The 144,179-nt window shown below is 43.4% G+C and overlaps 2 protein-coding genes across 8 annotated transcripts; one reads left to right on the top strand and one right to left on the bottom strand.

Moving 5' to 3' along the window:
• Window positions 1-23,738: 23,738 nt before the first annotated feature.
• On the top strand, window positions 23,739-111,541 carry hdac7a (histone deacetylase 7a). 7 transcript variants are annotated; one of them, XM_066708330.1, is made up of 27 exons: window positions 52,660-53,485; window positions 53,953-54,021; window positions 72,658-72,769; window positions 80,191-80,387; window positions 81,339-81,429; window positions 85,294-85,450; window positions 85,971-86,092; window positions 86,553-86,675; window positions 88,972-89,081; window positions 90,723-90,827; window positions 91,489-91,651; window positions 93,095-93,294; window positions 93,547-93,753; window positions 94,319-94,541; window positions 95,374-95,507; window positions 95,660-95,780; window positions 95,937-95,986; window positions 100,015-100,122; window positions 100,450-100,505; window positions 101,347-101,434; window positions 101,903-102,022; window positions 103,708-103,805; window positions 105,497-105,615; window positions 106,361-106,494; window positions 106,755-106,839; window positions 107,699-107,846; window positions 108,127-111,541. In XM_066708330.1, the coding sequence occupies exons 3-27, from the start codon at window positions 72,748-72,750 to the stop codon at window positions 108,170-108,172; spliced, it is 3,027 nt and encodes a 1,008-aa protein (XP_066564427.1). In that variant the 5' UTR covers window positions 52,660-53,485; window positions 53,953-54,021; window positions 72,658-72,747; the 3' UTR covers window positions 108,173-111,541. The 7 variants fall into 7 exon arrangements, with proteins under 7 accessions (XP_066564421.1, XP_066564422.1, XP_066564427.1 ...); XM_066708324.1 differs by lacking the exons at window positions 52,660-53,485; window positions 72,658-72,769 and adding an exon at window positions 23,739-23,935; XM_066708325.1 differs by lacking the exons at window positions 52,660-53,485; window positions 72,658-72,769 and adding an exon at window positions 37,612-37,714.
• Window positions 111,542-120,604: 9,063 nt separating this feature from the next.
• On the bottom strand, window positions 120,605-138,624 carry twist3. The gene is made up of 2 exons (XM_066708322.1): window positions 137,834-138,624; window positions 120,605-122,215 (listed from the first exon to the last, which is right to left on the bottom strand). The coding sequence occupies exon 1, from the start codon at window positions 138,362-138,364 to the stop codon at window positions 137,849-137,851; it is 516 nt and encodes a 171-aa protein (XP_066564419.1). The 5' UTR covers window positions 138,365-138,624; the 3' UTR covers window positions 120,605-122,215; window positions 137,834-137,848.
• Window positions 138,625-144,179: the final 5,555 nt, after the last annotated feature.

Below are 144,179 nucleotides of genomic sequence, written 5' to 3'. Positions count from 1 at the left end.
CTTTGTTTTCCTCTTTTTACGGAGTCTACCTTCCTCTTCTTCTGCTAGCCCCTCCCCAGATCTCTCTCGTTCTCTCTCTCTCTCTCTCTCTCTCTCTGTCTCTCTTGTTCTCTCTCTCGGCGTGTGTCTCTTATCTTGATCTTTGTATTTAAGACTCTCCCCCCAAGAAGAGGTTTGTAAAGAATACCTACAGTTTTTGGACTGGAACTTTTGTATTGAGCTTAGTATAGAGTTTTGTGGTGTTTGCTAGGAAGTCCTATGTCAAGGCTTTTACTTCCCAATGCTTTTTTTTTTTTTTGGTTGTTGCCTTTTTACCCTGCCGATGCCGTGCCTGCCCCAAGACGCACTCCATCCCAGTGCCTTAATTAAAGATCTTTGCTTTCTCCCACTAATGCAGGCACAGCTTGTAGTTTTGCTCCAGGAATAACCATCACTTGCCATTACCCAGCTAATCTGGGTGAAGGGCCTTTGTCACATCTAGTGGAACAAACCGAATGTAATTAAAATTCCCTACTTGTTGAGTTGTTTTCAACACTCAAAGCAGCGCATCGACAAAAGCGGACAGAAAAGGCCCGTCTTGCAGTGCAGGCTGCGAGATGGAGAGAGCAGGGTTTTTTGAAGAGCACATTGTCTAAAATGCGACTCTATTTTTAAATCCCCTGCCTGCAAAACAACATTTTACGCCCCGGAGAGTACTTCTAATTGAACCAGCTGGCTTATGTTCTCTTTCTCTCTTATTTTTATCTTTCTTCCTTTCTCTCTCATTCTCTTTAAAAGTATTTAAGCTGAAGCAAAAACAGCATCACGGAGTCCAAAAAAAAAACCTAAAAGCAATCACACAAGTTCCTAAATATAGTTTGTGGTTTGCTCTGTGTTTGTTTATTTTTGCAGCTGAAAAGGAGAGCATTTAGACTCCAGAAAGGGAACAAACAAGAAACCAAAATAGACTGCTGTCTTTCTTCAGAAAGCAGGGGGTAGCTGAGAGAGGACAGAATTTGGGTTGCTCTCGAAAAGGGGAAAACATCAGATCAGACTCCTAATCCAGACTTGGTTTCGTTCAAACAACTAGGGTCAGGTTTGTAGATCTGCGTCAGTGCGTTTTGGTGACTTGTGCTTGTGTGCATCAGATGTATATGGAGAGGGAGTTTCTCTGCCTGTTCGCATGCATGTGCAGTTTTTTTTTGTGGGGAGGTAAATTTTCACCAATGGGTTTTATCCTGTGTGCAAGTCTTTCACTGAGTGCAGCAGTAGGAGATTTTCATATTGTTGTTGGGTGGAGTGAAGTACAGACATTTGTGTCTAGTTTTTAGCACTGTGGTGTCACCTCACTCTTGCTCTCAATATGTAGGTTTCTCTGACTGTGAGGAAGCCTCCCATTTTGGTGTCTACCCCCATCTCTCTCTCTCTCTCTCGCATTCTCTCTCTTATCTGTTTAAACCCGCCTTCTACTCCACTTCAAATCTCAACTTTGTTTTCCATTGTCTGTGCCTCTGAGGTGCAACTCCGAAGCGCCAGAATCCTTCCTCCTCTACCAGTCTCATCTCTCTCCTTCCCCATCATCTTTAGGATACTGAAGCCCAGTCATGTCCTGTGCTCACTCTCTCTATCTCTGTCTCTGTCAAGGCTCTGTCTTTCACTTTCTTTAACTGGTCAAGATGGGGCTCCACTTGGATATCAGCCCCAGTGATGCTTCTAATTTCTCTCACTCTGACTCTGCAAAGTCTGTGGTGTGTGTGCCTTTTTGTCTCTTTCTTCAGCCTCTCCCTCACTTTTTCTCTGGTATTCTCCACTGTCTCTTCAGGTCTCCCGGCTCAAGGCTATAAAATCTGTCTGATTCCGAAGGGGCTTATTAGATGGGATGGTTGCACAACAGTGCAAACCCTTTCCCGCCAAAAGCCACCACCATCCTCTCGTTCTCTCTTCCCCATCTCTCTCGCTGTCTCTGTCAAGGTTCCGTCTCAGTATGGCTGCCCCCTTCTCTCGGCAGCCCTGCTCCCAGAGGAAGGGCTGTTGGCTGGGAGAGCGGGAGGAAGTGTGTGGGGGGAGATAGGAATCCTGGAATAGGAAAAAACTCCTCAAGCTGTGATTACCGCACTGCACAAACACAGTCGTGCAGCAGCACTGGCCTCTCCAGACACGGCCCAGCCCACTAACGCAGCAAGCAAAGGAACAATACTGAATTAACCTACGATTTAATAAAAAAAGAAAAGAAAGAAAAGTAGGGTGAACTATTATTGGGAGTCTCGAAAAAAAGGGCCACATTAACATTCACTTCAGTGCAAAGGAAAATAAGGTGAAAGTTAAAGGTGTGCCAGATGAATTACCACAGTGACCAGCCAGGAAGAGATTTTGTTTTAATGAAAACTAAAATCAAAACACAGCTCAAAGACACTGAATGCCTTTTATTCAGAGTTGTCCATTGTTGCTTCCTATTGCAGGATGCCATTAAACCCAATAAGGGGACTCCAGTGGGCCTTGCCTCGACTCCCAGGCTGAATGTGGTCTTTTTTTCCACCAGCTTTCATCCAAGAGTGTTAACGCAGGACATTAATAACCCTGGCGTCAACACCCTGGGCTGTTAATATTTCACGGAAAAGGTGATGCCGTGGATGAGAGGTTTGGACGCTTGCTTGAACACCGAGCTCTAAAAGCTTTGAAGAGTTTTGTCAAGGCTGGGGAATCCAAGCGAACACCTACAAATGATCAGGAATTATACACTCACCTAAAGGATTATTAGGAACACCTGTTCAATTTCTCATTAATGCAATTATCTAACCAACCAATCACATGGCAGTTGCTTCAATGCATTTAGGGGTGTGGTCCTGGTCAAGACAATCTCCTGAACTCCAAACTGAATGTCTGAATGGGAAAGAAAGGTGATTTAAGCAATTTTGAGCGTGGCATGGTTGTTGGTGCCAGACGGGCCGGTCTGAGTATTTCACAATCTGCTCAGTTACTGGGATTTTCACGCACAACCATTTCTAGGGTTTACAAAGAATGGTGTGAAAAGGGAAAAACATCCAGTATGCAGCAGTCCTGTGGGCGAAAATGCCTTGTTGATGCTAGAGGTCAGAGGACAATGGGCCGACTGATTCAAGCTGATAGAAGAGGAACTTTGACTGAAAAATAACCACTCGTTACAACCGAGGTATGCAGCAAAGCATTTGTGAAGCCACAACACGTACAACCTTGAGGCGGATGGGCTACAACAGCAGAAGACCCCACCGTGTACCACTCATCTCCACTACAAATAGGAAAAAGAGGCTACAATTTGCACAAGCTCACCAAAATTGGACAGTTGAAGACTGGAAAAATGTTTCCTGGTCTGATGAGTCTCGATTTCTGTTGAGACATTCAGATGGTAGAGTCAGAATTTGGCGTAAACAGAATGAGAACATGGATCCATCATGCCTTGTTACCACTGTGCAGGCTGGTGGTGGTGGTGTAATGGTGTGGGGGATGTTTTCTTGGCACACTTTAGGCCCCTTAGTGCCAATTGGGCATTGTTTAAATGCCACGGCCTACCTGAGCATTGTTTCTGACCATGTCCATCCCTTTATGACCACCATGTACCCATCCTCTGATGGCTACTTCCAGCAGGATAATGCACCATGTCACAAAGGTCGAATCATTTCAAATTGGTTTCTTGAACATGACAATGAGTTCACTGTACTAAACTGGCCCCCACAGTCACCAAATCTCAACCCAATAGAGCATCTTTGGGATGTGGTGGAACGGGAGCTTCGTGCCCTGGATGTGCATCCCACAAATCTCCATCAACTGCAAGATGCTATCCTATCAATATGGGCCAACATTTCTAAAGAATGCTTTCAGCACCTTGTTGAATCAATGCCACGTAGAATTAAGGCAGTTCTGAAGGCGAAAGGGGGTCAAACACAGTATTAGTATGGTGTTCCTAATAATCCTTTAGGTGAGTGTATACTCTGTACAGCATTGGACAAATCTATACATTAGTATTTGGGGCCACGTAGCTATATACTCTATATATTAGCTTTGTAACTATTCATGATGAGCTTTATGTACCTTTTGTTTCTGTTCTCACCTTGTGAAAACCCAAATGGGACCCTGGATGCAGAATATATCCTGTCTATCTAATCAACTTGTCTGAAAATCCATGCCTTTGTCATATTTATTTTGTGTACGTGTGGTGCTGATCAACTTGACACACCGCGAAATACTCTCTTCGCGGTAGGTCTTCAGGTGTCTTTCAAACCTAATGAGAGGAATTGCGCTCTTGTTTAATGCTTCCACTCCAGGCAACAGCTGCACCGCTCACCCATTTCTCTACTCCGGTCTCACCAAGGCGAGCGTCTTGTGCCTGAAGCCTCCAAAAGCAGCTCTCTCAGCCGCTGTATCTCAGAGCTGAAACCCTGCCTTTACGGCACAGAAAACAACAACCCTGTGAGTCAGTGATGGGCAGAGTGTGCTGCTTTTTAAGGAAATGAATTCACAGGCCACTTGGGCTTCAACTGTTTTGCCTTTGTTGTTTTCCCTTGGCTCCTATTTTTTTCCTCTTTCTGTTGTTGTTGTTTTAAATGCATTTATTTAATGTAATGTGTGTGTGTGTGTGTGTGTGTGTGTGTGTGTGTGTGTGTGTGCGCGCAAATGTGAATCTGGAAGTTAAAAATAGAATGTTAAACCAATATAAAACATTTCCTGTTATGATTACCCCAACCCCCCCCCCCCACACACACACACACACACACACACACACACACTCTCCCTCCTAAACTGTCCAGCATTGCTCTCTCTGTGTCCTTAAAAGCACGGACTCCTGTTATTGTCCAATTTGCAAATGATCGTAACTGTCAGGCCTTATATTTTATTATATATATATAAACAATGCATGTCAGAACAGGACAGTGGGTAATAAAACAACTCTCAATGTTTGTTCGCCAAATTTGTACAGATATTATCCTGTGTCAGACTAGCTTCTAGATCTGTTGAGGGAAGTAGTTTTGTGTGCGTTTGAATATATGTGTGGCATGGTAAACCATTTATCTACGTGCTGCTACTTTTAACTTGGCAGTCGTATGTACTTGTCTTTGCCTGTTTCCCCAACACGAATGTGCAGCTCGCAGGTTTGTCGCTGTATAGTCAAAAACTTACATGCCACTTGTAATGATTTGTTTTTACATTGATCTTAACATAGCATCCGCTATATACAACCTGACAGTTTATTTTTAAGTCAGTGAATCAGATAAAGCACTGTATTGGGCTGATAACATCATTAGCATGCACTTCATGTCTGTTATTATTATTATTTATTTCTTAGCAGACGCCCTTATCCAGGGTGACTTACAAAATATAAGTGCAATACAAAGAGCAAAAATACAGTGCAATTCAAGGCATAAAACATATTACAAATTCCAATTTACTCAAGTGTATACAATATATGAGGTCTTACATCCTGGATTGTAAAATCTGATAAGTGCAGACAAGATGTTAGGTTACAGTCAAGGGCCAAGGAAAAGGGAGCATAGGGTTCCTGGCGAATGTTCATTATCAGAGCTTGGCTGCACTTTCCTAATGCAGTTTTACTGTGGTATACCCGTTAATAACAGTAAAGTGCAGAGTAATACAAATAAATAAATAAATAAATAAACACAGTGAAACAAGACGAGATGGTAAACTGCGATAAACTGGTTAGGGGAGTATTTTATAGACACTAGATTTAAAAAGTTGAACATTAATATAGACTTGGTTCTTCAAAGCAAATTAGGTTGTTGTTGAACATTGTGCCATTACCCCAGTACTCTGTGATTGTTGATTTTATATCGAACTCATCTGCATTAATCACCAAGAGATGGACTTTACAAATCGATTTCTCAGGGTTCCAGGGAAGCCAGTCGAACACCCTGCCTAAATTCATCCCATGCTGATTCAACCATGCTATTTTGCTTGCCCCCCCTGTAAAGTTTAGGGGGGTGTGGTGAAATGCACATGCCCCCTCAAGGCTGTCTATTTGACTGAGCTTGTTCACACAGTGGGGAAATCGCTGGGGACCACCCCAGGATCCTGGGTAGTGTTGAAAAGTGCAGTATGAACACAAGATGTTCCAAATAGGAATTCGGTACACGTGTGCCGTGATAGCAGCATCAGATTCCCCTATGACAGCTTTTGAAAACAACAACTTGAAAAATGTCAACTGACATTTTTTGTTTTATTTTGTTTCTCTGTCCCCCCCAGCAGCAGACACACATTGACACTGACAAAATGAGATTGTGCAAATAGTCCATATTGGTCTGGGCAAGTAGTTCCCAACCCTACCCTTGCGTCTGCTGTTTTTGTTCCAACCGAGTTTGTAGGTGAACACATTTATACTTATGTCAACCGTATCAGTTGTTTTCAGGGGGTTGGGGGATGGGGGACGGACTCCGGACGGAGCATCGAAGTGGCACCCTTTCTCTTGTGATTGAATTACTTGGGGCACATTGACTGTAATTCAATCCCATATTCCCCCTTCATTTATTCATTTAATTTTCTGTATTGACCGTAGTTAACCTGTTTAGAAAGGAAGGAAAAAAAAAAACTGCAAGAAAAAGAACTGAACAAAGTTGTTTACCAGGAAGATGGGTGACGCAGCAACTATGTGACATGCTGACATATGACTGTAGCAAATGGGTGTTAATGCAAGAAGTAGGCTGGCAGGCGCTGTCCAGTATAAATAAACATAATTGCAACCTTCCTGATGTATTAATTATGAACCACGTTTGTAAAGTAGGTCAAACCTGAATTGTCAATGATGTATCTCTGGGGTTGTGTTACACCGTAGCTTAGCGTCAGTGGAACAGGGACACACTCTTATCTGATTGACAGAATTTATTGCAACAAAAAAGCTCCCCAAACCCTTTTTTATATAACCACTGTACCTTGGTTTTCAACAAGCAATCCGTTCTTGTGAATGTGGGTCAGACAGATTCTTCATGGACTAGTCACTAATTTGATTTAAAGCTTAAAAACATGTTTGCAAGCAGTGAACTTAATTGCCCAGGGTCTCAGGCAGGGCATGTTGAGTTTCTCTTATTTAAGTGTAATGCTGTGGTTCTGAAGGCTTTTAGCATGTGATGGAATACAGGAGAACGTCAAGCCTTCTATGTCTCACCTGCCAGCTAAGGATTGTGGGTACCCAGGCAAGTCGCCTACTCTGGAGCTGTCTATAGGAAATATTATACCTTGGCCCCTCGTTTGAGTGGCATGATGCCTTCAGACCCATTTGTTAGCTTTTGTTTAGCGTTTGTTGATGAGAGAGGTCTGTTGGAAGAGTTCAAGACGTGCCTCTTGCTGCATAATTGGTGGAAGCTGTTAACTGCTATCACTGATTAAAAAAAAAAAAAAAAAAAAAAAAAAAAGAGATCCCACAAAATACTTGATGGTAGCCTGACAGTCTCTGTTGGTTCTTCATCAGGATTTGTGTGTTGCCACATAACGTCATTCTTCATATCAGCTCATTTAAAGGCTTTTACTGGATTGAAATGGCCAGGGTTAAACTCCAAACTAGTGTGCTTCTGGTAAAGTTGCTACAACTGTTCAAGAGTTGTTGTTTTTTTGTGTGTGTGTTTGTTTTGTATGTTTTAGTTTTCTTCCTTTCTTCCATCCCTGCAAACCTGTCAAACTGCTGCATTAGACTGTCTCTGAAATACTCATTGATTTCTGGAACAATGTAAAAATTAAAATAATTAAATAAAAAGCATGTAAAAAATGCTGTTGATGAACAAGTTTAGATTAATATGAAAACACTTAATTACCAAACAGATCTTATGCAATCTGCAAACGGCAATACTTTTGTCTGTGGCAATATACATCATCACACAGAATAAAAGCGTTAAGTTCAGCATTAAATACTTTTTTGCACCCGGGTAGATGCCGAGACAGGGAGTGTCAGTGCAGGGGATGAGAGAGACTGTGACGGAAAGCAAGGGAGCGGAGTTTGAGAGGGAGAGAGGGAAGTGGGGTGTAGGAGAGAGAGGGGGAGCGCAGGGTGAAAGAGTATGGGTGTGAGGGATTATGGGATGGAGAGAGACTGAGAGTGAAAGAGAGAGGGAGTATGGGGTGAGAGAGTGACAGAGACTGATAGAGGGATTGTGGGGCGAGAGAGACAGAGAGATGGAGCGTGGGGTGGGAGTGACGGAGACAGAAAGGGATTGTGGGGTGAGAGAGACAGAGAGGGAGCGTGGGGTGAGAGAGAGAGAGCTGGGAACAGGGCAGCTGGAGCTGAGCAGGCAGACCGCAGGGGCGCGATCTGTGAACGTGTCGCAGCGAGCGAGCGAGTTTCCGCCAGCACAGGTGTGCCTGGGTAGGATCTGTACTGTAGCAGACCTCAGCCACCGCAGATGATAAACAGATAAACACAACACAACACACACACACACACACATACCAGACACTGCTGCTCCAGTGTCGGCCCGCCAGAGAAGCTTCTGTTAGGGATGGGGAGATAATGAGCAGGGGGTTGGGGGAGGTGCGTTGCATTGTGTGATCTTAACTGGTGTCTCTGGCTCTTGGTTTTTTTTGTTCTGACTGCAGCTGTGAATCCAACCACTCTTAGCCACAGTCTCGCTGCCATAGAGAGTTCTCTGTGAAAGAACCCATCCAATTCCTTTCCAAGAACGAGAGAGAGAGTCGTCATAGTGAGATACCACACATTTTCACAATTTAACAGCCATTAAGTGGGCCATTGTACACTGGATCTGTCACCCAAAAAGTTGTCCGTCAAGGACATTGCCCATTGGATCCGTTAAAAAACGCACCAATCACAAGCTACTCCCCTGTATCTTTACCTCCACAAGTACAATGATGTAAAAATAACTTTATTGCACACAAACTACACCTCACCATAAAGACACAAAAGCAGAATGCATGGATTCAACATGAAACTATTTATTTGAATCTGCAAATCTTTGAAAATTATGTAAGTCACTTTTGTATTGTTTGTCTGTGCTTAACCAGACTCTCTAGGAGAACTCTAGCTACATCAATAGGTACCATTCATGCCCAGCTCCTCTGTGAAAGCTTGCCATACATTGCCTTTCTTCTCTATGTCCTTGTAGCCTTTATTTGCTTTGTTGTACAATTCACATGATAAGCTTTTCCACCAATCCACGTCTTCCTCTCGGTTTTCATTGGTCAGTGTCATTTTTGACGCTCATAAAATCAGATCAAATTTAACTTGCTTCGATTCCAAAATTGAAAAAACAAACAAACAAACAAAAAAAGTGATTTGTATTATTTGTTGGAAGGAACCCCAGACCAAGCAAGACATCTGGCTGATTCATAAACTTTTCCTTTTTGCTGTTCCAAAGGGCCTTCTTTCAAAACTGTGTATTTTTATGGGTTGCAACACTGTTTCATTTGTATTTCTCTGATTTATTCCCCAATAAAACATCTTTTCCACACCGAGGATGATTTAATTTCAGCACTTAGCTGGAAACAGAAACAAACTCTTTGAGGGAACAAGTGACACTATCTTGAAAACGGAGGCATGGCTTTCAGCACACTATCTATAGGTAAAGAATGCAAAACTCTAGAAGGCAGTATCTTTTAGTTGTGTTGCAGCCAAGCACTGGTTCAGTTTGTATTTAATGGACTGACTCGTATAGAGTGTACATTTGGTCACCCTTCATACAGGCCTAGCATGGAAACTTTTAAGGACAATTAGGTTGTTGGTTGAAATGTAGTAATTTTTTTGAGAAAATTAAATGTGTATCTGTAGTTACACAGGAAGCCTACAAGATGGATATTTTAACATTTAACAATCCCCACGGGCCCAACGCGGCATGTACGACTGGTTTCCCATCCTGGCCTCCAGGTCTGTGGGTGAACAGAGACCTATAAGAGGCCGACTTTCCTCTTGGTCATTAACTCTTGGAGCAGGAAAATGTTCACTGCAGTGCTGTTCTTGGGCACGTATTTTGTTTTAGCAAAATACGTGCTATTAAGAAAAAGTTAGCCCATGTGAATGAATAACCAACTAACTGAATTATGCTCTAGCTTAGTTTTATGTGTGCAGCCTTTGAATTACATATTCTATATATTTCACCCTTCTTAGTCGCCATGTGATGAAATATTTTCTCTTGTTAAAGCTTTTCCGTGTGTTTTATCACCCCACAGATCTGTCATTCTCGAGACGTACATTTGAATCTCTTTAACCTTAAGAACAAGAACAATGTCACCTGAGCAGTAGTACGCTGAGTGGTAATATTGTCACTGTGAAATGTCCACACACACTTTTTTTACACTAAAATCTAGTCCTTGGTTAACCGCCCACCCCCCCAAAAAACAAAAACAACAAAGTACTGAACACCCTAATAGACCTGGGCCCATATGCATAAGACATCTCAGAATTACTCCTAGGAATCACGCTAAAAGTTAGTTTAGGAGTAAGATTACTCCTTGCTAAGAGTAGGAGGTAGAAGTCAGTCATAAAGTCTCTTACACCTACTTTTAGCTGGGAGTAGGATCCAATCCTAGGAATAACATTTAACACATTTTCATGACAATTTATTTTAGAATACAGTTCACTGTGATGTATTTTCATCATTTTTTTGGGGGGGGACCCAAAACATGTGAGCACATGTAGACAAGCAGAAGCAAAAATACAACTAACCAATATGCTATTAAATAAAATACAAATTAAAGTTAAAATGCATTCGTCACCGCGCATTATTATGAATAATTTTTCATTCATTTTGTGTCTTATTTTTTACTTTTAAATAGTCAGATATAGAACGGTGTAATGTAAAACCCTTGATGAATATAGGCTAGCATTGATTATGAATTGATTAGGCTAGCATTGATTATGAATGCGGCTTGTTTTGGGGATATTTGTGTGCTGTAGTGGGGAAATAAACTGTCGGACGATCTCGGGGGCTGTTAATGCCATTATGGTTTGATAGGAAATTGTGCTTATTGAAGGCTGTGATGATGGTCCCAAATCATCACAGCTACATTGTTGCATTTTCCCTGTGGCCAGACACTGCAACATTGTCACCACTTGTATCTCTGCTGACAGTGTCGCATTTCTGACAGAGGCGGAAGAAACTGCATTTCTGACAAACAGTATTCCACTTCTGTCCAATCTATATCATTGCAGTATATCTTCATCACACCGCTGTAATGCATTTCCTTTCACGGAAGGTGCACACAGTCTTCTCATTGCTGCCATCTCCCAATTCCTATCTAGTTTGGGGACCTCATGAGGTCTCCTAAATATTGGTCGAGTTAGGAATACTTCTAAAGAATCTTTATGAATAGCTTTTACTCCTAAAAGTAAAAGTAGGAGTAAATTGATATTTCAGGCACTTAGGACCATTTTATTACTCTCAGACATTTTATGAATGCGGGCCCTGGGCAACAATGACAAGCAGAATATACCTGAAACATAGTTACAGATCATTACAGTACATGGGAAAAGTGCGATAGATAGCTACTCACACTTCTCTCTACAGTTCAGATGGTCTTACACTACATGGTATGCTGTCCCATGCTTGGAAGACCTAACTGGGCCCATGGTTCCTGGATGAATTTATGTAGCCATGGCCTGTGTCTTTGTTTTGCAATGTGGGCCCCTCTTTTGGATCCTACGGGTCTCTCTCACAGTTTGTATTCATGCCGCCCATTGCCGTGGGGGCAGCACCTCCCCACCCCCATCCACACACCATTCATTTTAATAACAGCTGTCTTTCTTACTGTATTGGAAACATTGTAATGGCAGAGTGTTTTGTCAATTATTAAAATCCATTCAAATTCTGTGGCAGGAGATCTTGCGAAGGGGGCTTTGGGAGCAGGCAGTACGACCCCCCGTTAGCCAACTTTGAAATCTGTTCTATGTGTGCGTTTATCGGCAGCCTTGGAAGTCTGTTAAGTATCTGCTGATGTAACTGTGCTGTAACTGTAAGCCCCGCGCAGGTGCCGTGTGTGTTTGTGTGTTCTTATCACAAGAGAGAGGTTGAGCTTGTGTGAGAGAGAGAGAGAGAGAGAGAGAGAGAGAGAGAGACAGACAGACAGAGAGTGTGTGGTTGAATTCCCCAGTTCTCGGTAGCCCGTTTCGTGGTAAAACCCCTCTGTGCTGCGAGTGCTGGGTGTCTCATCATTGCCGAATGTGAGAGTGCGGGGGGGAAGGGGGAGGTGGGTGTACACACACACACACACACACGCTCACTCACACTGCACCTGTGTATCAGATCACTATCGCTCTTCAGACCACCAAGCTACTTCAACCTCCAACCACCTGACATCTTCACCTTGTGTCGCCTGTTAGATTAACTGTTTAATAAACAAATTAGTTTGAGATTCACGCTTCTCTCAGTTTTTTGATTTACAAACCTGGATGTCTTCAAAACCAGGGGTAAAAAAAAAATACAGGTTTTATAAGGTGTGAGAGACTCTTTCAGTTCCACTTCACTTTCATTTCACTTGTAAATGAAGTCCAAGTAGTGTTTTAAATTCTGACTTGCAAAATGAAGAGAGGGAGCTAATAAAACATTGCTAGCATGCTTGATCGTCTCTGTAATGGTCTACATTAGAGTCTGTGAAGAATCTCATTCCACCAGTAGCTTTTTTTTTTCCTTATTCAGATACCATTGAGTTTGAATGTTGTTAATGTTTTGTAGAAGACACTGGGGCATTCCTGGTTCCTTAGAAATGGCTGGATAATGGCTATTAATTTGCATTTTATTTTTAGTTGAGCGAAACTCCTGCTCATTTCCAATAACGACCTGGCCAAGACGCCCCGTCGCTGCAGCCGTCTGCACAGAAACCCTCCCACCCGCATTCCCAGAATTGGAGTGACATCATATTTGGCCTGATTTTAGATGGCGTCCGCAGTCTACAAACACAACCTTGGACAGAAGCAGGCACCTTTTTGGATGATTGCATTCCAGTTCATAAGACTGCTACAAGTCATTGGCAAGAAAGATGAGACTGATCTTGCGGCCCGTCAGGTGTGGCTGCCTGGGCAGACCCTCCAGGGCCTACTGTCCTCAAGGTCCTGAGTTTGTCTTGCCTTTGAGAAATACATTAATTATCCTGTGATTCCCTTTTATTTAAATGAACCAATTGGTGTTCACCTGGCGTTTCCGGTCGACGAATCACCAGCAACTCCCTCACCACGGCCAGGTATTATAGTATACCCTCTACTTCAGTCACCACTACGGCACTGGTTATTATAGAAAAGCATGGCTAGTATGGAGTTTTCCACGATCTCCTCCTTCATCTGATCAGTCAGAGCTCAATACTTCCTGCTCGAACAGAGAGTTTGCGCTGCAGGGATTCATGGTAAGCCCCTTTTCTTTTTCTTTTCTTTTTTTTTTTTTTGACCACTAAAGCAGGACATGAAAATGCAGCTGTTTATACCATGGCTGGTGGAAACGATGCCCCAAAGGGTCTTAGCAATAATTAGACCAGATGGAAGCCCTAAAAAAAGTATTAAGTCTTGTTTATACGTTCCTTTCAGATAATGTTTCCATTCATTTCTAGCCATGCTATCATCCACTGAGACCAGAAAAAAATGAATGAAAAAAAAAATATATATATATATGTCAAGGGGGTTGCCTAATACTTCTCTCTGAGGTTACAGCTGAAAACATCCCTCAGAGGCTGCTGATAAACAGAGCTAAAATCTGACGTGTGTGTCATTCCACTAACGGGGGCTCTACGACAACAACAAAAGCAAAGAATAACACGGGGTGATTGAATTACTTTCAAGCAAAGCACTGTTCGCAGCGAAGTCACAGTTTTGGCAGAGCTTTGTTTATATATGATATATATCCGTAGACTGCTGTCTAACATGAGCAACCACTGCCTTTGAGGTCATCCTACTCGGCCGGTGAGTGAGAGCAGGCCACTGAGCGCCTCCCCCCCGCTGCGCTGTAACCTCAGCCCCCCTGATGCTGCGCAGCTGTCCCCATCAGCCACAGCCTTTTCTTATTATTCTCCGATTTAGTCATCTGCTGCGTCTACACCATCGCCCTAATTAAATCCACCCTGCTGTTATTAAAAGCCCTCTCCTTCCCCGTATCCTCCCAGCAAATAAAGCAACCCTCCACCCCCCCAGCATTGTCCCCCAATTCCTAATGCGATCCCCACTGTGAAACACTTCCTGTATATTTGGAGTCACTTACCCCCCCTTCCACCCCCTTGGGAGTCCCCCCCTTTCCCTCCATCTCTTATTTTCTCTTTCTCTCCCTCCTTCTCTCCCTCTCTCTGTCTCTCAGTCCAGCTGTTCTCTCTCTTCACAGAGCTGCATTCTTCAGGGCCTGGTGCTGGCAGACAGAATCAGTTCATTGGAGCAGTGTTGGGCCGCTGGCTTTGTGTGTGTATATGTGTGTGTGCGGGGTGCATTGGTGTGTGGGTGTGTGTCTATATTGGGAGATGTACGTCTGGAGTTCTACCTCACTGATACTCGGTACTGAGTGGCCTTTTTTGCGATTAATTCATCTCCGGTGAGAACCACTTAATTCATGCTGGTGGAACTCAACAGGGAATTAGGTCCTAGTCTTGTTATTTTGGGATGTCTCGTTTCCGGTGTCTCCGCATGGCACCACCCCCCGCGAATCTTCCCGAGTGGGTTTGCCCGGGAGTGGGTGTAAATAATTATTGTACAGGCTGTTATTGTGACGAACCTGTGGTCTCATTTTCAGGCTCTTCTGGGCCAACTAAAAAACAAAAACAAAAATCTCTACATTTCATCCAATACTGATGTTCATGACTGGGACTGGCATAGATCAACCAGTATGTTAAAAGGGACTTGCAGGCAGTCTACAGCTGCAGCCTTTAAGTAGCCCCTCTCACCACCCCCCACTACAATGTCTGAGCCCATTTATTATAACCTCCCCCCCTCTTCCTTTTCTCTGGCTATTTTTAGTTCCTTACAGACCAAACAGCAGTCAGTCCAGGCCAAGCTTAAAAACCACAGCCCCACAACAACTGGCCTCCTAGCCTCCTCTTTCCCTCCATCTCTCATTCCCTCATCCTCCATGTTTCTTTCTTCTGCCTCTCACTTTGCATGACTTGGTATGCTTAGTTTTCTAAAGTGGAAGTCTGACTGGGCAAGATATGTATTGTTTTGTATCTAAACAAGCAGGGCTACCATTTTGGTTATTATTATTCCCCCACCCCACTCGCTCTTCAGTCTCAGGAGTGACTTGCATTGAACCTCCCCCATCCTACACCCTTAGCAGAGTCCGAAGAGCCAGTAAGGAGTGAAAGTGCTGTATTGCACCAGTGAACCAGTGTCTGGAGTATTGCATTGAGCGTGTGCTTTTCGTTTGTGTCTGTCTTGTGTAGATCCGTTCGGAGAGTACACAAGATTCCCAACTCCACAGGAAAACGAGGCAAACTAAAGCCAGGTAGGACAGGCTACATTTCACTCTGGCTTCTTTGTGAGGGAATGAAGCCTAGGCCCCAGCAAGGAAGCTTGTACCTTAATCTTGGTGTTATTGTTACTTAAGTTGTGTTTCTGCTGCAAAGCCTTTCCCAACGGTGCAGCAGGCACACCATTGGCCACACACAAAGGACCTTCAGTCCATGGTAGCAGGGTTTCATTGGCAGTTTAGCACTTATGTCACCAAGCCTCATGTAACCGCGTATAAGCTGACCCTGTATCCTCTAAAGCTGTACCTTTCCACTAGTGTTAATGGCCATGATGAACTGTTACTACATAACAGACGCCCCCTTCTTGCTAAACGTTTGGGTTTCATTACCAGAATGGCCATTGCCTCGATATGTCTAGTCAGAAACCCTTATTTGTTTTTGATCCCTTTGTGAAATTAAGTGGTTTCCTACAGGAGATGCGAGCGGAGATATGTTCTGGGTGGAGACAGCGGGTCAGGCAGAGAGAACATGTGGTCCAGGTTAGCGGTGATCTTCAGTGGCTTCTGGATGCGTGTGTACCCCCGACCCCGCCGAGCACTTTCACCCCCGAGGTTAAATATAGCACTTAAACCCCCGAGAAGGCGAGCAGCTCGGAGCGATCCATCAAACCGTGCATCAGGGGGCTGAACTTTATTTCAGGCTGGGAACATGGGACTCTCTGAGAAAGTTACATTGTTTCTGAGGATTAGGGGATGCCATTAAAGACCAATTAAATGGTAAGAAAGGTCACACTAGGTATATGGAGCTCATAGAAAAGAAAACACTCGAGATAGTGTAACTGTGCAAAACTGCTGAACCGGGAGCTACAATCAAGGGCAGATTTCCTCAGGCCTCGGACCATGAATTATCACACACCAGAGTGCTGGGAAAGCAGGAATCAAAGGTGAAAGGGTTCAGTTTTCTACGGTGTGCAATATTGCCGTAGCTGTCTGGGAATTTTCTTTTAGCTATAAATAGTTTCACCCATTACAATAAAGCTTGTTTAGGTGAAAAACACGATGTATCATTTCAGATTTATAAAGGAAAAATAAACACTACTTCAGATGGTATCCACTCAACAAAATATAACTACTTTCCACACTGGGGGGCAGTTTAATCATGCAGAGACTTGGTACAAATATAGTTTGAGTGTGTGTGCCTGTGGAGATTCCCTAAACCCAACCCCACCTCCAATTGTGTGTGAAATAGTCCGGTTTCAGGTGCTGTGGGTAGAGGAAGCAGCATTGTGCAGTTGGAGTGAACGACTGCAAGAGAATCGCACTGACATTTTGGCACCCAGACTCATTGTGCTGGAAGCTCCAACTTGTTTACCAAACATGTTCTCTCTGCGTGCCAGCAGCTATCATGTCAGATAATCAAAGGGAGAGAGGGTGTTAACTAAGTGAGCATGAAAGCAACGCGGATTAGCGCACTGGCATATCTCCTCACAACCTGCTCCCTGCCTGCCAGCTCCGCTCAGCTGGGACTCTTCCACCACCCCACTAGCGAGCAGGTATCACTGAGGCATCCCTGACACAAACCAACACCAGGCACAAAACGGATCTGGCCTAACCCCAGCTGAAAATGTTTTTCAGGAATGCTCATTTCAGTATACATAACGCAAACTAAGCATAAAGATTTCAACCTATTATCCAGGTGTCGGGTTAATTCATTGCTTTATGTATTTCATCTGACCATTTGGAGATTTAAGAAAAAACTTCACGATGATGGCTCCTCTGCTTCTTATAATATTAATGTACACTTGCTTATCAGTCCTGGTCTTGTATCCAGATCTTGGTTTGGGTGTTAATTAATAAACCGCTCTGTGGAGGGATGCCACCCAATTCTGCCCCTGGATTGCATTCCACTCGATTTCCTGCTGTGCTGAAGTCTGTGTTTGGTCTGCTTTTCTGCTGCGCTGTACTCCCGTTGTGTTAGGTAGTGCCGTCTCCCAGCTCACATGAATTCAGCTTGGCTCACGTGTAACGTGTTTATTCAGAAAGACCAGGTTTGTAGCATATTTAAAAAAAAAAAGAAAAAAAAATCTCCCTTTCTCTCTTGGACTCTTTGACACACTGAACCCACACATGTGCCAGAGGATTTCGTCCCAGGTTTAGGTCTGTTTCCGATCAAGTTCCGAAGGCTGATTTGGTTTATTCAGCGTTTAAGAAAATAAATTTGATTTGAAAACCCCCTCTCTACCCAAGAATAACATTTATGATCACAGGGGCTGCGGAAAACATCTTACAGGGCTTTGTGTATTATTTCTTTTGCAGGGACACAGAAATATACGTTTCTGGGTTTGTACTGCCCTGATATCTGTAGATTCTTTGAAGCCAAACCATGTGGAGATATCAGCCCCTCAGTAGGTATCCTGTTCAGTTGACTACAGTACTGTATCTGACGTGACACTGCTGTGGGGAGCAGGGCAAGGCGTCGAGTTGGTATGTGATACTGTATCTGTGCTGGTACACGTGCTTATGATGGTGGCAAATGTGTAACAACAGGCTTCCACGCTGATAAAAAAAAAAACATAACAAAGCGACAAAAAAAGGACAACATCTTCTAATGAAACGGCCTGTACAGAAGCATAATAAACAAGCTGAGGGAGCAACTGTCTTCCTCTGGATAATGATGCTGAAACTTTGGGCCCCCGCCCCCAATGAAGTTGCCGATGACACACTGTGACTCGATGGGCTCAGCTCTCGGCTCAAGGCTGCAATCCCCAAGGGTCGTCTTTGGTTTTCATTCCATCTGTGGTCTGAATTCCTGACTTCAGCACTCTGAGTAATTGGACTAATGCTTGAGGGCTATGTTATCAGGGCAAGCTACACATCCACCACTCACTGACATAAACTACCAGCTCAGAGAGTGTATGTATATATATATGTGTGTGTGTGTGTGTATATATATATATTATATATATATATGTATATATATATATATATAGATATATATATAATATATATTGTTGCATTCGTTCTCCTGTATCAGTCTTTCATCTTCTTTAGATTGAAAACGTTAACCAGCCCCCATGCCCAAAAGCAGAAAGATTTTTCTACTACTGTTTGAGCAAAAATAAACATCAAACAATATTCTGAAGCCCACTGGCAGGTTTAAAGCAGAGACCATGCCGCTTCTCAGTTAAAACTGTGTACCACAGCCTCTTTATCAGCTTTCGTGGTTGTTTTTTCTTTTCCTTTCTTTGTTTTGGGAGTTAGTTGACACAGAAACAATAGCACAATTGCAAGGGACACAGATAATAGGAAATGCAACAAGCACCAAATGAGATCAGAGGAAAAGGCTGCTGATACAATCTGCTCCTTAAAACAACTGCTGATTTTAAAGATACCTGTAAAACAATCTGGGCTGTGCGCCCCAGGGACTGGCTCTGTGGACTGGGGAAGTACTTTCCCAATGTGACCAAACTGCGCAGTAGCATCTCTCAACAGAGGGGTTCATAAAAGTGTCATACGGTGGACTGATTTTGGCCCCCGCTCCGAATACCTCAAATTTTTCCTGTCAAAACTGTGCAGTTGTTTTCACTTGTAATGTTTTCGCCTTAGAATTAGTGGTGGAAGTGGGAATGAAATAACTCTTAATTTTTCATGGGATGACAGCCAAACACTCCATTTTAATTCTTCTTGGAGTTTCACGATTTTTACTTTATCTATCTGTGATCAGTTCCTGAGATTTTACAAGCATATTTGCTCCCGTATCTGACATACTGTCAAGGCCGGAGTAGAAACGAGAAAAATAAGTCTTTAGTTGTTTGTTTATTTCTTTTAAAAACACCAGCTCTCCGTCCGGTTGGCCAAAGCCAAACTGCCTCTTTAAGAGGACCCTGTCAAACAGCTCATATTTTTCCTTGCGTTCCATTTCTGTTCCTGCCAACAGAAGAGGAGCGCGAGGAAGAACAAAAAAAAGAACAGAAAAAATATTGGAAGGGATCAAAACTATTTCCCAGCAAATTCCTTCTCTGTGAAAATAGCCGATAATAGAATAAAAATGTGTGTCCAATTGTTTTTTTGTGTTTTTTTTTTTTTTTTTTTTTAACAGCAGTCAGATGTATCTCATTTTATGTAACTGAGTTAGCAAAAGTCTGGCAATGAACAGGGTTCTCCCCCCCACCCCTCCTTTCCTTCTGTTATATTGAGCATTGCTGACCAGAATGACAAACAGCCTGTTTGCCCCGAGCAAATCCATCTAAACGCTGATATAACAGAGCCAGGCCTGGCCCTGCCCACCATGTCTGTTTTCTTTCATCATAAGAATAACAATAATAATTATCATCCTTTTTTGGTTTTTCAGAAATAAAATTTAGCCCCAGTGTGCCATAGAACACAAACATGAAAGGACATTTAAGATAAAAAATAAATAAAAAAATAACAAGATTAATTCAAGTTTGACAATATGCCAGAGAATAAAAATACATTTGGAGACGTGACTATAAAACACAAGTGGAATCTCTGGTTGCCCTGAGGATATTGTTCCAGTCTCAGAACATTGCAACCCAACACTCCCATCACCTCTAGTAATTTAGGGTCAAAGGGAAATCCAGAGTCCGCTGATGGCGCTATAACTTCCGTGACGGAGTATAATAGTCCATTATAAAAAGGTGTTGCCTTTAATATACCTCCGCTCTGTCTGGCTTGCATTAAAGCATTTTGCGTCCACTGAGGAGCACGAACGCGAACGCTGGACCTGTCTCGCTTGTTGTCTGATCCCCATTTGAACGCAGGCCTAACCAAGCATCTTCTGTAGCAACAATAGGATGTTCACAGATGATTCAGTTGTTTTAATGCATGTTTTCCTAAAGGATTGCATTTCACAAAGCCCATCCAATTCGAGTGAGTCACCCCGTCTCCATATCGAGCCGAGCACTCACTGCCGGACCACACAGATAGAAGGTCAGCGATGGGTTTTTGTTTTCTCATCTAGTTTCGGATAAGGATAAGGGTCGGATAATGACTCGCCTGTCCCTGTTTGACACACCTGACCCAATCGCCCCTGTTTTTCAGGGCCGTGTCAGAGACCCTTTACGTCGCGTGCAGAGCGCACTAAAGCACCAGCAAAGCAGGGAAGCACGAGACCAGATCGGCACAGAAATGCCTCCCGACTGGAGCGCGAGTGTTTACTTTATCGAAAGTCGGTTAGGCCGCAAATAGTTTGATTTGTGCCTTCCAGTGATTAAAATAAACAGACCGCTCTCATAATGCAGTGCATGCTCTGTTCTACGGCTACAGCGCGCTGTGGGATCCAGGGTAAGTACAGCTTCCTCTGGGTGAAATAAGCGGCTCTTAAGCTGAGCTCCAGGGTGCATCTACAAGAACAAAAGGACACTGTAGAACTGCAGTTGGCCGTTTAGTCTACTCACTCACATCTATAATTGATCCTAAAACAGCAGCTAACCAGAGCTATGAGGACTGATACAGTTGGTGGAAGGGGCAAGGTCTCCTCAGCGGGGAGAGAGATTTGCTCCAGTTTTATTATTTCTGGTAGAACTGGCATCGTGGGCTGGGTACCATACTCTGCTGCCATTTAGACGTCCCTGTCTCTTTTTCCTTGACATGTTTTTCCTCTGAAAGGGAACAAAGGAGAACCCTGCATGACAAACATGTCACATACTGATAATCTGACATATATAGGTCACACTAGGTTATTAAGGGTTTAAACAAGATCAGTTTTCCAGTTGGAAATAGTCTGGAGATGCAGATTCCCAAAAGCTGTAGAAATACAAGGGAATTTTGAATGTGTTCAGGGATTGAAGGGTATTGTTGGATTAAGGCAGTTACACCAGTGGCTGTTTAATTTGTTTAGTGGCTTTAGCTCCTGAATTGGACACCTGTTTTCTTGTGAATTACCAGTAAGGCCTTTTCAAGCTAAGGTGCGAAAACCATTGACGTGGATTTCTTTTAATAACATTCTCGTACACGCTGCCGGCGAAACCACATGGGCTCAGAATCTGTCAGAAGACATGTTTTTGTTGTAGTTTTGGGGGGAAAAACAAAAGGGAAAAAAGGAAAACATCTGAAAATATGTCTGGAAGCCATCCTATTCATTACGATTTGTTTTGCTTCATGCTATATCGAATAGCTCTTTTAATCAGCGCGACACTGAGCGCTGAACTCTGCTGTCACTTCAGTGCATGTCACCTAGTTCAAAAGTGAGCACTCCGGCACCCAGCCCACCAGACTTACAGTCAGTTATTACCGTCAGATATTAATAGCACATGTCACTTACAATTAAAACTGCAGCAAGGAGCTCGATTTCGGGTTTGTGGTCATATGGAAATCATTATTAAACAAACAAACCCAGGCAATCAGGCAGGGGACCATGTTGCAATGTGTTTTGCTTTAATTTCAGACGGAAAGTGTATGCATACACATCTTCTCGCAGGTTTGCCAAGGTGTGTGCAGTTTGGCATCTGGCATAGTGTGTGTGTGTGTGTGTGTGTGTGTGAGAGAGTGAGTGAGAGACTGACAGAGAGGTCGCTCTAGTTTCCTGGGACAGCAGGGAGTGCGTGAGAGAGGGAGGGTTGATCCCCAGATTGCGTCACCAGGTCTCAGCGGGTCCCAGCTCCGAAATTAGAGCAGCACATGCAAGGGGGCCACCCCGTCCACACACACACACACACACACACACACACACTCACATATATTACACACCGACAGAGGGGTGTACACCTCATTCCTGCCTGGCAGCTCTTGAAAAAGAAAAGGAAAACTGCAGCATGGAGGCTACCCAGGGAGCAGCTGGGCCTAAGGCAAGAATTAGACCCAGCCAGACGAAGCTTTAAATACATGAATCTGGTACTACACAATCAAAGAGCATCACATCTCCTCCACACACACACACAGACAGACACACACACCCCCTGCAGGTTAAGAATCCACATACAGCAATACACATGTATGCACAACATGTGTTACAATGGTCAATCCCCTTTTAATGAGCTGCAGCGTGAGATTCAATAAACATATCCCACACAATGTTATTGCAGCTTGAGGAACAATTACTAGGTTTTCTCTTGTTTTTGATTATTTTTTTCCCCCAGCTAGAAACCAAATGTTCATAAACTCACTGTTCAAAAATGAGAGTACATAAATGAACCACAATCACCACAACTGGCCCAGCCTTACAGTAGGGATTGATATGCTTGCAACTACATCTAACTGGTTCGGAAAGCATGCCAGACGATTGGATTTAGTGGCATGGTTTGGTTAGCTTATTGCCGGCATTACCAACTCTTGGAGTTAGAAAGAAAGGATGCTCTCTTCCCTATTTTCTCTGTATTTCCAATATAACTGCATTGTTGGGATGAGTTTTCATTATCTGACCTGCTCCACTAACCATCACAATGAGCACGATTCACTGGTTTCAATGGGAGGCACCATTCTCTGCCAGACTGGGGGGGGGATTATGCAGTGAGAAGTGGAGCCCCAGGCTGAGCACCACTTGCACACTGTCAACACCCCCTCCCTGAAGGTTTGGTTTCCCCAGCTGATCCTTTTACTGTCTGTACACAATCAGCCCCCCCCCCGCCCCGTCTCTCACACACTCGTCTGCACTGACACGCACAATCACCATCTACAACTGACACACTTTGCACAAGCTATACCATCAACCATCCGCTTTGCATTCACTGTCTGTTACAGAAAGCCCTCCAGGTCAGCCATTTTTGACCGCTCTGTTAAGTCTAGTAGAAATTTGTTTTCTAACGTATTTGGAAAACTCACATATGTACAATATATATTATATGTTTTCAAATATTTGTGATATTCTTTTGAAAATCGGTAAATATGTGAGTTTTCCACATGGGAATTTTAACAATTGTACACCAACGGGGAGGTAGCAAGTGTGTCTTAAAATGCTACCTTGTGTATTTTGTGTATGTATTTGAATTTTTCTCTACACTGACAATACCCCTGGTTTGTGCCATGAATTATAATTTGGTACTTGCAGAACACTAGGTCATATGTGTATACTGTATTTATTCCTTAATTTCTTTGTTTTTCTAGCATTAAACCATTCAGGGGGAAGACAGTTTGCAGACTCTTCTGTGCACACTGTGGTACTACCTCAGTGAAAAGCAGGGTGTCTCTGAACAGTATGTATATCTCTAAACAATGCTTTACATTAATGGTATTGGGGACTTGTAATTTGCTCTCTCTTTAGTTTTTTTTATTGTGTATGTTTGTGTTTTTTTATTATTTGTGTATGTTCAGGACAGGGGCAGCCTGAGTGTTTTTCTTTTTCTTTTTTTTTGCGTCCTGATATAGTGTTTCCTGCCATTGTCTCACACAGACTGCCTCCGGGCACTTTTGAGACGGTCCCTCCCCCTTTTTTTCCTCTGTTCTGCTGGCAAGGCAGGGCTACACTGACAGCCCCGCACTCTCAGTGATAGGGGAAAGCAACTGCGTTCTGCCTTTCGCTACGGACCCTAACTCTCTCCCCCTCCAGCTTTGCGCCTCAAGTCTACACTCGGCTGACTATGAGGAGAAGGACCGCGTAACTCTTTTAAAATAACAAAAACAAAACTGGATGTTCAAGCTAAGACCTGGTAAGGACATCACTTTTAAAAGTTTGTTTGAGCTCTCCCTGCTCACCAGCAAGTTTGTCATAGTTTATCAGTGCAGCGCTGCAGGAGGAGAAAGAGGAGGGGACCCTTGTTAGGATGCTGGTTGTGTTTGATTGTTTTCTCCTGTTTTTTCCTCAATGATAGTTTGAGATTAACCTCCTAGCTCTGAGCTGTGTGTGTGTGTGTATGTGTTTTCTTTCCTGTCCCTTGCTCTTGTTGTTGCTGGTTTGCGTCCTGCCCTCTTCCCCTGCTCCTTTCCCACTGCTCAGACTCTGGACTAGCCGGCTGTTGCCCTCCTGTGCACATTTTAAAACAAACAGCTTCCTCTCGCATCAAAGCTCGTGAAACGCTGTCAGCTTCCGAAAGGGCTTTGTTTTTGGTGCCCTTAAACTGTTTCGGAGGAATGTTTGAGAGCCAGTCGAAAAGGGAACCCTGATACCCTTTAGTCTGCACATAGTAAGAGTACTTCAGCATGGCAGAAAAAAATGAAATCAAAATACAAAAAGGTCTTTCCCAGGACCATTTTATTCTCCTGTATCTTTGTTGTTATTCCTTGCAAGTTGTCTTGAGTAATGCATGAGCTAGAGAGGAGTAAACTGAGACCGCTGCATTGAAAGATGGGGGTTTGTCTGCCTGCCTGTTTCCCCCAGATTTCTGCCCTGCCCTCCCTTTCCCCTCAGCCTGTCCGTGACTTGGTGAAAGAGAAGTGCTGTGTGATCCGACTTCATTTGGTGAGGGGGATTGAGTTTTCTCACCTTGCTCAGATACCTGCTGGTTTTGCAGCCTCAAATATCTGAGAGAGTAATAAGGGCACGGCGTTCTTGCTAAGCATGTACCAGGACTAGCTTTTGCAAAAGTAATAGTGTCACTTCTCATTGTGAAGCTTGCAACACCAAAAAAAAAAGATTGCTCTAGTTTTGACACTGTGAGCTGTTTTGAGAACAGCTCCCTGGATCGAACTCTTGTTTCCTGACAATCACAATACATAGCACATGCTGTATGAATGCGTTCCAGTGTCTTGTTGCTATTTGACTCTCTGCAATTTGCCTTTCAAGCGTCCCTCTGCCGCACAGGCAAAGTGTGGCGCTCCGAGACCCATTTGAAGTCCTCGTGAGTGGTCCATTCATTAAACACAAGAGGCAAACTCATGCTGAAGTGAAGGATTTTAGAGATGTCCTTCTGTGGCTGCCTTCAATAACAGTCTGCTCTGGTACAAATGTTTGTTAAGAAGCATCGCACTGTTTCACCGATGCCCTCTCTATCCATGCGTTGGAAATCAATGGGGTGAAATCAAGCTATTGAGTGTAAAGCGGTCTGGGGATTGAAATGGCATGATCTCTAGGGGCATTCTTCTCCAGAGCGTGTTTTCAGTGATGCTAGTATAACATAGGTGGAAGTGATCTGTGCCCTTTGCTTTCCTCCCAATCGCTGTCTTTTTGGGGGTGGCTTCTCTCAGGCGTTTCTTTGAAATGTTTCCTACTAATGTATGACTGGTTAATGAGTGTGTGCTACTGTAAAATGGTGCAGAGTAAGAGACAGAAAGACTGAGAGAAAGAGAGAGGGGTTCTATATAAAAGATCAGAGCAAATGCCTTTAACTTGCATAAAAGTCAACCCAGTGAACACTGTATTCCTGTGTTAAAGGCTTTCTCTTAACAACCATTGTCTGTGTGATACTGGGACAATTCATGGCTCGCAGCATTTGCTGACTGTGACCTGGAGGTACAAATTGGGGTCAGATCATCTGATTGAGCTAGGGGGTTAATATCCACACACACAACCCCCTCAGCCTCGATTTCGTCCAGCAACTAATTGCGTTGTCAGTGTGCGTTTCAATTCAATTATAATTGACAACAGTCCTGCACTACCCTGAGTTGAAAGCTGTGTTTATCGTTCCTTAGCTGTTTGAGGGTAGGTCCTTCCATGGGTCCAAGAGTGTGTTTACATTGTCTGTCTTTGTCATCACAAGCCTCTCTAATGCACAAATGCCTTGGGTGAGCAATATACACTTCAATATTATTAGTGTGCTCTTTGTGTAATGCACATGGTTTCCCTTATGATCACAATAAACTGGAACTGATGTTTGCTCTAAAGATGACCTATTCCCTCAAGCATGTCATGTTTTGTGCATTAGCGAGTCTCCGTGCGCTGATATCTTGGCGATGGGAAGCTTGTGTTCTGGTGGATTGTGTGGAGCTGGGCCTGCTGTAGGTGCTGGGGGGGATGCCATTCCCCCACAGGGTGTGCTCATTCGGACTCTGAACCCCCATCTCCCTTCCCACTCTGCATGGCTGCATGGGAGGACACACAGAGTCACATCAGCCCTGATCTTGTCACCTGCTCACTCTGCCCCAATCTGAAAGGGCTGGGTAAGTCAGCTGAGATGGTACACCCACTTGGGAGCAGTAGCCCAACACAGGTTACACCAAGGGCTTGTGTTGTAAAAAGCACTCAAGCCCAACCCCCCTTTGACCTCCCATTGATTCATGGACAATACAGCACCACAGCTTGCATTGCACATTTTGACTTTCAAGCAAGGCCATCTCGGTCCAAGAGCTCAGGGGATACAAAACATGGGAGGCTAGAGCTAAATATCACTCCAACAGCGCTGAGCCGGAGCAGCAGACTGGAGCTGCAGGGAGGACGTGTTCTCTCCCTCCTCTGAGCATGAGATGGCTCGTCTTGTAGGGTTTGAGATACACGCTGACCAGTCTATCTGAACCGCTGGACGCCATTGGCCTTTGGGCTGATGTAATATCGCCACGTAATGCCAGTGAGACTTACATTAAAGACCATCCTTTCCTACAGGGGAAAGAAAGACATTTTGTCAACCCAATGATGCATATATGAATGTAAAATTCTGTTTTCGTTTAAGGACTTTATTAATGCAGGGTGCTTCAGTTGCCTAACATTGGGAATAATGTTGATGACGCTTTGGACGCCTCCTGCCCTTTCTAAGTGCACAGTATTGCCAAACATAGCGGGACAACTGACAAAGACCCAAAGACAGCTGTTTACAATGTATTTAATAGGACGCAGGCCCACCCCTTTGCCTTTATGGCAGCTGCACAGTCTAAGTCCCTGTTGCTCCTCCCACTGGGCTGGCTATAGTGCAGCCAGGGAGGTGGGTCTCTGCGGTCTCTTCCCAATTGACATTCCAGTTCCTCCCAATGATGTTCTAAGGCCCTGAAGTCGGGAGTGTGATCGAGATGGGATTGAATGGGAGCCTCCTTTCACTCACGCTCTCAGCTTTGTCGTATGTCACGCACATGCAGGTACAGTGGAAGTAGCTCAGCAGGTTAAGGGAAGTGAGGTGGGGTTGGTGAGGAGAGGAGAGGCCATCCGAGGAAAATGTCTGACTTCTTCCAAGGACTGCCATAGCAGAAATGGTAGTAAGGCAGTAAGGCCCCCCTGTCTTGTTTTTTTTTTGACGCAGTTAGCATTGGCAGTATTACTCTATTCCCCCTTGTCGATTCCAGACCCGTATTTGTACAGATGTGATTGTGTGTGTGTGTGTGTGGGGGGGAACGAAAACCTTTCAGAATGAGCTTTTGCTTCACATTAACACCGCATGATGGGCTGAACCCTGCACCCTGCCTCAGCTTCGGCTGTGTGGTGTTCTTGGCAACCGGGCAAGGGGGGTGAAGGGGACAGAAAGAGGCTCGGAGAAAGACTGTCAAGGTTTTCTTGCTAATTCAGATTCCTGGCAGCTACGACTCTTCTGATGGAAAGGCTCAGCTGACGAGGACAGGGGTCCCGAGCTGGGGTAAGCTCAGGAGTGCCAGCAACCATTACGACCGAATGGCATGGAATAAAACTGAAAACAAGGAGTAAAATTATTTACAATTAAGGTGTTGTTTCGTTGGATTCGTTGGTCTTCCTTCAAAACGAGACATAAATTATTTAATCGACACCTTAATATGTTTTACCAGACCCTTCTTGTCCACCCCCCCCAGTTATTTTGCCAGCTGAGAACAATTTAAAAAGTTTAAATGCATCATTACTGCACTTTGAGGTGTCAATTAGGTAACCAAGAGAGCTCCCTGGAATTGGAGCTGGAATAGCGGGCCTTGGCTGGTTTCAGCACCTTCAGTTTGGACTATACGGTAACAAGCTGCATAAGCAGTAGTCTCTGGTGATTTCCTTCAGAGTCATATATGTGTGTGTTTGGAACCCAGCCCCTGCCGGCCATATTGTGTGGATTAACTGTACTGGACAGCAGAAGCACTGGGCCCGACTCAGAGTGTGTTTTCACTTTTCATGCTTTCCAAAAAAGAAAAAGCACAGGGAAGGAACTTTTCTGGTGACCCTTCTTTCTCATTCTCTCTCCCTCTTTCTGGCTGCCTTGGTTTTGATTGGTAGTAATAGATAGACACTTCCTCTCCTAACAAGAAGTGGGGCTTTGTGATCCCCCCGATGATTGACCTTTCAGAGAGCATGTCCTGGGAGTCGCCGTGCTTCTGCCACTAGCAGGACAGCTGTTCATCCAGCGCGTTACGTACAAGATGAGCTGTGGCCTCCAAGATTGCATGATATTGCATTTTATATGTAATATGGAACGCGGTGGGCGGCGATAACCTCACTACCTGTTTAAGAACAGGAAGTGATTAATTAGGTATGAATAGTTTCTTAAAATGCAGGCAGCAGTTTCACTCTAAGAGACCCCAGTTTGCAACAGTAGTGTAGTGTTTACACACCATTGGTGACTCTTTAAACATAGTAGGTGTTAATTGGAAATGTGTGCTTCCTATCTGCACACACACGGGATACAAATGGTTCCTCCATACGTTTTCATCCTGTACAGTAGGCCTGAGTCAGTCTCACATCCTCTCATCCATCTGACCTGTGATCAGTGCTTGTCATTTGTCTGTCCTTTTCATTCTGGGTCTCGCCTTAATTCCAGTTGATGGGGAAGAAAATCTCGCTCTGAGCCAGAGGACAGAGCCGTCTCGGGCAATGGGCGGAAAGAAAACTGTTGATTTGGAAGCAGCCCTGCCACCTGATGGTATCGATTACAGCCAACGGTCCTGGAAAGGAAATGAATGAAAGAACAAGACAGGATTAGGAATTGCAACCAGCGCAGTCAAGAACTTTCCAGAGGGGAGTTGTTTTCTGTTAATGAAGTGAGCTGTTACACATCCAGGCAGGATACACTGTCAGGGTGTTCCCGTCGGCTGAATTAAAACCATCTTGTCTCTAATTGATCGGCCTTGTTTGGCCAAGGAATGTTCCCCTACGCCATGTAATCAACCTTTGACAACCTTTCGCTCTTCATAGGAAAATATTGTGCAGAGGAGCTGCGTAAGTCGCTTTTTACTCGATTGCAGTGTCTTGCAGTCCTCAACAGTAGAAAATCCAGACTTTGTTACTAGAAGAAGGTTGTGCAAATAACACTGAGTTGTCAGTGGCTGGTTGTCCCTGGTGGTATGCATATCTGGCCATTATTTACTTATTTTTATGAATTAATTTCTCAAATGTGCATGTGTATCCTTTAGCTGGGATCCACGGTGATATAAGAAAGTGTTTTTGGAAAGCTCTGGTTCGCCTCGATTGAGCTCCAGTGCGTTTGCAGACGTGCAGCTGCTGGCAAACAATACCCACCACTGGGCAGACAGCTGGCTCACAGAGGTCTGGACGTGAACGGGTTAAGAGGCCAGAGCAGCCAGAAGCAGGATTTGGGACAGGATATCCTGCCTCAGAGAGGACCGGATCTAACCTCCAATTCAGTGCCAGTGACCTGGAGAGGAGATGGAGGCGAGCGTCGGGGGGTGGTGAAGGGCGGGGAGGGGGGGAGGGGTTGCGCAGAAGCAATCACATCCCACCCGAAACCATTACCTCTCCCTTTAACACAAACCGTGTGGTCCCAGTCCTGCCCCACTGTCCGTCTGTATCTCATGGAGTTTTTTTTTTTTTATACACAACAGGTGTTACATTTGTTTCTATGCTTTTGGTTTAGTTCTCTGGCAGTATGACTGAGAGCCCAGCATGTGTAGAGCCTGCCTCTTGTATTACCCAAACCCACAACCCAATGAAAGCAGAAGGATCTTCCATTAACACTGAAGTCAGTCATTCTCTGATCAGTCAGATCCATCCATCCATCTCTTTCATATCGTTAAGGTTCATCTCATTTCCGAATAAAGTGCTCCGGTCTAGAGGACATTATCTGATGCTGCCTCAATCTGGTAATATTCGAATGCAAGGCTTGGGGACAGGACTTGCTGATTGCATGACTGATGCTCCCCACTGGAAGAAAACCATGATGAATGTTAATATAAAAAAGGAAAAAAGGCTGTCAAATTGCTGTGCACTGGGCAGCAGGGTAGGATTTCCGCTACCTGCAGCGTGCTGACAGCATCTGGAAGACGAAGAGAGAGCGTTGAAGTCTGCCGTGTTCATTACAGGAGACAACCCCTTCTCTTTAAGGCCAGCAATTATTTCTCTTGGCAAATCAGAGACGGACAATAACAATTGATCCTCACACTAACTGACAGTTTTGCTGGAGTGGACCACTGTTCTGTAGTCAGCAATTCGGATGACTGTTCTTCATGCCTGTGTGTGTTCATCCGCCTGTGTTCTCATCCTGCACCCACCTGACGAGACAACTCATGAACAGAAAACACTGCCCCCCAGTTTAAATGTGCTCGGAACTTGTTTAACTTTCCATTTCCTACGGCATCTGTAACACGTTTAGTAACGACATTAATTCAGGTAAACATTTGTTGTTTTTGTTGTTGCTGTTGTTGTTTTGCCAACTAGAACTAACAACAAACGTTGGTTTGTACATCTCTGTCCTACAGGTGGTGAGATACTGGCTCCCCCTTGTGGTAACAAAGACTTCCTGCATGTGAGACGCCTCAGTTAATAAGCCTGTTTTGTTTTTTAAAGGGTTCGACTACAGTGGGAATGAAACCCATTATATCCCCGCTCCCTAACCCTCTCTAACTGTATTATCCAGGGAACTGTAATTGGATCATTTCTACCCCCACCCTCTTTCCCCTTCCAGGCACAATTAAAAATGTGATCATGCATGTGACTTATAGTGCCTTTTACTGACTGGAGGCTGTCAAAGGGTCATGGTCATAGACAGGACTGTTCTTATCAGGTGATCGTCGACCAGCAGATAGATTTTTTCTGAAAAAGTTGCGTAAGGTATCATCACTCTCACGATCCCTGCTCAATCTTGTATAATAAACTTGCTGAAAGTCTGAACAAGCTGTGACAATTAAGCAATATGTTGAACCTTAGCTTCCTTCTTGCAAGAAAGAGGCTTCTTTGTTTTAAAAAAAATGTGTCCTTTAAATGCCACTGTTTTGATGTAACATATATCTGTACATCCTGTAGATTGAGTTCTCTCATACAATTTAGGCACTGAAAATTCCCCAGGCGTTCATTCACTCCGCGGTGTTATAGCAGCCCCCGTTAAAGCAGTTTAGCGAGGCCAGTTGGGAACAGTCAAAAAGTCAGGCTGCTCCTAGCATTGCATACACGTTTTCAGTGAGTTTGATCTGTTTGGACCCAATGACAGGGGACACTCTAACCTCCTCCTGACTTGCAACTGAGTTAACTTGATTTATTTTTATGATAATATCATTTGTTACTTAATGTAGTTTCCAGAGCAACTTTCCCTGACTAGACTTGCTTTACTGAACGCTGCTCAGGACCTGGGGCTTGGGAACCGCAGTGAAGTCTCTCTGTAAATCGCAGACACCAACGCCTTTGGGCACAACCAAAATAAAAGATTAAAAACAAATAAATATATAAAAAGGCCCTGAGTGTGAGGAGCAGGAATAAACTCAACAGTCAGTGTGGAAAATGTGCATTTACCCAATATTGTGCAGCTCAGGGTGGCTTTCATTTTGTGGACGTGGAGATGTGTGTGGAAGTGGAGCATCGCACTGACGTTCTACGGTCACGATTTCAGATTTCACACGCTCGCCTAGCTTCGCGTCACGGAGTTTCGTTGTGTGTGCTTTTCAACGCCGGGGCCTCGCCTGTCACACTCAGCTTTTCCCACTCTTGTGGTTGGCCAACTCTTGCGCAGGGCCCGGTGCGGTGCAGGGCCCGGTGCGGCGCGGTGCCTGGGACGGTAGCCACGCGGCGTCACTCTGCTGCTTTGACTCAGTGGAAAGAGAGCTGTGTAGCTGGAGACGGGTGCAGGGAAGTCAGTTAGTCAACCACGGTGTTATTCTGTCGTTGTGCATCAGTCAGTCAGTCTGTCAGTCAGTCAGTCATTGTGAGATCGGCTCTGGTCGTGCTTTGAAGTTTCTTGAACGTGCTCTAGCTAAATGTGGAGATGTGTGAGTATAGTAGAAAAAAAAATCCTTCCTTTGGCTGATGAAAAGCCTTTTCTAAACATAACTGCTTCAGTGTGATGATGTAGCTGCTGCTGTAGTTTTTTCTTTCATTCTGACTTTGTGAAGGGTGCTCTACTGGATCAAAATTGAATGTCATGGATTTGACAAGACCACTGCTTGTGATACTTGTACCACACTTGTCATTCCCTTTTGCACTTCCTCCAGCTAAAACTTATTGAATTAGGTGTGTGTTTGTGTTTTTTTTTTTTAGTTTATATTTGGTCTTTCAAATGTTTATCTTGTCACAGGTAGACTGTCAGGTTTAAGGGGAAAGGGGAAGTTGTGGTGGTGGTGGTGGTGTTGATGGTTGGGATGTGGGGGATGGGTCAATGCAGCTAGTTATTGTGAAACCATGAGGATGCTAATCCGATTGCTTTAAGGGTGCGAGGCGGGGGGTTGTTTTGGCAGGTGGAACTGTGAGACAGTGGTAAAGTTTTGGAAAAACAGTGATGACAGCACAACAGACACCGGCCTGACATCGAGACATGACAAAAGCGCTGAGACGGAGTGGGATGGCAGAGGCCTGGTCATCTTTTCCTCTTCGTATACCAGCCTGGTCAGTCATAGGTGGAAAAAATCATCAGATTCACAAACTGTGAATCCTGTGGGTTGGTTGAATACGGCATGTGTTTTGTTTTGTATGACACTGTGACACACTTTTGTTTTTTCCCTACTGTGACTGTTGACTTTAAAGTGCTCTGTACGGTGGAGTCGATGGGTATGAAGACTGAAACCAATCAAAGAAAAAAAAAAAAAAAAAGATGTGGCTCTTCTGTACCAAAACACATGTGCTGGAGAGACCAAAATGTTCTGCCCAACAGCTCTTAAAAATAGCACCTTGAATTAAAGTAGTAGTCTTAAGTGTTCATGTGAATATATGACTGAACACATGATTGAAGAACTTCAGTCAGTAGAGTATCATTGGTGGATAGTAAGGAAAGACCAAAACAATAATAATCATAATGTAATAATGCTATTAGGACTAATAAGAATAGTATGTAAACAGTGGGGCATTTCTGAATACATAATACAGACTCAAATGGAAAATTGACATGCAAATCTCGCCTGCTAGCCCGGCTGGTTAGACCTGTGAGTGTAAAGCTGCAGTTTTTCCAGCTACGGTGATTCACCTCTCGAGATGGAGCGAGGGCCCAGGAGTAGACGGGAGCCTGACTTGACTCACCTCTCACCCTCCATCAGCACAGAGGAAACCCCAGAACCGACGCAACAGGCACACACCATCTCTGCCCGCCCACGGCCCTGCCTCGTGCCCCAGCGCATACCAAATGGCTATTTTTAATCAATCCCTCCCACCTACTTGGGCTTGTTGTTGCTCAAAGTCGTGGGTGTTCTCGATTTGTTTGTTGATCTCTTCATTTTTTTCGCGTGACACTATTTTTAGAACGCTTAAGGTACCTTCCAGAAGCATCCGGAATTTCCCAGCGTTCTTTGCTTTACCCAATCAGAGTAGATTACCCGGACTGGTGCGGTGCCAAGACGGCGGTGTTTTTGTATGGCATTGAAAAAGGACAGTTGCAATAGGACCAGAGGAACCTCCGACTGAGTTTTTTTACACCGAGTCTGTTTTTGGTGGGGCATCGATGCCTGCTTGTAGCAATTTGACAAGATCTTAGAGTTCTGTACCACTGTGGTGCACACTGGAGTGCATCTTGTAGCTGAAACTACGTGTTTGCTCAAACACAAAATTTTTGAGTGTAGCTGGGCCAACATCCATTAAAAAGGTGACTTTTAAAGCCCTTAAATTTAATCAACTGTGTATAGGAAGCACTTTCACAAAGAGTCATAGGGGTCTGGAGCAAACTACCCCACCTGTTAGTTGAAGCCGAATTGGGGTTCCTTGAAGGATTTATCTGGATTAGATTCTGGAATCGATTTACTAAACTCTAAACAAATAAGCAGGCTTTTAAAGGTGTTTATTGTCTTATTCTTTCTGTCCGGCCAAAGCTTTTTACAGATTCAGTTTTTGAAGACCAAGACATTTAACCTATTCATAGATATTTGTGAATTATTCCTGAGTGCAAAAGGAACAAAGGAAATGATCAGATCTCTGGTAAGAGGTTATTACACAACTATGGAAGAGCTTGATTAGGAGGAAGTGGATGGAGGAATTCATTTAGTGTTGCACAGTCTGGAAGCAAATTGAGAAGGCTTGATTGTTAAAGATAACCGAAATAAGTAGCCTAATATATCAATAGTAGTGCTTCACCTCTTCAATTCGCAAGCCTTCAAGTTTTCTTGGCAGGGACAAGAAACACTACTTATTTATGTTGTGTATTTCCACAATTGTAAAGTGAGACCATGGAAATGACTGTTTAGGAGGAAAGAACAAGTGTGCCAATCCCCCTCTGGAGCTCCTGATGTGTTTCCTTCACTTTAAGGATGATTTTACTGATCTGAGATGAATCCATACAAAAAAGAAAGCCAAACAAAAACATTAAACCTTCTAATTCACATTCTTTGCCTGATTACTGAGCACTATGTAATTTAAAGCATCCTTACTGCCAAGACCCGATTGACAGGTAAATGGTAAAATATACATAAGAAAAATATGTAGTTATTTATCAAGTATCTTGGAAATCATCCCAGGCAGTGATCAGACAGTAAAAAGTGTCCCTATGGAATGGAATTCTCTTAATAAATAATCTGGGGCAGTAATCAAAGGCGGGACTGATCTTAACAAGCAGATTTATTAAACCAAGAGTTATTGAGGCTACAACAACAAAGGCTATGAAGAATACATGAAAGAATAATGGATTAGAAATAAAACCACAGAAAACAGTCTTTTTAAAATTCTCGGCAGTAGATGACTGTTGCAACATCTCGATGGGTTACTCCTAGTACATAAAATAAACATCCTCTAATATAGTAAATATTCCTGCCAGTGAAGAAGTTTCTTTTCTCTCACACTCTTCATGTTATTATATTTTATTATTATTATATTTCTTAGCAGACGCCCTTATCATGATTTACAATTGTTACAATATATCACATTATTTTTACATACAAACGTACAAACCCATTTATACAGCTGTGTTTTTACTGGAGCATTCTGGGTACAGTTCTTTGCTCAAGGGTACAACAGCAGTGCCCCCCACCTGGGATTGAACCCACAACCCTCCACTCCAGAGTCCTGACCACTATTTCACATTGTATATATATATATATTTTTTTTTTCTTAAGTGTTTCACAATCATTTTTAATACCTAAACCTAATAACAATTGTATTACACGAGAACTTATTTTTTTTACAAATAAAATCTTCCAATATAATCAGGAAAAAATTTAAATATCTGTGCATTCTTTACTGATCATTTGCATGAACATTTTTTTTTTTTTCTTTTTTGGCCGTGCTTTCTTCAGTACCGAATGCGTTACCAGGGTACTTTTCTGCAGAAAGTGGCGAGGGATTTTTCCTGTTTTGGAAAGTAATCTTTTCAACCAAGCTTTGAGATAGCGTTCACAGGTCTTAGTGGCACCGAGCGAATCATTCTACACACACTTTTTCCAGTCAGTCAGAGAGGACCTGTGTTGTGGGTTCTGTTGACACCCACCTCTCCTCTCGACAAGATAAGAGGAAAAAAATTTTAAAAAAATCTGAACAGCGAGATCAAATAAACAATACTCAGATGAGAAACTTGTCGCTCTCAAAAAATTAGCCAAGGGGACGATACTGTGCGTGTCTCACTACCTGCCAGTGGAAACTGAGAGTGCTGTGTCTTACTAATTGCACCTGAAAAGAATAGGAAAGTTGAATACGCTGACAGTGCGCGGTTACTTAGGGACTAAAAGAGAGAGACTTGAATGTAAAATCGGAGTGGAAAAATTAACAAGACAAAATGGATCGGTTGTGTTTGTCTATTAAACTTGAACATCCCCTTGACAGTTATAGCTGAAAGTATCCGCACCTTTCATCTGAAACAGCTATGCTTTTGGTTGAATAATTAATGCTCATGGAAACTAGCCCTATTCATCAGAAATGTCTTCTTGGGCTTTTTAAATATGCCTTCCGCCTAACGAAAACTGTTTCAGTTGATTAGGTGAGATGCTCCATACATATCAATGTCTCCAATAATTGTTTTTCCATCTTTACCATATATTGAAGTATTGGTCCCATTTAAGCAGAAGAAACTGTTGTATTATGAGCAGGTTATTGATTTGAAAGTGATACCCTTGCGAGGTACTGGGTGTTTGCTTCAATTTTACTCCCAGGAGGAAGGTGCCAAAGGAGAGGAGGCCTAGTTTAATCAATCCATCGCAAGTTCTTCATTGATCCAGGAATTCTATCAACTGATGCTCAAGATTTTCAATCCAGGGCCCGATTTGGCATCTCCCCTTGGGCGTCTCTTCCAGCAGTAAATAGATTTTTGCTCCATTAAATCATCGTCGTGACTTTACCCGGTATAAAATGTGATTTTATTTAATTTTATTAGTATATATAATTTGAGTGATGACTTAAGTAGTGAAGTTCCAATCTTGCATCCAGAAAGTCTTACATAAGCGCACAGTTTAGTCTAGGCTGGGTTAGAGACAGTATTATGGCTGCCGTCCCTCTGTCTGCGCTTTGTGTTTTTCGCAGAAATCTGTTCGCCCTTGAAAGATGGCATAAAAAGGAGCTAAATAAATAATGGCAAATCCCAGCTGAAACAGTGTTAGGGACTGCATTTCTTTTTTTGGGTCTCCCTCTTTACCAGGTTTTGAATTGAAATATTAACTTAATTAAGTACAGCCACCCAGGAAATTGTCAAGTAACGGTAAAAAGAGTTAAACAGGTTGGTATCTGATTCCGTCTTGCTTGTCTTTTGCTTCATATGTATTCTTTTTGGAACGTTTGGTATTAATTACGAAAAAGCTCACTTATTCCTCTTACCACCCTCGAGCTTCATCGGTGTAATGCAAAACCACGTGAATAACCTCCTGCTCCCTCAGAAAATTGTTGTTTCTGTGTGTTGTACAGCAGTTGTCTGTGGTGGTGGTGGGGAGGATTATTGAGACAAGTTTAGAGCTCGCAGATGACACTGAGGTCAGGGGTCACTCAGAGTTAGAGAGCAGGCCGGGGTGTGGATCAGGTCGGAGGGTGTGGGGGTGCTACTCTGATCAGAGAGTTCAGCGTGGAAACTAGAAGCGTGTGCTGTGCGTCAGCGTGTGTGTTTGTGAGTGTGTGTCTCTTTCACAAACTCGGCATGCAGTACCTTCCCCACCTGCCTGTCTGATTCATCTTCAATGCGGGTGCAGTTTAGAGAGAGAGAGAGAGAGAGAGACACAGAGAAAGAGAAAGAGAGAGAGAGACGGAGAGAGACACACAGAGGGAGACCAGATACGGCAACGGATCTGCACACACCTGACTACAGAAACTCCCGAACCCGATCTGATGTACAACGGGAAGACAGGTAACCAAGCTCTCTGTTCTGGTCCATAGACCTGAGTCTCTGTGAAACTCTCTTAGTTTAACTAACATCTGCGCTTGACTTACATAACTTTCTGTAACCACAAGTGTACGTTTCATTATTAAACGGTGAGGTGTTGCGCTTGCACGTCCAAATTGTTCAGGACTCGAGTTGCTGCTATGTTTCAAGACATCAACTGTGAACCTAATCGTGTTGGTTTTGCCCGTTTCTAAATCTAACGTGCTTGTGGGTGCCTGTGCGTTTGCAAGAGACTTTTACAGAAACTCTGTGATTTTCTACAACTGCGCTGTTCCGGTTCTAGGGTCACACTGTCAATAGTGGCATTTCTTTTACGACAACCAGTGTTTCAGTTTAAAAGGGTAACTGGATGTGTGTCAGAAAGCAACCTCTTGTAACTAAACATAACCAGAGCCGATGCTGCCTTCAGTACTGGTGTCCCAAAAAACAAAACTGCTTTGAGAGAGTGATAAATAAATTCTTATGAAATTCTTACAAAACTTATCTCAGCTGTACGTGCTGCGTGGAAAGAGTGTACCGATTTATTTTTCTTTCTTCCAAATTCCCCTACACATTGTAAAAAACACTGGCAGATGTTTTAAGACAGAAGTGTGGAGTAGCAGTTAGGGCTCTGGATTCCTAAGTGGAGGGTATTGGGTTCAATCCCAGGTGGGGGACACTGCTGTTGTACCCTTGAGTAAGGTACTGAACCAAGATTGATCCAGTAAAAACACAGCTGTATAAATGGGTAATTGTAAGAGAATGTGAGATGTTGTAACAATAGATAAGGGCGTCTGCTAAGTAATGTAATAATAAATAATAAAAAGACTGTAAGCATGAAATTCACATAAACTCGTGTTACTAGGAGCCAGTACATTCGGTCAGACACACTGTTTGTCTTTAGCCCCCTCACCCTGTTAGTGTGTATGCCTGACAGAAGTGGTGGACAGTACGCGGACAGTGCCTTCACAGTATGCACGGAAGGGTTTAGACTTGCTTCTGCCTGGGAACACAATCAAATTGCTGCACTCTTTATCGTAATGTAGTTGGAAATGTAAAAGTGGTGTTTCCAACAGCAGCTTGCACAAATCAGTTATTTGGCTTGGTCATCTTTTGAGGTCCAGTTGATAGCGTCTCATTTTTACAGGAGACCGTGAGCGCACAGGACAGCTCGCAGTCGGGCAAGCCTCCGGTTGTTTTGTCGCGTTTTGATTTTCTCCCAAATCAATCCACAGTTCTGCTCCTTAAGATCAAGTACATTTAAAGCAGGCAGCAAGAGATACGATCACGCTGTGCTCACTGACTCGCTGGAAAACATAGTAAAGAAAAAAAAAGTTGACTGCATGAAGATCTACTTGCAAAATGTCAGTCTTTCAAACCTCATATATAACCTTCTGGCCCTGTTTTCTTCTGCAGTCTGTTTTGAAGCATAAGAAAGAACGCTAAGTACCTGATCGGACCCCCTCATCCAGAAGACAGAAGTTGAAACATTTATGATCTCCTTCCCTTTGAATTCCCTGTGAAATATATAGCTGAGTATTTGCAGATGTGGGCCGTTTTTTTGTTGCGAACAGAGAGCAGAAGTTAAGGCAATAGTTAAGTTATTTTTCTAATACTTCTACCATAAGCAACCAGGAGAATAGTTTTTGTATTGAATCACTTACTTAATACGTGCTCAGATACTCCCAGGAATACTACAGAAAGTTATTTTTGGAACTGTGTTTTAGGCAGAATGAAATCTCCCGCAATTTGGTGTGGAACAGGAACCACTTGATAAATATCCCAGTTCTGAAGAGGCAGTTAAAAGCCGAGAGAAGAGAATATGGGGACCTGTGATCCCATGTGTTGCTGTGTAGTTGTGCAAGATTCTCTATTGGTCTGTTGGCATCTATTATCATTCAGTATTCCCAGTTCATGTTGACTGCAAAACTTCACCGAACTGCCATGTTGAATAACATGAGTCACTTCCAGTCGTGCCCAGTACATTACAAAGTGAATGTTCAGTCCTATAACAGAATACAATACTAAGGATATATTTTCCTAGTGCCATTTCCTCTGATTCAGAGTTGTGTCAGAAGCTGGCCGTGTACCATGTATGATTAGAATCATGCACACACACGCAAAACCTCACACATGATATACAACCAGAAAGTAATTGAATTGAATTAAAGGAAACTACAGATGACATGAAAAAGCCCTTTAAATGTCGTTAGCAGTATCCATTAAGTATTTGGGAAAGGGGATTCTCATTACAATCAGCCTGAATTTCAGAGAAAAATAGGTCAAGCGTGTCTTCCAAAGTATGTTCCAATGAGCTGTCATTTAAATATCTATATATAAATAGAGAGTGTTTATATTTACTTTTTTTTTTTTTTAAATGTAAGTTGCTTAGATGTAGTTTGGTTTCCAGCAAAGTCCAGATGGCGAACAGTGACAACTTGATAATTAAAAACAGATTTGTTCACAGAGCATAAATATTATCTGCTGTTTGAGCCTCCGCCCACTTCAGGAAATCTGCAGAGATACTCTACAGTCAACTAATAGCCTTCATTCGAAACTTCTACAGCAGTGAAAACATCCCCCCATAACCTAAAAAACACAAAAATCGGAACATCATGAATAAGAGCAACTTCGAACAGAACTGGCGTATAGCCGTATTGCACCAAGGATTCCAGTTAATTAAAATCAACCCTGTAAAGTCAAATCCTCTGTCACTTCCAAGAACTCTTGAATAAGCTGCCTTAATTTTAAATCTTTTTTTTTTTTTTGGAAGGAAGGAAGGAAGAGAAAATTTATATTTCTTTCATTCTGGGGCAGAAACTGAATAATGCCGGTACTTTTAACTGTTACTTTCACTGTTCTTTATGCAAATACGAAAGTTGGGATCTATGTTTGCGACATTTGGATAAAAGATTAAAGCTCTTTTATGAATTTTAGAAATTGGTCGTCGCAACTCAGAATAACCCCCGATAAAAGCTCAATATTAGGGAAAAACAAAAACCGCCTCTCCCTTCAAATGTCAAATTAAGCATTTTGGTCTGTTCTGCTTTGTACATGTTTGGGCCCACTTAGGATATTTCCATATATCTTGTAAAGGAACACGATCAAGAATACATTATTGCTACCCACTCCCTTCACCTTTAAGTCTAGAGAATAATTTGATCACTCCAGTCAGAATAAAATGTAATGTCTTCTTTATGAGCAGTTGAAAACATTCAAAAAGGCTTACTCTCTTTTAGCATTTCAACACTGCTGGAAGTGAGGGTAGTTTATTTTTGCAACTAAGCTGTAGTATATACCGCTGTCATCACAACCACATCTTAGCTTTCTCTTGGCATTCACCTACGTCATTAATCCTACCTGGTAAATGTTTTTGTTTTCTTTTACTTCGGTTTCCAATTAAAACCTGTTCTAGGCGCTATGGATTTACTGTCACCGGAGCTCGCGAGGAAGGGCCTAAATCCCTAAATCAATAAGCAACTAGAAAGCCGTGCTTGGGGCCGCAAGTTGTGTTTGGAAAGTGTTATCTTTCTGATGGAGACAGCAGAGATGTGTGTGTCTCTTGGCAGGGGCTGGTTTTAAACTGATCCACCCAGGGCCTGGGAGAGAGTTGGGACAGGGTTGCCCACCTGTGTTTTGGAATGGGACACTAGGAGACGGGCCCAGCTTTCAGAGCAGGTTGAGATGGTGCTGTTGTGCTGTGCCACACCCTCTGCTGACCCAACTGGCATCTTCTATAAGTTGTTGCTGTTGCTGCTGCCGCCTCTTGACTCTCTCGCTCAAGTCCTGCCATCCCAGCACAGCTTCAGCATTCCTCACATTCCAGCTCACTTCCTGTGGGAGAATTCCAGGAGGCTGGCAGGGTCTCCAGTTACTCTTTGCCAGATGGACACTCCATTCTTCTTTCTCTCTCTCTCTGCCTCCTCCTAATTCCCCCCTCCTCGAATCCCTTCCTCCTCTCTTTCCTGTCTCCTTGCCCCAGAATTCCTATTTCCCTCTTCTTACTGCCTTTGCCTTTTCGTTCTTTCCCTCTTCTCCTAATCCAATATCTCCTCTTTCTCTCTCCCTCCTCAGGCCCCTTCCTCGCCCTCTATTGTCACTCCCTCTCCTACCTGCACTCTCTCTGTCTCTAGTATTTTCCACTTCACCCTGACTGGCTGGTTATCTATCGCTTTCTCTCTCCCCGGCTGTCTTTCCCCCTATTCGAGTATCGTTTTCTGACCCCTTATCATTCTTTATTCCCCCCTTAATTCTCTCTCCTTTCTCACCTCTGTGTCTGTTAATTTTGCTCTTTTTCTTGTGCTTTGTGCTTCATAATAAAACACACATTATCTCTAAGGTATACCATAGAATTGCATGCATCGGTTTAAAAATGTGGTCAGGAGCAGGATTTCCACTAGGGGTGTCTGTCCAACAACTGACCGCGCTGATACTCAGACAAGCGACTCATTTGTGTGCACGCTGAAAGACGGGATACTTCCCAGTGACGCACTTTTAAGTAATAGTCCACAAATGTGGTAAATGTGGTAGTTTAACAATAACATTCTTCTGTTCAGCCTGACAAGTCAAGCATTTTTAATTTTTTTTTTTTTTTTTTTTGAGGTTTGGGGAATCTTTACCTTCAGGTGTCTAAGATCGATGTTAAGCTATGAATATGCTGATGTATTTCTCTCTGCCAATGAATCAAGGGTGTTTTCACAAGCTTGCAAATGGCCGTCAATTAATTGCTTGTCAGATACAAATCGTACATGGGAAACGAACCCATTTACTGTCCCAGCTACGGCTTAGTTTAGTGTTTCGCTGGATTTGTTTCGGCTGTTCTTGCACATCGCCGTGCAGCTGTAGCCGGTCACTTTGACTGAGGTCAAGGGCTGCGGACAAGTGGTAGAAACAGACTGTCAGGGAAAATAAAGAGGCAGCAGGAAATAAATGGCCTGCCGCACCTCTTCTCTCCGACAGTTTTGGCTGTTGCAGTTTTTATGATTTTTTGTTTTTTTATTATTATTCATTAAAACCAGAGGTGTGACTGTTATTTAACTGTTCGTTTTTCAACGCTGCCATCCCACCGCCCACTCGCTGCCGTTTGTCTCTGTGACCCCAGCATGAGTTTTCCACAGCAGAAATTCCAACACAGGCCAATGCTCCACAGCCTGATTCGGTGTCTTTACCAGTTGGCTAAGGCCAAACTGGGTTTCCCTCCTTGATCTGTGTGCTGATCGGTCAGTGATCAGTCACTTTTGGACCAGTCCCTTCGGGGTCAGAGTCTTAGCCCGGCTGAACCTGCTCAGGGTCTCGATCTGAGGGCGCTCCGATCCTGCTCTCTGACGCTGTTCCCAACCTGGTGCACTGGTGGGAGCAGCTGGGAAGTCAAAGCCACTCGAGAGTTGCGTCTTGGCTGCACTTGGGCCAATCGGCGACGGGGGATGGGAAGGAGTTCGGTATTTTGAACAGGATTGCATGTGCAGGCCGCCTGTTTACAGCACAGGACAGAAGACTGTTTGGGAGAGAATCTGCAGGCTGTTGTTTTGGCAGTTAAGATTAGCACCTGTCTCCTTGTGATTTGACACCTTTGCAGCTGCGTTACAGAAAGCGACCGCTTCTGTCAATATAAATGAGGTCAAAAGGCAGGGGCTGTGGTGGGTATCATATTATTTTTATGTTATTATTATTAGGCCTAGGAAGCTGATACCCAGTGAAACCATCTATCTTGAACCTTGGCAAATACCCACTGTACAAGTGTAATTGCTTCCCACCCTCCATGCCATTTGAATAGATTGCATAGCTGCTGTGTCTTGAAACTGGACTGTTTTATAGAAATAATAAAACATAAATACATGAATTCATTGTTTTTGACATTCTCCCACTCAAATCATCACTGATCCGGTCCCAGGGCGAACGTATACAGCCGCAAATTGCGCTGGCCGCCCCTCAACACCAGAGCAGACTCCGATTCATGTGTCGTGAAACCTGCTCTCTCTTTCACAGCCTCTCAGCTGGAAATAACACCGAGAGGAAGCCACAGAAGAGAATAGGAAGCTTGAAAAGGTACCGGAACTGTAGCAAAAAATAATTAGCACATACCAGAGAGAAGTGAGTATTTTGCTTTCCTGACCTCGGCGTCGACTGCACTGCCCTCCGACTGCACACGTACTCGTCATTTTTGTGTTGTTGTTTCGTTTCCTTTTTTGGTGCAAAATTCGCCCGGCAACTGCAGAAAACTGTAGATTTAGGCAACACTACCGGCCTGTACCCTTTTGTGTGCTTATTTACAATTAGCAGAGAGTAGCCCTCTGAGAATAAACTACACTTCCATAGGCTACACAAGTTTGGGAAAAGTTAGGTTAAAGTTATGATTTGATTTAGACCTTGGTCACATTGGGCCTTTGCATAAGAGCTGTTTTTGGCCTAATAACATGAATACCTGAAAATAGCTGCACAGGCAAATTTGCAATAGGAATCCTGAAACCTCAATTTAATAGATTATACGATGCAATTGTATACAATCAACACCACAGCTGACCCACCCCACACAATTTACTTATTATAAGCTGCTAGTCTCAAGACTCAAGAAGATTTAAACATGCAGATAATGCTTTTGCAGACACCATGACGTTGAGCATTTTGTCAATGGAACTATTGATAAAACAGTCCTCTATGTACTGATCTCATTAAGAATTGAAAAGGCTTATTTTATTTTTTGTGTGTTTGAATTCTGAGCTATCCCTTGTAGGCAAATCTGATCATTCCTAAATTGTAACATGGCATCCTCATTAACTTGTTTCTTCTTATTATTATGGTGGTTCACTCAGCTAAATGGTAGGTTTTATCGAAGCCTAAGATCTGATCTATCTCAGACTCAGCGGAGGACTTGGCTTCACTCACAGCTGGGTTTTGTGCTGGATGCCAGCCCAGGGCAGTACTGTTTGGATTGCTGTACAGAATGGTGTTATTGAGGTGCGTTGGCATGGATCTTTCCCATGCGATGACCTCACTCAGCTTGGAACGGTCGCCATCGCCGATCCCAGCCAGCTGTCTCAAGAGCCATTAAAGCTTAGAGCGAGAGAGCGTTTAGCGTTTGTAGTTTTCTTTACCAAGGTGGCTCTGGAATTGGCAACAAAAAGACATTGTATTGCAGCGTTGCCCAGCAGCAGCTCATTAGTTATTAGCGGACGCCTTATCCAGGGCAACATACAATTGGTTACAATATATCACATTATTTGTACATACAATTACCCATTTATATAGCTGTTTTTTACTTTTGTAATTAGTTACAGCAGTCCTGTGACTGTAATCAGGTCAACACTAAGGTGAAGCTCTCTTTTGTATATTTCTGTAAGAGAGTCTGTTTTATGGCACTTTATCTCCAATGAGATTTTCCCCTCTGTTTTCAATTATTCTCAAAAAGCTCTGATTGTGAAATGGAAATCCCAACATCTCTCAATATAAAACCTTTTTCAGAGTCACAGGCTTTTCTGTAAACCCACATTGACCATTGTACATTTCAGACTGGTAAAAGAAAAAATTCGCGTAGTGTTTTTCTGTTTCAGTCATAAAATCTGTGCAGAAACTGGCAGCTTTCAAACCTTTTCAATTAGTCAAACTGGGAGTTGTAGAAGTTTCTCTGCATTAACCTCGGGGAGTCATACCTTCTTTATAGACACACTCTCCCTGTGCTTTCTTTGTGATGTATTGCCCTGCCATTACCCTTCAGCGAGAAAAACGGTCACCACACCAACGAAATCCAGAATCTGCAAGTTTGTTTTCAACTGATCTTGCGCACTGCCCTTGGGTGGGGAGAATGATCTGTGCTAGATACAAGCTTGCCCAATCAAACAATTAATCATGTAAGATATCCCGAGGGTTTAGTTTATCTCTCTGTGGGTCACGTGCAAAATGCACCCTTCAAAAGCAGCTGAGAGGATTTGGGGGGAGGGGAAAACAATGGCGTAGTCTTCATCGACTAAATCTGCTCGAAACCCTTCTGTTTTCCCGTGGGCTCTTTGTGAAGACCCCTCGCTGTGTCTGAGGGTCTCGTCTGTGTGTATTCATGTATAGGTATATGTGTGTGTGTATTTGTGTGTGTGTATGCTTACTTTTTTCCATCGTGAAAAAAAACTGGAACATATTTTTCCTGTGGAGCGCAGAAGTTTCAAAGTAAATGTGTGAGGTTGTTTCAGTTGTGTGTGCTGAGCGAGGCGAGGTGGCAGTGTGTACATGACTGTGTGGGAGGCCTCAGACCGGCCACATCCTGTTCTCATTAAACCAGCTTTTGTGCTTTAATTTATTTACAGGAATGTTCATGTTTGTATATTTGTTTTTATGCTACACATACTATACCTTATTAGTGAAACAGTGTCAAGGTCAGGACAGAAATAATTATCTCTCAGCTTTGTTTGACACGGTTACTGAAGTCCGTATTTTCGTCTCAGTTGAGACAGCCAGGTTCACGGCTGGACTTGACCTGTGACGTAGATCCATTTCCTTTAAATAAAAAATAAAAAATGCCCAGGTTAGTTCCACGTTTCATGACGAAGGACCTTATCTTGAAATATTAACTGCCTTTTTATGAGAAAGGCCAAGTATTCATTAAACAAACAACTATTTCTTCTCTGTGATTTTTACGAGTTGTCGAAGTGGTGGTAGAATGGTAGTTTTATTACCCTGCCTAGTTTATATTGGAGAGGCACTGAAAGGTAATGAATGAAATGTCTTTCTTTATGCACACCGGGGAGTGATGTAGAGAGCTCTGTGTCCTATCCAGAAACTCTTAAGTGTTGGCGTAACTCCACTGGCACACACCATGGGTCCAGTCAGTCATTTATGAGCTTAACCACAGAAAATTTGCACTGTAAATATGATAATACAATACTTTCTTTGCAGGTTTTTTTGTGTGATTTCGTACTCTTCGATGTTTTGAATCCCCCATCTGGGATTCTGATTGTAGCCCGCCAAACAGTTTGTAGGCCCTGTCTTTAAAAAATCAAGAGACACATGCATTTTCAGTGTGCAAAGGAGACGTCTCTGTGGTTAAGTTGTGTGATAGAGAAGAAGGAGTAGAGTGCAAAATCAAAAGGAACAGAGGAAGATGCAGACAAAAAAGATGACTGTACCATTTTCTAAAAATTGTTATGGAATTTTTGTTCTGTATTATTGAATATTATTACTTAACCGAACACCTGCATGATGCTTACTGGGCCCTATAGTCCAAACAGTGCTGGTTCCAGTCTGGGATCTGCTTTGCCTTTTGCCTTGTTGCTGGGGCTGAGGACCCTTGAGTGGTAAAAGTACCCAATGACCGGGCAAGTGTGTGTATCTTTATGCATCTCAGTGTGGGAGTGTGATAGTGATGAGTCAAGCTGATTTAGCAATTACCTCCTAACCAAATAGGAGGAAGTAATAGAATAAATAATGGCCCATTTTAACATCTGGGGAATAAAATTAAAGATATAGCTGTCTCTGGAGGAAGACAAATTGAAAAGCCCCCAGGCATTGCTGTTGTAAATGTGTGCATCATAATGGATTTGACTAGATCACTTATTAAAGTATGTTTTGCAATTTGTTTTTTGTGTCCTGGAGCTGTCAGGAAATATTTTTGTGGTCGGGTTACAGAGTTAGGCAGTTGGAGCCCACAGGAGGTAACTGATTGAAGAATTTGCATCCAAGGTGAATTTGCAGCATGTTTTGTTGAAAGTCAAGGCAAGTCTTGAATGTCTACAGTTGGTTTGTTTGTCTTTGCTAGGTTGTGGAGTTCAGGGGAGTAACAGGTAGTACCCAGCATCCTTTACTTCTCCAGTGATTCACTCTGCTCTGCGTTGCTTTGCCTACAGTTTCTCTGCTTCTCTGTGTTCTCTGTGTTAGTGTGGTCTTTGCTATTTTCAGCTTGCACCGGACGTGATTCAGACAAGGGGATTGTGTAATCGACAGGCTAACCGCACGGCTCGCTCTAAGTGTGCTGGGTCCTCTGTCACACGCTGAAACCTTGAAAGAGAAATTGCCACGATCGACCATCTCTTTAAAATGTATATATACTGTATCTATGTATAAATATATATGTGTGTAAATTTAAATTTGTTATATAAACTCCTAAACCGGAACGTTCTGCAGAATTGTGATGCCTGTATGGGAACCTGCTGAGATTAACCCTTTTTTGTGGTTTGCTTTGGGTTGCAAAATATACAATGAAATACAATGGCAACGCAACAAAAACATCTAGTGGAAACAGTGGAATTGTTTCCATCCTATCTGCACTCCAGTGTTTGTAATGTAGACTCCTTATATCCTATTGGATCAGCAGAGGAGCGCTGTCAGCAAGTCTGTTTCCTGTTTGAAAGTGAACCAGTAAAGAGTCCTTACACATACATGTCAGTTTTACAGGAATTTTCAGATCAGACTGCACAGCTAAGAACGGAAAATAGGCCTAGGGGTGACCTGGCTGTGTGTGTGATGTCATTGCGTTAGGAAAGTGTTGAGATTAGTACTCGCGTATCTAACGGTTTCCCCGAAGCACATGCACTGTGGTTATTAGTTATGTAGATCTGGGCGGCACTGTTCCTTGAACTGGGAACCACAACCTTTACAGCTGCTGTTTTACTGAAACTGGACACCTGGACTTTTTATGCAATTCAGATCAGGATATTAGTTATTTAATTTAACCTAAGTAAAATCATTGTGTGCATATATTATATCTATGGTCACCTCTGTTCAAACTTTGTATCAGTTACACAATTTAGAGAGTCAAATGAAATCAAATTACTTCAATTAAGGGTTCATTAAGTAATTGAGAGCTCGGTTGGAACAGAAACCAGCAGGGAAGGTGGTAGGCCAGGACAGGTTTGAGAACCACTGTTCTAGACTTTTGCTCATTTAAAAAATAGTGCCCAACCCTCTTGTAATAGCAATCCTAAATTGGCTCAGGTATAAGCAATTGCCTTCAAAATCACACACCAACTTAAGTTGCCTCCACAATTGTTAAATAAAAGTAGTAATTCACATGATTTCAGGATAAATTCTGCAGATCCTATAGGTTCCCTCTGCTGGGTAGGGACCACCAAGGAGCTTTCAAAAGAACTTCGGGACAGAGTTGTTGAAAGGCACAGATCGGGTGATGGGTATACAAAAAAAGATCTGCGTCAAGACGATTATTAAGAAGTGGAAGGTGTGTGGTATCACCAAGACCCTGCCTAGATCAGGCCGTCCCCCTAAACTGGGTGACCGAGCAAGAAGGAGACTGATCAGAGAGGCCACCAAGAGGTCAATGACAACTGTATAAGAACTACAGGCTTTTATGGTCAAGACCCATCAAAGTGTGCATGTGACAACTATATCCCAAGCACTCCACAAATCTGGCCTGAATGGTACTCAAGAAAGCATACCTTGCATCCTGTTTAAAGTTTCAAAAAAAATATTCTATAGCCATGTGGCACAATATTTTGTGGTCTGAGGAAACAAAAATTTAACTTTTTGTCTCAAAGCTTTATGTTTGGCACAGACCCAACACAGCGCAACACCCAAAGAACACCATGCCTACTGTGAAGCATGGTGGTGCAACATCATGTTATGGAGATGTTTCTCATTGGCAGGGACTTGGGCCTTCTGTAAGACAGCTTAAACTGGGACAAAAGTTCACCTTTCAGCATGACAATGACCTGAAACACACAGCCAAAACTTCACTGGAGTGGCTAAGGAACAAAAAGGTAAATGTCCTTGAGTGGCCCAATCAGAGCTCCGACCTAAATCCAATCAGAAATTGTTGGCATGACTTGAAGATTGTTGTCCATCAGCACTCCCCAAGGAACTGGACAGAACTTGAACAGATTTGTAAAGAAAAGTTGTAAAATATTACCAAATCTAAATTGGTAGAGACTAGTAGAAAAAATGAAAGAAACTCTGAGGCACTGACGCAACAAAATTTTAAAACAGTTCAAGGGGATGTAGACTTTCTATAGGCACCATATGTGTATGTATATGTGTGTGTGTGTGTATGTATGTGTATATATACAGTGAGGGAAAAAAGTATTTGATCCCCTGCTGATTTTGTATGTTTGCCCACTGACAAAGAAATGATCAGTCTATAATTTTAATGGTAGGTGTATTTTAACAGTGAGAGACAGAATAACAACAAAAAAATCCAGAAAAACGCATTTCAAAAAAGTTATACATTGATTTGCATGTTAATGAGGGAAAAAAGTATTTGATCCCCTATCAATCAGCAAGATTTTTGGCTCCCAGGTGTCTTTTATACAGCTAACGAGCTGAGATTAGGAGCACTCTCTTAAAGGGAGTGCTCCTAATCTCAGCTCGTTACCTGTATAAAAGACACCTGTCCACAGAAGCAATCAATCAATCAGATTCCAAACTCTCCACCATGGCCAAGACCAAAGAGCTGTCCAAGGATGTCAGGGACAAGATTGTAGACCTACACAAGGCTGGAATGGGCTACAAGACCATCGCCAAGCAGCTTGGTGAGAAGGTGACAGTTGGTGCGATTATTCACAAATGGAAGAAACACAAAATAACTGTCAGTCTCCCTCGGTCTGGGGCTCCATGCAAAATCTCACCTCGTGGAGTTTCAATGATCATGAGAACGGTGAGGAATCAGCCCAGAACTACACGGGAGGATCTTGTTAATGATCTCAAGGCAGCTGGGACCATAGTCACCAAGAAAACAATTGGTAACACACTACGCCGTGAAGGACTGAAATCCTGCAGTGCCCGCAAGGTCCCCCTGCTCAAGAAAGCACATGTACAGGCCCGTCTGAAGTTTGCCAACATCTGAATGATTCAGAGGAGAACTGGGTGAAAGTGTTGTGGTCAGATGAGACCAAAATCGAGCTCTTTGGCATCAACTCAACTCGCCGTGTTTGGAGGAGGAGGAATGACCCCAAGAACACCATCCCCACCGTCAAACATGGAGGTGGAAACATTATGCTTTGGGGGTGTTTTTCTGCTAAAGGGACAGGACAACTGCACTGCATCAAAGGGACGATGGACGGGGCCATGTACCGTCAAATCTCAGCCAGGGCATTGAAAATGGGTCGTGGATGGGTGGATGGATCCAGCATGACAATGACCCAAAACACACAGCCAAGGCAACAAAGGAGTGGCTCAAGAAGAAGCACATTAAGGTCCTGGAGTGGCCTAGCCAGTCTCCAGACCTTAATCCCATAGAAAATCTGTGGAGGGAGCTGAAGGTTCGAGTTGCCAAACGTCAGCCTCGAAACCTTAATGACTTGGAGAGGATCTGCAAAGAGGAGTGGGACAAAATCCCTCCTGAGATGTGTGCAAACCTGGTGGCCAACTACAAGAAACGTCTGACCTCTGTGATTGCCAACAAGGGTTTTGCCACCAAGTACTAAGTCGAAGGGGTCAAATACTTATTTCCCTCATTAACATGCAAATCAATTTATAACTTTTTTGAAATGCGTTTTTCTGGATTTTTTTGTTGTTATTCTGTCTCTCACTGTTAAAATACACCTACCATTAAAATTATAGACTGATCATTTCTTTGTCAGTGGGCAAACATACAAAATCAGCAGGGGATCAAATACTTTTTCCCCCCACTGTGTGTGTGTGTGTGTGTGTATATATATATATATATATATATATATATATATATATATATATATATATATATATATATATATATATATACTGTAAATTTATGAACATTAGAGCTGCTCAAATTATCAATTTCTTTGCACTCTTCTCTGGAGGGCTGGACTGTTTTTTATATCCCTTTTGTGATTTAAAGGAACACATAACCTTTACTGTGGCAACATTTTATTTTATATAATTTTCAGTCATATTTCAGATATTGAAGCAACAGTGGTTATGTCCATCCTTTCTACTGAAAGGTTTTTAATAATGTATTACCCAAAATAGATACCTCCCATACACCATAAAATGGACTGCACTATGTAGCATAAATTAATCAGGCAGTTAAGTTACAGAGAGACACACACAACCATGTGGGACACATAATATAGATCAGCATCTCATTTTGTTTTCCTAAATACTTTAACTAGTTGTGAATGTGTCTACAGCCAACAGTAAGACACTCCATAGTGGCCAATGCTCTCACTTATATTGACAAGGAGTGTTTATCACAAGAGCACTAAATGATTATTACCTTGGTAAATCACTAAACGCACTGCAGAGATAAATGTCACAGGGGTCTTTCAAGAATGCTAATTAAAGAGCCCACGCAGGCAGTTTAAGCCTTTCCTGTTGATTCTCTTATTTTTTTCCATTCCAAATAAAAAAAAATGATAAATGTATGAAGGTGGAAAATTATTTTTTTTAAAATACCATAAAAGCAGCGTTCGAAATAGATGAGGGTCTTTTTTTTTTTTTTATCTTCATACACCTCAGCCAGTCTGGCTTTAGCATTGTGCCTTTCTAGGTACTTTACAATTGGGGACTACCCTAATGCATGTTTACCCTGGTGAATTTGCCATAGTATTTGTTATGCATTTTTAACACGGTTTCAATCTAGTGCCACCAGAGTTTTACAGTGGTTTGCTATTGTTTTTGCATTGATAAACCCTGGTCTACCATAGTAAACCTGCCATTGCAACACATCATGATATTCCCGCGGACCGACTTAGCAAAGCACTTTAGTAAAGTAAAGGCATGTTGAACCCATAGGAAACAAGTGCAAAAATCCTGCGATTCATAGAATGTCTGTATTAGTAGAATGCCGATCCACCGAAGGGACAGGAGCAGTCAGCCACTGTAGAGCTCTGCTGTTATTTCAGCAGGTGGAGCCAAAATGCCAAAGTCACATAAAAAAAAAGACAGAAATGAGCATAAGAGAAAAGTGTACAATTTCTGATTGGCTGCAGGATTCACCAATGGCCTTCATCGTTGTGGAAACAATGCAGATTTTCTGTTTGAGAGAAGTCGTGTGATGTCAGGGCTATTTTTGGTGAGAGCCGCCTCGTTTGCTATTTTTGTCTCTCTCCGGGGCTGGACTAACTCTGAGTTGCCTCTCTCTCTCTCTCTCTCTCTCTCTCTCTGGTATTATTAGCGACTCTCGTTTGTCAGTTTGGCTATTGTTGCCTAGATGTTTAAGGGAGACCGTTTATAGTAGATGGCAAGCGTTCTTGATACGAACAAAACAATTCAGAAAAGATAAAAGAGCAGGTGTATCCAAAGCAAGGCAAACGGAGTCTGGGAATCTAAAACAACCTGTTGCACGTCCATGGCTCATTCATAAAAGATATCCGGCGGCAGGATGAAGTCTCAGTTGTTTTGCTTTTTGAGATGATGACAGAGACTATATATTTTATTTTTTCTCTGATGCAATAGGCAGATTGCAACAGCAACCACCAAAAAAGTAATGTTGTATTTGCATGCAGCCTAACTTCATGCCTGCATACTTTCCTCCCCGAACGACTTGGCAAGCAGTCTTCATTTTCTTTGCCTACCTGATTGGATGTGGAAGATAACCCGGCGCGGAGCCATACAACGGACTTACTTTTATTTGTATTTGCAACCATTACCTGTATGCCTATTTTGAACACACAGTACAGGCTGTATGTGTGTGTGTGGGGGGGGTTGCGTTTGAACTTTGGGAGATAAGGGACTCTCGGTGTGACTTCATTTTCTTGACACACAAAACGTTTTGCTGTGCACTTGAAGGCGGATGTGTGTGATCTGAGCCCTGCTCGTTATCAATGAACCTGGCACAAGTGATGCGTGGATGATAAGACTTTAAGAAGCAAATGCGCCTTGAAAAACGGGGCATCAAAACAGGTTGGTGAAACAGTACCCGGAACTTGGACTTTTTTTTTCTTCTCCAATCGTCATTCTAAGCATAAGCTGGGTTTTTGTTTAGTCCCCCCCCCTTCTCTCTTTTTGTGTTTTTGTGGCTTGCTTGAAAGGTCTGTGATGCTCTGCGATCCGTGTACTTTTGGTTTTCTTCCCCCTTCCCCCCCAGCGCTGCAGTTTGGTTACATTGTCTAAACTGCACTAAGACCAAATCAACCGTATTTCGGGGCTGGTTGCGACGGGAAAGACATGCAGCAGCTGACGGACCGGCGCTAAGGACTGCGCCGCATCGCCTCTCCCTCCGCCACTCTTAACGCACAGCAAAAGCAAAAGCAGGCGGCCCGGCATCCGCAGCGATTAGGGACCCCAGCAGCGCCGCAGAGCCGAGCCCATGCCGGGTTTACACCAGATGTTAAACACCATTTACGAATCGGATCCCGTTTTCTCCTCAGATGGAATCGCTGACCGAGGGAAGAGTTTAGGACCAGACGACCAGGACAGCAGAATAGAGGCAGCCACGGGTAGGTCACCTATTCCTGTTGCCAAACTTGTCTAGCGTCCTCTGATCCCTTTTCTTCCCCCCCAAGCCGTGATGAGAGAAGAGACCTGATGCACTCCGGTGTGTCTCAGTCAACACAGTGATCGTGTTATTTCTCTGTTTTTAAACCCTTTACAAAATCGGGTTCTTACTTGGTGTGGATGCGTTGTAGGATATCTTTCTAAATCTAGTATATTATTTTAACCGAAACCAAACTAATAATATTCAAATAGTCTATTTATATTTTTCTGCCAGATATTATTTTATAGCGGTGGATTCATGTTTGTCAACTTAATCATAATACGTGCGAGTTTACACCAGACATACCACTGGGTCTCTTAGGGAAGTAGTTTGTTTAGTAGAATTTGTTACTTTATATATTGAGGACATTACAAGGGGAGGCACGTTTTGAAATAAGAGATCAAACACATCCTGAGAATTCGATTTTCCATTCTAGAACAAAATAAACACCTGAGCAATCACTGAAGCATAGCCTTCCATCTAAATAAGAAGCAAGTCCCTTTTCCACCGATATGGAATGGCAAGTTTAAGTGTGTTGTGTTGTGGTATGTACATATTCATTTGCGCTTCAATGATTCTCAAGCAAATTGGGCACACTCTAGAGAAAACATCAGCTGGTGACATTCAAATGCATCTGTGCCACCAAACAACAACAACAACATGCTGTCATTTCATTACAATGACTGAAGCACGTTGGTGTGTCGTGCTTGTGAGGTTCGTCTGTGAGAGGTGGCCCTGAGGTGTGTCATCAGCCTGTGCCACAATGTTAATATTGTTAGCAGGTTACCTTAGGAAAAACCTTTTTGTCACTCAGTGCAAAATTTCCCTTTCTTGTTGTTGTGAGCAAGAATGACATCACTCTGCAGGAAGTGAGGAAGTAGGCTCAGTGACTACAGGTTTGTCATGCTTCATAGTCAGTACTGAGAACTGCTTATGTTTTTTGATTTTTATTTGAAATGCTCGGGCTAACCCTTTCCACTCGGCCAGTTCCAGTCAGAAAAGCTCTTTACAAACGATCACCTCCGATCAATAGCTCTACCTGTACAGAAAGTCACAAAGCATCGCTCTGTTTCAATCCCAGGCACCAGCCATTGCTCAGAATCGTGGGTAATTTCAAATCACTTTATTTCGGTCCTGCTTTAATGGTACACGTATCGTTGAGCCAAAAGCCCAGCATACAAATGAATGGGAACACAGGAAGTTCAATTGTGTGCGACTGATTAAATGGCTGCAGCACTTTTTGTAAGAGCTGTCCAGCCTCCAAACTCCAGACTGTAACTAGAACTTGCACCGTTTGAAATCGCAACAGTTGGTCTCTTCACAGATGCACCCGTGCTCTTTTTGTTGCTCTGATTTGGGTCTGAAATGGCGGGGCAGTTAACTCCTCCTCGTCTGCTGCTTGTGTGTGTTTGTGTATCCGTCCACACAAGCCTCAGCTTTAAAAAGAGCGTTCAGTAAATCGTTTCACTTTCTGAATATGGCTAATGTCGTGTGTGTGTTGTAGAGTGCAGGTTTTTATTTGGGAGCTTGTGGTTGCACTGGGAAAAGGTTGGCAAAGTGGGGGAGGTGGGATCTGATATCCAGGGCTCAGGTGACTCTGCAAGGGATCCAGTGTCCCCGGGGAGCAGGGTGTTCATTCATTAACAATAAGGCTCCGGTGTCAGCTCTTCGCGGACCTGGGCCTGTTCCCACACACCCTGTAAACGGCTTCTTTCTTTTCCAGCGCAAGGGGGGGCATGTGAGATGGGAGGGGGGGTTGAGGGCTGCAAAGCACTCTGTAGCGGCTACAGGGAACTTTTTTTCTTTTTTGCGATCAGATCTTTTCATGCACTCAGCTGGAGGAAGAGAGAGCGTGCTGAGGAGTACACAGAGAGAGAGAGAGAGAGAGTCAGTCACACGGGCCCACGCTGCTGTTGTGGCTTTTGTAATGTGACCCCTGCCTAGTTGCTTTTCCTGTAGGCCACGGTCCTCGCTATAGCCCAGGTTACTTGTATATATGTTCTCGTAAGAGGTCTGTTCTGGAAATGGGTTCTAGAATGGCTTTGTTTTGTTTTTGGAGCCTTAAAAAGATCAGGTGCAGAATTAAACGCCTCTCCACTTGCTCAGCAGCTGTGATTCTTGTAAAAATATAATAATAAATACAAAAAGAAAGTCAAGAGCTCATGGTTAAAAGAGCAGAGTATTAGAGCCCATAAAACTTTAGATCACACCACCAAGATACTAACCTGAGGAGTCCCAGGATAAAATGCATAAGAAGGGAGGGATTTGGCTTTTGAGGGGAGACAAGCAAGCGAGGAAACTGCCTCCTGCAAACAGGAAAGAAAAAAGAAAATCCATTGCTTGTGGTGGATTTGGATTTGGAGGGAGTGCCAGGCAGAGATGGCACAAGTGAGCAGAGATGCGCTACGGCATCGCCTGAAGCTTGTGCCGTTAATTTCGGAGGCTTAGTAACACAGGCTCTCGGCTCAACCGTCTGTGAGATCACATCAAGTGAAGATGTGATTTCAGCTCCCTTGGGGTTCATCCATAGAATTCCTAAATGCTAGCTAGCTGCCCTACCCCCCCACCTTCCCAGTTCTCATCAGACCTCGTTCCTGGAACACTGAGAGAGACTAAAAAGAGAAGAAGGAAAAAAAAAAACTTGAGAAAAAAAATCCCCCAAATTTACCAAGACAAGTAAAGCCAGAGAGAGCGCAAAATCAACAATGGAGGGATTGTTTTCTAGAGCTGTGAAGATCACATTTCCTGTTCCTTGTTTGTGCTCGGGTCAGCTGACTCGAGCATGCTTTGCAAATTACATTCACAGTGAAACCCAACACACAGCAAGCAGAAGTTAACTCTTGGTTACTGATGGATTCTGTCACTGATACCGTTTAAAGCGCCAGGGCCTCCACCAGTCAGGAGGGGCCAGTGGAGAAGCCGTTAGGGTCCCCTAACAAAAATAGGTTTAACATGCTCTGCAATACGGCGAATAACGGTGGTAACCATAGCAGTCATTGTGTAGCCCAATGTGAGCCAGTTTAGAAGGAGTTCTTTCCAGAGATCAAGGACCGAAGTGGAAATGAAAGGTGAATTTATATATATATTTTTGAGGGGACAACTGTAGTTTAAACAAAGGCCACTTGTACTTAGTGGGATCACCGTGAAGCTCCCAGTAAATTGAGTTACAAACCACAATAACAAGAAAACAAGAAAATGCACGCTCTTTTCTGTCAACTTTGGTCACTCTCTCTGTCACTTCCGCGGACGATGATTTCCTGCAGCAATAACGAAAGAGCAGTGCAGCATGGGAGCGTTGGAGCAGAGACCCAGATCAAGTAGCCAGCACACTCTTCGAAACGAAAACCTTTACTCGCTGTTGCATAGCTGCAGGTTAATTACGAATGACGGGGGGTATAAAACCTTCCCCTTCATCTCTCAGCTCCCCGTAGATTTCCATTCTGTGTCAACAATTTCCCACTATAACCTGTGTTTGTTTTTGTTTTAATATCTTCCCCCTCCTTTTTGTAGTTTGACTGGTTACCAGTAAAAGTTCGATATTACTCACATTCAAAGTCAAGCGGTCAGAGGGAAAGAAAAACACAGCAAGGAAAAACCCGTCTGAGACCTCTGTGGCCACGCTAGAACACAACTGGAATAAATCATGAGAGCACAGAAATGGCAATAAAAGCCCACCTGTCTGGTCTGGTAATGCACCGGCTGACGGCAGTGCCTATCCCAGGAAGCTGTGCACTACTTGAAAGCCATTAGCCACCTTCTGTTACTTGTTTGATTGGTGGTCAGTGTGCTAACAATGAAGAGAGGCCCAGAACTCGGATTTGATCCACCAGTATAGTGTTTGGCTGGTGGTCTCGGGGATGGCTGGGGTGTCTAGCTCGATCTCCCATGAGTCGGCAGACTTGGGGTGTGTGGAGGTCCAGCTCTGGGTGTATTTCCCCTGCGTGGCTGCTGAATGACTACTGGCCAGATCAGAGCCCACCTCTCCTCTCCCCTCAGTTTACAGGAATTCCACTCTCTTCAGGAATGGGGAACTGCTCCCTCTTTCTGTGGCCTGACTCACCCAGTCTACCTTTGATTTTGTGTTTTTTGTTTTGTTTTCATTTCCTTTGGTATTTATATATTTTACCTGGCTTTCTCGCTCCCATCCTGAGTTTTTCAGCTAACTCCTAATCACTGTTTACTAGAGAAGGCATTTAAAACAAGATTGTGTTCTGTGACCTTAAGTCGCTGTGTGTGTTAGTCATTGCGCATGAACACTCTTCAAAAATAATAACAAAAATAATAATTAAAAAAAAAAAAAAAAAAAAGAACATGAAAGAGTTTTTTGGAGAAACTTGAAAACAATACTGAGCTTTTGGGGGATCCACAGAACAAGCAATGGGAGATGCAAAGTGAAATCTCCTCTCGAGCACGATTGATGGGAATATACGCTCGTAGGAAAAAACGAAAATGTCCTCAGTCGTCAATTCTCAAATTTAGTGATGTGTACACCTCTGTGCTGGAATTGCTGCCAGCTAATAAACCCCAGCCCTTAAGTCAGCTGATGGTCACATGATGATGAAACCCACAGACAAAAGACAAAACTCTGGTTCAAACCAGTGGTATAACAGCATGTGATTAGTTTTATTTCTGGCATATGGAATTGTGAAGTGGCCAAAACTACGTCACATGAGTCTTCCCTAGAACGGAGGCGCGTGCAAGTCTGCGAGGCTGGCTACAAAAGTTCTTGATTTCAGCCTGTGAAATATAGCAAAGAAAACAGAAGTTCCATTGTCGTATACCTTTCCTTCTAGTTTCCTACGCAAACCAAGGCTGAGACAATCCCTATGTGCCTGCTCAGATCCACAGATCCTATTTCAGCCTTTAAACTGTTATCTATAGAGCAAGTCGGGCACTCCAGAGGTTAAGACACTTGGCCTCACCTTGTTGATATTATTCCACACAATCAAGATTTTATTTGAATTTTTTTATCCAGAGCAGCTCAGCTTACAGTTGCAGCGGCTCTCCGATGCCATTTGATCAGCAGCACTTTGTTTTCCTGCTGTGCGTTTGTCTTTCTGCCAGCAGTGTGGAGGTGGTTGGGTAAGTAACACCCTTTTGAAGTGTTGTTCCTCTACACTGGGTCACAACACAACTGTGCCAACATCAAGTGAGATTTCAACGCACGTATCTGTAGCATATATCTGCGCTGTCGTCTTTGAGGCGCACAGTTTTTTTTCTCGCACCTAACCGTTGGTTCCTTATAATTACTAAGTGAAAGATATCGTAATGAAGAGCACGTTTCCAATTTCACAGTGATCCATATAAAAACATGTCGTGGCACATTTGTAAATCGAGAGATGTCCTCGTTGCTCTGCAGTTGGATTGGGAGACTAAGCTTGTTTTTGCTGGCCCAAGGTGTGCTGGGAAAAGTTAAGCTCTTCAGTTAATCTTTTTCCTGTCGGTGTCACTATGACCATGGCCCGTCTTGATCAAACGGATCTACAGATTTGAAGAGCTCATTGTCTGTTCAAATATGTGAAGGAAAAGTCATGAGTGGCTTCCCTGTGTGAGATGCAAATGATTTTATTGGCTTCTCGAGCACACCGACCTGGTACGCCACTAACGGAAACCCGTAACATCGGTTATTAAATTCTTCCTTGTCCTGATCTGGCCGGTCAGCTGCTTTCTCTCACCATATTTGTGCTCAAGCAGCCTGTGCAACACCTTGGTAGAGGAGCCAAATAGTCATCCATTTCTTAACAGAAAGAAGAAGTTCTCGCCACTACAGCAGCTTCCCATCGAAAACCACAAAGTGTCTGACTGGTCGTCCTTACGGTGGAGGACAACAGCCAGTCAATTGCCACGTTCACAGCCGACTGCTGAGGTTGGGTGTAAAACGGAAAGCCCAGGGTAGGTTCTTAATATATTTTAGATGCAATGCCTTACTAAGAGACAATAGCTTAGCACACATCTGTTGGCATCTCTGAATTAAGCATGTCCATGTGTTTTCTTGACTTGCTTTGCTCAGTTTGTTGTCCTGCACTAGCAAACCCATAGAAGGTTTCACAGGCTTTTGCTTTCATTGTGAGTCACAGAGAAACTGATGTAAGGCCCTTCACAGACCGTTGAAGACGTAGGGCATGAGACCAGAGTGAATGCGTTTGAAGAGGCCACCAGAAAAAAAAGAAAACAGACGTCGTTGACAAATGTCCATTAGCTCATGGAGAAAATGGCCACCCTACCAACCTCGGTGAGAAGAAAAACGCACCAAAACAACACATACCCTCTATTTCCACCTTAAGCAATTCCTTCCTTCGCTGACATCAGTGGAGGGCTGTGTACACACGTGGCGGTGAGAACTGAAGTGGATTGAGTCCAAGCCCAAGTAATGCATGACTTTATACTGTTGTTGCCAAATGCCAACTTCTAAAAACAGCCGTCCATTATGAAGTCAGCGAGTTCGGAATTAGCTTGCGCCATTTTTTTTATACTGCCCGCGTTTCATCTGTGGCGATCCGACAAGCCAAGGGACAGTCCCCTGCTCTCGACATTTAACTATAATATTAATAACACGTCCCTGGCTCACCTTAAACAGTCGTCCTTTGTTGGCTTTATATTGCGTTATGGGCTAAAATCGTCCAGCGGTCAGGCTATTGTTGAAGACTAAATGCAAAATCTGTGCTTTGCAGACCCAGGAGAGCCATTATTCCACTCCATCGATGTGCCTGTGCCACTGACCCTTGACCGGGGGTTAAGTGGATGCCGACCTGTGATTCTTGCACCGGGCAGCTAAGTGGGGGTGGGAGCGGGGGGTCAGCGTGGTCAAGTCTGAGCTCACATCTGGCTGCACTCCTGAACTCGGACGCATCTGCCGAGACTTCTCCTTCCTCCTCCCGGTAGACCTTTCCCCATTGTGTGCAGATAGGAGGAGGGTGCATTCTTCTTGCATTTGGCAGTGTGCCGGACTGTGTCTTGGGAGCGCTGCAGGACAGAGGTTGCAGAACTCGTCTGGGCCGCGGGTTCCCCTTCGACCGTTTGCAGCAATTATGGCAAATATCTTAACTATAAACTAGGAAAAGATTAATAGATCCTGAATAGGTGCAGTAAAGGTTTATTCTGACCCATATTTCCTGGACTTTTTTTATTTTCTTTTCCACAACAGTTGGGAAAAGATGAGCCTGTTGTGCATTTAATGAAACATTCAGTATGTCTATTTCAGGATCTTCGATTGGAAGCTAAGGGCATCCTTTCCTACAAGAATTTGAAAAATGCCTGCTTCCCATACCCCCCCACCCCCCACCCACACCAGAAAAACAAAAAAACGACAGAGCTTTCTAAGGCTGATAATGGCAGGATGGGAAAGCGTGTTAAAAGATGGGTGGTGTTGTTAACAGAGCTGAAGATTAGAGCTCTCGGCCCCTTATCGGCCACTCTGGAAGTGAGCTGCTGTTCGGAATGCCTTTGAAGTGGGAGCTGGCGTGGCCGGGCCAACCGTGTTCCAGCAAGGTGTGTCAGCTCTGCTCCGGGGCACTGCCGGGCTCTTATTAGAGCCTTGTGAACACACTCAGCCCTGCCCTCTTCCTCCTCCCCCTCCCCAGGTACTCTTTTATTGAGCCTTTTTTCTTTTACCCGAGATTCTTAGCACACAACTGGGGGTGATTCCAGGTGGCATAAAACCTAATTCAAGGCACCCTTCCCCTTCGAGCTCTCTACTTATCACATGCTGATTAAAGTGACTCCATTAATAAGAATTAGACTCCCCCTTTGAACCCAGCATCACAGTTGTTGCACCCACACACAATTGGGTTTTCCAGTATGGGTGGGAGACTGCAAATAAGGGTGTCAAAAAGCAAACAGACAAAACACAGTCCTGATTTCTCATTGACCGTTAGAGGGAAATGGTGATGAAATGCTTTGCAAGCCTTTTCAAATTGGCAATATTCTCTTCACCTGTGGGGGGTTGAGCTGGGAATTCCCCTCCTGAAGATGTCAACTGGAAGTGTAGGTCCAGGGATAAACACACACAAAAAAGCAGAACCCATGAAATCTTGCCAACCCAATCCTAGTTTGTTGAAACACAGCACTGTCATCTTCACTGGAACGAAATGCCTATTCAGCTTCCTCTCTCTCAGAGATGCACCAGAAAGCCCGAACCGTGAGGGCGAAGCCAGCTGCATTAAATTTTCAAAAGCAATCCATATATGAAAATCCATATATAAAATTACTTCTATAACAGTTTAGTCCTAGACCAAATCAGAATTTCGACGTACCTGCGAATTGCAAATTGTTTCTAAAATTAAGTTTCTAATTTGCGATTCCCAGGGTATAGCAGTTTTGATACGGTCTCAGCCTTAATTTCACTCCCTTACATTTTATGATAATCCGATTTTTCCCCTTCCCCTTTTCAGAACTGAGCATTTTTCATTTTTCACACCTCGTGTACAGATTTGTTCCGTCTCTCTCCAGATCTCTCTCTTCGGCGTACCCCTTTTTTTGTGGTAAGTCTACGACACAACGTGGATTTAGAACAGAAAACGGGCGGAAACCCATCTCCAGGGCGAGGACGTAGGCGTCGGTTCAGAGAGGGGTTTTATGTCCGTGACAAAAGGCACAGTGTTGATGGCGTGAAGCTGCAGCAGGTCACTCTTGGGCTTTGGGACTTGGGTAGCTGGAATTAGAGGAAATCCAGGCACTCCGGGAAAGGATGTCTTAATATATACACGCTATATACACACACACGAACAAACACAGAAATGCACACACACACACACACAGATGCGCGGATGATTTCTCCAGCTGGTTCGGAAGCAGAGCGCTCCCTGGCAGCTGCAGATTCCTGGGGTCCCAGAGGGCCCCACTCCCGCCTGCTCTCCAGCCCCACCATGCTCAGTCCCGCTTTGACTGCTGCGCCTTCTTCCGGGCCGCGTGCCGTACTCTCGCTTCTTGCTGATTTATGGATCGTCCCCCCCGGGTGCCCCCATCCATCACACTCTGGCGGACATGGTCCCTGGTCACCCCTCCCTGCTCATTCAGGGAGGCCGCCACTGAGAGTCCTGCAGCGAAGACCAGGAGCTGGACGTTGTCTCGGCGGGATTTCCGAACATTCAGAGTTGGTTTCCCTCAAGATTGAGATGCGTGCTCTCTCCTCAGGACCCCCCCACCTCTCTTTCCTTGTTTCCACTTGCAGACTGCCAGTTCGTTCTCTGCCAGATGCTTAGAGAGGTCAATACGTTAGATTTGAAAACATCGTCATGGTTTTTGCCTGATGGAGGTCTGTTGAGCGAATCGTTGCTGCAGACTTTACTGCAGTCGATGAATGATGTTTTGATTTTGAATAGTAAATTAATTGCTTAATTATTTCCTCATTTGCGATCTACATACTCATGAAACCAACCATGATGGCAACACTGCTTGATCCAGTTAAGTGTGCATAGAGTAAATTTGTTTTTTTGATTAACCAACATAATGTAATAAAAAGGAAGGTGCTGAAAAAGCATTTTCAAGTTCCCTAACAATCAGCCGCCTCGTGTAACTTCTTTTCCAAGCTTGACCGCAGAGGGAAATGTCTCGGGGCAAGGGTCAGTCTCTCAAAGCTGAACTTCAAGTGGTCTCATAGATGGTGGTCACAGATGGTTAGGGGCAAGTAAGAATAATTCAGCAGAAGTAATGCAGAGGTTGTTGAAGGATGTCAACTGATTGTTCAAGTGCATCCCAAATGGGCTGGATTTGGATGGAGCCTTTGGGCTGGTTGGATTTTGTCATGGCTTATATCGGTGTATATCCTTCGAAAGGTCCCTGTAGACCTGGAGAAGGACAGCTGTGGATTAATACAGATCGGGGAGAATTATCCAGTTGATTTCTGTAGCATTTAAAATACACTGTAGTATAGAGCAGTCAGACTGGAGTTCGGATGCATTACGTTGATGTCAGGGTTTAATAAAACCATTAAACCATTATAAACCATTAATCGCTCTAATGATTCAAGGATGGCTCCAAAGGGAAAGGTCAGCAGCCTTCAAAAGAATCGTCCACGTGCCTCGTGTGGTTAGACGAGGAATTCCCAGACAATGCTGTTTTTAGACGATTAAGGTGTGCATTTTTCGCGCCGGCCGATGCGATCGCTGCAGTTTCACAACCGAATGACCTGCTCTTTCCAAGAAAATTGCAGAAGTCTGGATGTAATGGGACCTATTGTTACTCATTGCCAGCTGATTCACGGACCATGAGCACCGCCGATGTTACTTTGGGTCCGATGGTGGCGCTCCGATGTGCAGATTGTTTCCATAAAACTGATATTTTACTTGTCTCTGAAGACATACTCCACGTCTCCTGCTGTTCACACATGACCTTGGCACGCTTGTCTCTCAGAGCTTCTGTTTGCTCCTCCTGAGTGACTCCCCACGCTCTGTCCTGGGCACTTCGCTGTGGTACTTCATTGCTGGGACCGTGCTAGCTCTCTCTGAAGGCCGGTAGACAGTGTGGTCACCGCTGCAGCTAAAATTGGAGATCCTGTTTTACACAAGGCTGATGTAGCAATAGCAACACACTTGAGCACAGTATGAGGCTTACAGCACTGTCACTCTTGCAAAAAAAATTAAACTGCTCTTCTCCAGTCCACTTGCTTTTCAATAAACACAGAGGTGGGGATTGGCAGGTCTCGGAGATTGAGTTGAACCCAACTTTGCAAATGAGGGCCCAGATGAGGGATTGTCTTTGTAAACAATCAAGGCAGGGGGAGAGAGAGAGAGAGAGAGAGAGAGAGAGAGAGAGAGAGAGAGAGAGAAAGCAAGCAAGCAACAAAATAACGCAAAAAAGCCGAAGAGAACACGGCAGTCATCAGACCTCAGGCTGTTTTGTTTCTGCCGCTCTTCTGCTTGGAGCAATCTGTTCAAACTGAACACCACCCCCACCACCAGTGTCCAAATATAGCTGCCTGACTGTAAAAGACACAATCCTGGATAGAAGAAGGAAATAAAGCAAAAAAGTATTTATAAACCCAGGGTAGAGATTACCTCTTAATCAGCTGATTTAATAAGGTTCCTGGTATTTACAGTCCAGTTTTGCTTTTAGACATTTCTGTTTTTGGTTTGTCTAAATCCAGAAATAGCTTTCACACGTTAGATGCTGTGAAGATTAAGATCAGATGAAGTCCTTATTTAATTTGTATTTTTTGTTTTGGTTGTTTTTTTTTATTTTAAATTGAGGTCGGTCTTTGCTTTGAGGACATTTAGCGACATTATCTGCCTGTCATGCTGTAGCGAAGGGCTAAGGAACGGTCTGGCGGGTGGTGGAATTGCATGCAGAAGGAGATCATGGTTTCGCAGGGAATCTCGGTTTACAGGACACACCTAGATTGGGGATGTTTGGATTGGATCACTTTCTGTGAAACAGGCAGTACTTCTAGGACTCGGGGGATCAATCATCTACTCGAAGTTAGCAATGCAAACCATCTTGATTAATCTTTACATACAGTATGAACAAAAACTTGGCCAGGCTTGAAACGAAAGATGAGATCCAAACCTAGAAGACTCTCCCAAAGTCGTTACTGCAGACCGAGCATGATTCCTCAACAGTGAGGATTCAGGATTGTCAGCCAACATCTAATTTCAGTTTGATTGTAAGGATTTCTGGGTAACTGGAGTCCAAAGCATGTTTCCAGTTACTCAAATATTAGTTTTATTAAAAATAAATAAAAGGAAAAATAAACCTCTCAGTGTTAACTCTCATATAGTTTCTTTTCTCCATCTGTTGCGATGCATAGCAGGTCAGGAATGTACTTTTACTCAGCATTGTTGAATACTTCCCATTCAATGACTGGAATGTGCTTCAGCCCTGCAGATTTTTTTTAATGGGGTTTTAAGAGATTTTTGGCTGAAGCTTTTGCTGCGTCTCCAAGGTCATATCTTCTATTGTTAAAAGCTTAAATCTAAATAGTTTTTCTTAAATTTATTTTAAGCATTTCAGCATATCTGCTTATATCATATTCCCTCCCATCCCAGCCTTCCCTAATCTCAGGGACTACAGTGGCCTTGGTTACTGTGATTTTAAATTTGGCGTCCAGCATCCTAGGGAAAGGTCTCAGTGGAGCAGGCAGTTAATTTTACTAATCTTTTCCACTTCGGTGACGAGTTTAAATCCAGCCCGGATGTTGATGTTGACTTACTGGCCAAAACAACAGTAACTGAAGCTAATTTGCAAAACTGCCTGGTTTTATTAGGCTTAAACTTATATCATTCACAGTAACAGTAACCTCTAATATTCAATCATTTGTTTATTTATTACTGGTAGAGTTCTAGAAATATTGGGCTGTTTAAACCAGAGAGGGTGATGCATTTAATTAAATTAAGCAATTAAAAATACATTGCTAGTATGTGAAAGAGTTTTGTGTCAGCCCTGCAGTTCTTGCAGCCCTGCCCTGCCAGTCTCTGAGCTCTCAGGTGCACCACACTCCACAAGCCTGCTTTCAAGCTTGTCAACATCCTGGACAGTGCATCGCTATTGATGTTATTGTATTGAAGAGGGTGTGAGGGGTTGAATAGAGGCAGGAGGGTGGCTGAGTTGAATGTTAGCTAACAGGGAGCTGAAAATAATACGGCCATTTATACCCCCTAAGAACGAAAATACACAACTGAACTCTACAACCTTAAAGAAAAAAAAAAAAAGTCATATTTAGCAGTAAAAGAAAGAATCCAGTGACTAACTCCACTAACAGGAAGTGTGTGTTTTTTATAGACTTTGCTTCCTTTGTCTAGCGGCGTTGCCATGGAGTTTTGTGCTCCCCTGTATTTATGGGCTGGCTGTGGCGGTAGAAGCTGTGACTGCTGTGTGATTATAGCCAGTGGCAATCGCAGAGCCCTTCTTATAGAGGGGGGATGAGTTATCGCGGACCAACAGTCCCACTCTGTGAGAAGCTGCCTAATTATAGCTACTTTTAGAGAGAAGGGGAAAGAAGAAAAAAATAAAAAAGAAGGCCTTATTATTCTTTGGTCCTGTTTTTCTATTTCAAGCGGGATGTCTGTGCAGCAGTTGCGACCTGCTGATACCAGGCCTCAAATCACAAGCCTCTCGCTAACTTCTGCCAAGCAGGAAACAAGACAATAGAGTCTATCTTAACGATCTAAACACTGGAGAAACTAATTACTTAAGCTTTTACATCGCTGATTAATCCTCCCCCTGCTCTTTTCCAACTCTCCCAAAGGCAACTCTTCCTTTATACATAACGTGTATATATATATATATATATATATATATATATATATATATATATATATATATATATATATAGAATATATCTAAAAATCTGTCTGGGTAGAGGATGCCAGCTGTGAGGGGGTTCTGTATCAAGTGGAGATGATGCCTCACTAGCCGCTGCAACAAAAGTTCTCAGCTGAGTGGTACCATGAAAGACAGTTTACGTCGTTAATGTTGCTCGTCCACCCGTTTCCAACAGTCTCTTATGGCCTCCAGAGTTTGCATAAAGAAACCTAGAGGAGCTTTTCCAGATCTGCAGGGACCCAAGGACCAGGGCACAAAAATGGAAATTGGGCTTCAAGGCAGGAGACACTTCTTCACACAGAGAATTGTCACAACCTGGAACAAACTCACCAGTGATGTGGTTGAAGTCGACAATTTGGTACCATTCAAAAAATAGACTGGACGTGATCCTAGGATCACTTAGTTATTAATGGACACCAAATGAGCACAATAGCTTGAATGTAAACTTTCTTATGTTCTTATGAGAAATCTTTGTGTCTCTCAGCCCTGGTCCTGGGGACACACTTTCCTGCTGTTTTTGGTTCCAACCGTGCTCTTGACTAAATTGAAATCTTAATTGAACTCATCACTGGCTTAAATTAAAATGCTCAGTGGGCAAATTTGACGAATAGTTCCTTTAAGTCATTGAGAGCTTGGTGAGAGGGAAAAATCAATAAGATGGTCAATCCCCCCCCAAGGTCATGGCCTGAGGAACACTTGCTGTGGTACGGTCATTCATTCCAGCACTGGGGAGGGGGAGCCCTCTGAAAATGAAAAATTAAAAGAGAGAGAGAGATTTCGGCAGCAAATTCACAATGGCCTGGAAAGGATTACTCTCCGAACAATACGAGGAAACCCGAACTGCTTTGGAAACTCGCGGGCGCTTTATGGAGGAAACCTTACCTGGCCCAGAATGTATAATGCATTAACCATACAGCTCCAGGGTTCTCCGGACCTCTGCTCCACAAACTGAGCGTTGACTCCCAGTGAAATTGGAGGTGGGGGGGATGAGTGTGAGGGGAATGTTTCTCCGCTGGAACTTTTTCCTGTCCTTCACAGGTATGTGCTTTGGAGGGGGAGGGGAAGGACGAGGGGGATCCACACTTTATTCTTCAATGCCTTTGCAAGCGGAACAAAGTGATCTTTGCTCATTTCACATATTTGGAGCTCAAGTCCCTCATGAGAAGAAACTTAGCTTTATCATGGAGTTTACTTTTCTAACTCAGGGTCACGGACTGGGCTGGGGTAGCAAATATATATCATGTCTGTCTCTCTCTCTCTCTCTCTCTCTCTCTCTCTCTCTGAAAGGCTGCTAATGTGGGCTGTCTTCCCCCTCTCCATGTGTTTTTTGGTTTGTCTCAAGTTTTATTGAGTCATCCCAGTCGCTATGAAGAAAACAAATATATGGCTGTTAGCAGACTAAATTAGAGTACTAGATTTGGATTACACAACACCGTAAAGATGCATTTTTGTTTTACATGACACCCTGCTTTCACTCGGGACTGAGGTACGTGGCAGAACGAAGCGGTCATATATTCTTCCACAGATTTTGTCTTTTTGTCTCCTCCCCATCAGTTTCACTATTTACTTGAAGAAGCACTTCTGTTCTGTAAATCTAGTATCAGTGAGCAGTAATCATATACCATGGTAAACCGCGTACATTTGTCTTGATTAAAGGAATGTACAGAATTTATAATATCTGAAATCTGCACGACACCGAGATGCAAGTGATTTGCATCATTGTTATTCGGAAAGCATTGTTTGACCAGCCCTGTACTTATTGGACATTGCACCTGTTTAAGCACTATTATCAGCGGACTAAAAAAAAAAAAAAAGGCGCACAGAACCTTCAATGGAAACAAGAATGCTGTACCGATGGGGTTAAACCTAATTCTGCTCCTCTGAATGGATGTCCTCTTGTAAACTTTGATAGGAACCTGGGAAAAATAAACAAATAAGGAAAGAAAGAAAGAACGTTTATAAAGTTATACAGCCGTCTGTTATTAGCTCAGAGCGCAAAACACGCGGACCATTCTGCTGAAGTGCTTGCTTTGTGTTTGCATAATTACACCATCTCCCCCTCAGGGCCATTTCATTTAATTATCATTTATTTTGCGCTTGTTACTCTAACAGCCTCAGGGGTAAGCAGCCATTAAACCAGAACTTGCTCTTTGCCAGAGTTACTACTATCAGATTGCACTCTGTGCTGCTGGGCCCTGAGAGCAGAGGAATGAGGTTTTTTTTTGTTTTTTTTTTAAGCCTCCAGGACTTTTGTTTGTCTGTTTGTTTTTTAACGCTTCTTGGCCAGTCAAATTTTTATGGACACCTGAGCCTCATCATTAGCTTAATTTAAAACATAAATATCTCTTCCCTGCCTGGTTGATCATACAGTCTGGGCTGAAAATATCATAAAATCAAAAATCAAAAAAGACATGTCAAAACTGCCGAGCATTAGTTTATCTGTCCAATCTTCCTCCCTAGTAAAACAGATTATGTGGCTCAGATACACTCCATAAGTGTTAATTTTTATTCTGTTGTTCTGGGTCATTAAAGTAGAATCCCCTTGCTTTTGTGGGAAAATTCACACTTTGAATGTATAAAAGTGACCTAAGAGTCATTCCAGAAGCAGCAGGGATATCTAGATCACAGCAGAACAGAGCTTTGCCTCCCTGGTTTTTAATGCTGTGTTTTGTATCATTTCTCTTGAAGTGATATCAGTTGAGTGGGCACTGACTATCTGGCACGGCAGATTTATAGCCTAGCCTAATATTGACTTTCACAATGGACAGCTGGCTGAATCTGGGATTTAAAAAATGGATGTGTTTATTTATGTGTACTGAAACCTGTTTTTCACCCTCAAATGAAAGTAAATGTTTTTATACAATGGTTTTGGAGTTTAATATTGCAGGTACTCGCCTGTACTTAAAGCACAGTACTTCAGATAAATTTGGACTCGCGTTCCCTTCATCCGCGGAGGGTTCGTTCTTTTAGGGGCAGTTTGGGAAGATGGGATAGACTTCTGCAGCTCTGCTTGTTTCACTGTATGGCGTGTCGCACATCAGCAACCAGAGTCCCAGCTGACTCGCTGGCCGTGCGCCACGCAGATTGATGTGACAGATTGATAGGGGTTAGGTTGTGAACGGCTCGTTTCTTTTCAGGCTGAAGGCACATTTTATTTCCATCTCTCCCTCAAACCTGCTATCAGGTGGTTTGCGGAGAATTCTTGACATTCCTCCTCGCTGCCGTTGTACAGATTACACTTGGCCGGGGTTGTTTTTTAAGCTCCTGTGCGCTGAAACGCAACCTCGGGGCGCCACAGCGAGGACAGATGCGTTCAATAGTTTTTAATGGAAAACAGCACGACCTCAGATTCTTTGAGGGCTCGATACAGCCAAAGGGGTACACAGCCCTGATATAGGCCTAAATCACTGCACTGCACACAGATTTCCCTGCTGACTTTCCTTTTCCCTGGTGCTGTTCACAAATTATCTAGATTGCTTCAAAAAGGTGCTAAATGCTGACGTGTGTTGCTGTGAAAGCTCATTAGCTGTGCGTGGTAGGAAAGGGCCTGACCATCCCCGAAATTTCTACCCAGGGTAGCCCGTTGAAGCCAAATCCTGTCTCGGAGAACAGACTTTTTCTCCATAACATCCTTTCAAAGGCACACCCTGTCCACACTCAATTATCCACCCTTTCCAATGTCAGAAATTAATTACAAACAAATATTGAGTATCCTGGAGGACAATGATCCAATTCGTTTTACAGATTTAAAGTCAATTGCGGTTTATTAAAATGTATATATATAAAAAAGAAAACTGCCTTGAAATTTATAAGAAAGATAGAAGGAACAATTCTTCTATTTAAAAAACAAGTTGACTTATTTTTGATCCGTACACAGTGTCAATTAGAAGCACCGGTAAATGAAATCCACAAATAACTGACGCAGTGCAGGTAACTCTCCAGCTGAGTTCACAATAAAGCACATTCCTGAAAACGGTGAAGGTATTTCATTGCGTTTACCATACAAAAAAAACAGCAGGGCTGACAAAGTGAGAGACAGCCTGGTGGGATTGGCTTCGCCGGCGGGAAAATCCAGAAGGGCCACACTTCCACGAGGAGAGATTGGGGGGCGAAATTAGCAGTAACAAGATAAGACACGCCGCCTGCATCAGATCGTCGGGGAAGCTGATACATCTGCTCGTAAAGGAGGAAATTAATTTTCCAACCCCGAGTGGATTCAGTTTATTACAGCTCCTATCCTCCTGGCTAAATTTGCCCTGATTGTTATAGTTACCAAATCCTGGCTGTGAGCGGCAATCCAATGGAAAAATAGCACACTGGCTAGGTCCTACATTACAACAGCAGTGTGGACAGGCTGACATTTCTGGCGCCTCGAGCTGCATGGACTGGGAGGTAGATACCATACAGGGTGTCTAATTATCTTCATTAACCTGATCTGGACTTGTTGCAAAATGTGGCTTTGCTGTTGACTTCTTGGCTGGGTGAGCTACTGGGCAATTTCTAGTGTAGTGGTGTGTGCAGGGAGCTGTTGGATCTGGGAGAGATACTTTTGCCTCTGTCTCTCTCAGTCTCTGTCTCTCTCTTCCTCTCCATTCTCAATGCAGAACAGGTTGTGTGTCCCCCTCCCTCCCTAGAGTCCTACAGAAGGACAATTCTGTGCTGAATTCCCCTTGCCTGAAAGAATCCCACACACGACTCTGCCCGTTTCCTCTTTTTGTGATCCCACACACCACCAAAAGAAAAAAAACACAGAAAAAAAGTTAGCATGGTGCCATTTCGAAGCAGGCAAAATTCCACTCTATTTTGGTCGACCAAAGCTGCATCCAGTTTTCAAATTTTCACTTTTGCCCAGGAATCGAGTTGAGATTATATAGTTCCCTATGGGTTATATGTATTTTTTTTTTTGTTTCGTTTTTCGCTCAAGGTGATGGATTATCTGATCTTTATTTGCTTTTTCTACACGCTGAGCTTGTGATGATAAACGTGTGATGTCAATTCAGCCTATTCTGCCGGCTTAAAGGAAGGAAGTATAAAGAAAAAATGAATGAGAAAAAGAAAAATACTTTTTTCCCTTCCTAAAGAATCCATTCTAGCTGGCTGTCAATAGATATTAAGACTTGAAAATGGAGAAGTCAGCAAAACTGCTTCCAGTCTGTCATGTTAACGAATGTTATTTAAACAGATTTACGTACTTGCTGCATGCTTCTCCCCCCCCCCCCCCCCCCCATTAACCTCTCACCCACCCAGATCTTGCAGGGTGTGAGTGTGAATGTGTTTTTGAGTGTGTGTGCGTGCGTGTGTGGACAGGCAAGTAAACAGTGTGCTCTTCTTTTCTTGACAGAGCCCCTAGGCCTAAGGACTGGCCAGGAATAGCAGAGCGCTAGAGGAAAACATAATGGAGCTGTTTAGATGGATGGAGCAATAACCTGGCATGTTGAGAATGTGGAAAGTTTGTGAGTTTCAGATTTCAGTTTTATTAGGGTGAAAGTGTCACCTGAATCTCTGAGCTACAGTAAAACAAAAATTACAGTATTACCCCAGGGTGCTGTTAGAAATATTTTAGGAATGGCTGGGAGGCTCAGGTTTAGTTTCCTCAGGGGTGTCATGTTATGCCCCAGTTACTTTTTTTTCTGTGCAAAGTGGGGGGAGGGTATTATCCCCCTATATGTAGATCTTTTGACCCCATACGTGACACTAGAAAGAAGTGCACACGGGTTCTGGCCAACAGGAAAGGAAACTGCAAAGTTTATATCCCCCGAAACTTTCCTTTTAAACCTATTCTCCCAGACTGCACTCTGAATGTCTCTTTTATTTATATTTTAAAGCATTTTGTGAACACATACTTTTGATTCTCCTTTTGGTCGCACACCTTGCTTATTTGCGCTGTCAGTGTCCCCCTGGTTCCATAGGTCTTTGCGTTACAGATGTCACTGTCAAAATTATTTCTGACAGGCTTTTTTAGGCTTTTTTGTTTAAAATACTACATTGTTGGCATGGTTGGAGCATTTTTGAGGAACCAAAGTAAAACGCGTGGTGATGAATAGTGGCCACCAGACGCACATTCTTCCAAAACAGATTGCGCACACATTGGTGAGAAACTCATCAATCTTGTTTTCACCGGAGGATGATTGGAGCACCATATTCAGAGCATGCTGAGGCCTATGGGCGTTACAGACACTCGCCAGCGGCTGTTGGCTTCGGTTTGTGCTGCATTTGCATTCGGGCAGGGTTTTCTGGCTCTTTAAAATGTACAAAATGAAAACCAATTAAGTTTTGGTATGTTAGATCGGGTGGAACACAGTTCATGCCTTACACAAAGTGTTGACAGTAGACCTCTAGAGTTGTTATATCTAGTCATATATATCCATAGTCATATATATATATTTTGCAGCTTACATTGACCAGGAATAATCAGATACTTAAAGTTTCTGATAGACCGTGGTGTCCATTTTTTCTTCCTGTCAATTACAAACTACAATTACATTATCCCTCAAAATGTATCACAGCTATATTTGTGTGTGTGTGTGTGTGTGTGTGTTTGTGCATAGGACAAATTGGACTCTGCTACTGCACGTTCAGTTTCGTGCATCTTTTCAATAATCAACGACAATTCTGAAATGTTTACGCTTTGACCGCGAATGAGAAATTAGCTTGGAACTCTTTGACAAAACTCTCGACTCCCACTCTACTGCGGAGGAAAGCAGGCCGCCAGGCCAGGAAGCACACTTACCCAACTCTATCTGCCCTCTCCATCTCCAAACACTCGCTTTGCATCTTTACTGGCGCACACCGCTCATTATCCGGACAAACAAACGAATCCTGACCCACTTCCTCTGCTTTGAGCTAAAATAAGTCGGCGATTGGGGGGGGGCTATGATTGTCAAGAGTTCAGATTTCACGTAAAGTAAGCAAGCCGTTCTCTTATCGTAGACACAGGGCTTGTTTGGTTTTATATGCAAAGGTCCCCTGTGTTTTTTTTTTTTTGAGGTGAGGACAGAAAATGGAATAATAGTAACGGCCCTTTCTGAACACCAGGCCATTTCACAGCAGATATTAAATTCCTTCCTGGACATACCATGTCTCTGGTGAATCTTCTCAATCAAAAGGGACTTGGGGTTCGAATCAGCAGCTCTGTGCGAGTTGGGGGCAGTGGCTGAGTGTCTGGATTTTTACCAACTGAGGTCAGTCTGCTCTCACTCTCCACTGCGGTCACGCACGCGCCTTTGAAAAGAAGAGGACTGTAAACATATCCCATAGCATATCGGTAGCGCTTGCTAATGCATCCACTCAGTGGCTCCTGGAAAGAGCAAACAGCTCAAGTCAGCACCTCTCAGCCTGTATAAACTAACACTGTTTACAGTTCGACTTGTGAACTGACATTCACAGACCTGACTTTAATGGCAGCGTTCAAAATTGAGAGCAGACTCTGGCGAACGCAAAGTCTAAACAAGAGTTTGAGAATGCTCCAATGAATCTCGGTACTTTTTTTTTAGAAAGTGGTGTTAGGGGGAGGCATTCATTTCTCCAGATCCCTCCAGGCTGCGTCTGCGGGGATGTTTTGTAAGGAAATTCCTCTAAGCCTGGGTACCAAGTGATGGATGTGTTTTGTAACAAACCCGTCTTTCAAAGTGCAAACTAAAGTCAAAACAAGGCCCGAAATAGCTCTGAGTCTTTCGCCAATTAGGAGCACCATTTCTTTAATTATGGCTGTGGAGATTTATTTTCACTATGTAGGTCAGATTCCTTTTTAGTTTTGTTATTGTTGTTCCCACCGCCCCCGATTATTATTATTTGTATACCTCCCGAGTATTAAAAAAGGGGACAGCAGGGGGGTTGTTTCATTTCCTGCTTTTAAATGTGTCCAGAGTTGTCCCCAAGGCTGTGAGAGCGATTTATGAAAATGCCCTCCACACAAGCAATAACCGTGTCTTTGTGTGCCGCAGTATCGGCACAGGAATTGCTGTTCTGTGTAAAACTGAGCAGATGACCGTCTGTCGTTGGCCGGTACGCGCTTGTGTGCTCCGTGCCCCCAGTCAGTGGTGCAGTTTGACACAAGCCAACTGTAATCAAGGGGATTCTACCAAGACGTACAATTCTGGTTTGCCCATAATGGGTAGCTGTTTTGCTTTTCTTAGCCTCGGCCAAGGAGGCATCCACAGTGCGGTAATTACACAAAAGGAAATTACAGAGTGCAGCCCTGCCAAGAAAGCCTCCAGTAAACACTGTTTGTCTTGGGGAATCTGTTTTGGTTTCTGGGCTGCAAGTGTCGTAGTACGGCTTAATATGTATCATTATGATTCTCATTCAGATTATTACTGTTATTGTTGTTGATAATTACTATACTTTTTTTTGTCTTTCTTTCTCTATCACCTCCCGCTATACATTTTTAAGAGGCTCGTAGTTGGCTCACACTAAAGTCTTTCACTAGTTTTGTCTCAGCTGTCCTCTTTGAAATTACTTCCCCCCTCAACCGCAGCCTCGTTCTGATTCGGATCCCTGTCCTGAGCAATAAGTGACAGACACCCTTAACCGGACTTTAGGTTTACGCCTGGATTGGTCCCCGAATGCAGTTATGAACCGGGGAACACAGGCCCTGCCATGAGAGGCGTGTACGCTGTGCAGAGGGCCGATTCATAGACAAGTTCAACCAAACCGGCCCAACCGGTCTAACTCGTGGTGAGCCAGAATGTGCCGAGGGGGATATTGCAGCTGATGCCAGCCAATGTCAACCCCCCACACATGCCAAAATAATCTGCTTTTAAAAGGGATTGATCGACAGGTGGAGGGGCTGGAGGGGCGGAAGGTGGAGGGGCTGGAGGACAGTTTAGTTAGTTTTAAGAAGGCTCTGAGGAATGCATCGCCCTCACAGTTGCTTCCTTTTCTGTCTCTAAGAAAGAGAAGGGAAAAAATGTAATACACAGTTTGTTGATCACTTTTGGCATCCCTCTGGCACACACAGCCCGAGCTGGCCCTCCTTCATTTCCAGCAGCAGGTGCAAACCAGTCTTGTTTTGATTTCACTCATCCCCAATGAAGTCATTTATGTATTTCAGAAAACATTCATGAAGAAATAAAATGAAAAATCTGAAAGACGAGAATCACGATGGCGTGTATTTTTTTTTTACAATTAAAGCCTTTTAACAGTTTTGGACTGAAGTGTTTGAATAATAGTGTTCACTTGGATTAATTCACAATAAAGGTGAACATAAGTAGCTTCTGGAAACAATGAGTTCCTATAGTTTGTATCGGGTCATAAATAACTTGTCCACATACTTTGCAAAGCAATTACAATGAAACATTGAAGGCAGTAGGACTTTTATGTTGTTTCTGAGGCGCTGAGTGGGGGATACAACTTTAGTGGGGGTCTGATGAGACTACAACCGTGCATCTGTCAGAACACAATTGCATCACAGATATTGTCAGTCTGTGTGCTAATGGTGTCCCTCTGTCAGTCTCAGTTTGGGTGCCCATGGTGGGAAGAGGAAAACCAGAAAAATGGGAGAGGGCCAGCAGAGATTAAGCTCAGTGCGTATCAGCCAATTTAACTCGAACCACTCGTTAGCAGAGGAGTGTTTTCATGGCTAATTCATTTGTGACAGATTAGAAGACAGATTTCCGGATAGCGGTTTTCTCTGCTGAGGAAGCCAGCAGTTTATGTTCATGCTTCAGGTTATTGGGCTCCAAATGCCATCCACACCCCACTGTTGGATTGGTTTGTGTTGTTTCTGGTTCAAGATCAGGCTTTGACCTTAACAAGCCTGTGGACACCTTACAGGACAGTACGGATTGTACCCGTCACACAATTTGCCTCTCTTGTGTATCATGCTCTTTGACCTCCCCGTTTTATTTTTTTGGAATTTATTCGTTCAGCACATTGCATTGAATCGGGAGGTGTGGAGAGACTAGGATCCGAGTGCAGAACTGTCTCTGTGTATCATTTTAACATCCCACACCTTGGCTCTGCTCTCGCCTCTTATCACACACTACTCTCCCCTCCTGCCTTAACCTCTCTCTAAATCACACTGCTTTTCAGTCTAAATTTAGCCCCAAAAGCAGAGGAATTATTCACTCTTGTGACCAGACATTGCCACGTTAGAAATCTTTCTTTTTGAAATTGTGTACTCTTGAATAGATGCCAGACAGTGTTGCAGGCAGGAGGGCTGAATTAAATTTGCATCTTGTTAAACCCAAAGCCTGAAACAGACACAACTACATTCATATAAATAAACACACATTCCTGACTTCAGCCACTCAATCATCTAAAGCCCCACAGGACCAAAAGCTAAGATCAGCAGAGTGTGATAACAAAACATTTTGACTTTGAACAGAATTTCCAGACTTCGGGGGGGATTTGCAATCTTTTAGCTCCAGAGTACACTTTGTTCCACTAGAGGCAAAAGTTTCAAGCTGCATATCAAAAAAGAAATAACATACATCGTTGAAAGTTCAAACTAAATGTTTCATCTTTTGTTAGTTTGTTTCATTCTTAGATTTGCAGCTAGCTGGTTGTTGGCTAAACTGGTAGTTCAAAAAAACTCTCCTGTATGTTTGGGTAAATAAACTCTAAATCCGCCTTCACTTCTTTAGAAGTCACACTGTACACACTGTAAACATATCCACACCTGGCCACGAAGTCAGTGCCAGTACAGGAGACAGGGAATTGTGGGTATTTGACAGTACCTAAGGATGTGGGAAATTATTGGATACATTGGATTACATAACATAAACCTGTCTGCCGTCACTCTCACTTTTTCACCTTTTCTCAGATGAGGTCGAGTTTTTCTTTTGCTTCCTGTGGCCGACAGAACTGAATTAATTACATTTTCAGAATTCCTTTAACTAATGTCATCCCCTTACCCATGTCAGATTGCGATTCCCTGGCATTTTTCATGACGTCTGTTTAGTTTTGGCGACTGGTGTTGTATGTTTGCAAAGCCAACATTTTAGCATGTTTTGTGTGATTTCTGAGAGTAGACACAGTGGGACAAAGAGGCATTTGGAAACACAAACGTTCCCTCTCACCTTTATGTTGTCAAATGTAGGGCAATGTCATGGTAAAACTTCCTGTTCCTTTTTCTCAGCTGTGGTGATAGATTCCAGGACAGAAGTGGTCCGCCTTTGAGCATTTCAGTTACAGATTCCGTTTCTGCTTTTGATTTAGAAATTGATTGAAAAAAATATTTGTGTCGTGGATGAGGGGGAAATGGGAAACTGGCAGCTGATGTCTTTTACAAGGGACGGCTGCAGCTCCCACAGTGCCAGCACCCACGCACACACTTTCTCGTGACACTTAAATTTAGAGACTCGGCCCTACAAGGGGGAATTAAAAAAAACAACAACCAGAAAAGACCTTTAGCTCATGTCTTCACCGTCACAGCGAGGGAGCCGGGTGGAGGGCAAGCCTGCTGTTGTGAAGGAAATTAACCTTTATTGATGACTCATGGATGCAAATGTTGCAATATGGAAATGGCTTAATGAAAATGATTAATTCAAGACAAGGAGAGGGGAAAGGGGGGACATTTAAAAAAGGGAAGAGAAAAAAACAACATCTTTGAGGCGGGGAGAAGCACTTTGCACTCGTCCGCCCTGCTCCAGCAGACACAAAGGGCCTGAGTCAAATGGATGGCAGGAGTCACCTTACAAAAGCAGCTCGGTGACAGAGTCCTCACTCTCTTTCTCTCTCCCTCCGTCTCTTTCTCGGTGTCTCTCTCTTGGTGGGGAAGACCGATTCCCACTGCGCTGCCCCTGAACAGGAGCCCAGTAATTACATGAGCCCATTTTCTGCAAACTCTGTAAAACTGAAAATAAACCATGTCCTTTTTTTCAGCTTTTTTGTGCGGGGAGTGGTGTGCAGGGATCAGGTTACCACTGTGAGTGTGAACTGTGTGTGTGTGTGTCTCGGAGGGGGGGGAACCTGCTTTGTGAGTTTGGTAATTCAGTCAGTGTGTTGGTATGTTTGAGTGCAAAAATAGAACGGTGACAATAGGTAAGTCAAAGTGCGTTGTTTCCTGCAGGATCACTTACTAACCTTGTCAACCACAATCTCGCCGTTCACCCAGCGCGCACACTCCAGCCATTTCATGGTGCTTTTGTCAAACTTCTCTGTATGTGGTTGAGCTGGTGACATTTAGAAATTCTGAAAAGCCACTTTGGAGATTCTGAAATTGGCAGTTTTTTCCCTCTACTTGCAGTTCCATTTTAACCCCAGTCCAAGTCAAATGCATTTCCTTAAGAATATAGGTTTGTGTTGCTGTCGGAAATTATATATATTTTGGTGAAAGGACCAAAGAGTTGACATAAGTCATCTCCCATTCCACACATCTATTACAGAGAGGCGGTTGGTAGAGCTAGGCCTTATGGAGTTACCAAACCCTGCTCTCCTAAAGCTCTCTGACCTGACACAGGTGGCCAGTGCGACAAAGTGTGTTTGTCAATGGGAGCATTGACAATAACTGCTTCACTCGCCAGATACCTGGTTCTTACACCTGTACTCTCAGTAGCATCCAATCGCCATTAGCACTTTAGAACCAGCTGGCTGTTCAAGGTTAATCCATAATACAAGGGCATAACAATGTCAATGAATATGTGGAATCTACCAGGGATGCATGCTCACTTCACTCGCATTCATTAACTGAAGTTAACCAGAGTGGAACTGGGGATGCTTAATATAGTCAGGTCAGCCGAAGTGCCTGTGTATGACCAGTGGTTCCCAACTCTGGGGTCATGACCCCATTTTGGGTAGCACCTTAAAGAAATGGGGTCAAGATTCAGGGTGTTTTTTTTTTTTTTTTTTTTTTTTTTTAAATGTGTGGTAAATGTGAACAGAACAATCAGTCAGTTTGATGTCATCTTCTCCTGCTTTTCTTCCCCTGCAGCGGATGTGAGCCCCCCTTTGTCTGTGGCTGTCCCTCAGGCTGCCCCAATGGACCTCCGCGTAGGCCAACGCTTAGTGCGGCCCGGCTCTGACACGGCCATGCTGACCTCCATCCCCCACCCCCTGCTCATCAGCCCCTTCCCCGGAGCCCAGCCCTGCACACAGATCTCTCACGCTCAGCTGCAGCAGCACATCCGGGTAACGTCCTCACTTCCGACCCCCCTACCCCTTACCCAGCTCTCTGCTCAGCAAGATCTTGCTCTCTAACATGCCAGATCAATCAATCAATCAATCAATCAATCAATCAATTTTTATTTGTATAGCGCCCTTCACAGGGTAGCCACTGAGCGCTTTACAAAGTGGTAAACATACAACAAACATACAGCAAAAAAAAAATCTGCACAGCAAAACAGCTGTTAGAGTGATGGCACCCTGCAGGCTGTATACCGATACTGCGTTTAATTGCATTTATGCACCTCTGTAATCACACTGTTGTGCAGGTGTGAAGAAACGTATACACAGTTAAAATCAGTGATGTTATCTCTTTTGTTTTATAAACCTCCAAAAGACTTGACATGAGTAACCAAAAAGGAATGGGATATTGTTTTGTAAATACAGACTTGTGATTCTTAATTTTTTAAATGAACACCTGCCTCTGCACAACACTGCAAGACCAACACAAGTTTTCACTGATTGTCTGTCTGCCATTTTGTAAAAAGTGGAGAAAGGCACTCTCTGTGCTATAGTAAACTGTACCAAGTCTGGGGGTTAAGGGGAGAACAGTTCTACAGCATCAGAGTTCAAATTAAATGTATTTACTCAATCTGAAATGGTGCCAGTTCCGTCTGTTAGGTCTTGAGTATTGCAGGACAGTTATTCTTGGCGTTACCAAAACACTGCCTCAAACTGACCACCTCATTTGCAAAATACTATAAATAAATGACAGTTAAAACACAGGTAATCAAAAACAAACACGAGATGGGGCTGTTCATGGATTCAAAATAGTTTATTCAGCTGAGCTTGTAAACGGTAGCTGGTACCCTCCCTGTGTGTCGTTTCCATGTATGTAAATGACATTTAAAATGCAGCCACCAATACATTTGTGTGTGAGTGTGTATGACGGTTTGTTTTCCATGTCGCCTGTTGCAGTTCAACATGGAGCAGCAGAGGAGGCGTGAGCAGGAGCAGGAGAAACAACAGGAGCTGCAGAACCTATGGCACAAGGACAAAAGCAAGCAGAGTAAGTCACAGTTCCCCCTGCTGTCTGGGCTGAGCTAGCACAAAGGGAGGCAAAGCAAAGAAGTCAGGGGAGAAAAAATAACCCAGGTATAAGTGGAGGTCTGTTTAGATTTGGGGTGAATCGGACCTGGTCATGGACAACTACAAGCCTGCAGATTTTTTGGGTGAGTCAACATCCTCAATGTCTATAGATTTCGACAGAGGCTTTCTACACAGTGAAACCCTGCGCTTCCCCAATACGAAGCCGTCTTGTTCACTGGTCCACATCAGCCCTGAGCACTGAAAGGAGATGCGCAAAACTGTGTGAAAAGGGTTCTGTGAACGATGTAAAAACTGAAGTTTCTATTTGAGAAGCAGCAGATGATTATCCCTTCTGCTTTCTGGGGGGATTTCCCAGCGTGCTCCTTGGCTATCTATAGTTAGTGATTCTAGAGATGCCAAAAACAATATTGTGTTTTTTTTTTAAAGAAAAACAGGGAACAGGCGATGGCTTTAGATAGGTTTTTTTTTTTTTCCTTGCTAATTTGTTTTTGCGGTTGTCCCTGTCCATGCATGATCCACTGTGGAATCTCCCTAAACAAGAGATCTTGGAAATACAGCATTTATGGAAACAACCGCAGTATACAGTCAAAACCGGCCTCTCTTAAAATAGGAGATTCTATACATAAAACAATATGCTGGCATTGAATACTCTCCAGTGTGTCCAAGCTCTACTTTACAGCATCTTTATCGATGGTTTGATATATGTTTATTTAAATTAAAATTAATATTAATGTATCCATGATGCATTGCTTAGCAGACGGCCTTACCCAGAGCTGGCACCAGAAAGACACATTTCAAGAAATGCAGAACACTAAGAGCAGGAAGAAAACTGTACAGTAAGACCAAGAATGACCTCAGCAGGGATTTGTTGAGTCTCTGAAGGGCTTTGGAAAAAAAAAAACACAGGTTCATCAAGACTGGGGTTACAATCGTGGATGGTTGATTATACAGTAGTGGCACTGTAACTGTTGTTAGATGAAACCAAAGGAAGCGTATATCGGGGCAGAAGTCTCAGAGGGGCAGGTGAAAATGGACAGAGATATTCCTTCTTCTTTTTCTCTCTCTTTTCTGGATGGAACCCATACTGGGAGAGTTAGGTGTGTGGCTGTTGCTGAATCAGAGGTTGTCTGGTGCTGTTGTGTTGAGCAGGCCACAACTTCTGCTTTCCAGCGCACACAGGGGTTAAAAAAAGCAGCAGTGCTTTAGAAACCGAGCAGAAGTTGTTGAACGCTGGCTGGGCGCCATCATCCTATACACAAAAACAAAACAAAAAGTTTTATTTTCAGGAGGTGGAGGAACAAAGGGGAAGGGAGCTGGTGTGTTTGTGTGTGTGTGTGCATCTGTGCGCGCGTGTGTGCGGTCGTATGTTTGCTTGTGCTCTCTCCCAATATGTACATCAACACCCACAAGTGGTCACAAGCCATTTTTGGAGGAAGCTAACAGTAGGATCTGGCTCTTTTCAACTTGGTTTATGGGTCTAATTCAGAGTTTGATTCCTCAGAGCAGGAATATTATGTGTGCCCCTGTTGCACCACTTGGAAACTGCTCTGGAGAAGGATATATAGTCCAAGGACAGAGTGTAGCATCAAGTTTTTCTGTTTGGCGTTACACTTCAATATCATGGTTCAACATATAAAATCGCCACAGTGTTTGCTTGTTAGGCCAAATAATTGTCATCCCCAGATTAAAATGACTAGTTAAAAATTGATGTATATATACTAGCGGAAAAAATAAGCACAATCCCAAATGACAAAGTAAAGCATTTGAAAACGTTTGGGATTATTGTAGTGTTAGCTGGGGATATAGCTTGGTAGGAATGGAAAGCGTTGTGTTAGCGTTAATCAATATTTTGATTACTGTAGTTGCATTTTGCACTAGAAGAGATTAAAGCAGGGCTTTTTAATGTTTTGGGCTGGGCTGGGGTTAGTGTTACAGTCCCCAGTAGATACAAAATATTTTTGGGTCAGGGTCGTGTGTTTGTTTAGTCAGCTAAGATGGGAGTCAGCTAGAGTTGCCTAGGGCTTGGCTATTAAAAGAGCTAATAAATTGGGGTAGCCGCCTCACTAGTTTAATGCAGAGGAGTACGCTGTCAGAGCTTTCAGTTTGGCCCAGTTAGGCTAATTAACTGTAATCCTATCAGTGGTGCGAAGGGCTGGAACAGTTCAGAGAGTGGCCTTGAATGAAACTGAATTCTCGGCGGCTGAACAAAAAGCAAACGTTTTAATGAACCATGTGACTGGTGGCAAACTCACTGCTATGCTTTAAATTCCCTTCAGGCTATTGGCTGGCTCTCCAGGAAGCTGTAGTAATACGCAAGTTGACAGGATTTAAAAATAAGCTTGTAGTTTATACAAATATTGACAATAATAACAGTGGCTCCTCCTAATCTCCAGACCTATACGGAGATGCTATTGCTAGGGCTGGGTTTGATAACCTGAGCCAAATTAACCTGTGTTAATATTGATCTGCACCTCCTGACCTTCAATGAGGGATTTAATCCACCCTGCCATATAACGTGGCCTTTCTGATTTGCTTTATTTGCCAATTAAAAGTGAGTCAGCCACTGTGCCAATGGTCAGCATTCACGGCACCTTGGCGGGTCGGAGGTCAAGCTTCCTAAACAGGATACTGGCCGCGTTCTAAATTTTAAAATACTGTTTATTGGTTTTAGTATTTTACATTTAAATTAAATAAAACATTCAAAAAAATGTAATACTTGTGATTTAAAAATTTTTTTAAAACAATTTCTAAAATCACTTAAAATTTTTAAAATCTTAAAGTGATTAATTTTAACAAAATACATGAACTCAAATAAACCTGTGCGTAAATCAATAAAACAATAAACTTGTGATAAATGTCAAATACATTGAAATTAACTGAAAATGCATCAGATAAATCATAAAACAAATAAAACCATAAAATAAAAAACAAAAACAAAACAATCTGATGCATTTAAAATTAAAAACCAAACGGCCAATGTATTTGACAAAATAACAGAACAGAACAACCAAAAAATACAAGTGCATTTAAAATCAACTAATTCTTTAAAAACAATTAAAATTCATTTTTCAAATCATTTTTTAAAAACAATCATTCATTAAAAGTGGTTAAAAAATCTTGGACTCGGGCTCCAGCAGGGGGAGATGGCCGATTTTAAAGTCGGAATTCTCCTCGCATCCTCTCCTCACTACATTACATATGCTGCTGACCCCCGGTGGCTGCTCAGGGCCTTAGATTTGTCATCAGTGGTGCAGAGCCATAAGGGGCATCGCTCAAAGCTGAAGAATTGACCAGGTTTTCGGTCTTTTGGGCCTTGCTGGCTTTCAGAGTTCAGGTGGCGCGTGGAAATATATGCAGCCACCTTCAAGAACATTCTAGTGTATGCGATTGTTCGTGTTGACATTTTTCAGTTAGTGCGGCCTAGCCATGCACAGGATCATGGGTAAAAAGTAGATTGAATCAAGTAATATGTAAAGCCTAATAATTAAAATAATCATCATCATCAAAATTACAATGATGCTGTGCTGTACTGGCTGTCGTACTCGTGCCTGCTTAGTTGCAGCAAACCTCAACCTCGTCCCCAGATGTGTGGGAATTCCTGTGTGCGAGTGCTTGTCAGCTTCACTTCCTTTTCCACTTTTCCCTTCACCACCATTCGAGGGTGTCTCGTGAACATGTGGTTGCAGTTACCCCTGTATTCCAACCAGTCATGCGTCGCCAAGGGAACCGTGAGGGCCTTTCGCAAGGGGGAGAGAGAGAGAGAGACTTTGTGTTTTAAGAAAAGACGCCGCCTCATTCTGATGTGTCCCACCCCCTTCCTCAGAGCTCGCCTCCAATTTGACGCCTCCCTCTCGGTTGGCAGGTGCCGTGGCCAGTACAGCGGTCAAGCAGAAACTACAGGAAGTGATCCTCAAGAAGCAGCAGGCCGCTTTGGAGCGTACCAGCTCCAACCCTCTCAGCAACACCCCCGTGGCTTACAGGTGAGCCCTACAATGACTTCTTCTTATCAGGATGTGTCAGACATTTCTGGGGACAATCAAAGAACTCTATGTAAATGGTTGCACATGCCTTTGGCCTCCTCCTCCATAGAGTGAAATCCTTGTATGCTACGGACTGGACTTTTCAGCACCCCTATTACAGAGCATAATGGACAAGACCTTACATAAGGGCTTCAGGAAAAGATGGGGGGCAATATACATTACTTTCATTCCCATTAAAAGAGTGCTTGAACACTCAGGTGTAAGTAGGTTAAAGAGCATGATTTCTTTAAAGCTAAATCTGATTAAGATGGCTTTTCAATAGGGATACTAGATCCGGTGTCTTACAAAACTGTCTAGGATTACTCTGTTCAGAGCCACCCTTAAACCGATGACCGGGATGCTCAGAGACAGTGCTGGCATGAGGCAGGATGGTAGAAGCTTTTTCTTGCTGTAGAGAAACGGGGGACAACATAGCAGTGAATGTACTGACCATCCACTACAGCTAGTTTTTAAGAAACAGTTGGTCTTTCCCCTCCAGGGCGCTGGCTCCAGACCCTGACCTGCCCCCTTCATCCCTAATGGTGGCCCCCCAAGCCCAGCCCCCCAGCGACACCCACGAGGATATGCCCCTACGCAGGACAGGTAAGATGGCACAGGGTTACTGGAGGACCTCAAAACTGGTTTTCTGGACACAGGCAGATCGTTGGCGGTGACGGGCCTGGTTCCCTTTGTAGATTTACAAAACATGAACACGCACGTCCCACAAACAGAGAGGGTGTGCATGAGGCAATGACATAGCAAGTTGGTTGGCCCTACAGGGCTGAAACGCCCCAACTCATGGACAAGGAGCTAGTGGGTGAGGTAGCTTAAGTCGACAGCGGCACATATAATAACACACGTTATGTCTCAAGCACACGTCAGCAGCCGGAGATACCATTTCTTGTGTAAATGGGAATATACTGTGTACTGATGGCATATGGACATTTGTGAAGCTGTACAGATGTAAGACAATTGATACCCACACACTAGTGCAGGCAATTCAATTAAACAGTCAGTCAATGAGAATTTCTCAGGCCACTAATGGGACGTCCAATCATTTCAGCCTCGGAGCCCAACCTGAAGGTCAAGAATAAGCTGAAGAAACATCTGGGCACCCGGAAGAGCCCGCTAACACGCAAGGAGAGCGCCCCCCCGACTGTAAAGCAGAGAGTGCCTGACACTATAGGTAAGCTGCCCTCCCGCGTCCCGCCCATTGGAATGCATCTTCCTCTGCCTTTTCCCTTAGCAACCCAGCATGACAGCCATGGCCTAGACCAAACCGAAACTTTGACCTGCCTTCAGATCACACAGAACAACCTTGTACTGTCCTGTTATATATTTATAAGCAGTACACAGCAGCTTCTGTTCTGACAATAGATTAAACTGCTGTCAGGTAGAGTTTGTAATTTTGTGGTTCACTGGTATGGCAAAGTTTTGCTTTGGTCTGGTCCTGTGTCTCATACAGGTAGTATATTTAATTGCTGATAATAATTTTTTGTCCAGCCTGTTCAGTGTTTGAGGATTATACATCACATACATACATTTGGGGACAGTTGCATAAATTAAAATTATAATTATAATTCACAGTTACGAAAGACATGCAGTTAAAACAGTTGCATAAAACGGTCTTTCCGTAGATTGGTCTTACTTTTTCAAATACGCAGTGCATTCTGGGACTTTTAATACGTTTAAATAAACAAAATATGGTAGATGTTTCTCTCAAAAATTGATGTTCACAGTTCACAGTAACTTAAAAACTGTACAGAATTAGTAATTGAATTCTGAGGGGGATTGCCGGTGGGCGGGACAGTGTGTGTGAGCCAATGGGAGGCTCCGACTCAGCATCCCTGACAGTGTCGCCTCAGCAACTGTGTCTCAGACAAGCAGTTTCAATGGAGAGAAAGATTCAGCCTGGGGGTGAGGAGGCTAACTTTTTAGGCTAAGTCTTAGTCAGTCTTAATTTCTATGCAGCTGACTAACTTGCATTACACAAGTCTGTCAAATTAAGACTAGTCTAATGGTTTAGACTAATCCAGTGTACTTTTATCCCACCGGTCCCTGAAGGGTTAAAACAGAATCCCTGACAGGCAGTTTTCACAACCGACACACTCCCACAACAGTCTTTTTTTTTTTTTTTATTAATTAACAAATGTATTTATACTGTTACAATGGGAGACATTTAGTACTTGCTCCAGATATTTGCTAATGTTTATTACTGACACTCCCCGTGTGAGTTTTATTGCTCATGTGCAAGTCAGTAATCACAGTGACTGTGTGATAGAAGAGAAGAGTACAGAGCGCAGTAGACCTTGCCAGCAAATGCAGTCGGTTTGTACTGACTCCCCCGATGTGCCCAGCAAGTCTTGGAATAGATTGGTTCTTCAGTGCTGGTCTGAGTAAGACTTGTACTCGTGCCCGTTGTAAAGTCAGTTATTTATTTTCTTTTTAAATAAGCCATATCTTCGGTTTTCATTTCTTTGTATGCAAGCACTGGATATCAATCTGTGCTGCTATTGATCTCATGTGTCTTGAAATTGCGTCAAAAATATAAAAAATATATATTATTAGTTGTACTTATTCTTATCCTGTTTCTGGGGTGAAGCAGTATTTTCTGACTTTTGGTCATGTCCTGAAACAGACACGGAAAGCAGATGACTCCCTGTGTTAAACTCTTGTGTTTCTTTTAGCTGTAGGTTGAAATTAGAGCACAATGTCTGATCTCCAGCTCCACTTATTTTCCGTGATCTACGTACCAGTGCTGCGTTTCACTGATTTACAGCAGCCCAGTCTCTCCTTGTTAACTCCCAGTCTGGATTTCACAACTCCTCTCGTTAAGCTGTGTTTGCACGCTGGCAGGGGGCTGCTGGTGATTAATCCCGGTCTGGGGGAGGCTTCCAGTCAGCTTGTTATATCCATTTTGTTACTGGTTTTCCCTCCTCTGACTCCCATCACATAGTCTGCTATAATAACATTCCTGACGCGGGGCTGTTTTCACACCCGGCAGATCATGCGGGGATACTGATCGCAGCTCTGTTTTCTTACAAAATTGCTCTTCTCGTAACATCGGAAATTTCTGGCACCGGCTGAACTCTTCACAGAAATATTGTCTGCACTCTTTCTTTCCCTGCTGACAGCTTTCAGTAACTTACCGTAACTTTCGTACGTACACTAACTTATCATTCAGAATCGGTTGAGGAATTCAAAATGGCAACAAAAAACCCCTTCTAGAAATTGATTTAATATACTGAAAGAGTCTCTTGTCTTGTTATGTCCCTTATGAAAGTTTAGTAGAGTGATTTTACATGGTTTTCCCACTTGAAAATGCTTCTAAGGATTCATAGAAACTGTCCTTATGAAGGTGTGTGCAAACTGAAGTAGGAAGAATGTGATTTGACCATGGAAGATGACTGTGGTAGGCTACCATATTGGGTTGTGGTCCTCCTGAGTTTGACCGGGCCTCACGTGTGTGTTTCTGCCCCCAGACTCGTCTCCCAGCAGCAGTAGCACCCCGGTATCTGGCTGCAGCTCCCCCAACGACAGCCTGCCCACTGAGAATGGAGTGCTGCCCCACACAGCTGGGGTCTGCCACGAGGTGAGCCCCCTACCCACCCCAACACTATCATTATTTATTACTCAGGGTACCTTACACAAAATATATACAATTCATATGAATGTATTCCAAGTGCTGCAGAAAAATACATGAGCTATAAGTTATTAAAGTGCATTACAATCAAATCAAGTACAAAGCACAGGGCTAGATGTTCATCTCGGGGCAAATTTAGGTGTCAGGCACAGTAACTAGAAAGGGAAACCCATTTGAGCACAAACTATGGCCAATGCAGGGGCTCGTTTGTGTATATTTGTGTGTTTGTGGTTGAGTGTGTGTGTCTGTGTGTGTGTTGTCACAACGCAGTAATTAACTCGCATAGAACAGCTCACCGAAATCCTGACATTATGGGATGTAGTTGGATTAAAACTGTCACCGTTTGGACCCATTGAAACCTCTTCAGACATTAAACTCTTCGGGGCTCGGCAGGCGTGCTCTGGCGTTGCGGTTCTCACAGCCAGCTTACAAAGAGATCCTGTTATAGTAAACAAGCCAGGTCAATTAAACAGGTCCCGTGCTCTCCCCTTTTCTCTCTCTCTTTTTTGTGTGTCTTTTGCAATGAAAGCAGCATTGGGCGCTTTAAGGAGGAGTGGAGGGGGTGAATGGTCTATTGAGTAGAGCTGAGCCCCACTGGCTAGTTCACACGCCCGCTCTGGTTCACCTCTGACCTTTCTAGGGCAAAGCTCGCGGCCGGGGGGTGCCAAACTAGGAGAAAGAGAGATGCAGAGAGACAGAGATGGGGAACAGGGAGTGACCAATAGCAGCGCACACAGAGGCATTGTCCTGATTGGTTAAACAGGAGATTGGGCTACCTGCATCACAAGGGTGTCCATTTTGGCCCGTGTTCATCTTTTCCAGCTCACTCTGCCATTTCAGTCACCTTTCTCTACTTTCTTCATCTCATCCCTATTTAATGTAATGTTTTCTGTTCAGTACAATACATAAATACATACAAAAAAATGTAATTAACAAGCAGTCATACATTTGGGAAGCAGAGGCAGTAGCTGTTTGTAATAACATGTTTTAAACAGAGGCATTCAAGAAGGATTGACAACGGCTGCTGTCTCTCCCCCATGACACTTGATCCCCCTTTAATTAAACTTTTTTTTTCTGTTTTGGCCCCCCAAGCCTGTTCTGATGTATTCATTTAAGAGGCTGTATTCCTGCATTTGTGTTGCTCTGCCCACTCACACACATCCGCTCATGGTATTTGTTTAATTAGTGGTGTGTGTGTTCATGTGTGCCGGGTTTAATGCTTTCTTGTTAACATGTCGGATTTAGTCTTGTGTTGTGGGGGTGAGGGGGACAAAATAATAACTTAAATATTTAATCCTTTAATTTCATTAGGTTTTTTTTCACAGAAACTGTCTGTACTCCTTCTCTTGAGAAATGGCTTTGCTCATGTTTGAGCTCAAATGGATTTGATTTGATGGAATTGTCAATCTTCCTCCCCAACACTTTCCTCCTCTTCTCTTTCATGCACTCTGTTTTTCCTGTAAATGAATGCAGTCTGTTCTATACATCCCTTGTACAATTGGTTATACCTCTTATCTCTCCCTACCCCTCCTGCTCTCTCTCTCTAATGCTATGTAATTATTCCCTCACGCACTCCCTCTCTCCCCGCAGGCCCAGCGGCTGCTCCTACAGGATGGCACCCTGGCACACTTTGCTGTGCAGAGTCCTTCCTCCACCCTGCCCACCATCACCCTGGGCCTGCCAGCCAACACCAAGGTAAGAGAGCCATTGACAGCTGCGTGTCAGAAAAGTGACTTAACACAACCAGATGAGAGCAAGCACTGGAATCGGCTCTGGATCCCACCCCTAGTTATTACGCAGGGCAGCCCGGGCACAGGAATGGCGCAATATCTACCCTAACCCTGCCAGCGCCACCCGCCCAGAAGTACATGCAGTGACAGAACTCCCTAGTAGAACAAGTTTTCCATGAAACCGCACCTCTGCCAGGACGGGTGTGCATCCGTATCTTGACTCTGCGGTGTCAGGGTTCGGTTGTTCCTGTGAATTGCAGTTTCAATTCCTACAGATGCTGCATTTCCTTTAGGGCTCATGTTTCACACTTGGCAGTGGGAGATGGGATCTTGGGATCTTTTGGAATCAGAATGCGTAACAAATTATCAAAGGCGCACATGTAGTTCAATAAAAATGGGTATCCCAGTTGTCCGTTTGTCAGAATCCATGCCCTGTTTCAGCCAAAGACAAAGCTTAGCAACTTCCCATGCTTGGAAAAAAGCCAATCAGATGCATGCATTGTGCACAGACCTGACCTCAGCCCCCAGCCCTGATTGCTCTTATCGTTGTGTTATTGTTCCTCTGGAGGCCTGATCCAGGGAGACTTTTGTGCGACTCTGTCTGATGCCTGATCTCTTCCTATCAGGGCGATGCTGACCTGGGCTCCCTGAAAGCAGGGCGGCTGCCTGTCTTGTCCACCTCCCAGGTCTACCTGCCCATGGGGCTGGAGGAGTCCAGTGGGCCGCTGTCCCCCCGGCTGCAGCCTGTGGTCATCCTGGAGCCCTCCGGCCTGATGCCGCTGGTCACTGGTGAGTTCCAGCCTCCTTCAACACCTCCTTTTTTGGCTATGGCATACAATGACTCTCAAGCAGGTCAAACACACCCATGCACACTCCCTGAGCGGATTAAAAAAGTGGCACACACTGAACTCCTGCAATTGCACAATGCGCTCGCTCACTCACACACACACACACACACACGTGCACACATGTTTGCAAGCGCCTCACACACGCTTGTGCAAAAGCACGCACCCCCTTGCACGGTGACAAACTGCCACTACTCTCATGAGCACGAGACGTATAAAACCACTCTCATTAATACAATGTAACACACACACACCCAGAAACCGCCCTGCTCAAACACACCCTGATTTATTTGCCATGGCAAGTGTGAATGGATTTCATTTTAGTTTTTTTGTGTGTCTTTCCACTTCATGATGATTTTCCCTTTCATAGCAAGTGAATTAAGTGTGGTTAGTGATAGGCTCAAGGCACAGCTCTCCTACACACAACAGAGGGGCCTGATTTCTGTGTTTGGATCAGACTGATTAAAAAAAGAAAAAAAAAAGCAATGAGGTACTTGGTTTGGATAACAAAACAACATCTTGACTCAGTATGTTCTTCAGATGCACTTTGGCCTTTTGCATTTCAAAAGCTGGGAAACCCCATAGTGCTGGTTGTCGACGCTAGAACGAAACTGCGAATGTATGAAAATTTCAAGGCGCGCTTTCAAGTATCGCAAATGTCGCCGCCACAACTTTGATTCTTCGGAGATTAGAATTATTGACCCTGACGGAATCGTTTCTTTGTTTTTGTCGAAAATGCCCCACACACAGTGCAGGCGTTGCAGTTTCCTCCACCGCAGAAGAGCTCACAGTTCTAGAATACTCTTCAGAAACCTCAATAAATGGCACCGTGGCCCCCTGACACAATACTAAAGGAAATGGCAAGAGCTTCCAACCCCCGCAGCAGTCTAGTTCAGGGAAGGCCTTTTGCTTTGATTAATTTGAGTTGATTGTTTCTTCTGGACTTGCTTCTAATGGTATGGACTGACAAGAAAATACAAACACCAAACGGCTTTTACTGTAATACTGAGCTCTGGTAATTGGCAGGTGGCAGAGTGAGACAGACAGGGGGACACTGCCATCTAGTGTCGAGATACTGAACTGTACTAGAAGTGTCTTTTTTCTGGCTGATTTACTCTCCTGTCAGAGAAATTGCAATGAAGTGTGTGGAATCCAAATCTCTTATAGGAACAAAAGTCCTATTAATGCAGACATTCATTTTTAAATTTCTGCAATGGTATTTTAAGTATTAATCATTTTTACATTAATCGTTGTATTGCTTATAGTGAAAGGTAGCCAAAGGCATAGAGAGAGCAGTTTTTATCTTGTCTTCATGAAGTCCTAAATCAATCCCCTAGCGACTCCAGACACTGTGCTGTACGATTGACCGAGTTTGTGTGTGTCTCAGTTCCAGGTCTGGGCCCGATGCCCCTGCAGTTTGCCTCCCCGCTGGACAGAGTATCCGCCCTGACCCCCCACAAGCCCCTGAGCCGCACGCGCTCAGAGCCACTCCCCCAGAGCCCTCGGCCCCTGCCTCAGCAGCTCCTGCAGCAGCACCAGCACACCCAGCTGCTGGAGAGACTCAAACAACAAACTCACCTGGGCAAGGTAGGGCACTGCAGTCGCCCCGTGACATCAGAGTGGAACACACTGCACTGTGCTGCGCTGCCCCTACACAACGCACTGCACTGTGCTGCGCTGCCCCTACACAACGCACTGCACTGTGCTGCGCTGCCCCTACACAACGCACTGCACTGTGCTGCGCTGCCCCTACACAACGCACTGCACTTTGCTACACTGCCTCTACACAACACACTGCAGCTGAAGATTGACATGCTGTGTCTGTGTCCGTCTTGTCAGCTGATGGCCAAGTCCAGCGAGAAGCCCCGCCTCCGACAGATCCCCTCCGAGGACATGGACTCCGAGGAGGCGGGACACGGAGACGCGCACCAGGGCCGACCCAGGGCGGAGTCACTGCGAGAGTCGGAGTCTGTCGGGGCAGAGGGGGTGGAGCACGAGCCGCAACACCAGCAGCCTAACCTGCACCACACACTGATTCTCAATCAGGTAATAGAACACTCTTACACACACAGTGGTACACACATCGATTGTCTGTCAGGTAATACGACACACACACAGGATCAAAGCCCATCTAGATTTCCTCTGAGAGAGTCTAGTTGGGGACAAGTAATCTAGATTCTGGCATTGAAGACTTGGAGGGCAGTTGAGCTGTGTCCTGTCATGCCTTGTAATTTCCAACAGAGGGCACCAGAGCACCACTTTTTTCTTAGACTGCTTGATGTGCAGTGCAAGAATCTCATCATTTTCAACCAATCAGAAACCAGTGTGCGTTAATATACTGTGGTAACTGAAAGGGCCACAGAGAGAGATTTCCTGGCATTCAAAACATTAAATATCGGCATCTGGGATTGAACTCTAAATGTGTCCACTGGTCACCCACACTTTTCTAATCACTCCCCGCACCTTTATGGTTGATTCTACATCACATGATAGTTATTTCAAGATCTTACAAAAGCGGGAACATTAGTCATTTCAGTTAATCAGTGAGGACAAGACAATAAAATACTTTTTGTTTTGGTGGTCCTTCCCTCCCCCTCTCTCTCTCTCTCAGTCATTACTGTGGGAGAAGCAGAAGCAACTCCAGCAGCTGCAACAAATGCGCAGACAGACTGTGCAGATGGACACATTGGGTGTTCCCATGGTGCTCAGCGCCCACCGCCCGCTGACCCGCGCCCAGTCCTCCCCCGCCTCCGCCACCGTCACCGTCACCCTCCCCGACAAGAGCCTGGCACTTCCTGTCCAGGACTCGCCCACCAAGCCGCGCTTCACCACAGGTAGGCAACTGATCCCCCCTGAGAGCGCCTGGCATCCCAGGGAGCAGTTCTGTCTCCCTTTCAACTCTGATTGTGGGTATTTGTGTCTGTTCACCATGTTTTTAAAGCTGATTCAAGTGAAAACAGTCTCATTCTGGTATCAGTCAGCTGCTATCGAACCAAGTCTGCAAAATGCCTCGATCTGAATTCTTCTCAGTTTGTCACCTTCTATTCTTACAGAGTGTTGTGAGTTAATCAAGGTTTTGGCAGTCGGTGTCCTGGATGCTGATCAGCAAAGTTCCTAGAAATCCGTCTGCCACAGAAAAACCAAATGTTCGGTTTGGCAGAGAATTTCAGAGAATGGAGTTTTTCTTTATTTTCTTGATTTAAAAAAAAAAAAAAGATGAATTTCCCTTATAAACATATTCTGAATGTTTAGATTTGTAATTTGGACATTGTACACAACACCGTCTGCTTATGATCAGTGCCTAAATATACTCTAATATACGAATAAACTTGGGGTGCTCAATGCCAACGTCTAGATGAAAATGAGACTGGTATGCTGCGTCTCGAATTCAATAGCAACCAAAATGTTGATGACGATGACTAAAGTAAGGAAAACTATAAATACCATTTGCACGGGGTGGGGGGGGACACAACTCATAAAAGCGAGGGATGGAGATAGTTGCGAGAGAGATTTCTGGAATTTGAATTTGATTATTTTTATCCTCGCAGAATTCGGAAGTAGGTTTGGCGCTTTTTTCTCACGGCAGGGTGAAGGCTGGGGCTGTGTGATGGGCTCTCAGTGTGACCTTCCCTCTCCCTCTCTCTCTCTCTGTCTGTCCATATGCAGGCCTTGTGTACGACTCGCAGATGCTGAAGCACCAGTGCACCTGTGGCGACAACAGCACTCACCCGGAGCATGCTGGGAGAATCCAGAGCATCTGGTCCAGGCTTCAGGAGAGGGGGCTGAGGAACCAGTGTGAGGTAAAATACACCAGTCCTGCGGCCCTGAAGGAGGAAAGAAAATACCTATAAACAGTTGGGATCTTTTTAATGATGTTTGTGGAGTGCTGTTTGGGAAGTTTCTTTTTCTTCATCTTGTGACAGTGTCATCATTCTCTGTCTCTCTGTTTTAGAGTATCCGGGGCAGGAAAGCCACCCTAGAGGAGCTGCAGTCGGTCCACTCGGAACGCCACGTCCTGCTGTACGGCACCAACCCCCTCAACCGCCTGAAGCTGGACAGCCGCAAACTGGCAGGTGAGTCCCCTGGCACAGACGCAACCCAGGCCCCTGTTAGACTGGTTAGAAAATACACACTTGGAACTTTTTTACAAAAAATTAAAGACAATGTGTTTTCTTATCCTTAGAGTGCATTGTGTTCAGCTGACAGTGTCTCTCTCTCCCCTCCTGCAGGAATCCTGTCCCAGCGCATGTTTGTGATGCTGCCGTGCGGAGGTGTCGGGGTGAGTAGGAGTTAGGATCAGATTGCCCTTTACACTTGTTTGTTCGTGATCTCGTACCCCGCTGCAGAACGGTCAGCCTCCGAAGAGGGCCCACCTTGACGAATGCATGGGAACGCAGTCTTTTGACTAACATTACAAATGCAAATGCATGGAATGGAATGGAATAATAGCCGTTTGGAATAATAATTAAATTGTGTCGAATAAAGAAACGTACAGAAAAAAAAAAAGGTTCAATTGGTCAGTTAGAGCTCTGGTGAAACATTTTAAACAGGCAAGCTTTGGGCACCTCTGGGACTGCATCTGTAGACTTCTGCTCAGCAATATGCAGATTTACAATTTTTCCTTCTTCGAAGACACTGTTCTGCACTCACAGGACGTACTTATTTTTCTTGGTACATTTCAAATCCCAGGCAGTTTGAAAAAAAAAAAAAAAAATTATATATATATATATGAAAAGGAAAGAAAGAAAGGAAAAGAAGCAAAGAAATTGACCCGAAATTCTAGGTCAAGAATGCGATCTTGGGAATGGCAGTAGGAAAATCTCTGCTGGTGGAAGCAGAAGATGGAGAGGCAGCCAGTCGGTGTAGAGAGAGAGAGTGAACTCGTTTTGATTTATCCTGGAGAGCATCCGTTTCAGCAGATTGGGCATATGCTCCTCGCAAATACCTGTTTCCCCCGAATCCTTTCTTCCCCCCCGCTCCCACACAGTACTGCGGAGCCCTGCCTATGGAGCGTTTCCCCTCACCAGGCAGACAGATGAGAGGGCCGTCCATTTTGTTTTTTCTTTCACTTCCCCCGCCTATACTTGTCATGTCGTAACCTAGAACGAGAGATCAGACATGATGTATCCCAGTTATGCATCTGCTGAAATCTGATTGTGATTTTCCACAGAACAGGAAAGGTGGGGGGGTGAGAGAGAAAACGTAAAAAAAAAAAAAAGAGAGAGAAAATCCCCTCCAAAAAAAATAAACATTCCATCTTTGCCACACACTGTCCACAACTGCCAAGATTAAATGGCCCCCGAGCTCCCCTCACCGGACTTCACATCACACGGCAGACAGACGCATCCTGCTTCACTCTTGTTTACAAACTGGAATCGCTAAATATAAGGAACAATTTATAGGAACAACAGTAAAACCTGTGTCTGTAATCAGATAAATAGATGTGATTTGGTGTTATATCCCTTGTACAAGATTACCTTGGTCATTTTTAATATGCTTTTACTGGTCATTTCCTTAGGGTGGACTTGCAATAGGGATGTCACAGCTGACCTTTTATTAATAGTGAATCACTAGACTGAATCGTTAATAGTTACCATGGAGATCTGTTCATGAAGTGCAAGATCATCTCACTGCCAGACAGCACCAGTCTTGGTCAGTGGCGAATGATGTCACACAGACCTCAGTCCTGTGTCACGTGAGGACAGTGAAATCGCCACTCGAACACTAGATACAGGGTTTGTACAGGGCAGGGACGCTGCCAGGGCATGACAGGGCATGATTTTAACAGATGGAGCCCCGTCTTTAGCTCTGGGAGGGAAGCTGCTGTGGTGAGGCTAGTGAGGTTTCCATTTTATGAATAACTGAATATCTGCCCAGCCCTGGGGTAAACTTCAACTGTTTGATCTGTAATTCATAGAAACAATCAATTACACTTCAGATACACCATTATGGTGCTTAAGATTTAAACATTCGATTAACTTATGATCTTGTACTATACTTCATTTTAGTGTATTACCTTTCATTATAATGGCTTTGTAATTCTGCAGGCATATTGAAACTGAACAACATGCCTCTGCCAGTGTGATTCAGTCATAAACTCCTATTATTGAAATTTTGAATGAGAATTGACCCCCAGATGTGGATCAGCATTCGTCCAGAGGAATGACTAATGCTGCTGCTGCTGTTGTTGTTGTTGTTGTTGTTGTTTGTTCAGATTCTGTTTCCATGGCCTTCAGTATTTGGCTTCTCAGAGAGAGAATGGGAGGGTGGGAGGCCGATGGGCACAGTTTGATGGGGACCAGTTGTGACACGGGTTTGGGATGCTGTGATTGATGATATGGCAATTAAAAAATTTAAAGTCCCCAGTACAGCAGAATAAAAACCCAAAAAAGAAAAGGGTTTGCATACACGGTGTCGATAAGGCCTAAATCTGCCTCGATTTCCGGGCTGTATTTCTCTGGTGATGGCGGGCTGATTGAAACAATATGTTGATGACCATGATAAAAGAAATTCCTCTGATTTCATTGTGTCTGCGGTGCCAAACCTCAAAAAATGTGGCGTTTCGTAAGGGAAAAAAAAATAAAACGCAAAAAAACACACAAAAATCACACGGGAACACAGTCGCCTTTAAGACAGTGCTGTTGTCAAAATCTGTCTCCATTCTGTAGAACCACATCTTCCTGTATTCCATTTGGGTGGGGGGCAAACAGGAGGCGAACACAGCCCCCAACCCCCAACTGCCCTCTATCCATCTGCCTGTCTTTTTGTGTAGGACACAACAGGGCAGTTTCTGTGTACTATTTTTCCATGTTTTCTGCAGTTGCGGCATCTACAGCCCTCGTAAATGGTATACTCCGGTGCTGTTGCAGCGCAATAAACCACGATGTGAGATCTACATTACCAAATACTTATACAATCCCATGATACAACGCTTTCAGAATTTTAGCGACGCAAAAACTTAGTGGGATTTTGGCGGATTTAACATCAGAGCTAAACTCATAAGCTCAACCCGCGGTCGTCATTGTTATTCTTGCCGGCCTATTCCGGTGAGTTATGGTCCCATCTCCTTTGTGCATACGCTGGGAGCTTGGAGTCTTTAACAGCAGATCCTGCAGAATTGCATTTGAATAGAAACAGGTGTGTCGAGTCCACCATTGGAAATGCCTGTGGTTTTCCATCCACTGTACAACCAGCCATTAGCAGCGCTGACCCACTTTCAACAGTTCTGCTGATTCTATTAAGAAAATAAAGCACCAGTTGACATGCAGTGCGCTGTCAGTGTATTGAGAAGGCACACCTCTTCTAAATTCACAGAGATCACAGGGATTTCCCAGCGTTCGTGATGGACTGTTTGAACTCTGTTGGTCACGATCAGTCTGCATGCGTTATAAATACTAATTGTGAAATAAGCGCATCACGAATAATGTCAACGATGACGGTTTAATTCCTCGGCTCGGCGTCGATTTCTTTTCTTCTGTTTGATTTTCTTTCTTTCCGCTTTATTCCTGACGCATCAATTGATCACAGACGCCGGGTTGCATGGCGCTCCGGGGAGAGTTTCTCACCGCGATGGCATGCTTTGAGCGCAGTCGAGAGCAGAAGAGTGAGGAAACGCTTGTGAACAGTACAAAGGCAGGAATTCCAGGTTGGGGTCAGATGCACAGAAAGCTAATTTCTCCCGTCGGACTCGGGCGTACGGTCTGTGTTAGGCAACTTTGTGGTTGCTGCGAAAGAACACCGTGGCTTCTTTCGGTTACAGTATTGAGAAATTCTCTGCAATTCTGTTATAAATCTCTCAACAACAGTGTACATGGTCAATGAATGTGTACTTTTTGGCATTTGTGTCACGCAAGCATCCCCACAAAGAAAAATAAAATGTAGTCCTAAAGATGGGAGTCCCCACTCCACTCAGAAGCACTCCTGAATGTGAAGCTTGAAGTGTTTACATTATAAATTGTGATAACACGAGGAGAGCAAAGTGGAGGAGGAATCTCTTTTTCACACCCGTACCCCCCAAGGGCAGCTGTTCAGTGTGCTGTGAGCGAGACATGTAAATCTCCAGGAATGGATTCGATTAGCATCACATCTGGCTGTAGCTGCCATATCAGCTGCCAAACGCCACTGTCACTCCGATTGTGTGGCAGGACCCTCGGGAAAATGACTTGACACTATGCAACGCCCATCTAGGCCCCTGGCCAATTGAGTAGCCACCGCCTCGTGGCTCCTTTCATGCTTCGTGATGTCTGGCTGGCGTGTAATTTTTTTCCCCACTTGCTGATTGGCTGTGTGTGTTTTTTCTCTGGGCAGGTGGACAATGACACCATCTGGAATGAGATGCACACGTCAACAGCTTCTCGCATGGCGGCTGGCAGCGTGACTGAGTTGGCGTTCAGGGTGGCCAAGGGGGAGCTGAAGGTAAGGCTGAAGTCCTTGAACACCTGAGAACAGCCCAGGCCAGTGAATCCACTCCGAGCAACATAGTATATAGTAGGACCAAGATGATAACAAAGATGATTTCGCAAATTGAACTCTCAACATTATATACTGCTTTGTGGTCTCATCTTATGGTTCCTCTTCCTGGAAAACCAAAATACAGCTGTGCGCTAGTATTCGTCTCCCATTCCTTCTGCGTTCAACACAGCACTGACCGTCAGTGAGGGCATCTGTGAGGTCAGTCTGTTTTTCTGCTAGTCTAATTCACAAGTTCTTTTCCCCATTTTGTGTTATTTGCTTTCCCATCAGAACGGTTTTGCCGTCGTGAGACCACCGGGACACCATGCGGACCACTCCAACCCTATGTGAGTCCCTCCTCTCGCCTTCCTTGTGTTCGTAGCCTCCCGCCACTGATCCCACCTTAATCCCACCTTTTTTTTTTTTTTTTTTTTTTTTTTTTAACGTTTTCTTGATTTTAGAAGTGCAAGACGGGACAGGGAGAGCGGGAAAGTAACAGTCAGAATGCAGTACAGTGTTGGCACAGATGTAACACTGGCTGTTAGTCTCAGAACAGGAGCATTTTTATTAAAGCTTAGGGAGTGGATTATTGCCAAGGTAACACTAGGACGTGTAACCCTTAACACTACACTGATTCTAATGCTGACAGTGTTTACACAGCAAGACAGATTCAGGAAGGGAGTGAGTGACAGACAGGAAAAGACAGAGAGAGATAGAGATTGGGGGGAAGGTTGAGGGAGTGTTGGAAAGCTCTATCTCTTCCCCTCTCACTCTTTCTTTCTTTCTCTCTCTCTCTCCTGTCTTTTGCCCTTGTGCACAATGTCTCTCTCTGCCAGTCTGCTAAGTGCCACCTCCTGGCTCTTGGGGGGGAGGGGAAGGGAGGAGAGGAGGCGGGTGCATAGGGCTTGGTTGCTACCAGTTTTTTGCAGAGAGCTTGTTGATCACCTGCCTCCAAGCACGAGGTCTTTAATGTGGAGCATCTGTGTGTTTCAAGTCCTAACCAGGGCCAGATGTGCTGTAATGATGTCAGTATCACTCTGCTTTAAATGGATATTTATGGGATGATTATGAAGTTGAGGGGGGGGGGGTGAACAGTTGATTTATGTCTCCCTGGTGTTTTTTCGCTGACTCCACTGTCCTTTAAAAAAAAATAAAAAAATCCCATCATTTCTCTCTGTCTCTCCCCAGGGGCTTCTGCTTCTTCAACTCGGTGGCCATCGCCGCCAAGCAGCTCCAGCAGAAACTGAGCGCCAGCAAGATCCTCATCGTGGACTGGGTGAGGAGGCCGTCGGAGACCTGCATTCTCGCACACTCTCTTGCTCCTGCTTTCTCGCTCACTTTACCTCACAGCAGCCCTCTTTAAATCAGCTAGCAAATACCAACAATAAAGCACCCAAGAAACACGGTCATAGCTTGGCGAACGAGTGCCACCAAATTCCCTTAGCAGCTAAACGTTCTCTTTGGAGAGCTTCATCCCAGACCTTTTCCAACTCTCATTGCCATTCCCACATTATCCCTTTTTCAACAGTTAAGACCATTTTCTCCAGTAAGTGATATGTGACCTGTCCTCACATGGGTTTGGGCTCAGGAGCAGAGGAGAATTGTGGTCCATTTCACACACTGATGCGATTGGCTGTTACACCTGTCCTGAATTGATATCATTTTTAGTTTCATGTGAACAGGCTGGGAACCAGAGAGAGGGAGTCCTAAAGTGTCTTTTTGTTCCTCTCTCTCCTGGGTCCAGGATGTGCACCATGGCAATGGTACCCAGGAAGTATTCTTTAATGACCCCAGCGTCCTGTACATCTCGCTGCATCGCTACGACGACGGCAACTTCTTCCCTGGGAGTGGAGGGCCGACTGAGGTGAGCCCGTAGAGCAGAGTGCGGCATTCTGGGTAATCTGGAAAAGCAGTGCTAAGGAAACAAAGTTCCTCACAATGGGAACCTGCTTCTTTAAATCTGAGGGGGGTGGGGGGATAAAATAAATAAATACATAAATACAAGGAACAGAGGGAAATTTGTGTGTGTCTCAGGGAGTTGGCAGCGTGAAATGGGGCTCATGTGTTTTTTGTTTGTGAGAGCATCCTGCCCATGTGGGATATCAGAAGAGTGGAAAAGGTCGTCTGTAATATCCCCCAGCCCGCACAGGCCTAGCCGGATTTGAGGCCGGCTTTTAAAGTGGCCGGGAATTTCATTCACTAATTGTTCCACCTTCAGTTGAGGGAGGAGAAAGTGGGGATTTCGAATAGAGGGAGCAAGGGATATTTCTTTATTTCTTTATTTTTATATTTTTTAAGGCCTTCTGTGGTCTAACCAGGGCCTCGCCTGCTGTTTCTGCCTGTGAGAGAGAGGTGATCCCCGGGGGGCCTCTTTGTGTTTACTCCCAGGCTTCACTGAGCCAGGCTTTATTTAACCAACTGCTATTGATAGCTCTCCACATGAAAAACGGAAATATTCACATGAACGTTTATTTTATTGAGTACTTGCTCACAGGCAATAGGCTAAAGATCAGATTCACACTGTCCTTTTTTAATGACATATATACATTGGTTCAATGTGAGTAAAATATAAAGAATACATGTTTATATGCAGTTGACAGGATATAGAATACAGTAATATTACATCGTACTGCTTTCCTTCTAAAGTGTAAAAAACAAAACATACAAAAGCCTCATAAACTCTTTGTAAAATTATACTTGAGTTCTATATTGCAAAATTGAGAAAAATCATAACTTGTATTTCACATGACAAATGACCTATATACATATTTATGAAGTATATCAGTGTGTATCTGAAATCTAACTGAAAAAATATATATGTTTCATTCCATTTTCTTACCCACCTGTGAATAGGAACATGAGAATGTTGCCTGGAGCTTTTTGAATATTTATCATTTCATTTTCACAAGGGATGGTTTTACCATTGTTAGCTGTTCACTATGTGAACAACATCAACAACAACAACAACAACAACAACAACAACAACAACGAATAAAACCAACGTATTATTAAAATAGTTCTCTGACAGGCCTTGCTCTCCCAGTGAGTCAAATGTCTGGACCATCTTGGCCACACTCTCTCTCTCACTCTCTCTCCTCATGTCTGGTCCCACTGTGGCCAAAATGGCGCATGACATGAAACGAATCAAAAATAGCATGTACAGCTGTTGTGCTCAAAAACAAAGATGTTTAATGAGATGCAAAAAATATATACATTTAAAAAATCACTGGGCAGTTTTGAGACCTACAGGGTGTTTGGGAGTCCTGCCATGGGTCTGGCTTCAGCGTTTCCTCAGCGATGGTCTTCTAAGCCCTTCCAATCCCCAGCTGAACTTGCACACCCGATCCATCTTGAAGGCATGAAAGGCAACAGCTGCCTTCATCGGAGCTGAAAGAGAAAAACAAATCACCCGTCCAGACTTTTTTTTTTTTTTTTTCTTTTTTTAACTTTTTTCTTTGTCTTAGCCGTGGTTGCCGTGTTGCAGTCAGTAAGCCGCTTGTGTAGCGCCGGCAGCAAGGTGGTAACTGAGGATGTGTCTGTCTGTTGCAGGTGGGCTCTGGTCCTGGGGTGGGCTTCAATGTCAACGTGGCGTGGACTGGAGGTCTGGAACCACCAATGGGGGACGCAGAGTACCTGGCAGCATTCAGGTAAGATACCGTCTAACCTGCTCAAGGCCTTTGTGTGTGGCTCAGTGTGATCACGATGAACCACTATATATTTCACACCACCTTTCACCCATCTTGAATTTCACAATTTCAATAGTCTCGTCGATAGTCTATAAGACCTACTACATCATCTGATAAGCTCAGGACTCTGACTGCTCATGCTGGGAGTGATGTATATATTTATATTGATCGGATTTTACCCGTTTCGCCCCTTGCCTGTGTTTCTGATCGTTGGTGCCCGGGGTTAGGCACAGTGTAAGCAAGGGGAGAGTGGCGCTGGCCTCTTCGGATGTGGAGCCCCTAGCAGCCGAAGCAGCCGCGGTTTGGGCCCCCCCACCCCCCCTCCAGCTGCTTTCCCTGGATAAAGAGCGCTGAGAACAATGGCAGGGAGCTGGCAGGACCCATTTCCCTTTCTTTACCACCCAAGGGACAGAGCATTAAAAGAATAGCAAAGCAAAGGACCTGGGACATCTGTAAACAATAACAGTTTCTGTTTTAACTCCCCCCCCACCACCCTATCTCCCCCCCCCACCCCCTTTAAGTGATCTGTAATGAGCTCTCCCTCCCTCCGTTCGCTCGCTGATGCAGTTATTGAGATATTCCAGTCAATGTGGGTTGGTTTATTGGTCTAGAAGGGGGGTGGGGTGGTTTGAGCGAGGGATGGGGTTGAGGGGTGGGGGTGGGGGGGAAGGCTGAGGGAATCCAAAGCAGGATAATTAAGCCTAATAGATTTCAGATGGGGTTCTATGGAACTGACAATGACGTGAGAAGACGACAAGGCTTAAATGGGAACCAGACGGAGGCGAAGGGCTTTGAACTCGGCTCTCGGAGAAAATCAAAAGGAGCGCTCTGTAAATCACTGGCAGCGCTCCCCGGCCCGCAAACAACAGCCTTGTGGAAGTACCTTAACGTCGGCCTGGCTCCCACCTACCCTGGGGCAGCACCTCAAGATGTTGTTCTTCAGACACAGTGTAGATAGGTTTCCCCTCCCCCGCAGCCGAGAAAACGGGCCCCTCTGAATGTGTCCTACTCCCGTGTTCCCAAGATAGGATTTCAGGATTGCGCACAGCACCTCCTTGTGGCCAGCGCAGGAAATACTGTGACTCCTTCCCAAGGTGTCCCGTCCTCCTCTGTGCCATGCAGGAATCTCACACGCAAAGCAGTCTGGTTGTAGCTCCGGGATATCACCCCTTGGGTAACCGTGTCAGACTGAGGGATGCGGAATAACAATTCGGATTGCGATCGGAATCTCCAGCCAACACATTTTGAGAAGGATGTTGTTGAGCACAGTGTGTCATTAATGGTCTCTGATTGTTGCACAGACTGGTGTAATCGAGGGCATACGCTATATGCCCATGTAACTAGAAGGATGTTTCGCATATTCCCGCGTAACTTTGGAAGATTTTGCGTATACCCTGCTATAATTCCTGTAACGAATTCTGCCATTCATCCAATAATTCCCGGTTGACAAACTGTCTGACATTTAACCCAGTGTGGCAAAATGCGTAAGCCGAGTATATGAGGAAGAATCATTTTAAGGTGGTTTATAGAGATCAGTTTCCAAATTTAGCTCGCTGTGACTCATTTTGCTGTCCCGGGTGACAGATGTGCCTGTTTCCTGACTGTTGGTGGCTCGTACCCCTTCTCATCCCGCCCGCTCTCTGTGCCCGCAGGACTGTGGTGATGCCCATCGCCCAGGAGTTCTCCCCGGACGTGGTTCTGGTGTCGTCCGGGTTTGACGCCGCCGAAGGGCACCCGGCACCACTTGGGGGATACAGAGTGTCGGCGAAATGTAAGTGAACTCAGTGGTAAAGCTCTCTTGATTCATATTACAGAACAGAAAGGCAGTTGGAAGGAACATAACAAAATTATAATTAAATCTGAAAAGGGATCAGTCTCAATCAGGAGATTCATCCGGTTTCATGAGCAGGCTTCATACGTGGCTTTAAAAAAAAAAAAAAGAAAGGAATGCACTTATGAAAAACACCAAACAGATCGACACTAATAAATACAAATCACTCTTATTGCTTAATACACTCCCCACCGAAAATGATACACCAGCAGTTGGTCATATATTTCTTTGACTTGCTGGAATGGCGTGCGCACATTGAAAGCATTACTGGGGAGTGATGGAGTGGTGTGTCGAGAGGAAAGTTGTGTGGAGTCCCTGTCACTGAGAGAGGGATGGGGGGGGGGGGGGGGTCTCTGTGACTGGGTGTCCCCCGTGCTGTGTGGGTGTGGGCTGCACTGCTCTGGGTGGGCCTGTGTGTGTGTGTGTGTGTGTGTGTGTGTGTGTGTGTGTGTGTGTGAGAGAGCAGATTTAATCCCTGTGCACAAACAGCAAGCGTCACAAACAAGCATGCGGATCGACAAAACTGCACAGCTGTCGCATATCCCCTCGTTCACTTTCAGGAAAAGAAACCACCCACCATCCAGGCCTGCATCTACTGCCTTGTAGTGCTTTGCCCGTCCAGAGCTGTTTGTCCAGCCACCAGTTCCCCATGTGTCCGGTGTGCTGAGTCTGTCTGTGCCCACAGGTTTCGGGTTCCTGACGCGCCAGCTGATGAGGCTGGCAGGGGGCAGGCTGGTGCTGGCGCTGGAGGGGGGCCACGACCTCACGGCCATCTGCGACGCCTCGGAGGCCTGCGTCAGTGCCCTGCTGGGCAACGAGGTAAAGAGATGAATCAGAATGCCGACCGAATGCCACCATGTCAAAGGAGATCTATTGTATAACTGAAGCTAGTGACTAATGAACTAATAAAATGGATATTTTTTTATGGTACCCCGAAGATTCACTATTGCAGCTCCTGGTGGTAGTTGGTAGTAAAGGGCAGGTGGAGAAAGTCACAAGTAAGTGGGAGGTGGGTGGCAGGGGTTCTGCCTGTGTGCGAGTGTCCGGTCCAGAGCTCGAATCTTGCTTTTCTATTGCAGATGGAGCCGCTTCCAGAGGAGGTTCTCCGGCTCAGGCCGAATGCCAATGGGGTGCGATCCCTGGAGAGGGTGCTACAAGTGCAAGGTGAGTTTCCCCCCCATCTCCCAACCATCTCCCCAGCAGCGCCGCCTGACTCCCATTAACTTAAAAGGCGCCCTGGCACCGCGGCACACAGCCCATCTGATTGCACACAAATGTTTCCGAAATGTCTAATTAACATTCACAGCCGCAAGAATGTGGTCCTCCAGTGGATGGATGGATGGTTGAGTGGAGGGAAGAAAACCAAATAAATAAAATAATCTTGCATTTGTCCATGCGTGTCCGTCAGAAACAAACGCGCACACACACTCACATACTCTCACACACATCGAGATATGGATGAAGGAATCTGTGTGGGGGGTAACTTGCCTTGCCTCCCCTTGGCAGCCGTGCTGGTCTCTTGCTACGGTTGATCTGCCAGGCCCTTGGCCCGCTGGCATCAAACTCTTCTGTTTATTTTTTCTTGCGAAACAAGCCTGCCCTCCCATGCTTAGCTTGCAGTTGTTGAGATGTGAATTGATGGCTGTTTGTTGGGTCCAGAAAAGTCCCATTCTTACAGCTGATCAGGCGCGGTAATGACGGATGTTGTACAGCTCACTGAGAGACTTCCAAAGAGCTGGCACAGTACTCCAGATATTATCGAATGGCACTGCATGGCAAGATCCCATTAGCCAAAAAAGTGTGAGAACTGTTAGGCTTTATGTCTTTACTTTTAAGTCCCAGTGTGGAACCATTCACTTTTTTTGCCCTTTTGGTTTCTCTTTCTCCTCATTCTTCTCATTCTTCTCCTTCTTCACCTCCTCCTTATATCAATTGTACCTGGACTATAGCCGGGTTGTTAATGCAAGACCATGTGAAACAATGGCATCTGATTAGTGTGTCTGTGTGTGCGTGTCTCTCTCAGGTCAGTACTGGAAGTCTGTGCAGCGATTCCACCCCACGGTGGGCCTGTCCTTCCTGGAGGCTCAGAAACATGACGCCGAGGAGAATGACACCGTCACCGCCCTGGCCTCACTCTCCGTGGGAGTCAACCCTGGGGTCGTCAACAAGAGGTCAGCCCCTGAAACCAGTTTGGCTACAAAGAATGAAGGGTGGTGCTTAAGACCATGGTTACTGCTACTAATTAATACCACAGTAAATTATTCAGAAACGTAAAAAAAGAGTCAAAAGAAGCAGAAAATGTATTAAGTATATGTCTCTGCCAGAACTGAACGCAAGGGGAATTTGGGTTTGTCATTCGTGCCCACGGATGGTAAAAGATGGTGATTTATATCCATTAGCACCGTTAGCCCCCTGTGGTCTAAAATGTAACTCTTGTTCTCCCCACTGCAGGCCTCAGGACGACCCCATGGAGGATGACGACGAGGACTCCATGTAGGGAGCGCTGACCTTTGAACTCCGTGCTGCGGAAATAGCCAATCCCCTTGAGCTGTGGTACTATGCAACATCCCGACAGGTGCTCTCTGGGCCCTGCCTCACTGCCTCTACACCGACTGTGCCTCACTCGCCAACACCAAGCCTCACCTCACCGGCACCCAGCAAATCATTCCAGGACTGGCGGACCGACCAACGTGGCGCCGGCACTCCCGGCAAGCCACTGAAACGAACACGCGCTGTGTTTTTCTACTTCGGTTGATCAAGCACAATCTTTCTGCAGTGCACATGGAGGAGCTATTACTGTACATAGGAAAATACTTTATAACTGTCCTGTACCACGATGTCAAGATAATTTTTTCTTCTGAAAGAATGGATGCTATTTTTAAAGCACCCTAGACCAGTGGAAATTCCACATGCACCTGTATGTCCCTTCATCGGGCACTCTGACGCCCCCTCCCACCCCATCCCAACTGTGGATTAAGTGCCTGGGATCGTTAACACTTATTTTCAAGAGCCGGGGACTCTATTCTATTCAAAGATCTATTCAAAGCCCTTTGCTTCTGTCTCCGGCACTGGTTTGAGTGTGGATAGGTTTGTTTAAATGGCTCAGTTCCAGTCAAGCCTTTTTTTTGATCAGCAGCTTTGTGGGTGCTACTCAATACTGCAATTGTGTGCCAGATACACTGCACATAGAATAGGCCATTTATTTCTTTGAAGAAAGAGACATATTCTTTTTTACCTTCCAGGAGGGGGACATGGCCTTAAGACTTTGACAGAGCTTTTAAGTATTCACATCTGGCCACTGTGGAATTTGTTGTTCATTGTTTTTATTAATATTATTGTAATTTAACCACTAAGGAAGTAGAAGAAGATGATGAAGAAGAAGTAGTTTAAGGAAAGAAATGCAACACAGCAACCTGTGGTTTGTGAACTTTGCACTGTGCATTCCAAAATGTGAACAATGAAACTTTCCATCACCGGGGCGTTGGATGGGGTGGGGGGGAATCTAGGTTATTTAATTCTTAATTGAGTAGACTTTTATATTTTATATTTTGAAGTAACTTTGAGATTCTTCTCTTTTTTTTTATACATGGAAAAAGGCATTTTGTATTTGGCCAGATCTGGGTCAAAATGAAGACCAAAGACTGTCATAATTCATTCCACTGTGGTCCGAGGATTGTTCCATGCGCTCGGATGATTTTGCCACCTCACGCCTAGTTGCCTTTGTACACATGCGTCACTGCTGGATAGTCTTTCGAAGCTAAGGTGAAATGGTTTAATCAACTAATCCAAACTTCTGACACGTGAGGCCCACAGCCTATAGCATCTGGAGACGCACAGAATTCCTTACAATTCCTTCAATTGTTCTTCGCATTACCTTGGGACCAACGGACATGATGTGTGGGAAAAGGAACCGATTTGACTGAGAGTAACTGAAGTTGGAGACAGTTGGAAAGCAGTGAAAACCTTGTGTTTGCTTTCACACCTGTAACTGCCCTTAGACACTGCGACCTGAGCTGGGCAGACAGCTAATGCACTTAGCAGAAGATTTTCAATGTCTTAGATACAGGGGCTGGGGGGTGGGGGGGCGGGAGGACGGGGAGAGAAAGATGATGTTGATGATGGGATCCCTTTCACTTAAAAGAAAAGATCATTCCTATTTGTTGTTGATTGTATTACAAAGACCAGTATTTTAACCTGTGGATAGATGAACCTACTGTATTGTATATTTGATAGTCTTAATATCTACTTCAAAGGCAAAAAAACAAACAATGTTATTGTGTAGTTCTTTTTATTATTGGGGGTTGGGGGGGGGCATATCTCAACTGTATGAAAAGACAACATTAGGGTGTCCTGTGCAAGGCCACCCCCCCACCACCCACTATACTAAAAGCAAGAATGACTTATCAGGTAACCCTTTACTTGTTGTATCTTTTGGTTTATCTGAGTGTGTTGTTGCAGATGTGCGTAGTTCTTCTCTCGTGGGGAAAATAATCCGTAAGCAGGTCCAATGTTATTCCAGTTGGGCTGTGATGCTGTTCCATGGCCACCAGAACCACCTCGAGAGAGTTCTGCTCTTGGCATTTAGAAACACTGGAGCCAAATATCGACTAATGCACCTAATGCAGCAGGCCGAGATACGGGGGTCCGTTTAGCTTATGCTCCTATCAGCACTTAATGTAAAGAGACGGGCATCCAAATTGGCAAAACCTTCCTCTTGAGAAGCCCAGATGAACGGGATGTTTGGGTAAATTGGTAAATCGTCTGCTCAGCACTCTGAGCCAGACCAGTCACTTGGATCAGGAGAAAGCAGGACCAAAACCAGGGGGTAGGTTTGTATTCACCACTCACCCGCCCAACGGGATCTCCACGCCCTCGCTTATGTAGGTTTACCGTAGTAAAACCAGGTTAAAAGTGTGAAAAACCCAATGTTTCCCAGGCTAAACTTTTATTTGTTTTTCAATCCTTTGGAGCTCTTGTTCCAAGTAGACAGTGTCTCAAAGTGCTTAACACTGAGTCATATACAGCCAGAAAGACCTGGAGCCAGTTGTGTAAAACATCTCAAGTATTGAATCACTTACAGTGAGTATTAAATCTAACAGTTTTATTTTTATTTTTTCCCCTTGCCTCCAGTGGGCTCAGGTTGTGTTTTGAAACGCCCTTAATCTTGAGGAACGCTTGAGGGGAATCTGATCTCAAGTTGTTTTACGCGACTTGTGTTTATGAAACGAGAGGAGCCCACACTGCCCACAGCTTTACAATCACCCTTCACTAAAGGTGCTACATATTTTTGTTATTATGACTCAACAGAATCACATCACGGCCAGGTCTGTGCTACATTGGGTGCAAATTCAGGACTCTGAGCAGATTTTGCTCAACAGATCCCATAGGACTGTATTGTAATGCTTAAAATGGCTCTGACCCAACAGCAGCATTGGCGTTGCCCATTGCTGTTTGTCTTTTTCTTGAGTTTTCTGCGTTTTAAAAGGGAGCAGATCAATTAAGTTATGGATACAGAATGTGTTCATGCAGTGTTCCTTGCACCAAGGGGGCTCCTTGTCTTAATCAGCGAGGTATTTATTGGTGCTTGTATTGCTTCTTTTTTGTGTGTTTGTGTGTGTGTGTGTGTGTGTGTGTGTGTGTGTAAATAGCTGCAAAAAAACCAAAATCCTACACCGATGTGCCTTGAATGGTTTGTTTGGCTCCATGTAGAGATAGCCTCCATAAACTGGATCTTTAAACAGAAAAGAAAAGAAAGAAAAAACAAACATAAAACAACAAAAGCATCTTATTTTTTTTTTTCTCCTGTATGTACAGATAATTATTTTGTACTGTGGTTTCTCTCCTTTATTAAAAGGGAAAAAAAGGAGTTTGGGGTTCTTTCCATGCCAGTTCTTGCTCTTCCACAGCCATAAACTTGAGTTTGGTGGGACAATCCATGAATGCAAAAAAAAGAAGGCCAGTCCTCCACTTTTATCACTCGAAGGGGCGTTTGTCTACTGAGAACAACAATGAGACATGAACACCCATTTCACTATCGACCTGCACAGCACTGACTCAAGCTTTCGTGAATGCTGGTGAAATCACCCACTCTACCACTGAATCACTCAAATAAAATCCATTTAGAGATCCCATTCACAACTTGTTTGAGTTAGGTACTCCTATGGTATTTCAGATGCACTATTAATCCAATTAGCTCTTTCATTCCCAATGGGAGCATAACATATGATTTTTCTATTTCTCCAATTAAAATTATTTAAAACAATACCGTGGTGCTACAAAAGGATGTTGCTTGCTTTTGTGGCATCCTTTGCTGATTTTTTTTTTTTCTCCTTTCACCCAGACAGCCAATAAATATTTGTAAGCATTCTATGTTTTATTTGCAATTACACCGTCTCCTGCCATACCAGACTCATGGTTAATTAAAAAATTATGGATGTCTGGATATCCTAAAAATTGGCACAAACTCACAGCAATCATACAGGGTAACATTTTACTTTTAAGCCTCACTCATTAGGCAGGTTAGTCATTTATTAGTGACTTTGTAGCCCTTAAAACATCAGGGATGGGCACCATTTGTATTACTGAACACCTTAGTGATATTAGTTAATTGAGAAGCTACACCTTCAATTCTTTTGGGGAAGCTTTTTTTGCTTATCTTGTCCAGATAAGGTTTGATGCATTGTTGATTGTTAACGTTATTGAAACCGCCATACTTTGGCAGTAAAACAGCTAAACGAAAATAAATATTAGTGCTGACTTTTGGCACATACACTTTAGTCTCAAAGTAGTTCTACAAAATACAGTAGTTCTTGAAAATACAACTGTTCACAGTGTTATTGTATGAAGGCCTAGCCTGGACTGCTATACACCTTTTCATAGATGCTCACAGAGGGAAATGGTTCATTTCTCTAGCAGTGCCATTCCTAGTAGAGCTGATGTCTTTTTCATTTACCCATCCAGTTTTTCCCAGATGTGTTCTATGACAGCTGGACCTTAGCCAAACAAGGTTATGTTGAACACAGAATTTAGGGTTGTCACCTTTTGAACAGACAAAAATCTGACCCATTTCAAAATTTGACTAATGCTTTTATTGCCCTCCCTACCCGCCGCCCCAATTGCACACATTTCTCTCAAAGATACAGGCTTCACAACTGCTCTCACATTATTCATACTTGATCTAGGCGTAGTCACTTTTAGGCTACTGAAATGATACATTTTGAAGTAAACTTATCCACTACACCCAGATATACTTGGCATTTGATTTTGCAGCTGTCAGGAGTTGTTTGTTTTTCAATGCCAAGTCTTCACAAGAAACTTTGAAATGAAATCTGATGCAAGAAATCTGGTTTGACCAGGTTTGATGACATTTGATTTGTCAACATTTGAAGCAGGGGTGCTGCCACGGGTCTAAACACGAGGGGGCCAGAATTACTGGCAGGGAGCAGACCTATAGCACAGAGTGATTATTATTAACAGACCTCTTGCATGACATCTATTTATCTATGTATTCTACACAGTACTGATGGAGAGTGATAGTACAGTGTGGAGGATGAGCTGGTTGGTGGACACAGGAAGAAATGAACCACCAACTTAATTATTTTTGATTTGATTTGTTTACAATAGTAATGAAAATGTACAGACAGCTTAGATGTCACTCCACTTGTAAAAAGCCCATTCACAAACACAAAGTAGTGCAGTATTTGAATTTATACGGACAATAGAAAATTCATGCAATATAGCAAAACCAGATATCCTCCCTGCAATGTATTTTTAAAATTAACGATAGGTTATTATCATAACCCCGGTTCCCTGAAAAAGAAATACAGCCATTACCGAATGGGAAGAGCCTTCTTACCTGCCAATCAGTGAAAACATGTACCAAAGCTGCCCAATAGGGGCCCTGCTGGCAGGAGGAAGACCCGCCCACATCTGTGAAAAGTCTCCTCCTGACGCAGCTCCCTGCCATTTCTTTGTCAGGAAGGTTGTCTGGTCAAGTGACCCCTGAAGAGTAATGGCTGTCTTTCTTTTTCAGGGAACCAGGGTTATGATAATAACCTATCGTTCCATTTCAAATTGAAAGACAGCCATTTAACGAATGGGAAGAATATACCATAGCTGTCGTGAGTCCTGACACCTGATTTAAGCCCCAATCCCATCATAGCAAGCATAGCAGAGCCTCACAGCACCTGAGGGCTAGCAGTTTGAAGTACCTGGGTGCCCAAGTTTGGGCGCACCTGGTCCGCCACGTAGAGGCGGTAGAACCTCGTGAAGGTCTGTTGACCGGACCAGTGTTCATGTGTGGTGCCATGAAAGAGAGCCCACAACATGGCCTATCCCCTTGTTGAGGGCGCTGAGATGTGTTCAGGCATGGAAATGTTTGCAGTCTCATAGGTGAGACAGATCATGTCCGCCACTCAGTGCGCCAGTCTTTTTTTTTTTTAAACCGCCCTCTCTCTGGTGGTGGAACCATAGCAGACACACAGCTGGTGGGATTTGCGGCAGTTGCACAGTCCTCCGCATATAGCACCTCAAAGCCTGGACAGGGCAGAGTGTTTGTAGTCTGCAGTTCTCATCTAATGTATGTGGAGGGGGATGGAAAGACTACAGGACAATCGGTTGATTAATGTGGAATGCCAACACGACCTTATGTAGGAAGGCCGGGTTCGTCCTCAGAGTGACTCTGTCGTTGCTTCCTGAGAAGATCAGACAGGCTTTATCCATGGACGAGGCATGAATTTCACTAATTCTCCTTGCCGACATTATCGCTACAATGAAGGCTACCTTGATTGAGAGGAAGCAGAGCTTGGTTGTGGAAATGGGCTCAAAGGGAGCACCGCTCAGTCCTTTCGGCACTAATTCCAAGTCCCAGGCTGGAATTGTGTCCTTTACTGGTGGTCTCAAACGTCTCGCACCCTTAAGAAACTGGATCACCAGGAAATGGGCTCCTGGGGAGACATTGTCAATCTTATCATGGCATGCTGAGATGGGAGCCAGATATACCTCCAATGTGGATGCAGATGGGGGCACGACACCAGATCCACGTCTGGCTAGGCACCAGTTCTGAAAGGCTGACCACTTATAAGTATATTGGGCCCTGGTAGAGGGGGCCCTGGCCGACTGCAGCATTTCCACGACATTAACAGCAGGCCCCGAGACATCAGGCAGTGCCTTTCAGGGGCCAAACCCACAACTGCAGCTGTGCTGGATAGGGGTGCCACAGCAGTCCCTCTGCTTGGCTCAGCAAGTCCTATCAAAGTGGAAGCTGCCATGGATCCGTGCTGATCATCTATGCCAGTGTCACAAACCACAACTCGGCCACCAGGGGGCAATCAGGAGGACTTGGGCGCCGTCCTGGCGAATCCTCTCCATTGTTAGTGGAAGAAGTGGGAGTGAGGGGAAGCATACAGCAGTTCCTGTGGCCATGGGTGAGCAAAAGCGTCCACGCCCAGGGGAGCACCTCCTGTTTCCTTGCCCATGTGGCAAAGAGGTCGACTCGAGCTCATCCAATCCTTTCCCAGATATGTTCCACCACCTGAGGATTCAGTCTCCACTCTGAGCTGTTGACATCCCCTAGAGAGAATGTCCGACACTGTATTGGACACACCGGGCAGGTGTATTGCTCGTATTGAGCAGAGATTGTCTTGTGCCCACAGGAGAAATCTGCACGCCACACAATGTAGTCTGGGGGAGCACAGGCCCCCCTGGTGGTTGATGTAGGCCACCACCGACGTGTTGTCTGTCCGAACCAGGACATGTCTGTCTGTCAGAACATGGTGAAAATGGTACAGCGCCAGACACACTGCTTGCAGCACCTGTACATTGATGTGTCCATATCCCTCTGACTCCCATCCCATTCCAGACAGCGTCCCAGCCTGTACCTGAGGCATCTGTGGTGATGACTTCCCGTCTGTGTGGGTATCTGTGCCTGCCAGCATGTTGAGGTCACTGTCAATGGGTGGTGTTTGTCTCTGTAGCCTGTGAGCATTTACCCAGCGTTGTAATGGACGCATGTGCATGAGTCCCAGGGGGAGAATATCCGAGGCGGCCCCCATCAGTCCCAACAGTTTTTGAAACTTGACCAGTTGGAGAGTCGATGTCCTTCTGAATGATGCAAGGCACTTCTCCAATGACTCAATTCTGTCTTTGGTTAGGTAGGCAAGCATGTCCTGAGAGTCTAGCCTCATTCCCAAGAAGCCCACCTTCTCTGTGTAAACTGCAAGACCCAGTGCAGTCACGTGACGTATGAACTCTGCTGTATGTTCCTCCGCCTGAAGCCTGGAGTCTGCGCATACCAGCCTGTTGTCCAGGTAATTCAAGATCCTTATCCCCTTCATCCTGAGGGGGGCCAAGGCTGCATCCATGCACTTTGAGAATGTGTGGGGAGCCAAGCCGAACGGCAGCACACTGGACTCGTACGCCTGCCCTTGGAAGGCGAAGCGCAGGTATTTCCTGTGTGCTGGGAGGATGGGGACGAGGAAGTAGGCGTCCCTGAGGTCTATTGATGTGAACCAGTCGCCCGGCCGGACGGGCTGGAGGATACGCTGTGCAGTCAGCATGCAGAAGTTTCTATTCTTCAGAAACATGTTGAGGCCCCTCAGGTTGAGAATGGGCCTCTGTCTTTCCTTGGCATTTGGAAGTACCCCGAGTAGAATCCTGCTCGAGAGTGCTCCTCAGCCACTAGTCCTATTGCTTGTTTCTCCCGCATCACAGAGATTTCCTGTGACAGAGCTTTCGCCCTTTCGGGGTATCCGACAGTAGTGGTCAGCACGCCCCTGAAGGGGGGTGGGCAGAGTGGAATTGGAAGGCGTATCCGTGGGTCATCATCGTTCACACCCAGGAGTCCTGGGTGCAGGCTTGCCATTGGTCGAGTCCGGTCAGTCTGTTGGGGGGTGGTGGGGGTGGTGATACCGGCCGCGTCCCTTTAGGGACGCTCCTGCAGCTTCACAGGGGATTGTCGAGGGTCTCCCCACCCCTTAGGTCTCTGCACAATGCTTGCAACCTCTGTCGCCTGTCAGTGCTTGTTGGTCGTTTTCAGCACCCAGGAATCGGACACAGAGGTCTGGCACCCGGAGCACTGGGAACGCCCCTTTAGGCTTCATCCTGGACAGCATGAGGTCTGTCCTGATGTCTTCCTCATCCAGACCTTCAATATATATGGACAATTCCTAGGGTAGGAAGACTTTGCCGAACCCCTCACAGGAAATACTGTCTACCTCGAAGCTGTCGAACTGAACATCGATTTTGGTCGAGGTTTATCGACGGGTCGTCTTGGCGCCTCAAATCGATCGAAGTTGTCGATGCCGAAGGTCGAGATGTTGAGAGGTCGATGAAAGGTCGAAACGTCTACGTCGTTGTCGAGAGGTCACCGGAGTAGGACGAGGTCGACAGCTATGGTCGAGGTTGACGAGGGATGGTCAAGAGGTCGACAGGGTTGGTCGATATCGACGGGCTGGTCGAGAGTTTTGACAGCCTAGTCGAGATATTGATGCAATGGTCGAGAGATCGATTGTTGGTCGAGAGGTCAACATCTGTTGATGTTGAGGGAGGTCAGTCATGTTGATCTCGATGTACCGAACGGTTTAGACTCCCGCCGGCAGAGATCAAGTCAATGTGGGGATTTCCCCAACCGGGAGATGGGAAGAGAAGCGGGCGGGACAGTCAGCTGACCGAAACCGCAGGAGACTGCTCCAGCTGGAGTAGCGTCGATTTCTCACTCCTTCTCCTTCCTTCACTCAAATCTGGAAAAAATGGTACAGGAAGTAATGATCGCACAGCAGATCTCAATGGAGGGACCGAAGCCGGCTCTGAGCGAGACACCTGCTGTACATTTACCTCCGAAGATAAGCAAAGCTCCAAGAGATAAACTCTGAAGAACACAAGTAGATAGTTATCCAAAATCCGATTCCCATTCGGTAATGGCTGTCTTTTGATTTGAAAGGGAAAATCAGACACTTGAATAGAAATGTTTGGCTTTTTTATTTTCAGGTCCTGTTATTCTTTGCTACCTAGATCAGAAGTTGGTAAGGTTTGCTAGTTGCTGCAATATTAATATAAAAAATAATAAGTGCTGCTTGTCCACTTTCAATGTATAATGTAAAGTAATATAATAACATGGCACAACAAGATACTAACTTGCTCAGGTGTACTCAGACAAGAACGTTGTTAGCCTCTTGTTTAATATAAGGATCCATCTAAATGCAGTAATACTATTTTGTATTAATGCTTAGCTTGGCCAGCAAGTGGTTTTGAATACATGTATATGGAGTGTACATAAAAGACTAGCATTCATTACACAGTTTAAATAGCCAAATAAACCATTTTTAATAATAATAATAATAATAATAATAATAATAATAATAATAATAATAATAATAATAATAATAATGGTTTATTTGGCTATTTAAATAAACTAAAATATGCAATTGAATGCGTTATGCATTGAATAACTGTAGTTTGCGTCACTCATTTAACTGTGTTTATGTGCTGACCGGAAATGATCCATGCCATAATTAATGCAGTTTCCATACTGACAAATGCATAGTCTAAACGATGTATAAGCAATTTCAGACAGTAAATTAAAGTTATACGTGCCATCCCTAATTTGAACTTCGATGATGTCTAACCAACTGCCGAGCTATATGCTCAGATAAGTAACATAAATAACATCACAAAAACAAAATACCCGATCAGATTGTTTAATATGTATTTGTAATATAGTAGAAATCGTGTTATATTCTATTATTTCCTAGTGAAAACCGGACAGGTGTGCTCCTGGAAGCATATGCAATCTGTAGACCTGGTCTGGTATAATGTTGATTGATAGACAAAGCAAGGATTTCAGTCCAACCAAGACTGTAATATTTAATTGTAATTTCTGTATCATTAGTGCATTGTATTTATTTACATAACAGTATCTATATACATAGTAAGTAATACTCTTGACGGAATGGTACATTATTTATCAGGCTCCTGTGAACTTACTGAGGGGTCTTCACCTGGTACACAAGCGGCGACATTGTGGCCCAAGACGTGGGTCGTGTTGTGTCTTGTAAGTCTGATCTTAATGAACCTCATAGAAGTTAAAAATATTTTAAACCCATTCTAAAGAAATGTAGTCTTTGAAAAACAGCATTTATAATATGAAGGAAATATAAGTTTTTATTTTTCCCCTCTCTCTAACTGACGTTTTAATTTCAATCAAGAAAGCAGGGCACTAATTTTAGTAACAATTTTGTTGTCATTTCTAACATTTGAATTTGAGTGGTGTGTGAATGTTTAGCTTTAATTTACATACAGAAAGTGTAAGCAATTTGGGCCAGAAATAATTCAAGCTCAGTATTAAATAAACGACCCGCAGGTGTTGATGTGACCAATGCAGTAATTTGATTGGTTTATAGAAGTGACCAATACAGTGATTTGATTGGTTTATAGACGTGACCAATTAAGTGATTTTGATTGGTTTATAGAAGTGACCAATGCCGTGATTTTGATTAGTGTGGTGAAGTGACCAATGCAGTAAATTGATTGGTATAGCAAATTGACCAATGCAGCAATTTGATTGGTATAGCGGAGAAGATGTTTGTGCTAAAGTTGGTGGACAGCAGTAGTCCAGTACTGTGATATTTCCATTTTCCACTCATGTTTCATAATGATGAACGGTAGAGTGACTCAATGTATCCGTGTGGATCCTGGCTGTAATGGGCATGAATGCACAATGTCCTGTATGGCATTGCGCTCATCTAGTTGAATGTCTCAACGGCCTTTGATCAGATTTATTATGGAGAGGGAACAGTTCGTATTGGGAAGCAACGCCAGTTTGCCTCAGGCCCGGGTGTTGTGAAATATTGTGGAATTCCTGCCCAGTACCCCCACCTCGCTTTCCGACCAGGGTCTTTCCGGGAACCTAACAACCAGTTGATTTAGTTACAGAGCTTTGTTGTGGAACCGTGCTGTTATGTTATACAACAGAGTGCATTGGAAAGAGGCAGGGAATGTGTTTATATCATTATATAAATAACAGCAGTAGAGAAGAGGACACAGTATTCTTATATATTTGTAATAGGCTTATATCCAACTACCCAGTATTGTGGCAGTGCATGCTCATCCACTACTGTTACTTACGTAATTTGCATATATTTGGTATTTAGCATGATTCCAGGTGTTTGTGTTTAGAGTTTAGGTGTGAGGTGTATGTTGCATACATTCCGGTGGGTGGGGTGTAAGACATGTAGCTACCATTGAGCTATATTATATAGTTAGTTTTTGGTTCTTCATGCACAGTATTGTTATTGCAGCCATATGCATCTGACCTCAGTGGAGTTTTAAAAGTGTAGCACCACTGGTCTGAACCTCTTCACGGATTTAATTTCATTAACCTGGTACTGTGTGTACAGTGGTTGGTATTTTTTTTCTTCAGGTGGTATTGTAATTCACTGGTGTCCTTGCTGTCTCATGTACTGTACATGGTTATGTTCTTTGTTGTGTATTTTGACACCGAATCGAATAGGAGAATTGTGATACCCCCCCTTAGTTAATGGTGAAGTTGACACCTGTTCCCCACATGGTCTTTATCAGCTCCCACTCTGTGTGCTGCTGTGTGCAGTCAGACACAGCAAAGGTCAGCACACAACATTCAATCACGTCAGTTGAAATGGAATTCTTAACCCTTACTTGGCCATCTGTTTATTCACTTGTCAGCCTTTGCATTTATCTAAATTAATGTATATCTTTACACATTTAAACAGTGCCCAACTCCAGATTTAAATACAGTGTACTTAACTTGGGAAAATATACGCTTACCTAATATATCGTATAACACGATTTGTTTAGGAGCTTTTTGACTTGCTAATTGATGGCCGTTGATAGTCCGGGTCACCTGAAATGTGTGGAGCCTGGTGGGGTTTGTCAGGTGCAATGACCACAACACAGCTGCAAGCAAACGCATGATGATTTATTCCCATAAGCAGTTGGTGGACCACAGCCACATGCTTACAGCACCAAGTCTACAGAACTACAGACAGCACAGGGAAGCTCAGACTCAGTAGGAAAATGCAGGAAAAGCAGTACTAACATTTCAAGTTGACTCTTCAGCACTTTTCTGAAGACAAGTTGGAAGATCCCCTACTAGTTCTAGTTTCCTTCCTATTTTCTTTTCCTATATCCTGAGCCTGATCAAACGTATGTACATGCATGGGCTTTAAACAGCTAGCCATGTAACTATGTGACATTTATACAGCTGAAGCCACAATAATATATCAGCTCCCAGTTTATTGCATGGGTAAACTACAGGGCTAATCACACTATGCAAGTTTATTCCCTGCGTTGCGTCTCTGATTGTTGTTTTCAATGAAATACAGACTGGAACGTTTACATTTCTGCATTAATCACAAGTTCATTTTACAGCATCTCTATTCCTAGCCAATGAAAATGGCTCTCTGCTTTGATTTTGGATATCTACACCAAGAGTTTATTTTTTCCTATCCTGTTTAAAATAATAAATAATAAGACAGAGTTCATGAAAGGTCTAGATTCATGCTTTTTGGCCATCTTTGGACAGTGGCAGCTTGCTGCTCACTTGTTACTGCATGACCCCCCCCCCCCCCCCAAAAAAAAAAAAGAAAATGTGTAATTTTGCCTCGCATTCAGTTCTAGGGGTTCAATATTGTGGGTTGAAAAGTTTACTGAATAAACACTGTAGTGTGACTAGCCCTTTGATTCTACAAATCTTTCTCTTTCTTATATATTTTACATTTTTTGTGCAATATACATTTTTATTTCTTTTTTAAAAGTCTTGTAAGTCCACAGGTTATCCGAGTCAGGCAATAGAAAAACACAATTGGATTCCAGTTCATGAATCAGATCCACGGTCTTTTAAAAGGTGGTTCTTGAGTTTTCCAAAGTGTAAATAAGATGCCTCCCTCAATAGCTTATGGGCATCTTTTGTCTTCCAAAACCCCTTTGTAAACAGTCTTATGCATCTACAGCGTCTTCCTTTTTTTATTGGGGGGGCACTTTCATTGGGAACTTGGTTTTAAAAGTGGTATTAAAAATCTCACCCTATATCAAGTTTCAGTTTGGTCTTAGCCGCTTTGTACCATTTGTACAAAAAGGGGCGTTCCATTCACTTTGTCCCCTTGTGAGGGTACTGACCAATCGGAAGAGCTCTGTAGCGAATGGGTGGCCAATGAGGATGAAGAAAGTTCTGTCAGTATTGCAATGGGGTTAAGGGATTGGGAACCAGTCCATCGTCATGGAGTCTTTCCCGAGATAAGAAGCCCTCGGCACAGTTCCTGAGATAGGGGCTTGTGGCATTGAAGGGATGTGGAGGGGTCTCTTGGGGACGATCGGTTCTTCCACTCATCCAACCGAAGGGCAAAAATCAGTGGCGTCGGGGGTTTCCTTCCATCACACAGTTCAGAAATGCAGTGCCAGACCACATAGAAACTGCTCCTGTACAGCATTATGTACATGTTTTGCATTTATGTTGCGCCACTGTCTTTTCTGGAGGGTGGGGGGGAGTCCAGCTACCGAAGTCCAGTACCTAGGAATAGAAGAAGAACAACAACATATTGCTGTTAGTCTATGTCCATTTGCACACCTGACATTTTGTGAATTTTTATTTTTTTTCCTTTTTTAGAAAGCTAGGCGTGTTCATTCTGCTGTGTTTCATCTTGTGTATGCAATGCAATAACACCCTTGTTACATTACAGCCATGGCCCAAAAGTTATCAGCCTCTCCCACCCTTCTTTGTAGATGAAGCTAAAATAATTCTGAATTTGGCTATAGCTGCAAGTCACAGCAGAAGTAAACCCCTCTGAAGTGTGTGCATTAAGTGTCACTTTGCATTACGTGAGAGTTACACTGAAGTTTGGAAGTTCAAAGTCAGAGTGCCAGCAATTCTGAATTCCAAACCCTGTGTCTCTTTGTTTGGCAGAGGCTGCTATATCTCAATGGTGGAAAGCTGCCATGAAGATTTGCTGTTTGGAATTTGTGAGTGGTGTTCGAGGCCAAGTTTCGATCTCTTCTGGGACGAAGCGCTGAGTGGTTGTGGATGGCCTCTGACGGAGGAGTCCGTTCTTTTCACACACACTTCACTACGTATTACTTTCTACAGGTGCATTGCAGAAGAGGTTTCTCTTGATTTAAATTATTTGCTCTGTGTTTCAGTTCAACATAATATCAGTGACCAGTACTGAACTATTACCACATTGAATGGCTGTAAGAGCTGTACAACAGATAGATGCTAGAGGGCGGTCTTCCTGCCTGTATAGTCACTATGTATCCGTACACCTCATTACATGTGAAATTGCAGCTAAAGGGAAAATCACATTGTGTAGAAGCAAAAAAGCATTGTGTACACTGGACTAGGAAGCTTGGAGTAGGTCTGATCATTAAACAAGGTGTTTTGGGATCAAATCTTCTGTATTTGTTTTGGAGACTTCCAAAATAAATTAACCACAAGCAGGCCAAAAACAAAAAAACACCTCCCACAGAATGCTAATTATAAATCATGAATTCCCCCAGCTTGATAATGCATTAAAATTACATACATTCCCTAAGGAGGGGGCAGCCTTTGATTATTATTATTTTTTTGTTTAACAAGCAAATATTTCAGGCTCAGAGCTACAGTCTGTGTATGTGTGTGTGTGTGTGAGTGTAATTATAATTATGCCCTTTCTTTTCCATGCCGAGGGAGAGCAGCACAGTAAATATGTGTGTGGTTTCAAACCTCAGATGGCTGCAATTACTCCATAATGCACAAATTGCAAGGAATTGCTTGTTTCTCTTGCGCAGTCTAGGGCTATTTAATAGGCCGACCCTACAGAACCCCATGTTAGCTTAATAACGGAGATATGTGTCTGCCGGCCCACAGCGCCCAGTTGCTCAGTTATCCGTTCTGCCGTCGGAAAACGTTTCGCCTTTTGTCTTCTGCTGTGAGTGTTTGTTAGCACCACGTTTTCTGCAGACTATTCAAGGGTCTCTACTCACCACACCTGCAGAGGAGGGAGGTTCAAAAAGTTGTTGCTTTGTTTTCACAAGGTTTATGGTAATTCTTGTGTAGATAAATGCATTAAATACAGGATTCTAGGGAACAGCAGATGAGAGTGCATTTAGAGATAGGCAGTTTCTAACGCACACAAGATGAAATCCTACTTAGGTTGCCCATTTTACACAGATTGCAATTGTGCAGTATATTTGCAACAAATGTGTTTCTGGAACATTACGTATTTATAGCTGTTGTGTCCTGTAAAATGTCACTGTTTTCACTGCATTATAGGCTTTTAGTGCCTGCCTCATAAGAAGAAAAGAGATCTGGTTGTGCCTGTGACCATCCACAGAAACATCTTTGGGAAAGCACTGGAAAATCCAGTGTTTTCATTAGGGAATGGAGGGAGGCTACACCTAGGAAAATTATTTGCTGGAAAACGGACAGTTTTTTTTTCTTTTACACTTCTTTCTTAATACTCAACAATGCAGCTGTTTGGAGTAGAACATGTTTTTTTTTTTTTTTCATGCAACGCTCTGTTAAAAGGGACTTACAGAAGACGCATGGCTTTTTAACAGGCATCGGGTCCCGTGTAATTATATCAGTTGAGCAGACACACTTGGCTGACCCGAGTGCTGTAAATGGATACTGTTTAAAAGGGACTACACGTGCTTTAAAATAAAAATAGATATTTTACAGTGTACAGCACATACACACACTGATGCATGTTTCTCCTGTGTTTTTGTTTTTAGTTTTTTACAGCGTCTTCTGGAGTTCATGGAAGTCAAGTCCCCCTTATGTCCCCGGAGTCTCCCTCTTTCTGGACACGGGCACGACAACACAGGTACTTTCTCATAGGCTGAGGACAACCACTTCTCAGAGATCCTTCTAACACATCCAAAACCATTGGCTGCCCTCTACTCCTGATCTAAGCCCCTAAAACACATTTCGGCCCCCTTTCAGAGCTCTGTGCTGCGCCATCTAGTTTCAGACGCTCGCTCTTGGCAGATGGAGCAGTAAGGTACCTAAATATGTTATTAGTGAACTACAAGGTTACATTTGACCAGTTTTTCAAAGAGTTGTTCCAGTGTGTTCGTTTTTGGTTCACTTTTCGCACATCCTGTGACAGGTTTTACTTTTCATGCTTTGGAACATAATTTTAATCTACACCCTTGAAGACATAATGCATATCATGAAATAATTTCCATTTCCCCTTCCCTAATCTGCATTTTATCCAAATATAGGAAAAGACAATTTTAAGGATATAAAACATACATAAACAAAGCATAAAATACTATTTAAAAAGATTCACAGGTTTAGACCTTTTTATTTTTTGCTCTGCATCCATATTTTCTCCACATTTTCTTATTGCAATTGTAAAAGCATAAAGTTGCTCCAAATGGAGTGTATCGAATTCTGCCCTGTAGCAAAAACTTGAAAGTTGTCCTGAAAGAGTATTACAATAAGTGCTTAGTGGTATTTCACAGCTGATTAATTTGACTGTTCTGACATTAACAGGCACTGTCTCATTTTTGGGAAACAGATAAATAAAAAAGTATGATACAGATTTTCCAAATATATGGCACAGATTTCAGGAGAGGGTGTTTATATCTGTTTCCATTAAAACAAAACTCAATTTAATTGCCTTTAAATGCATAAACGAGAAGGCAAGAAGAGTTCGCCAAGTTGTCATACTTTTGTACCCTAGGCCTCCAAACGCTATAGATTTCCTTTTAGATTCACTCGCTGCAAATACAATACAATATCGCAACATGCAACACTCGGTCTGGTGTTGAAATGAAAGCTGACAGATATTCTGAGACAGGGACCACAAACCACTTTAGAAGCCTTTATAATGTGTTTTTTCTTACTGAGGACACACTGTGCTTTTCTCTGTAACAACATTGTTCTTTAAAAACCTCTAACGTTCCACATTGGTGGGGATGAGTCCACAGCTACAGCCTCCAGGACAAAAGAAACGTTCTGAGGTTTTTAGTAAAAAAACAACAACAAAAAAACTATAAACTCAGATGCAGGAAAGCTTTCCAAACCACCAATTAAATAAATACCTGCCTTACATTCACAGAACTGGAACCAAAAAAGAAAGCGTATCCTTATAAAAGTACAGATTTAAAACACGGTTTGAAAGTAATATATTAAATGATAATTAAAGATCCCAAAACTCGGTAAAGGAGATGAGACACTGGCCTATTATGATGGTGGAGGCAACATTTTTCTTTAAACTACATTTATCAGTATAGTGTTAATGATTTTTTCCCCTCTGGGCTCGCAGAACGTTGAATCTGCCAGAAATCGGGAGAGGTGGCCACAGTGTGTGCTTAACCTAGTTAAGTCTGAAGGAATCTTTACAGTTTTCCTTCAGCTGGGTCATTGTGGAGCAAACTCTGACCATATATTATCGAATAATAAGTATAGGTTCGTGTGCAATATTTACTAATGTAAATGAGTTGTAGAATAACATTGTTTCAAGTGAAGTGTGTGAATAATTTTGACTTCAAATGTATGTTACATGAAATAGAGGAAAGGAATGCTTGAAAACTGTGTTTTGTATTCTGGGCAGAAAGTACTGTTTTTTCTTAATTTACCACAAAAGAGCAATAATATCTTTTGGTACAGTGGACATCTTTAAACCTCAAAGTGATCCTTTGGAGCCACTAGTGAGTGAACAGCTGAACTATTCCTCTCTGATGTTTTTTCAGAAAAAGTCCCTTCATTAGGTCACCTTAGTTTTTTTTTTTTTTTTTGTCTTTCATTTCTTTATGTTTATAACCCTCTGTTTCAAATATTCTCCTTCAAAAACACGTCTGCCATCTGCTTTGATTGCAGTCTTCCCTGCTGACTAAGTGCCTGAAATGTGTCCAAGCCAAGGTGCTAAACTAATTTTTTTTTTTTTAATCTGTGTGAGTCTAACTCAGCACTTCATTAGAGAGGTTATAGATTTAGACCAACTAAAATAACTATTATACAGGAATTATGAAGCTGTTTGATCTGACTAGTTAAGAAATATTACCATTTGCAGTGCATGTATATATTTATGGTTATCAGAAGGCACTGTATTCTGTGCTTGAGCCAAATTTAATTTGCCTCAAAGGAATGCGTTCTGCGTTCAAAGTGTATTGTTTTTCACAATATCCATATTAACACTGACCCTTAGAAAGGGGCCACATTAAACAAATGTAACTGTTTATCCTGATAAAGAAAAACAAACAAACAAACCCACACGTCACTTACACATTTCAGAAGGATAATTTCAGCCATCAAAATTAGTTTTTATTTTGCAACACTGCCTGTTTGCTTCCTGTCCTTTTGAAGAAAAGGGGTGGTCAATTTAACATGACACTGATATTAAATGATAGTACACAACGGTCTCAGATTTCCCTGAGAAGCATAACTCCGGCTTCTTCTGATATCAGCTGATCGGGATAGAGAACAAATGGACACAGCTGGGGAAAGTGAGGCTAAAAAGACTTCTCAAAGGCACTCTACTGAAAATGGGACTTAATTGAAGCTGAATTCCACTTCAAATCTAGAAAAACCGAGGAAGCAAGTTACCAATGGCTTTCAGGCAAATGAAACCATGAAGGATTTGATAGACTTCAACCTGACTGAAAAGCATCTAGTTGAAGTGGGGGTGGGGGGGCTCTCCAGGGAGAATAGGAAAGTGATCGTGATAATTATGACTTTAATGAAGCGATCTTCCAACTAAACGGGTACAAGGCCTGATTGCCAAGGACGTTTTGTTGGCCGATCTTCAAAGCATTTTACTCCGGAGTTAAATTCCCTGCACATTTCCTGGACGGGGCGAGAAGCCGTCCCGAGCTATGAAAATAAACCGACATGACCGGGAATATTAATTCAAAAACATACCGCACCTATGGTAGTAGTATTATTAGTGTTTTTATTATTTTTACTGATTGAGCAGTTCTGACATGTTTCCTTTCCAATCCAGAGAAAAAGCTATTTTCTTTTTTTTTTTGCGCAGAAAACAAATGTACCAGTCTATTTAAACCAGTCTCATAGATCATATGTTGTAGTCTTCTTTTAACACACAAAGCCCTGGCATACTTCTCAAAGCCTTAATATTGAGGTAATACAACATTGAGCACAAAAAGGCACAGATCTTAACATCTCTGTAACTTTCTTGCAAACAGGTAGCATCTCAGTTTTTCTCCATAGTTTTACACTAGCCCCAGAAAAAACCCCAACATGGGTCTAACCTTGAAATGACACCTAAAGCTAAAGCTAACAGTCACTTTTAGAGATGTTAGGCAAAGCTTGTGTTGCTTTATGGTAAAATAATAGTCAATACCAGTACAAATCCTGATTACCAGCTAAAAAGAACTTGATACCAACATTGGCCCAACAGAGACGGATTTTCAGGATGAGCAGTTAAGGAAAAGTTGAGAGCTCTATAATAGTGCCAAGGTGTGATCTGTGGTGTCACACACAAACTTGATCGCTTCTTAAGAAGATCAAAGTGGTAAAAACATAGAACTGAACAAGATTTATTAACATTTTCTTTTCTTTTTTTAACAGTCAGTGGCTCCAGTCTTTTTAAGAGCAGGTTTCAAACTGCTCCTTAGAGTCACCATACATATCAAGTAAAAAGACAGATAGCATCGTTAATGCAGGCCTGAAACTGAGCTGGACCAGCCAGCCATCCCTGGGATCTGGAAAACAAACAGAAACTCGTAACACAGCACTGCCTTCCTGCCAGGCCAAACAACGTCCGCAGTCCAATAACTCTGCAGAAGATGGGCTGGTGCTCCTGACACGCAAGTGTTGCAGCTGACGGGAGGGGGGAGACTTTTTTTTGTTTATAGCGGCAACAAAGCGCCAGACTTCCTCCACTACAACAGAAGATCCTAACAAACACACTCCAAAGATATGATCAATTTTTTCCACATCTTTGCGGGGGAATTTTGCCAGTACAACAACATCAGAGTGAGGCGAGTGTTTTTGTTTTTATCAAAGTCACTGGACAGATTTTGTTTAGACTGAAACACACAGGCCTATAAATGCAGACATAGGCGTGTACATAAAATACATACATGAATACATGTAAATGTATGTTGAGGCTTGCACACACACACAATAGTTTTTTTTTCCCTCTACCAAATTCATCTTAAAGGAAATTAATACATATCTAAGAACATAACTTGTCATTTCAATGCATTTCATTTAAATTTAAATTTAAACAAAATTCTGACAACTTAGCATCCCAGATGGGTCAATTATACCTCTGCTATTTAGTCTTTGTTTTGTTAATGTGACCAACACCAAAAGTCTTAACAGGTCCCTTGAATTTCATCATTTGTCTTCATTACAAGAATTCCCTGTGTGCTGTGTTGAAATCCTGGATAAAATTATACAACCAATAATCAACCGTTTGACTGTTTCCCAGCATTTGTTTGGTTTTAGCGGTTAGATTTCATATGTGAAACTAATCGGTACAGAGTGAAGTCATAAGACTCTTCTTTCATATTGAAATGGAAATATATATATTTTGATTATGATGATGCAGACAAGCATTCTGTATCGCACCGTACAGCTCTTTGTACAAGGTGTCCCATGGTACTTTCTATTTCCCTGTCGGTGATTCCTGAATTGATTCCTAAACTCTTGCAATGATTCTCACCTAAACTTATAAAGAGAAACCGCGAGAGACATTGTGAGCCAGGGGACCAGAGCTGGGCAGTCCTACTTTATGCTGTGATCCAAAGCATTTCAGTACGAGAACTTTTACCCGGTTTGCTGTGCGATTTAATGTCTTGTTGTTGTAATCTCCTCCAGTACAGTTCTCAAAGTGTAGCTGATTTGCATTTTGTAGAAACTACCTGGCTAAGTTATTAAAAATAACATCAACGTCAAAATACACACCAACATCTCACTGTTCCACTATGATAATTTATTCTGCAAGGCCTAATGTAAAGCTTTTTCTCATGGTGTAGGTCCCTTTTACTTGCTCAGAGAGGTAAACCAAATTTATGTATATGTGTGTGTTATTGTGTATTTGTATTATGCATAGTTGTTCATGTTATTTTAAGCCATGGAAATTTTAAAGCACATTATATTCAAGCATTCACGGATTGCTTTCCCTGCTGACTTCAGCAATAGCCACTGTATGCATATATTAGTTTTTAATTACATTTGACATCTTGTATAAAGAATATAGTCACATTCTTGCAAACAACTCCTTCAAATAACTGAAAATATTTCAGGAAGGATAACGCTCCTAAGGGCAATAATTTGGCAATGTTTTTGTAGGGTTGTACATAGCAATTTATGCATGAGAACTGCAGAGAAGGGTCATAGCGAATCATGGCTACATTTAAGTTGTTACTTCTATAGTTACCCTGTGTTTTAAATTGTGTCATTTTACATATCTGTCCATCTACTGAAAAGATGTCAAAACCAGGGTCCTACAGGAAGTTGGAAAAAAGCATCTTCTAAAAGCAAGTATAATAATTATTAGTGCTAATAGTGGTTGTAATTTGTAATAGTAGTAGCAGCAACAGTTTGAGTGAAGCTGTTTCCAAAAGTTGTCTATGCAGACTGTCACCCTATAGACTAAATCTCTTTCGATTATCAGAAGACAAGATTTTCCCTTGTTTTCATTTGAAAGAATCGTCAGAATCCCCAGGGCAGCAGTGCTTGTGGAATGCCAGGCTTCTGAAACGGAACACCAGTCGTATTTAAAAACATTGCCGTATTCTGGAACTGTAGGTTTACACTCATATCAACGCCTTGCAGTTCATGAAGGCTTGTCCATCGAGTAAGTGAGAGCTCAGCTGGAGAGAGAGCCACAAGACAGCTGTGTTCTGAAGGGCAACAGTGGGAAGTTCTGCTTTAACCTTTGACCCTGACTGATCTGTCTGAGTGAAGGAGCTAGAAGATGCCAAAAGACTGAATCAAACTCCACAAGCTTTGCTATTAATGTGCTATTCATACACTTTCAGTAACAAAGGAGTAGAAATTCCTGTAATTCTGTCTACAGAGATACAGAGTAGCTAGCACTTCAGCCTTGTTTGTTTGTGACTCTTCTGTTATTTGATCACCTTGCAAACTCAGCACTGCATGTATAATTCATAAATATGCTGTTCCCAAATTTAGGCCACAGGAGCACAAAATTTATTGGAAATATATGCTTTGTGCTTGTTCTTCATATTTGTTTTCACACCAATAACCCATTACAGAGGCCTTTTCCTCCGTTACTGTCGTGATGGACACATGGTCGGCAGCCTATCGCTCCGACACCTATCACTCCGTCGTGCTCGCTTGACCACTGACATACTGTGTTCTATGCCGTTACCACATTCTGTTTTGAAATTGTTGAATACAAAATGTCTGGGTTTCACTAGAGAGCAAGACTGAATACAAAGAGTCAGAGTCCTGCAAAAACACCTAATAATAACAGATGTGACTACAGGCATTTCACACATGAAAATGACCGAAATAGCCAAATCAAACCGCATTCACTCCGCTGGTAGCTACAGCTCTGACGTTTCAGATTGGTCCGGCTCAGGGTTCCTGGTGCAGCTCATGGTAGGAACAGCTGTTTGGGTTTTTGTTGATTGCCCCCGCAAGTAGAAGGAATGCGACGGCGAGTGAAATATCTTCAAACGCTAAGTGTAATGGGAGGTGAGGAATTTCGATTGAAACAACATTGCAGAGATTAAACAAGGGGTTTGATCTATGCAATCGTTGCAGTTTTTTAGTATAGAAACGCGTCTATTTTTGATTAAGGCCACGTTCTTTGTCCTCCTAAGAAACCATCTCTCTGGAATTGTTCAGACTAATGCCCAGAGATCAAAACTTCACCGCAACCTGCCGATGACAAGTTACAAACTTGCTTGCTTCTGTTTAATGGATACACAACACCGTCTAATTTGCAAATTTGTGTGGATTCAAGTTTTGATTTAATCCAGTCTAATTTAAAGCTTATATTTATTGACACAAGAATATCAAAGTGCTTTCATTTAATCTCTGATACCTTCTGAAACATTTAATTTATTTTTTGGATGTTATGTATTTAGGTTTTATAATTTAGATCCCTGTACTGTAAATAAACCAAGGCTAACACAAACTCTTAGCCAGTTTCATGAATGGCATACAGCCAGTTGTTTGCTTGACAGTAGTCCCGCGCACTGCAGAATCAAATACTCAACCTTAGCAAAAATAAACTCAAGAATACATAAAATCAACAAAGTCCGCGTAAGCTTTGTTTATTTTTTTAATTCAAGCGTGTATTAATGTTACATTTCCCTAGATACTTATTTTCTGTACACTATCAATCTATTTCGCACATACAAGAATATAGCTGAAAAAAAGCCATTTTGTTTTCAGTTTTAATCTTTTAATCTTTTAAGTCCTGTAACTGCTGGCATTCAAGTAAACCACCAAGGATCCACAACCCACGACTGAAGGAAGTTTTCCATACCTTCAAATAGTCCATCATGCAAATCCACGGCAACATGAAAAGTGAAAAGAAGATGAAATTCCTGTACGCTTGTTTAACATTTCCAAATTCTTAATGTTTCACAGGCCGATCCTTAATTTGAGCTTTACTCACTATCTATTAATTTTACTGTACCTTCCTGCTGACCCTATTACCAGTGGGCAGTTGAAAGTCTTTCATCCGCTGCGATTCGCTATGTAAGTGAATAAATAATTGAATAAATAAATAAACTTAAATATTGAAGTCCCAGCTGGCTGCATTTAAAAAACATAAACAAATCTGCACTAGCTAGGGAATACGTTTTTTTTTCCAATCACGCCTATACAAACTTTTAAAACACGGCCTTCTAATGCTTCTTTCTTAAAACTTTCTTAAAAAGTAGTATTTTTGGGGCCTGCTGTGGCTTCTCTTTGGTTTATTAATTCTTTAATTCGTATATTTCCGAATGTACAGAGCTTTGTGATTCAATGATGAGGGTTCGTGCTATTTTAACTAACAGTGTGCAGCAGAGCACGTCCTTTCTTGAACTCTCACATGAGGCTTTGGAAACAGATCTGGATGCGGGACCGTCTCCTGAGGCCATCACAGTAAACCCCTCTCTCCACACTCCGTAACTTTTATTCCTGATGCTTTTATCAGACTCTGTTTCGAGTTTGATCTTCCACGCTTCTCTAATCCCTGCCCTCCCCCCAAAAAACAAAAACCTGCTTTAACCATAGATCATCCACAAATGTTTTTTTTTTCTTCTTCTTCCCTACAGAGTTAATCAAATTGGCTTGTTGGAATGAGTGAGTGGAAAAAGCAGTGCTGATATTTTGTGGCCTGTAATAGGGACAGGGGCCAGATTGATAGAGGATGTGTACACACACACACACACACACACACACACGAACACACGCACAAAACCTGCTGCAATGTGCCGACACACACCTACCTAATGCCTCACAACTGTTTCCAATCTAAAGGTTCCTGGATGTCTGGGCTCTGCAGACCTTGATTGCACGACACTGGATACTGGCTCCTGCAGAGAGGGCACAGCTTGAGGGGAGAAAGGGGAATGTCGGCGCTTTTCCACAGAAGAAGGAGAAAAAAAAGACAAAAGTTCAAAAAGCCTCTACTTATACCTTTCCTGCCCCTCCCCATTCCTGTGATCAAAACCAACTCACGTTTGAGGGATTCTCGGTACGACATAATTCTTTGGAGACTAAAATGAAGGGTCCCAGCACCCTCCGCCCCCCCTAAAACAAATGCCATATATGTTGCACATGGGGACAATTCATTTTGGCTGTCAGGTGTTTCAAATTGGTTGTAGCCAAATTTCAGCTGCATTCTGGAATATGTAGTCAGGCTTTAGGCACCTGGTCACACCTTGTGCTGCTGGGACTCTGTGCAGCCTCCACTTGGCCAATGCATCCCCCGGCAAGGCAGCCCAGCAAAAGGAAAATATGACTTCTTTGTGGCTCTTAATAAGACCTTCCGTGGTCTGCCGAGTCGCATTAAGAGATGTTAATCCATAACTTCAAACGCCGAGGCATAAAAATATGCAGCGGAACTAACTGGGAGCTAACATTTCGACATCTGCCTTGAACACAGGTCCGAAATGAAAAGCATGCAGCACGAAGTCGGGTTGTATCAGAAAAGAGAGAGGGAAAGAAAAATTATATTATGAGTTTTCTTTGTCACTATGGACAACCGATCTGATTTGAGCACAAATTCTTTAATTATAGAAATCGCATTGGTTAAATCTTTTGGACAGTAGCTTGTAATTAATAGGTTTAAATACAGGTAATACCGTGTCTTTTAAACAAACTGCATCATTTAATAACAAGAAAATAAATCTACCACCTGTATAATATGATGGGATAGGTGGGTCGGCTGTTATCTATTTTGAATGACAATATGCATTATTTTATATTTTTTTTCTTGACAAACCACGAGTGGGAGTGAAATAGTGGGAATAGGGAATGCAAACATAAAGTAGAATTTTACTTTTAACTGTGTGGTTTCCAAAGGGTTGGGCTATAATCAGATCAAAAGCAAAAAGGCTAAAATAATGTTTGGGAGAAAACAGGATGAAACAACAATTGATTTGACCTAAGTGTCTATTATTGGGAGAACAGAAATAGTCCATGGAGAAAAATATTTCTGCAATTTTTTCTCCCCCTTAAAATGAAGCTCAACAGATACAATGAAAATGTATCTTGTACTATGTTTTTTGATTCTCTGCATAAATCTGGGCTTTTCCTTACAACTTCAGTGTGTAAATTGGTGTTAATAATCACTATAATCTCAAATCCTTCCATTCCAGACAGCTCTGAGCAATACTGCTACTTCATTTCCCATTTGGCGGGAGGTTACAGGTAAGGTCTTTTTAAGCACATAAGTTGCAGTCCTAGGGATTAATCTTGGAAATAGAAAATATGTAAAATAATAATTTAAAAAAGGTATTTTATGAACACGGAAATCCTATATTTTTATAAAAGTACCTAAGGGAACCGAATTTGGCGAATTTCAACATTGTGTATTTTATTCAGATTTATTGATTTGTTATTAGATGATGATTATAATGGTAGTTATTCATTTAAACATTATTAAATGTGGTAAATAATATTGGTAATGTGGTAATAAATATAGTGAATATTAACTAATTCTGAAGAATACATTTAAATATGGCTCATATAAATAAGTGATAGTTTTTGTTTTGTGACTTCTATGTTTTTATGCAGGATTCTCCCCCAATTAATCTACCTTTGGAAATCCAAGAGTCCAGTTTTTAGAAATCGGAGGCAGTCTGCTGTTTTGAAAAAACAAGGACTAAATCACACAATGACCATTTGGTTTGTCTGCATGAATTAGACCAATTCAATTTGAGATGGATATGCCTGCATATTAATTAGGTGACACTAAGGAGAAATACAGTAACAAGCCTTAAGGTGGTTTGTGTCTCCTGATTTTACACCTGGAGAAATTCTGAACACATTCAATCACATAAAAAAATCAGCTGTGCCATGTGCCCTTCACAAAGATATATTTTACATCAATGTCACAAGCACTGTCAGTCATCCATAGGACACCTTGCTTCTTAATAAGGTGTGTGATCAAGGATTACATAGTTACAAGAAGCTGTATTTTATGTATTTATTTTTTTACATTCCATATTTACTTCACTTCATATTTACGAAAAACAAAAATGGCAACCGGACCACCAGTGCTATTAGATTTCCCTATGAAAGCTGTATAATAAAAATCAATCTTACTGTTTTACAATACACAAACCGTTGTGAACTCCTAATCAACAGTATTTTTTCATTTACAAAAGGATCTATTTTACAAATTGACTGTGCATCTCCCGAGGTGAATGAGAGAATCATTCTGTAAGAAAGATGGAAGTTAATACTTTTAACAAATGGTTGTAAATGTGTTGTACTTACGAATGCAGTGTTATTGCATGGGGTGATTAAATAGTTTTTCATTTTCATCTATTCAGTTGGCCATGGTAATTAAAAAAAATAAAGTAAAGAAAGGATTAGGCTATAAATTCACTATGGGGCTTTGTTTTGTAAAGTGGATGAATCATAGTTTAAAAAATGGGCAATAAAACAACCCGCAGGGAAAAAAACTGCAAATATCAAAGAAAATATATGGGTAAGAAAGCAAACTATGTGAACAGACCAAAGAAAACAGAAAACAAAACTTAGTCATATATCGGTGAACCCAGGAATTTTCCCAGCATCCCGAGAAATGTATCAATCTTCTGGGATGTGGGAATCTGTAACCTAAAGAACAATAAGGAATACTGCAGTACAGTTGTCCAACAATCTTTCCTACAGGATCTCCAGAGGAACAATTAGTAATGTGCAAAGAGCTGTAAACGGAGACAGAGAGAAGCACACAGCATCCTGCACAAGAAACCCCCTGAATTTATCTCCCTCCGCAATCAGAGCAGGATTCCACTCGGTATGGTTTGCAAGCATTTTGATTGTCCCCGTCTAACGGAGACCTCCTATTGGGATAGCTAAGTATCCTGAAACCGTTCTTGTAAAAACAAATGGCGCACTGAGACGGTACCACATCCTGAGACGCACTTTAGATTGAAAATAACTTTTATATGTGTGTGTTTTAAGGAAGCCCGATAGATAAAAAATGTAAGGAAACTGTAAGGAAAAGGATTTAATGCAATGCCAACTACAGATACATACCCCAAAGTAAAGGGGTTTGCTAAATTAGATTTGTATATACCCTTTAATAAATAGTGACAAATATTTCAGTTGTCTCTTTTCATACCCAGAACGAGTGAAATCACATCCAAATGTATTAAATTCCAGAGGTGATTTTCATTTTGTACTATTTCGCACGGCCTGTGAATTCCAACTTACATACTGCAACCGATTTATAGAGATTAATTTTTGTCGATATTTTTTAAGAAATGTATTCTTACACGCCCCTCTTGATCAAATTTAAATCACACGATCAAAGACGTATCCAGTGTCTGAGGTTTATGTCCCGATTCCAACATTATATGCGGTATGTAATTAGTTTTGGACTAACACTGCTTGTCAGAAAGCATGGTACAGTTTCTTGAATTTAACTGCTCAGACATAAAGCAGAAGCTTGTGTGTCATAGAGCACAAGGTACATGTTTGTTGTTTCTCAGGATCAGAAGGATGCTGTGATCAGTGGGCGAGTGTAAGCTGCCCACTCCCTGAGATGTATATTGGCACTCTTTAATCGTAACTCATTTGCTGGTCTCTGCTGCTCTCTTCCCAGATCACATTGTTACAAACTCATAATCTGTCGTGCTGGAAACCTCTCTTGGCACTATCACACACCACTACTCGCACAGAAACAGAGGGGGGCTTCAGTCCAGACAGAGTTGCACTTTGCAGAACCCAAAAAGCAAGTAACAAAGATTTCCACTGAAGGTGTCTTTAGCCAACAATACCACAAGTTAATTTGGAGGTTTGACTTTGCAATCGAAATGAGGGAATTACTTGTTCTTCAAAGCACATCAACGCGATAGTGGAATCAACGCGATAGGAGTATCCGTGTGGTATTTTAATCAATATTTTTGTTGACACCATCTTTGTATGGACTTTGGACACCTACTGATTCTGGTGCTGTCATTACCCATAGTGAATTTTCACCTGTACCAAAGATCAATCTGATAATGTAGGATGTTCAGTTAGTCTTTAATAAATCTCATTCGATACCAGTGGGACAGTAAAGTCTGAATAATGAAAGGGAAAATCTCGTACAGGTGCTTTCATAAGACTAGATTTGGTAAAAACCTAATAGATCTACATCTACTTTTGTGATTTCTTTTAAACAACTCTGAGGGCCTGCTCCCATGCAAAGGTATCAGGCTAAGCAAGTATTTCTGAAGTGCCTCACAGAGAGTTTAAAGCAATCCCAATCTAGATGCACAAATCCTACCTGTGCAGTAAGGGGAAGGTGTGAAAAATCCTGGCCATTAGGCTTTAAAATAAATAAGTTATCTTAATCAAGACCACTTTACTGACATTCCCTAAGAGGATAAAATGGAATCAGGTGAGCGCATATATTCCAAATATCAGTGATTGAGTTAAAATCATAATAATAAAGGAATCTCAGAGTGCTGAGGTGGTCAGGAGGGGTGTGTGAGAGTGTGGGGATGGTAGTAGGTGTGTGTGTATGCATGTGAGTTGGGGGAGTACCTGGCGCAGGGTGGGCTAGTGGGTGGCAGACATGGACCAGGCTCCCTCCATCCTCCACACGGAGAAGGCGTAGCTGAGCCGCTCATGGGCCAGGTAGTTGCAGCTGGCCAGCTTGCTGTCCATCTCGTCGCTCTGCAGCACCTGGTAGAGAAAATCAATGTAGCGCGAGGCCAACTTGAGGATCTGGATCTTGCTCAGCTTGTCCGAGGGCAGGGTGGGGATGATCTTGCGCAGCGAGGCGAAGGCGTCGTTCAGGGACTGGGTGCGCTGGCGCTCCCGCACGTTGGCGATCACTCGCTGGGTGTGCAGATCCTCGAAGGACTGCCCGGGCGCCAGGGGGCTCTTCTTGGGGCGCTTGGGCCCAGCAGGAACCAGGCTGTTGGGGCTGCCACCTCCCCTCTCCTCACCCTCCTTCTTGGGGTAGGGCACCCGCTTCCTGCTGCCACACTTCTTCTGGATGCGGTCCAGCTCCTCCTCGCTGGTTTCTAGCCCTCCCTCCGGGGAATCCGGGCAAGACAGCTCCTCTCTCATGACTCCTGACACCTCGGTTGCCTTGTTTTTCTCTTTTCTTTTCTTTCTTTCAACACGCAGATTACAGCGACTGCAGCAAAATACAGTAAAACCCCCCAAAAATCAAGAGCAAAGGACAAGAGTTCTCAGCCTATAGGCACAACATCAAGGGCAGGAATCCATACATAAAAGCCAGATTTCCTCTCTGTTTGCTGGTCCCTTTCCTGCAATCTCCCATCTCACGCAGTTTGACAACGTCCACAGCTTTCTGGAGCCCTGTTCCCAAAATCGACAGCTCTTATTAGCCAGGAAGGCGGAGTTTTTCGGATAAGCCTGTCTTCTGTCTCCGCATTGGCCGGGCCTGGGTCAGAGGTGTGGCCATATTGCAAGTAAAGGAAGAGGGGGAGTGGGGGGGTGGGTGTGCTGGAGGATCGGCCAATGAGTGAGAGCGGGGTTGAAGTTTTTACAGAAGTTGTCTGAAGTTTATAGGTTCCAGATTTATCCTAACTCAACCCCCCCCCCCCCCCCCACATGCGCGCACACACACACACACACACACACACTCCCACCAGACCACCACCAACCAACCAACCTCTTTGTTAAAAAAAAAAAAAAAACATGTTTGGGGAGTTTAGGAAAAAAGTAAAATACGTTGTGTTCCTACCCTCATCCCCCCTCCTCTCACTCTCTCTCTCTTGGTCTTTAACCCGCTCCTTGCCAGCACAGCAATTTAGAAAGTGACCCCCCCCACACACCTTTTTACAGAGTTGCCACCTTTAGCATGAGCTCTGATAGTTATATGGAGCAGCCCCTCTGCATCTCGGATCAATAATGTTGACAGTAAAAAAACAAGAAAATAAAGAACAGGAAAGGAAATAAAATTACCAGAAGGGACAAGAATGGCAAAACCCAGCAACCATTTGGAAGCATGAGTACACAGTTGCGAAGAAAATAATATGACAAAATAGCACTATAACACAGTAAAGCAGGGTATAAATATGTAAGTATGATCAATTTGTTCAGGTTCAAAAGGGAAAATCCATGAGATCCATAACAGATGTCTTGAGGGTAAAACAATCTAAAGGAAACGGCAACCTGGGAGAAAAAGATAATACCCCAAAACTGAACTACCCCCATCGCCACCACCACCACTCACCACATTGGCCTGCACAGAAAACCTGGCTTCTAATAATCGTTCACCCTTGAACCAGGTCATATCCTGTAAACAGACAGGAAATGCAACCGATTGCAGAATTAAAACCCATTCCCTTTCTTAGGTTCCCGTCTGAGCTTCCCAAAAATATTTGCACATCTGGCGTTCAACTTCAGCTACAAGAATAAGATGTGGAAACAGACAATATGTTGAATATGCAAATTAAAGCCTCTTTCCTCGTGTTTTCAGGTGTTCTGGAGTGGGTCCGCATTAATCCTGTTTATTACAAGCGTCTCTTTGTGTTACATCCAGAGCTGTCAACTACAGGGCGAGGCTAGTGCCTTGTCACTTCTCATATCCACTGCACTCCACTTTAGGAAACCCTGAACAGATTTTGACCCCATGACCTTCCCCTCTGGAGGTGAGGGCGCTGCTAATTGTGCCATCGATGGCCTGAAGTGTTACAGCACATGTGCCGCAGTGGACAGGCCAAACTCTCCCTCTGCCAGTAGAGCACAGATTGCAACAAATGTGGCACGCTACGGTTTCTGATCGGCTGTGCCATAACGAAAATCGACAGCCGTCGCTTAAATCTGGAGGAGTGCATAACAGGACCACGGATGAAATTGGGAATTGGACCCGTCTGCCCCTTCACAACAGTTTTGACCATTCTGACATTTTTGTTTGTCGGGGGTCATCTTGCGTCTACCAGATGCACATGAAGAAGTGTTCTGAGATTGGGCATTCAGGATGGCTCGTATTTGATGTTCTGATTCAAATGAGCTTTTCCAGATCTGCAGGGACACATAGACTCGGGGACATAAATGAAAAATGGGCTTCAAGGCATTCAAGACAGAAAACAGGAGACACTTCTTCACACACAGTGTCGTCACAATCTGGAACAAACTCCCCAGCGATGTGGTTGAAGCTGACGATTTGGGAACATTTAAAATTAGACTGGATGGGATCCTTGGATCACTTAATTATTAATGGACACCAAATGAGCACGATGGGTCGAACGGCCTCCTATCATTTGTGAACTTTCTTATGTTTCTTGTGTTCTTATGTTCGTTAATCTCACATTGCGAAAAGGACCAGAAGCTTGCGAACCCTTTCCTCTGCCAAGGCTTGACAAAATCAAAACTTTAGTTTTTTAATCGGGAGGTGCGGGGGGCAACCTGACTACAAGCCTCAAGTTGTTTTAGTTTTTTTATTTGTCATTACAGTCCGGAAGCCTTAAGTCTTGTAAAGCAGTAGTGAGTTTGCACCAGGCTTTTCACATTTGCTATGTTTTACTAGGGGACCTGGCATGGAGTTAAGAGTTAGAAAAAGGCCAAATCAGAGAATCACTGAAGTTTAAGAGCAAATTAGCCAAAGTGAGGAAAGAGTGAGTGTTCTGACTAGGGGGAGATTACCTCTGTTCAGTGCTCATTGCCAGAACACACTTTTATATAATTTTTATTTTTTTTGTTGGAAGTTTGCAGACTTACACAGTGTGATCTGAGGGGATGCAGTAGTAGAATGACCCCCGCGCCCCCATACAAAATAATGAAAACCAGCAATAATAATGATATGAATTACACAATCATTTCAACTGTCAAACAGATGGAAGACACAGGTGAGCTGTCCTCCGCTATGAGAGAGACAGATAAAAGCTCTTCCAGAGATGAAAGTGGTGGGACTGGTAGTAATCATTTAGGAAAGGATTTCCATGCTGTATAAAATCTATCAATAGACAGGCAGAATGTGCAACTCATTATTTCTAATCTTAACTCTTACATCACATCTCCAGACTCTTCACCCGAAAAACCACACTCTCACTTTGCTTGCTCCACAAGGTGTAGCGTGTTTTGGGATCGTGGATGAAGCGCTTCTTAAACACTGCAAAACATGCAAACAAAACAACCATGTATCTACGACTACAACTGAAAATGACCTGCCCTGTAGCTGTTTGTAGCTCAGGCACACTCTGGCCACATTTCAAATTATAAAATGACCCAAAAGATGAAATCATGTAGTACTCTGCCAGACACGATCAGGCTCTCGCCAAGCCATCTTAATTTATTTATTTATTTTCTTTCGTTGCCATGGTCTGATGCCACCGCCGTGACACTGCCAATCCCGAATCAAGCGCGATCAGCTCAGTGATTTTCATGATTAGCACTAAGCGGGGGCAGCATGTTATTACATCACCGCCTGAATGTATGTATTTATATATATATATATATATATATATATATATTTTTTTTTTTTTTTTTTTTTTTTTTTTTTTCTCGTCTTGGTCACACACCAACGCCACTGAACAGATCTAACCATGCTGGGAAAATGCTGCGATTCCCCGGCTGACAGAAAACAGGAGCTGTATGTGTTTCCCTGGAGCTGGGTCTGCCTTCTCCAGTAGTTCCAAAATCAACTGGGGAAGCCGTCAATCGTAATCTTATTTGACAGTGACATGGGGCTTATGGATATTTGAAAGTGTGTGCCTTCCCTTGGTATCATCAGCTGCTATTATTTCCATTGCCAGTGTTTGTGCTGTGCAGAAAGGGAGGATTTAAATGCATAGGCCTGATTTTCCACTATCCACTAATCTGTTGCCTGTCATATTCATTTACCAGCGAGTGGGAGGTCTGCGATGAGGAGCAACCACTTTTAAGAATTAAGTAAACATAATAAATCTATTCACCTTTTGACTGCCACAGTGTTCCGCACTGCTGCCATCCTATCTGTATCATATAAGTTATCTTCTCTTTAATATATTTCTTTATTGTTTTACTGTTAACTCAATTCCCACACTGCGCAACGTTCACTGCTTACTTCCCTTCTGTGATTTAAACTGCATTAATTCTGCTCAAACCCTTTGCAATTCATCTTGTTTGAAGGTGTCAGTCAAGGCAGTCAACAAACACAACAGAAGTCATTCAAATCTGTAGGAAAGGTTGAAGAAATACTTTAATACAAAGAGTTTTGCATCTCAGAACATCTATCAATTACTACAAAGCTTGTCTATTTAGACTGCACCTATAGACCTTTCTATCCCCTCGCTCTGTCTTGCACAGTAAAAAACTTCAATGCCAGCACTGCCCTGTCTGCCACAGCCCACTGCAGGGGAAAAATCGGATCCCCTGGCTGGTTTAGGAGACTGTTAATCTCCACGTGGTTGGACTGAATTTGATTTCTGTCTCTCTATGTGCAGTTTATTTTCTGAGGCTGCCTGGCAGATCAAACAGGCCAAGCTGTGAATCCTGTGTAGACAGCGAACTCAGTTACACAGCACTTGGAAAGAATCGTTTGAGGGTGGCCTAGTAGGATTTGAGTGGAGACCTAGGCAAGGTGCACACAACCCTGTGGTCTGTCACCCACAATTTATTTCGCTGGATCCAGCCTAGTCCATCCAATTTTCCGTCTGCCTCGGCTCTGTGTGTATAAGGGAACGCCAAGCAACCAGGGCTATTCCTGTCAGTTTCTGTTTGAGGGATTTGGGGGGGGGTGGGAGAAGAAAAAACCCTGCGTAAAAGCCAGAGTGAATTTTGTTTGTCACATTCTGAAGCCCTGGTTTGGCTCGACGCTCCCGAGTTTGGATAAGTCTTCGGCGTGGGTGTGGTACGCGAGCGCTGCAAATACTTCGACCTCAGCGAAGTCACCAAGGCAACACAGCCACCAGCCAAGGCCTAGCTGAAACCTCGGCGTGTTTACGGCCTAGAGGCAGCCACTAAAAACACATCAACTGCGAGGAATGGTTCAAAAAGGCAAGGAGACAGTAAATACACTAGCATCTGGAACCGCCACTCTGTTTTAGGATGTGATGCTGTAAACCACTATTTGATGCACACTGCCATTTAGTGTAAACACGTCCTAAGCTGTAAAGAATTACACTTACTCACCCCCTTGTTAAGTGGTCTACTCTGGCTCCATTCATTTGCTGGTGGCAGAAAGGGGGACTTTTCAACTCGACAGGATACTTGCATTGAAGTCTGCTAGAGACAGCACATCACCACAAAGCACTGTCCCTGTGTATAAGCCAGAATAGGCCATCCGCCTCTGGACTGAAATAAAAGTACATAGATTAATTATCTGCTATTCTGAATTGGAGGCAGTTGAAGTTAAATAGTATTTCATTGTTTTTATATTATTGTTTTTATTTTGTAATACATCAACTCTTTCCTGGCCTAATTGGCAATGACAAATCATCTGTTCATATAGTCTGAGCCGTAGACGAAATCCCATCAGTTTTGCTCATTAAAAAGGAAACTGGGCACATGATTTGGTCACCCTCAATGTATGTATTCATTTATTTTCGTTAAGAGGCCACTTTAAAAATGAGCCCTGTCTCCAATTGTCCTGTCAGTTTGCAGACCCTACCCCAGCAGTCTTTTGGACAATTATACTGAACCAGACAGCTGTTGTGTCTAAATTAATACGGCACATAAATGCCGCGGGACTGATTCCATTATGCTACAATACTCATTCATACAGCACTGCTTTCTTTAGACATTGATAACATCCTGCATAGTGAAATTTAAACATGTAAAATGTGCACAGGATTTATCTTACACTACCATATAAAGGGCAGAGTTTCCTGCAGAAATTAGCATAGGCATGGCGGTCTTTTACTTAATTGCCAACGGGGTGCCGGCGGATTGCCGAGTGAGCGGAGGGGAGGGGTGCTGGCAAATTGTTGAGTGG

Source organism: Amia ocellicauda, chromosome 7, assembly GCF_036373705.1.
Source record: "Amia ocellicauda isolate fAmiCal2 chromosome 7, fAmiCal2.hap1, whole genome shotgun sequence".
Taxonomy (NCBI): Eukaryota; Metazoa; Chordata; class Actinopteri; order Amiiformes; family Amiidae; genus Amia; species Amia ocellicauda.
The sequence above is the reverse complement of the archived record's forward strand: the minus strand, read 5'-3'. Positions and strand labels throughout refer to the sequence as shown.

Excerpts from the sequence above, each read along its gene's own strand:
- hdac7a (XM_066708323.1), top strand. The coding sequence starts at position 53,455 with ATGCGCCTTGAAAAACGGGGCATCAAAACAG. Across the intron at positions 93,295-93,546 it reads AACAAACTCACCTGGGCAAG|CTGATGGCCAAGTCCAGCGA; the intron begins GTAGGGCACTGC and ends CCGTCTTGTCAG. Across the intron at positions 105,616-106,360 it reads ATACAGAGTGTCGGCGAAAT|GTTTCGGGTTCCTGACGCGC; the intron begins GTAAGTGAACTC and ends CTGTGCCCACAG.
- twist3 (XM_066708322.1), bottom strand. The coding sequence starts at position 138,364 with ATGAGAGAGGAGCTGTCTTGCCCGGATTCCCCGGAGGGAGGGCTAGAA.